This window comes from Lampetra fluviatilis, chromosome 11 (assembly GCF_964198595.1).
Source record: "Lampetra fluviatilis chromosome 11, kcLamFluv1.1, whole genome shotgun sequence".
NCBI lineage: Eukaryota > Metazoa > Chordata > Hyperoartia > Petromyzontiformes > Petromyzontidae > Lampetra > Lampetra fluviatilis.
Genome location: NC_136285.1, coordinates 1279400 through 1423578, shown reverse-complemented (window position 1 = coordinate 1423578; position 144179 = coordinate 1279400). Strand labels below are relative to the sequence as shown.

The following is a 144179-nucleotide window of genomic DNA, read 5'->3' as shown; positions in this document are numbered from 1 at the left end:
GTGTGTACGTGTGTTGTGTGTAATTGTGTTATGTGCACTTGTGTTGTGTGTAGTTGTGTTGTGTGTAGTTGTGTTTTGTGTAGTTGTGTTGTGTATACTTGTTTATGTGTACTTGTGTCGTGTGTATTTGTTTGCCAAAAGCATGAGGGATATAGAGCCTCCATTTGTAAACCGCAATACGCATTCAACTTTCATTGAACACATCAATCCAATAAAACTTCCCAATGTGCTCTGTGAACTCTATTAAGAAGTTAACACTTGTCCTTGGTATTTAATTTGCTGGAAATGGCTGAGATATATGCCCACATCAATGCGTACACATATACAGTACTGTATGTAAAAAAGTGTGTTTGGATTTACATTTTCAAATCCAATGAACATTTTCACAACGTGTTAGCTGATAAAATTAATGCCGCTTGGTATTGAGACATGTAAGCTGGTCTGGAAAGCTTTGGGGAATTACGTTTTGTGAAGTATCTAAGTGCCATGTTAAGCATCGGTTAGTTGGGCAGGGTTTTCTCAGCCACTTCCTCCGTTGACTCCACCACTTGCCCATCCACGATGGTCTGAGTGATGATTACGGTTTTCGTTGTCTTGACTTCCTCTGGAACAGTTAAGATATCACAATTGTAAACTCTACAAACATTAACAATATACAATCATTTGTTTTTGATAGAGCCCCTCCTTTATCCTGGGGCATATCAGAGCACTTGACATGCAATAAGCGGCTTGTTCACATCTCAATTCAAAGATGTGAAAGGGTTGCAGGTGTCACTCTGTTGCACAAGATGACTCAGCACCTGGCCTGCCAGCGGGAATTAGCCGGCCAGTAGGGAGTGTTGATTGCTGCTCTTTGTGCTCCCAATAGAGTAATTTGCGGGTCATTTTTAAAATTTCTAAAACTTGGACCATGATGCTGGCACGCAATGACCTACTTTTCTCGCATGATGCCAGGGGCCTTTAACGTCTGCTTTGGTGCGGATTTGAACCACGAACCTCTGCAACAAGCAGTCAACTCGCTAACTCTGGACCGTGTTACCGCCCATGTGACATGGAGCTCACACCCAACTCTAGAAAAGTGCTTCCAAATTAGGGAATCAACATCCATGTCTGTTACAACCTAAGACAAATATCCCCCCGTATAGCCTTAACAGACTGTTGGGGCAAGTGCTGTTAGCGAGCACCTATGAAGGCCAGCACCTCACGCGAGGGGTGGGTGGTCAGCACCACGCCCGGCCACCTTTGTCTCCCCAGTGATGATGTATACACACCGCACCAGGTACTCATATGAGGCTGAGTCGACCTCAGAGAGGCCAGGATAAATAATCGTCATTGGTATTGTCTGTGAGCGGGAATGGCGCAGCGAGCTAACTGTTACACTACCGCTCCTGTAAGACACACCTATTCCTACACTCGCTCTTTCAAGTCTAGAAATTACATGTATATGCCTGATGTGATACTATGTCTTATTCACATGTCCTGCCATGAATATTTATCAGAAGCATTACAGGAGGTAATTGTCATGGGGTTTTTTAACACCAATAACAATACGTCACAATTTTTGGGATAACTTAATTAGTTGCAATTAGGCAATTTGACAATTATATCAATGTTCATTCCGTTAAAGATGTTTCCTTTTGAAAATGTTATCTGTAATTCCAAATAAAGACAGATCGTACAGAGTGCAGAAACGGGGAGAAACATCAGGGTTACCTCGCTTGGGTTCTGGTTCAATCACGACTTCCTCTGTAAAACAAAACAAACAGATGTCAGCATTGCCACCAATTCCCTCACTCGTGTTGAAGACTCGGTCTACAAGACTGACTGGTTCGTCTCATCTTATCTAAATTCGTAAAAGCCTTATTCGAAGGCGCTTTACATCAATTTTAGTCTTTTTTACATAAGATGTTAGTGGTTGAGATAAAGAGTGGGGTTATTGAAAGTGGTGCAGTTATGGTGACAGGAGAACATGCAGGAGAGGTTAAGGAGGGGTTGGGGTAGGGGTGTTGATAGGGGTAGTGATAGGTGTTGGGGAAAGTGATAGGGGTTGGAGTAGTGATAGGAGTTGGGGTAGTGATAGGGTTTTGAATAGTGATAGGGGTAGTGATAAAGGTTGGGGTAGTGATAGGGGTAATGATAGTGGTTGGAGTAGTGACAGGGGTTGGGGTAGTGATGTGTGGGCATCGTAATAGAGGTAGTGATAGAGGTAGGGGTAGTGATAGTTGTAGGGGTAATGGTACGAGTAAGGGTAGTGATAGGGGTAGGCCCAGTGGTAGCTGGGGAGTGCGTGGGCAGGGAACAAGATGGGCTAGGGAGAAGAGATGGGTTCTAAGGAAGGAACGGAAGCAGGTCAGTGAAGATGATTGTTCTGTGTGCTGCAGTGGAAGTTGGTTTCAGTAAAGGGGAGCAAGAAGCGAAAAGGAATGCAAGTATGACTGGGCGCAGGGCAAGGGAGGCATAGAGAGGGACACTGACCCATTCACACACTCAATTATCCACCAACTCACCCACAAACAAAGACCCCCCATATAGTCTTAACAGACTGTTGGGGCAAGTACTGTTAACAAGCACCTATGAAGGCTGGCACGGCACACGAGGGGGTGGGTAGCTAGCATCACGCCCGACCGCCTTTGTCTCCCCAGTGACGATGTTTAAACACCAAACCAGGGTACTCATTTGAGACTGAGTTGACTTAGGGGAGGCTCAGGACTGGTTCAAATAACCGTTACTAGTGTTGGCGGTGAGGGGGAATCTAACTCGGGTCGCTGGGCTCATAGTGCAGCGCGCTAACCACGACACTACTGCTACTCACTTACCCACTCACTCACCCAATTACCCACTCACCCACCCACTCATTCATTCACCCACCCACTCACCACACTGCAGGTCAAAACACTTCTCGTTCTGCGTCTTTCCTCCCACTGCTCCATTTTGGAATTCCCTCCCATCGTCTCTTTTTCCAAGCTATGATAACAACTTCACTCATTTCAAGAGACGTTTTAACTCTTATCTATTACAACTTCGAGAGTATTGTTTTTGCTGGCCTTTTGACATTTTGGACATTCGGGCCTGTGCTCAGCAACTGTGTAAAACATTGCAGACAACCCCAATGAGAAGGGGACGGCTGTTTGTACATTGTACACGTGTAGCCCTTTTGTCACTCCACTGCTGAATAAGGCTCTACCCACACAGTGTGGGTCCGGGGAGGGTTCATGAACATACTTCAGTGCGCTGGTTAGTGAGGGTTGGTGAAGGCAGGGAGCATAGACGTACAGCACAACATCGTTTTGTGCTGCACTGCCCTCTGCTGACCACGCAGCACCTCTGACGCACGGTGGGGGTTGCCTATCTGGGCAAACGAAACCGGCGTTCCAGGCTCCTGCTTAAGCACTGTCCAGGCTCGACTCTGCTGAGCTTCTGAGCTCTGACGAGATCAGGTGCATTCCGTCAAAGTGAAGAAAAACATGTCCGAGGAAATTCGTTTAATAACAAAAACCCATGATGCCAAACTTGTCGTGCATGTGGATGATCAATACAAATTCAATCAGGCTTTGCTTCAAAATGACAGCCATTAAAATTCATGTTAATTCATCCGCAGTGCTCTTGTTGTGAATTGTCTGTCTATTTATGCTACATTATTATGATTGTCTTTTTACCATTGTGCTTTTTTTTACCCAGGAAAGTTTACTAACGTTTTACAACTCTTTTCAGGAGGGTCCCGCCAAGTTTTTTTGAGTAGGGGGTGATGTTGCTACTGTGTGTGATACCAAGTGAGTAATTTGCATGCAATTTTTCAATAATGGGGTGTTTGGTCAATACCAGAGAACCCGGAGTACACCCATGGAGAACATGGGGAGAGAGAGAGAACATACAAACTCCTGCAACAGAAAGGCACCCGAGTCGGGAATTGAACCCAAACGCTTATGGCTGTCAGGCACGTGTGCTACCACTGCTGCCACCCTGCCGTCCTGAGATTGTAGATGTGACTTGAGCATGCACTCTACTCCACACTCCATGAAACAGCACAGGGATGAGAACAAACTGCACGCTGAGCCGTTTCACTCACTGGTGGTGGAGGAGGTGGTTATGGTCGTGGAGCTGGAGCTCGAGCTCGACGCGTCGTTGTCTACGACAACGGAATTAGAAGCGGCACCAAAGGCGCCGTCACTTGAAAGCGAACTGGTCTGGCTGGTGGTCTCTGTTAAAAGATCATCGTCACCACCACAATAAAAAAGTGAAACATATGAACATTTTAGATACAACAAATACATAGTTCCGTATACAGCATGAACAAAAAGTCTATGTAGTGAACATGTATCAATTGTGCTAGATGTTAACTACGATCGTGTAAATGTGAAAGAAAAAAACGAATATCCAACTGCATGGTAAAATATTTCCGCCTCAATTTGTGTCGAGGATTTCGACGTCATTCTGCCAAAAATAGGTGGTCGTTTTCGTGCAAACTCGGGGCTATTCGAAAAGCAATACGTGGCCACCATTCTGCAAGGTTCTTACGGATATCAACAGATTTGTAGCAGCTTTTATCTCCCAGAATGGGGTCTGATGTCGCTAAATTGACGCACGCATACAGATAACATGAATATTATGAAGACGTTGTTGGCAGAAACTTTCTGCTTCGCTAAACGTGAGCTATGATATCTAGTTAGGCAAGAGGAGAGATGCAGGGTAGCACTACGACTCACTGGTGGTGCTGGATGTCATGGCAGTGCTGGCTCCTCCTGTGGTGCTGGATCCTCCTGCGCTCTTTGTGGCAGAGGAAATGGAAGATGAAGCAGCCCCAGAGCCAGAGCCGGACCCGGTGGTACTTGAACTTTGGTAGCTGGAGTTGTTCTCTGTTACCGAGAATGTCATCGCATTCAGAGAGGATATGTGGCAGCGCATTCACCTTAGAGCATTTGTCTCTAAACTATTAAATGAGCTGCCCCGATCTGTAAGGGAGGCTCCACTTTGGCTGTTTTTAAGATACATTTGAAATAATATTTCTATCATATAAAATTTACAGTTGTGTAAATTATATTTTATTACTTGCTTCATCTGCATTCCCATTATTGTGCATCATTATGTATGCTGATATATCTATTTATTGTCTGTTATTCTTTTTATTTTATTCATAATTTTTTTATATGTACTTTGAGGTGATTGAATGTTGGTTCAGCATCAATGTCGGCATGGGGCTCTGTTACTAAGAATGCTATCGCATGATTGGCAGTTGGCATCACGAGCAGCAGTCCAATGTTCACTGAGTCGCCCTCTTGTGAACGTGGTGAGGTGCAGTCTGTTCATCATATAACCAACCATTGCACGTATTGTGTGCTTGCACAGAAGAGGGACGGTTACTCTTATGTGTCAAGCAACTCCTGATGCCACCAGATGGATGATCAGACTCGGCATACAGTTGTAATATTTTTGCCAGATGCTTTTCAACTGCCATACGAAAGAAGATGACTCTAGAGACGGATCTGGAAACCTCCCAAGGGCAGGGAGGAGGTCACGAATGTGAAGCGTTTTAATTATGGCCGAACATTATTCTGGATCTCAAGGAAAGAGCGATTCCCCATCGCCCAATCCACACCGCCACCCTCGATCCGCTAGTGGCCTATTTGAGTAGCAATATGTCACCACCATTCTGTAACGTTCTTAACAAGGAAGGACAGGGTGAGAAATGAAGGAGTGAGAGGAAGACTCAAGGTGGTATAAATCACAGAAAAGATGAGAGAGAAAAGGCTGGTGTGATTCGGTCATGTGGAGAGGCAGTAGGAAAATTATGTGGGTCAAAAGGTGCAAGTTATGCGAGTGGAAGGAAAGAGATCAAGAGGAAGGCAGAAAAAGAGGTGGGGCGATGTGGTGCCAACGGACATGGTGGCCTGAGGAGCTGAAAGGGAGATGGCGGAGGACAGGGCAGTGTGGAGAAGGTTGGCAATGACAGCGGACCCCACATGAGTGGGACAAACACGTGGAAGAAGAATATTCTGCAAGGTTCTAACAGATAGCAACATATTTGGAGCAGCTTTTACCTCCCAGAATGGGATCTCATGTCGCTAAATCGACGCATGCATACAGAGAACACAAACATTATCAAGATGAAAATTAGGAAGACGATGAAGATTCAGAAGATGACTGAAACGATGACAATGCTGATGCAGGAAGATGATGTTGAAGGTAGTCGGATTTTGTTGGTAGAAACTTTACACTTCGCTAAGTGTGAGCTATGATCTATAAGACGTTTTTTTTGGGTTAGATTGCGTAAACATATATAAATGTGTTGTTAAAACCCACCACCCCAAGACACAGCCAACTAGTAAGGGTTGTCACGTAAACAGAACATGCCAATTCGTCACTAGTACAGCACACTGGTGTGTTGGAGAGCCAAGCCACAACATTTATAATCTGAGTACGAAGTTTCACCAGTAATTACAACTAGCTTCATCAGGCGACAGCCACATTTGTGGAGAAGTCCATCTGTTTCGTTCCTTATATAGAGGCGTCGATGTGGTTACCACACTTCTGCGCTCTTGCGCAATGGGGGATTAATGAGTCAACATTATGCATGTGCATTATGGGAGTCCTTTGATCATGTCCTTTCTGTCATAGATGTGGTTACCACATCTATGCCGTACTCAGATTGTAAATGTTGTGGCTTGGCTCTCCAACACACCGGCGTGCTGTACTAGTGACGAATTGGCATGTTCTGTTTACGTGACAACCCTTACTAGTTTGCTGTGTCGGGTGGTGGCGGGTGTAACGACACATTTATATATTTACGCAATCTAACCCAAAAAATACCTCCATTATGGATGATATTGGTCGCGAAAGCCTACGTGTTAAAGTGAGCTATGATATCAAACCAGGTAAGAGGAGAGATGCAGGGTAGCCCTGCGACTCACTGGTGGTGCTGGACGTCACAGCAGTGCTGGCTCCTCCTGTGCTCTTTGTGGCAGAGGAAACGGAAGATGAAGCAGCCCCAGAGCCAGAGCCGGACCCGGTGGTACTTGAACTTTGGTAGCTGGAGCTGCTCTCTGTCACCGAGAATGTCATCAGATTCAGAGAGGATATGCATGTGGCAGCACATTCACCTTCAGAGCGTCGGTCTCTACACTGTGGAACGAGCGTCGGTCTCTACACTGTGGATCGAGCGATCTGTAAGGGAGGGGTCCTTCTGGCTGTTTTTAAATAAGTCTTAAATCATATTTCTATGATATAGAATTTACACTCGTGTAAATTATATTTTATTACTTGCTTCATCTGTTTTAAAGTATTTGTTTTGCACCATTCCTATTATTGTGCATCATTATGTACGCTGATATATACATTTATAGTCTATTGTTCTTTAAACAAATTTTGCCATGCACTTTAAGGCAATTAATTGTCAGCGTGGGGCTCTTTTACTGAGAATGCAGCCACATGATTCACATTTGGCATCACGAGCAGCAGTCCAATGTTCACTAAGTCCCCCTCTTGTGAACGTGCTGAGGTGCAGTCTGTTCATCGCTTAACCGACCATTGTAAGCATTGCACGCTCACACACAGGAGGGACGGTTACTCTTGTGCGTCAAGCAACTCCTGTTGCCATCAGATGGGTTACCAGACTCGTCATACAGTTCTAATATTTTTGGCAGATGCTTTTCAAGTGCCATACGAGAGAAGATGAGTAGCAGCAATCCATGTTGTGTAACGGTGTGTGTACTACATACATGGGGATCTGGGTGTGTTTAGCTCTACAGTATGGGAATATTTTCATGAGTGAGCATGCACATTTACACTCAATATATTTTATTTGCCTTACTGAAGTCTCTAAACTTGATGAATGCAAGCACGTGTGATTGTACGACCATGCAGGTAAATGTTCAGAACACACAGTACCTCCTTTGGAACCAGTGCCAAAGCTGAAACACGACTGCATCGAGTGCGAAGATTCCGAGGAGATATTCCTCAGCCTGCGGGGATCGGGGTGTTGGGGAGATCACAGGAGAGGGAGGATGCATGATTAAAATATGTCATGAGCATTCTAGAAACTATTTGAACTATTTTTTATTTTCCCAGGTAAGGTCCACTGAGCGATATAGCTCTTTTTCAGAAACTACCTGGCCACAAATAATAGCTCAACGAAGTGGCTTACCATGTGGAAATTTATAGCAGCCAAATACTTAAACGCATGTTCTAAATGTGGAGGGAAAAACCAGAGGACCATGGAGAAAATCTACGCAACCATGGGGAGAACATGCAAACTCCAAGTATACAGGCGTCAGGGTCGGGATCAAACCCACGAGGTCCTGTATGCCAGGCGAGGGAGTTGACATCTAGCCCCCATTGCACCCCTCTCACATTCACTCAAATCGCCCTTTAATAAATGCCCATATGGCAGATTTTCACTATTTGGGTGTTATATTAAAATCATGAGCTAGAAATCAGTGCATTTATTGGAGTAATATAGCTGTTTGTCATGTGCCACGCTTCCCCTAAAATCCTCAAATATTTTGCGGACTCATTCCTCCTGTAATACACGACACACGACATCAGTGCAAAAAGAAAATCCAGAATTATAAGTCTAATCTCCGCAGTGCACCATGCATTACAGTCCACAATATGATCCCCTGATATCAGTGCAAATGATTGGATTCATGCTATAGATCAAACATAGCTGTAGGGTCTCACAGAAGGAAGCAATGGTGGTGTCATCACACCTGATTAGTTGACATGACCTTCTCACCTTGACCCGTGCAATGCAATAGCCATTCTTGCTCTCATTTAATGTAACTGTTTGTGGTCAGCGTTAGGAGTAGAGATTGTTAGTGCAGACGCCTTCCCGAGACTGGGCGTGAGCTGAGTATGGACAAATGGTGACAAGTCTGGGAACATTTAGCACAAGGTTAACCTCACAGTGCAACATGTTGTGAGTCATGGACAAGCATCTCCACCTGCTATTATGTGACGAGAGCCAGTGCACTCATGTCTGCATTTGCGGGCAGTGACGTGATACCAGCGGTAGTGCATTCGCCTCTTTTTCCAGAGGTTCGTGGTTCGAATACGGCATGCTGCCCTGGTTCATACTATTGGGTGCGTTAACCCCACAAAATACCCACCACCGTCTGCTTCACAGAGGACGTTAAAGATCCCCTGATGTCATCCTTGGGTGCCAATGTCGTGGTCCAAATTTGGCAATAAAAAAAAAATACCTGCAAATTACTGAATTGGGATTACACATTGCAATCACCTCCCCCAAATGTGAAACTACTCCAGACTGTGTCAGTGAAACATAGCGCATTCACGTTAGCCTTGTGTAATGAGAATGGCACAAATACCATCTGTACTCAATGATAATAATCATTATTATTACAATGATTATGTGACTAGAGCTAGAACATGTACCGGCTGTCTTCTCCCTCCAGAAGCCTCCTGTAGGTGCTGATCTCCTGCTCAAGCTTCATCTTCATGTTGAGCAGCTCTGCGTAGTCCTTCAGCTGTTGGTTGATGCCCATTTGCACCGAACCCAGCTCTCCCTCCAGCATCTGAATATGCACGGTGTAGGATGCCAGCTCGCGGGCTTTGCGGTCCTCCGTATCGTACAGCTGATCTTCCAGAGAGCGAATCTGGTTGTCGTGAAACGGAGAAAGAGAGATGTGGATGAGGAGATCATTTATTTGAGTTTTGTAACAAAATGGATGAACGGGACAGTGAGTGCCATTACATAATTAAAACTCAAATATTTCAAATCAAGATCAAATATTTTGTTTAAACCCAGAAGAGGTGTGCACAGTTGTGGGTCCTGGAGCAAGGAATGCATTTCCTTGCTCAATGTCCCCTCTCTCCATAGCCCAACATCTGGACCTTCAGGCCCATAGGCCCCCCGTGTATTTGCACTGCCTGCAGCACAGTCAATAGCTACGCCACTGAGTGCAGCTGTGACGTGTGTGTGAAATAACTGTGGTGTATGTGTGGGGTAACTGTGGTGTATGTGCGTGGTAACCGTGGTGTATGTGTGGGGTAGCTGTGGTGTATGTGTGGGGTAACTGGTGTATGTGTGGGGTAACTGTGGTGTATGTGTGGGGTAACCGTGGTGTATGTGCGTGGTAACTGTGGTGTATGTGTGGGGTAACTGTGGTGTATGTGCGTGGTAACTGACTGTGGTGTATGTGTGGGGTAACCGTGGTGTATGTGTGGGGTAACTGTGGTGTATGTGCGTGGTAACCGTGGTGTATGTGTGGGGTAACTGTGGTGTATGTGTGAGGTAACTGTGGTGTATGTGTGGGGTGACTGTGGTGTATGTGTGGGGTAACCGTGGTGTATGTGCGTGGTAACCGTGGTGTATGTGCGTGGTAACCGTGGTGTATGTGTGGGGTAACTGTGGTGTATAAGCGTGGTAACCGTGGTGTATGTGCATGGTAACCGTGGTGTATGTGCGTGGTAACCGTGGTGTATGTGTGGGGTAACTGTGGTGTATGTGTGGGGTAACTGGTGTATGTGTGGGATAACTGTGGTGTATGTGTGGGGTAACCGTGGTGTATGTGCGTGGTAACTGTGGTGTATGTGTGGGGATAACTGTGGTGTATGTGCGTGGTAACTGACTGTGGTGTATGTGTGGGGTAACCGTGGTGTATGTGTGGGGTAACTGTGGTGTATGTGCGTGGTAACCGTGGTGTATGTGTGGGGTAACTGTGGTGTATGTGTGAGGTAACTGTGGTGTATGTGTGGGGTAACTGTGGTGTATGTGTGGGGTAACCGTGGTGTATGTGTGGGGTAACTGTGGTGTATGTGTGAGGTAACTGTGGTGTATGTGTGGGGTAACTGTGGTGTATGTGTGGGGTAACCGTGGTGTATGTGCGTGGTAACCGTGGTGTATGTGCGTGGTAACCGTGGTGTATGTGTGGGGTAACCGTGGTGTATATGCGTGGTAACCATGGTGTATGTGCGTGGTAACCGTGGTGTATGTGCGTGGTAACCGTGGTGTATGTGTGGGGTAACTGTAGTGTATGTGTGGGGTAACTGGTGTATGTGTGGGATAACTATGGTGTATGTGTGGGGTAACCGTGGTGTATGTGCGTGGTAACTGTGGTGTTTGTGCGGGGTAAATGTGGTGTATGTGCGTGGTAACTGACTGTGGTGTATGTGTGGGGTAACCGTGGTGTATGTGTGGGGTAACTGTGGTGTATGTGCGTGGTAACCGTGGTGTATGTGCGGGGTAAATCTGGTGTATGTGTGAGGTAACTGTGGTGTATGTGTGGGGTAACTGTGGTGTATATGTGGGGTAACCGTGGTGTATGTGCGTGGTAACCGTGGTGTATGTGCGTGGTAACCGTGGTGTATGTGTGGGGTAACTGTGGTGTATATGCGTGGTAACCATGGTGTATGTGCGTGGTAACCGTGGTGTATGTGCGTGGTAACCGTGGTGTATGTGTGGGGTAGCTGTGGTGTACGTGCGTGGTAACCGTGGTGTATGTGTGGGGTAACCGTGGTGTATGTGCGTGGTAACCGTGGTGTATGTGCGTGGTAACCGTGGTGTATTTGTGGGGTAACTGGTGTATGTGTGGGGTAACTGTGGTGTATGTGCGTGGTAACTGTGGTGTTTGTGTGGGGTAAATGTGGTGTATGTGCGTGGTAACTGACTGTGGTGTATGTGTGGGGTAACCGTGGTGTATGTGTGGGGTAACCGTGGTGTATGTGCGTGGTAACTGTGGTGTTTGTGTGGGGTAAATGTGGTGTATGTGCGTGGTAACTGACTGTGGTGTATGTGTGGGGTAACCGTGGTGTATGTGTGGGGTAACTGTGGTGTATGTGTGAGGTAACTGTGGTGTATGTGTGGGGTAACTGTGGTGTATGTGTGGGGTAACCGTGGTGTATGTGCGTGGTAACCGTGGTGTATGTGCGTGGTAACCGTGGTGTATGTGTGGGGTAACCGTGGTGTATATGCGTGGTAACCATGGTGTATGTGCGTGGTAACCGTGGTGTATGTGCGTGGTAACCGTGGTGTATGTGTGGGGTAACTGTAGTGTATGTGTGGGGTAACTGGTGTATGTGTGGGATAACTATGGTGTATGTGTGGGGTCACCGTGGTGTATGTGCGTGGTAACTGTGGTGTTTGTGCGGGGTAAATGTGGTGTATGTGCGTGGTAACTGACTGTGGTGTATGTGTGGGGTAACCGTGGTGTATGTGTGGGGTAACTGTGGTGTATGTGCGTGGTAACCGTGGTGTATGTGCGGGGTAACTGTGGTGTATGTGTGAGGTAACTGTGGTGTATGTGTGGGGTAACTGTGGTGTATATGTGGGGTAACCGTGGTGTATGTGCGTGGTAACCGTGGTGTATGTGCGTGGTAACCGTGGTGTATGTGTGGGGTAACTGTGGTGTATATGCGTGGTAACCATGGTGTATGTGCGTGGTAACCGTGGTGTATGTGCGTGGTAACCGTGGTGTATGTGTGGGGTAGCTGTGGTGTACGTGCGTGGTAACCGTGGTGTATGTGTGGGGTAACCGTGGTGTATGTGCGTGGTAACCGTGGTGTATGTGCGTGGTAACCGTGGTGTATTTGTGGGGTAACTGGTGTATGTGTGGGGTAACTGTGGTGTATGTGCGTGGTAACTGTGGTGTTTGTGTGGGGTAAATGTGGTGTATGTGCGTGGTAACTGACTGTGGTGTATGTGTGGGGTAGCTGTGGTGTACGTGCGTGGTAACCGTGGTGTATGTGTGGGGTAACCGTGGTGTATGTGCGTGGTAACCGTGGTGTATGTGTGGGGTAACTGTGGTGTATGTGCGTGGTAACCGTGGTGTATTTGTGGGGTAACTGGTGTATGTGTGGGGTAACTGTGGTGTATGTGCGTGGTAACCGTGGTGTATGTGTGGGGTAACCGTGGTGTATATGCGTGGTAACCATGGTGTATGTGCGTGGTAACCGTGGTGTATGTGCGTGGTAACCGTGGTGTATGTGTGGGGTAACTGTAGTGTATGTGTGGGGTAACTGGTGTATGTGTGGGATAACTATGGTGTATGTGTGGGGTAACCGTGGTGTATGTGCGTGGTAACTGTGGTGTTTGTGTGGGGTAAATGTGGTGTATGTGCGTGGTAACTGACTGTGGTGTATGTGTGGGGTAACCGTGGTGTATGTGTGGGGTAACTGTGGTGTATGTGCGTGGTAACCGTGGTGTATGTGCGTGGTAACCGTGGTGTATGTGCGTGGTAACCGTGGTGTATTTATGGGGTAACCGTGGTGTATGTGCGTGGTAACCGTGGTGTATGTGTGGGGTAACTGTGGTGTATGTGTGGGGTAACTGTGGTGTATGTGCGTGGTAACCGTGGTGTATGTGTGGGGTAACTGTGGTGTATGTGTGGGGTAACCGTGGTGTATGTGTGGGGTAACCGTGGTGTATGTGTGGGGTAACCGTGGTGTATGTGTGGGGTAACTGTGGTGTATGTGTGAGGTAACTGTGGTGTATGTGTGGGGTAACTGTGGTGTATGTGTTGGGTAACCGTGGTGTATGTGCGTGGTAACCGTGGTGTATGTGCGTGGTAACCGTGGTGTATGTGTGGGGTAACCGTGGTGTATATGCGTGGTAACCATGGTGTATGTGCGTGGTAACCGTGGTGTATGTGCGTGGTAACCGTGGTGTATGTGTGGGGTAACTGTAGTGTATGTGTGGGGTAACTGGTGTATGTGTGGGATAACTATGGTGTATGTGTGGGGTAACCGTGGTGTATGTGCGTGGTAACTGTGGTGTTTGTGTGGGGTAAATGTGGTGTATGTGCGTGGTAACTGACTGTGGTGTATGTGTGGGGTAACCGTGGTGTATGTGTGGGGTAACTGTGGTGTATGTGCGTGGTAACCGTGGTGTATGTGTGGGGTAACTGTGGTGTATGTGTGAGGTAACTGTGGTGTATGTGTGGGGTAACTGTGGTGTATATGTGGGGTAACCGTGGTGTATGTGCGTGGTAACCGTGGTGTATTTGCGTGGTAACCGTGGTGTATGTGTGGGGTAACTGTGGTGTATATGCGTGGTAACCATGGTGTATGTGCGTGGTAACCGTGGTGTATGTGCGTGGTAACCGTGGTGTATGTGTGGGGTAGCTGTGGTGTACGTGCGTGGTAACCGTGGTGTATGTGTGGGGTAACCATGGTGTATGTGCGTGGTAACCGTGGTGTATGTGCGTGGTAACCGTGGTGTATTTGTGGGGTAACTGGTGTATGTGTGGGGTAACTGTGGTGTATGTGCGTGGTAACTGTGGTGTTTGTGTGGGGTAAATGTGGTGTATGTGCGTGGTAACTGACTGTGGTGTATGTGTGGGGTAACCGTGGTGTATGTGTGGGGTAACTGTGGTGTATGTGTGAGGTAACTGTGGTGTATGTGTGGGGTAACTGTGGTGTATATGTGGGGTAACCGTGGTGTATGTGCGTGGTAACCGTGGTGTATGTGCGTGGTAACCGTGGTGTATGTGTGGGGTAACTGTGGTGTATATGCGTGGTAACCATGGTGTATGTGCGTGGTAACCGTGGTGTATGTGCGTGGTAACCGTGGTGTATGTGTGGGGTAGCTGTGGTGTACGTGCGTGGTAACCGTGGTGTATGTGTGGGGTAACCGTGGTGTATGTGCGTGGTAACCGTGGTGTATGTGCGTGGTAACCGTGGTGTATTTGTGGGGTAACTGGTGTATGTGTGGGGTAACTGTGGTGTATGTGCGTGGTAACTGTGGTGTTTGTGTGGGGTAAATGTGGTGTATGTGCGTGGTAACTGACTGTGGTGTATGTGTGGGGTAACCGTGGTGTATGTGTGGGGTAACCGTGGTGTATGTGCGTGGTAACTGTGGTGTTTGTGTGGGGTAAATGTGGTGTATGTGCGTGGTAACTGACTGTGGTGTATGTGTGGGGTAACCGTGGTGTATGTGTGGGGTAACTGTGGTGTATGTGCGTGGTAACCGTGGTGTATGTGTGGGGTAACTGTGGTGTATGTGTGAGGTAACTGTGGTGTATGTGTGGGGTAACTGTGGTGTATATGTGGGGTAACCGTGGTGTATGTGCGTGGTAACCGTGGTGTATGTGCGTGGTAACCGTGGTGTATGTGTGGGGTAACTGTGGTGTATATGCGTGGTAACCATGGTGTATGTGCGTGGTAACCGTGGTGTATGTGCGTGGTAACCGTGGTGTATGTGTGGGGTAGCTGTGGTGTACGTGCGTGGTAACCGTGGTGTATGTGTGGGGTAACCGTGGTGTATGTGCGTGGTAACCGTGGTGTATGTGTGGGGTAACTGTGGTGTATGTGCGTGGTAACCGTGGTGTATTTGTGGGGTAACTGGTGTATGTGTGGGGTAACTGTGGTGTATGTGCGTGGTAACCGTGGTGTATGTGTGGGGTAACTGTGGTGTATGTGTGGGGTAACTGTGGTGTATGTGCGTGGTAACCGTGGTGTATGTGTGGGGTAACTGTGGTGTATGTGTGGGGTAACCGTGGTGTATGTGCGTGGTAACCGTGGTGTATGTGCGTGGTAACCGTGGTGTATGTGCGTGGTAACCGTGGTGTATGTGCGTGGTAACCGTGGTGTATGTGTGGGGTAACTGTGGTGTATGTGCGTGGTAACCGTGGTGTATGTGCGTGGTAACCGTGGTGTATATGTGGGGTAACTGTGGTGTATGTGTGGGGTAACCGTGGTGTATGTGCGTGGTAACCGTGGTGTATTTATGGGGTAACCGTGGTGTATGTGCGTGGTAACCGTGGTGTATGTGTGGGGTAACTGTGGTGTATGTGTGGGGTAACTGTGGTGTATGTGCGTGGTAACCGTGGTGTATGTGTGGGGTAACTGTGGTGTATGTGTGGGGTAACCGTGGTGTATGTGCGTGGTAACCGTGGTGTATGTGCGTGGTAACCGTGGTGTATGTGCGTGGTAACCGTGGTGTATGTGCGTGGTAACCGTGGTGTATGTGTGGGGTAACTGTGGTGTATGTGCGTGGTAACCGTGGTGTATGTGCGTGGTAACCGTGGTGTATGTGTGGGGTAACTGTGGTGTATGTGTGGGGTAACCGTGGTGTATGTGCGTGGTAACCGTGGTGTATTTATGGGGTAACCGTGGTGTATGTGCGTGGTAACCGTGGTGTATGTGTGGGGTAACTGTGGTGTATGTGTGGGGTAACTGTGGTGTATGTGCTTGGTAACCATGGTGTATGTGTGGGGTAACTGTGGTGTATGTGTGGGGTAACCGTGGTGTATGTGTGGGGTAACCGTGGTGTATGTGTGGGGTAACCGTGGTGTATGTGCGTGGTAACCGTGGTGTATTTGTGGGGTAACTGGTGTATGTGTGGGGTAACCGTGGTGTATGTGCGTGGTAACCGTGTACAGGGCACAGTGATTCTCACGAGGGCTCGCAGTGACTCGAGTTCGGCCGCGAGGCTCTGCATGGCGTGCCGCGTCTCCGACACCTCGCTCTGGGCCGCCGATGCAGCTTGACTCTGCTGTGCACCTTGCACCATGGCAATTTCCGCCTGAACACAAACGCATCTTTCGTATCAACTCAATCGTCATATTCTTAAATTATTTTTTATTTTATTATTTCCCTTCTACGTGACTTTACCGAAAGAACCAAGAATATGAATCCCTGCAGTCACGAAAGCTTTAAATAGAAATTCAGTCGTCATAATACACATTCCTAGTTCAATTAACAGTCTCATCATTGTTTCCCCCTATGTCAATGGTTTTATCAACTTTAATTCGGCATCCCTCGATTATAAATACAATTGTTATCTACGTGCAACCTGTCTGCCACCTTTGGCACCACGTCTGGCATCCGACATAGTATCATTAAGCGTGCCCTACATAATCGCCAATTTCACACACGCTCATGAGAGGCTCACTGACGCGGATGATATTGCCGGATAATGATCTGGCATGGTAATTGTATTTGAGGGAAAATGCTCGAAGTTGAGCTCCACATCTCGTGGGCCAAGACGAAGATTCAGAAAATGGGTGCTCGCTGAGCAGCGCCACAACCTCGCCATGAACGGCCAGATGGTCAAAAGCGTTCACAACTCCATCTACCTTCGAAGCCTGTGAAGTTGAGAGGGCGTAAGTCTTTTATGGTGAACACCGCTGCACCCAACACAATGACTGCGTGGAGTCGCACAGTCGTGTGCGTGCAATGCGAAGAACAGTACTGGTTAGCGTGCTGCACTACGAACCAGGCGACCCGAGTTCGATTCTCGCTCACGGCCAACACTGGTGAGGATTATCTGAATCGTTCCTGGGCCTCCCTAGGTCGACTCAGCCTCAAATAAGTACCTGGAGTGGTGTGTAAACACCGCCACTGGGGAAACAAAGGCGGCCGGGCATGGTGCTGGCCACCCACCCCTTCGTGTGTCTTGCCGACCTTCATTAGGTGCTACTCGCTAACGGCACTTGCGCCAACACTCTGTTACAGGCTATATGGGAAGTCTTTGTCTTGTGCGTGTGATCCAGCACCTGCTTGTTGAAGGCCATCTCTGCGTTGGCGCGGTTCACGGCGATTATGCCCTCGTACTGCGCCCGCATGTCGTCCAAGATCTTGTGGAGGTCCTGGCCCCTGGTGCTGTCGACCTCCACCGACATGTTGGCGCCGGACAGCTGGGCCCTGAGAGCGGCCAGCTCCTGCACGGCACGAGCGAGAGACCCCCATCCGCATGCAATCGATCGCACGCACACGTGGGTGACTGAGCCAACCCTCGGACATACACGGTGCGACACTTGACGTAGTCAGCAATATACTGAGTCGACTGTTGTATTTTAACCGCATAAGGAATTTGAAATAAATAACGTGTCAAGCATGCTAATTGCATCTCACAACGCTGTACAATAATTACATGCATCTTGACTTAAAGATTTCGTGACTGCAGGAATTCATATTCTTTGGGTCTTTCGGTAAAGTCACATAGATAGGTTGATGAGGATCGCTTGTGTTGTGATCGAAACGTCGTAGTTTTTTTAAATATTTTATTTCCACCTATCTACGTGACTTTATCGAAAGATCCAAAGAATATTGCATGCATCATCACATGTATGTGGTAAATTCTATTTATAGCAATATAATGAAGTAAATAAAATACTCAGAACATATAAAATGAATAAACAAATAAAAAAATGGTATAAAACAAAAGGTATAAACAACAAACGAATGATCACAACGTAGGTATAGAACAGCACGTATGGTAAAAACGTCTGGCTCAGGGGTCAGCCGCATGCAGCTCTTTGGCTTCCCCCTTTCGGCGCTTTGGCTGCCTCCTTGCGGGCAGCCGTTTAAAGAAACGGAATTCTTAAAACATAATTTAACGTAAAGATAATTTATTAAATACGGCAGGCAATGGGTCACTGTGGAATGTCTTGGTGACAACAATATGTACAACAGTCAAATTGTGAAAGAATAACTAAGGGGGGAAAACTAAATAGATGCAGTTCATTCCATCACCTATTTTGTTTATTTAAGTCAGAATGTATTTGTCATCTGCTGTATGCCTGCTGCTGTGTTTGTGTACGTGTGCAAGTAGCTCTCAAAGAAAAAACAAATGGCTCTTCTACTTTGAAAGGTTGCCGACCCCTGGTTCTGCTCTTAGCTCCTCACCACCAGCAAATATCCATTAGTCCACTCAGTGACAGCCCAAAGCACAATCCCAAACACACAGCAACATCACACCTTTGCACGAGCTAAAAAAGCAACTCACGTCTTCATGGTTCTTTTTCATGAAGATCAGCTCCTCTCTCAGGGCCTCGATGTCGCCCTCCAGGCCCATGCACGCCATCCCGTACTCGTCCAGGAGGCCCCGCAGGTTCCCGATGTCCGCCTCCACCGACATGCGCAGTGCCGCCTCCGTCTCCCACCTGAGAAGCACGCGTGGCCGGCAGCACACAAGAGTTCCCCTTTACACACCGCGACGGTGGTTCAAGTTGGCTGTTTATGCATTACCGGTAACCGCGTCGAAAATACGGTACAAACACCAAAACCTGTTATCGGTTTGACACATAGGCAAACATATCTGAGAAATTAGGGGAGTTCGAACTCGCTACTCACAGGTCGCCAGTTCGAATCCATTCCTGACGCGGTAGTTAAATCAATGGTGCAGGTTCGTCAAAAACGCTGCCCACCCCCACCATCCTCTCTGCCTACATCCAAGCCAGCAATGTACAGCACAGTCGAGCCAGTAAGTAGATCGTGTGTGGTGGGGTAAAGTGTGGGTACGCCCACCTCTTCCTACTAAAATTCAACTGGAAATGAATACCGGTTCTGAAAACGATCATCAATTTGCCCATTATCATTTAACATTGATTAAAACTGTGATGTTTGGCGCAGTGATGTGGATGCTATACTATTGGTTCTGAGGTGATGCACCCCCTCCTAGGTGATCTCCTGACCTCCCGTTGTGCCCGGCAAAACCGCACATGCTCTCCACTCACTTGCTGCGGAAGTCATCTGCGGCCAATCTTGCGTTGTCTATCTCCAGGCTGATTTTTGCATTCTCCAATATTTGGACAAAGATCTGTAAAGGAATGGCGGGACAGAAAGGAAAACACGCGGCAACATTTTAACGAGCCAGCTCGACAGACATCTATAACAGTGTTTTTTTTTTAGTTAGATCGCATAAATATAAACGTGTCGTTAAACCTACCACCACCCGACAGAGCCAAGTGGTAAGGTTTGTGTAAACAAAAGATGCCAAATCGTTACTCGTTCAGCACACTGGTGTGTTGGAGAGTAAACCCACAACATTTACAATTCGAGTGCGTCGTTTCGCCGATAATTGACAGCCAACAATGTCGACAGACATTGTCAATGAGCACAGGGTGAGCGAGACAACACAGGAGGACATCTCTAACCTTTTCCCGCAGGTCCTCGATAGTGGAATAGTAAACACTGTAGTCCTTTGCGGTGGACCCTTTGCCTTGCAGCATCTCTTTGATTTTGAGCTCTATGGCCTGGTTTGCCGATTCCAGGAATTTAACTTTGTCCAGGTATTCGGCAAGACGCTCGTTCAGGCCTTGCATCTCCACCTTTTCACTCGCACCGCTTTGTCCCCCCACGATCATCTTGAACTGTGAGCTCCCCCACGCGCCTCCACCGCATCCCGCGGAGCTCCCCCGACCAAAGCTGGCCGAAGAAACCCGGCAGCTACTGCCACCATAGACGCTGGCCGCTCCGCTGCGACCCAGGACAATTCCCCCTCCACCTCCTCCACTGACTGAGCGTGAACTGGAGCTGTAGTACGCCATCCTAATAAGATCTGCTTTGTGGTGATTACGGTTAAGCTACAATTTGCAAGGGTATGTTTTTAGCGAATCGATTTTGACCTATAATAGTAACCGAGTGTCCGATGCGCGGGGAGAGATCCGCGGTGCAGTCTTTTAGTAAGTCGCAGACGTAACGATTTGAACACGCAAGCGGCAAATTTTGCAAGTGAGACACGCGCAGGTTTGTCTACGGCTGTGCCTGAAATTTCTCGTCAGGGTTGGCACCTTTTAAGGTTGAACATTGTGGGAGGGCTCTTTCAATGGCAGACAGGTTGATTGATCGATGATCCAATAAGAAAACAAGAACACAAGCCTCGGGTGATAGGAGGCTCGGAGTGGGTATAAGGGAGGGGTTAAGCTGTTCGTAAAAAAGAGTAATAGCAAGGAAGCATTGTAAGCATAATACATAATTTACAACCACACCTTTGTTTTACCATACTTCACCACGGTGGACAATTTCGATTTGTGAAGGGGTTAGGGGGCCTCGGGACCGCTTCAGATCGCGCGCTTCTGATGTCAGCCGTGGCCCGTAGGGGATGCATAGCGTGGTTCCGAGTGCAGAGCAAACAACTGCACCGCCGCTCCACAATGAAGCGTCGTAGTAACTACCCGGGGTTGCATTTGCACGTCTCTCATTGTGCGAACACAGCAACACGCACGTCGAGTCCCACGCGCTGAGATCCCCTGAAGCGAGAGCTCCGTGCGTGTGGCTGTGGATGTGTACGTGGGAGCGGTAGTAGAGCTGTTAGCGTGCTGCACTAAAACCCCGGCGACCGAGTTCGATTCCTCGCTCACGGCCGACAACAGCGAAGATGATCTGAAACGGTCCTGGCCTCCCCTATGTCAACCAGTGCCGGATTATTCTCGTAGCAAAAGTAGCTGCACATGTAGTAGCTGCACATGTAGTAGCTGCACATGTAGTAGCTGCACATGTAGTAGCTGCACATGTAGTAGCTGCACATGTAGTAGCTGCACATGTAGTAGCTGCACATGTAGTAGCTGCACATGTAGTAGCTGCACATGTAGTAGCTGCACATGTAGTAGCTGCACATGTAGTAGCTGCACATGTAGTAGCTGCACATGTAGTAGCTGCACATGTAGTAGCTGCACATGTAGTAGCTGCACATGTAGTAGATGCACATGTAGTAGCTGCACATGTAGTAGCTGCACATGTAGTAGCTACACATGCTACGGTCCCCACACTTTCAACGGCCCCGCGCCAAATGCGTTCAAGCTATCAATTCCGGTTCAGTGATTCTGTACTTGCTCTATTACTATAGTACTATACTGCCTTCAACTTTTATGAACGACTGGGTGTTTAAGGTTAGCGATATAGAAAATGAAAAAATGCAATTACTTTACTATGCAAGTGATAAAATTGTGTTTTAATATTTCTGTTTTTTTATTTTTCATTTAGGGCTCCTTTATAACATATGCTACAGGCCCTGCACGAGCTTCATCCGGCACTGAGGTCGACTCAACCTCAAGTGAGTGCCTGCGGCTATGTGTAAACATTCCCGTGCCGGTCTTCATAGGTGCTCGCTAACAGCACTTGTCCCAACAGTCTGTTCAGGCTACAGGAGGGATCTTTGTATTTTTGTATGTGCACACTTCAGTGGTGGGGTAGCGGGTTGTAGTCGCAGTGTCCTGTCCCAGGGCTGCCAGCCAATTCCAATCACCTCGATTCGTTTCGTAGCCAAGCACATCAGTGACAATTGTGAACTACTTTGGTCGTGATGATTGCATGTAATCGTATATCTCAGTACCATACGTTCCTTCAGTTCCTCAGTGAGCTGGCATATGGCAAATTAAAGTTTTTTTTTCATAATTACGTTTTTCTTAACACGTAGATTTTCAGAGCCAATATTATCATTCTTAATTGATCTTTGGGTTAGGCCACCTAGATCTGGCCAAATTTTTGTTGTTAACACCCTCCACCACCCGACATAGCCATACAAATTACACCATCACGTGTACAAGGGTTTTAACAAAGTGGCAATTAAAATTATTATTGTTTCAGCTCACCGGTCAGTTGTAGAACAATGATCACAACCATCATTAGCAATTAGATATGAAGATTCCCTTGAAACTACGTCAAGCATTTTCGGGACAAGATCAAGGAAATTAGACTGTGTGACCTGTCACTGCATTGCGCGCTTTCAGATGCGCTTCTGCAGCTGTCTGGAATGCTCTTCCTTCTGATAAGAGGAAGCCACTGGAGCTATGCACTTAAAAATCTAGATTTTAAACTAATTTCTTTAAAACTGCTTTTTATACCACACAACGCTACGGTCCTACACGTCTGCGTTGGTTTTCTGTCCGAGCCGCCTATCCCGCTATGCACCACTCACCTGGCGTGGAAGTTGTACCCCCCCCCCCCGCCGTGGTTGAATCAATATAGATAACTCGCCTTTTGCCCGTCCAAGGACGGGTGTATTGCAGTAAATCTGAAACTTGTAAGCGGAAAGCAGACCACGACGTGATATTAATTGGATTAATGCGTGTGCAATTTGTAAGGGGCGCGGTGACACAGACTCATTTCATTTTAAGGTTATAATCCCTTGTTCATCATGACGTCCTTTTTTACTTTGATGTCTCAACAACAGCGTTACGGAGATCGCGTGACGTGAGGGTTCTGCCTTTGTAGTGAGGGTTGTGAGTTGACGCTGAGGAGGGGGGAGGAGGCGCCTCGGCCCCCCATGTGGAGTGACGTCACCCACTAATTATTATGAATGGGGGGGAGGGTGTCCATTTGGAGGACATCACCTGTTAATGATTATTAATGAGAGGGGCTGGTCGATGAGGAGTGACATCACGAGCGTTAAGGACAGTAGTAAGTATTGTAGTATGTAGTATAGTATGTAGTGTAGTATGTAGTGTAGTATGTATTTACGTTGTCCCTTCCCCGCACCTCCAATCAGCATGGTTGTCAACGTACGGTGCGAAAAAAGTTCAACTTCCATACATCATAAAGGTGTCAAATTTAACTTAGAATTATTGTTGTTTTTCTTCAGCCAATCGAGACCAGTGAGATAACCCCAACCCAATGCAAAGGCAGCCACAGGTGCCTGAAACCCACGTCTCAGCATTGCTGAGTGCGCTGTTGTGGTAATGGCTCCCTTGCGAATTCAATAATTTTAAAAGTAATCAACTGTGTTATTCACTGCGTTATTTGCGGCTGAAGCTTTATTATTACAGTGGCGCACAGCCAGCTCTAGAAACGTCCCAAGTGGGGGGGGGGGGGTCCTGAAATGCCCAGCTTCTTAAATATATCCCTACGTTTATCTAAATATATATGTAAAAACACATATATTTCGATTTAAAGCTTTCGTGACTGCAGGGATTCATCTTCTTGGTTCTTTCGGTAAAGTCACGTAGAAGGGAAGTAATAAAATAATAATTATGTTTTATTTTTATTATTTTATTACTTCCCTTCTACGTGACTTTACCGAAAGAACCAAGAAGATGAACACATATATTATTATGGCATATATAAATAAGATACCAATTTTTTGGGACCTCAGAGGGGGGTAGGGGGAAATTTCCCTCTTCACCCCTCCGTGTTCACGTTTAAAAAATAACAATATGTGCATGAATATTGTATTCGTCTGGTGAACATCGTTGACTTTGTTTTATTTCCAATTAAATAAGTGCATGTAATGTTTATTAGTGATAATTTCTTATCATTAATGAGAAGCACAAGTTAGAAAGTTGTTAATAAGAAACAAAGCTTCAAATCAAGAAATAAACACAAATTATCAACGACGGCAATAAGATTGTAGATGTCAGGAACGTGCAATCATTAATTACGGCTGTCAGTTTCATTTAATGAAATTGCCATTGGCCAAGCCACATACTAGTGGAATCTTGAATGCCCTGTAGCAGAATGCAGCGCTCGGTTGCACAATTTGTTATAGAGACATCGCAGTTCATTCAATCCACAGCTGTACATCATTGCCAAGTACTCTAATCAGCTATTCTACACTTGATGAAAAAGTAAGAGGCTTTACCCAGTCCAGCAAGAATACAGGAGGCGTTCATACACTAAATAGACACCCATTACAAGGCATCAAGTCTGCATTAATCACATATGTTCATGGTGAAACATGAAAACAAACATGTTTTGATAATGTGTGCATTGTCCTTGAAACTGATTGGCCACAATCCTTGAAACTAATACTGAAAAAGGATGCCATACATATTCTACAATTGTACTCCTGGAGTAAAGCACAATAGTTTACAGCTCCTTATCAATCCGCTGTTGAATGAAGACCCTCCCACGCCGCATCAGTCATGGAGATTGTTTAATCGTGCTCGTTGGTGGAGCAGCCACCCCAGAACCAGTGTCAGTATCACTCGCCAATGACATTAGTCACTGCCAGGAATCCAACTCAGGATTCTGGATTCAATGCGTAGTTGTGTGTTCTTATCTCAAAATAGCATTTGGTTTAGTTAACGTGTTCTTTACCTAGTCTATGGAAGTTTATATAATTTGTTTAAGGAGCATGGTAAGGTATCTTTTCAACCTATTATGGAATTGATGGCGATGTAAACATAATAATTATAGATAATTCTCATATTTATGGATTATAAATTTTAAAAATCTGAGACCAAATTCCCACGGCAGGGTGCAGAGTAAAGCCTTCCTTACACATCCAGAAAAATATTTATCGAAATATTTTATTTATAAAATAATGTACGTGGAAAATCTCTAAACCTTGCTCATTTGTTTGGTTGTTCACAAGAACATGAATAGTAAAAATTACATCATAGCGTCACATATTCGACCACCTGGGAACTGAGGTTTAGGTGCATTTTTTCAAAAGGTCAGATCCGTGAGCATCTGCAGAAGTGATAGTTACATCATCATGCACACCTGCTGCACTGGATGTAGGCAGTTGTTTGGTTAGGATGAATATGTGATGTAATGCGACGTACTGTAAAACTGAAATTAAAACTATGAAAAAATGTTACAGCTCCACCGGTTACATGAAGAAAATACCAAACTGTGCTGAATAGGAAAGTCGGTCAAGTTGCCCACGCTTTCACTCGTCGTTCAAAGCAACGTTAGACTTTGAATGCACTGCGACATTGGATTTCTAAAAACTAGACCACAGGTAAAAAGGTATGAACATAAATGGCGATAATATTAACCACCTCATATTTGCTTACGATATAGTTATTATATTCACTGATGGGCTACCGGGGGTTGATGTCAATCGCCTGCAGCTGGTGTCGAATACGGCTGGCAGGCTATTGACTGGTATGTCGAGGACCGGTCATAATTATAACGCCTCTGTTCACGGACCGCATTAACTGCTCGTGCGAGGGTACATTCAAAATCAATCCTCTAACCTATAAAGCCCTACAAGACCAGGGACTCTTCTACCTGCAAGGAGTCCTTTCTCCGCACTGCCCCTCAAGACCAACTCAACCCACCGACAAGGGATTGTCAGGGTGGAAATGGGCGCCGAGCAGCCGAGCAAAGACTGCACTATACTAGACTCATCAGCTTTGTCTGCATCTCTCCACTATTATTTATCTTCGGTGGGGGGGTAAGCCACCACCACTATTTCTCGCCTTTTGTTGATGGAGAGGCGAGCCCACAGTAGTCCGGGACTCGCAGTTTCCCACACCTCGCCTCCAAACAAATTAAACTATTCTTTGGTTCTTTCGGTAAAGTCACGTTGATAGAAAAATAAAAAAATAACGTTTCGATCGCAACACAAGCAATCGTCCTCAGGTGAAACAAATACAGCAGGCGGACTGCTGAGGCAGGAAGAAATGTAGCGATAGCGCTACTAAGCTTTACGTCAAGATTTAACCGCCTCTACGGGGAAGGTTTCCACACAACCATTAGATATTTTAACAGACTCCGAGACAAGAGGGCTCATCTGATCGAAGAGATGCCGCCACACAAAGGTAATACCGATCGCCTTATTTTTGTTTGCATTCTGACCACAAGTATTGTCGTTAATACCGACATAATTAGCCGAGGTATTCCTGGCTCTGCGATCTTGCATTTACTTGAAAATTACATCTCAAGCCCCGCCCACTTCAAGCATATATATAACCTTTGGCTGCAGTGGCTCTGCCTTTGGTGGCAGTTTGTTCACCTGAGGACGATTGCTTGTGTTGCGATCGAAACGTCGTGATTTTTTATAATTTTATTATTTTTCTATCTACGTGACTTTACCGAAAGAACCAAAGAATAAGAATTCCTGCAGTCACCAAAGCTTTAAGTCAAAATTAAACTATCACGTGCACAACTAGGTGAATAACTCTTAACAGCCAAATTTGACAATATTGTTAACCAAACTCAAAGTTTATTAATTATTCTGTTTCATGGAATTGTATGTTTCAACCTCACCAGTCCATACAGGATAAGTGCACCGCGTGTGTAAGAGATTATGGAAAAGTTTACCAAGGGGAGATCATCCCGCACTATGGATCTACATCATTGACTAGTACTGCCCAACTATTAAAATAGCAGATACATATTTTTGACTGTTTAGGTAGTTAAAATGCATGAGAACTGTGGGTTTTGTTTATTTTTACAAAATAAAAATCATTAATGTAAAATACCTGATTGTCTGTCACTCAACACACACTCCTCATTGTGTAATAAGTTGGAGTGCATTTGGCACACTACTCGTCAAGACCAAAGCAATTGCAACTTTACGTAATAAAAAATGTTGTCTGAACTTGTGCTCGCCACCGTAAGGGTTAGCCTCTGGCTGTAAACATCAATTCATGAGCATGTGGAATGTGTGCTGATTGTATTAAAAAACTAAAAGGCAATACGTTTTAGGAAACTATGTGTTTCAATTGAATAGTAATTTCCTTCTGCAGTCAAAACACAATGGAACATTTCATAACGTAAAAATGTTACGTACACAACCAAATCCCTCGTTTCTCAAGTCTTACTCCTTGTGTTTTGAGATGTGGTGCACTGAAATAATATCCTTTATAAATCGATTTCTTTCGTATATTTTCAAATTGTATTGTCATTGCTTAGTGGTTCCTCGTATGAGGACCATCAGATACAATCATTGCCTGCCAGTCAGCCGAGATCTATCAAAGCTATGCAGTATACAGCACTGTAGTTAAGATCAACACACCACTCGGTTAAAATTGATTCCTGCCACCCGAACAAAGATGTCATTTCCCGGACCGAGGGCAACTCTAGTTGCAATTCAAGCTTTTCATGTATTCATTTTACCACGCAAACGCTTTCTTTAACTACAATATTACTCTTGTACAAAGCACAGATTGGACGGAAGGTGGAATACTTGTGTCATATCTGGGGTGTAGGGTGCACCCAGTCAAGGGATATTGATGATCGAGCACTCACCGATTCACTCCGGTCACTCACTCACTGACGGTCAGTCGCCTCCTCGTCACTCTTCTATCGCTACGAACATGGTTACTGTTCCCGTGGACGTCACGAGTTGATTCCTCCTCCGATGTTGAGGCCTCGGTATACCAGACAGTGTTTCATATCATCCACACTGTGGTCAGTCACCACACTGCGGGCCACACCACTTCTCTCCCTGCTTCTTCCCTCACACTGCTCCACTTTGGAATGCCCTCCTATCATCTCGTCCCAAGCTCTCATAACCATACACAATAAATACAAAAGAACGTTAACTCTTATTGTTGTGTGTTGCTGGCCTCTTCATGCTTTGGACCTTTGTGGGTTGCCAGATGAACCTGTACCCTGACCCAATACGTGACAATTTACACCCGTGGTAACTAAATAAATAAGCAATGAACCGCATGGCCATATCTCTCTATAAAATACGTAAACATATTTAATCCGCATCTGGATGTGCATAATTTAAGCAGCATTTGGTCTACACAAGCAAACTCTAGATATGTTTGACATTCAGTGCCTCATCAGAAGTCAGGCTTGCTTGAACCAATGCTGAACTGTCATATGTGATATGCACCCTCTCTGTACCTGTGGGGGCCTCTTTCGGCGTGCCGATAGCGCCCTCTACTGCCTGACTGTGTTCATAGCCGGTGCACTCCCTCTTGTCTCAGGCGTCAGGGAAGTGTTATAACCTGTGCTACTGGTCTTAACCGGGGAGAGTATTACACGCACACTATCATGCATGCATGAATCAACTCTACTAATTACGGAATGTATTATCTTATCAGAATGTGGTAGCCAATGAATGGAAAGTATCGGGAGGGGGGGGGCTAACAGAGGGACGGGGTACTCGTGGTCGAGGTCAAGGATGTGTTTGTGCGCAAGTCACTGTGGATGTACATAATAGGAAAGGAAAAAAAATGCCCATGTTTATACCAATGTTGGCTGACAATAAAGAGAGTACTGTTAAACGTTAGGGATGTTAACACTCGGTAAAGTAAAATAGTGCCTGTCAGATAAGATGGTCCAACAATGTGTAATTACATCTTTTTTGCATGGTTGATAACATCTTTCCAATGATTACTAAGTTTGTACCCATCATCACGGTTTAAATTATGTCTGTGTTTGTATATCTGAATGGCTTCGTGTACAAACCTTTGATGGTAGCCAGAGGGTTTGCAGAGCACCTTAGTCTCGGAGAAAACAATCTCATGAGAGCCCACCGCGTTGTAGCAATGATCGGCAACGGCGGAAGACTCAATTTTGCCGTGTTTCAATTCTGACTTGTGCTCGCGGACACGATCAGAGACATGACGTTTCGTTTCCCCAATGTAACAGTCACCACAGCTGCAACTCAGTTTATAGACTCCAGGGTATTGCAAGTCAGGGATGACATCCTTCACAGATGGAATTAGATCACGGATTTTATGTACTGTACTGAATCGGACTTGGATCTTATGTTTGTTTAGAATTTTGGAGATCTTTTTGGTCACGCCTGCTATGTATGGTAACGTGACAGTTTTGATCGGAGTTTCAAGTGGCTGTTTCTGTATGGTGGGAGAAACAGCTTGGCGGATGGTGTGTTCAGAGTATCCGTTCATCCTGAGGGCCCGATGTACATGTCTCAATTCACTGGCCAGGTGGTGTTGGTCAGAAATGCCATGAGCTCTGTGGTATAGCGTTTTGATGAGATAATTATTTTGAGATGGGTGGTGGGAATCCGGTTTCAAGTAGGAATCTGTGTGGGTGGCTTTCCTGTAGACAGAATGTCCCAAGGATCCGTCAGGTCTCCTCTCAAACAGAATATCTAAGAATGGTAGTTTGCCATCTTTCTCCACTTCCATGGTGAATCTGATGGATGGATGTCTGGAATTGATGTGGTCCAAGAAGTGGTTCAATGCTGGGAGGCCATGTGGCCAAATGACGAAAGTGTCATCCACATACCTCTTCTACAGGGAAGGACGCAGGGTGGATGTCTGGATGGCGTCTGATTCAAACTTTTCCATGAACATGTTGGCTATCACTGGTGACAAGGGGGAGCTCATAGGGGTACCCTCATTCTGTTTGTAGAAGGTGCCATTCCAGGTAAAATAAGTGTTGGTTAGGCAATGCCTAACCAGCGCAGGTACATCCGAATTCAATCCATGTTGGACCAAGTCCTCAATTATTGTTAGGGTGTCAGGCACTGGAACTTTGGTAAACAGAGATACTACATCAAAACTGACGAGGATATCATCAGGAGATAGTACCATGTCCTTGACCAAAGAGACTAGTTGGGTTGAGTTGAGTACTGCCGAAGAGGTCTTGCCTGTGAAGGGAAGTAGAGTATCTGATAGAAAACGGGCTAGTTTGTAAGTAGGGGAGTTAATCGTTGACACGATGGGTCGTAGCGGGGTGCCTTCTTTATGGATCTTGGGGAGACCATAGAGTCTGGGAGGTCTAGCAGCCGAGGGTTTTAGAGAGGGACGTTTAGTTGGTTCGATTATGGAAGTCTGTTGTATCTATGCCCTGTTTTCCGTTATTAATATTAAGAATAATTAAGAAAAAAAATATTTTAGTTTTTATTATATCTATATATATATTTTTTTAAATTAAATAATGAAAACAACCCACTACAAGCACACCAGGAATCTGTGAAACGGCCATTAAACTGGTAAGAAGTCAGTCACAGAGAGGTCATAGACATCCAGATGGACAAAAAGATGTATGGACTAACCTCCCAAAGACATCTGGAGATGTACAGATAAGGTGCAGAGTAAATAACGGTTGAAACTCGCGTTTTCTTAACGTTTTCCTTACCGAAAAGTAGAAACTTAACAAAGATAATTAACCAACAAACAATAATTTTTATTATTAGTAATTCCCTTATATTCACCGCATACATATTATTTAGAAGTATATGTTTCCTATCTACACGACCTTCCGAAAAACTAAAGAGTACGAATTCCAGAAAGCTTAAGTGGAAATATAGTTACATTTAACCTCAGGACATTAAAATATAACTCAGAATAAAAGACCAATCTCTGGAGAACTAAACTTGGCGAAGCCCCAAAATAATAATGTGATGAGGATCATTACGAATATTCATTAAACATAGACGAATGATAACCACGATACTAAGACCGAAGGAACTCATAAAATATAATTCAAGAATAAATGTAACACACAGGACCACATAAATGTATTACAAACATCTCCTCAGCCACCTTTGTCTTCCAGCGGGGTCTGGCAAGCAAGGAGGGAGCAAAAAGGTCACAAGGGGGGGGGGTTTGTGCTGACATTGTTTGTTTTCTCTCGCAAGAGACGCGGAGAGAGGAGAGGGTGCTCACGTTTTGAGTTAGACACGGCCGTCTTTGTCTCCCCGCAGCACAAACAGATGGCCCATGAATGCTTGGAGGGTTAGGAAAGGTCGCGAGGAGGAGTCGCGGGGGTGTCTGCTTCTTCTCGCTCTGTTTGTGTTTTTTGTTGCCCGCTCGCAAGGAATGCGTAGAGGGGAGTCATGTTTTGAGTTAGGCACGGGCGCAGACAGCGAACAGTTAGTCTGGGTCGAGTCGTGCTCGGTCTCGCAACTCGGCTTGCGATGCGGTGTTGCGACGGGGCTCGCAAGAGAGCTGGGGCGGTTGTGCCTCGAGAAGTGATGGAACGAGGAGGAGTCGTTCGAGTCGCAGAAGTCTGAGTTCAACCTGGGTCGGGGCTGGGTTTCAGCCGTGCTCCGGCTGGCGGAGCGTCGTGAGGAAACGAAACACCGATGCCGATAGCCGGTGTCGCTTCTCGCAGAACGAAGTTAAGTGCGAGTGAAGCTGGCAGCTGCACGAACAAGGGAAGCACGGAGCAGAGAGAGTGACGAGTGACGACAAGCAATCAACCTGTAAAAGGGCGGAGATCGCCAAACGTCGACCAAGCGTGCAAAGCAGAGAGCGCGAAGCAGTGGAGAAAGCCTGGTCAAACGGCTGTGAGGAAGAGGACAGCGCCATCGAATGCGCCGTGTGTTTGAGGGCACACTTACCAACGACCAGTGTAAACAGACAAGACGTCCAGAGCGACGGCGAGCGTCGTGCCAACTCGTCATCCAGCAGTGGAGAGAGAGAGAGCGCAAGAGCAGCACTACTCGGACGTCACCGGGCGTCACCGAGCGTCGTGCCAACTCGTCATCTAGCAGTAGAGGGAGAGAGAGCGCAAGAGCAGCACGACTCGGACGTCACCGGGCGTCACCGAGCGTCGTGCCAACTCGTCATCCAGCAGTGGAGAGAGAGAGAGCGCAAGAGCAGCACGACTCGGACGTCACCGGGCGTCACCGAGCGTCGTGCCAACTCGTCATCTAGCAGTGGAGAGAGAAAGAGCGCAAGAGCAGCACGACTCGGACGTCACCGGGCGTCACCGAGCGTCGTGCCAACTAGTCATCCAGCAGTGGAGAGAGAGAGAGCGCAAGAGCAGCACGACTCGGACGTCACCGGGCGTCACCGTGCGTCGTGCCAACTCGTCATCCAGCAGTGGAGAGAGAGAGAGCACAAGAGCAGCACTACTCGGACGTCACCGGGCGTCACCGAGCGTCGTGCCAACTCGTCATCTAGCAGTAGAGGGAGAGAGAGCGCAAGAGCAGCACGACTCGGACGTCACCGGGCGTCACCGAGCGTCGTGCCAACTCGTCATCCAGCAGTGGAGGGAGAGAGAGCGCACAAGCAGAGACACGCAGGGGCTCGCGGCGGCCACGCCCAACCCAGAGAAAACTTCTGGCCGCTGTTTGTATCCTCCTACACCACACAAGCTAACGACACAATTAATATTACGAGGGGACAACGCACACACAGCACGCACACGAATAAGACTTTAAAAAAAAAAAATTATCTTTGCGTTTCAGAAAGGGTTGCCATTTCGAGGTGGTGCGTTCAATATCAACTGATCGTGCAAAGCAGTTGCTGCCGTCGAGTTACATGAATAAGAAATGTTTTAGTCATTCATTTTCGTTAACTGCATAATTTCGCCAATGAAGAAGTATTTTTAGTCATTCATTTTCGTTAATTTCATAATCTTGCCCATGAATTTATTGACGTATACCTGCTTTCGCATAAGAGAGTGTCATGTGCTTGTTTAGAATTAAAATTGCTTAACACCAACTGTTCGAGTGCTTCTTTCCAAGTCCATGCAAAACTATCTTATTCTTGATAACTGTATCCTGCGATGAGATATGAAAATGGAGACCTAAAATATCATAACACACACTAAGATAATCGGTAAACGTTTAATCGATGATAATCGTATTATCCTGATTGATATAACAATGGATAAACGAAGCTAAGCCTAATTATCATAACTGCTCACAGTAACATAATCGCAAGCATCCGCATAAATTACTACGATTATCTCCGCGATTATCATAATTTATGCATATAATTACACACATTATCATAATTTATGCATGTTAATACACACATTAACATAATTAATGCGATTTGCGCATTTTTCGGAAAATTATTAATTTTTATTATTTTCATCAACATTTCATAACCCGACACAAACAACATAATGGGTGGCTCGTCCGGGATCTCTCGCAGACAGTGTTTTGCATGGATGAAGGAATGAATCACTTCGTGTTAACCAGAATATTGTGACCAAACATTGCATTGTGATTGTAAACGGGCGTAAAACAAAAAAAAACGCCCTCTGAGGTTAAAACCCAGAATAGCAGGTTGAAACAAAGAGTGGAATTAAGATAATATCGTATCGAACCAATTGCATCCTGTGATAAATGGTGTTAGAGGTACGCACACTGAATCGGAAAATTACAGAATAGCTCGAGTCAAACTGACCACACTCTGTGAGATAATTGTTTTATATGCACTCTGAAAGGAAAGGTCAAAGTAACTCCTGCCACTTGAGATGATAGGATTAAGAATAATTTTTGAAGGGATTACGGAATACTGGGAGCTCGTATTAAAACGTACCAACCGATCTGTTACAAAGCAGTACAGTCAGAGAGACATATGGGAAGGGAGCTGTATCGATAACACGAACACACCTCGGGGGAAACTAATTGACTGGATAAAATGTAACGAAGGCGAACACGATGCAAAAGCTGCAGAGAAGGCAGGACAGGACTCATTCCTTTTCACACAGGCATACAGACAGGGATTGTGGAATGAAGAAAAATTCGGAAAGGAAACAGGAGAGAAATCGTCTCTAATAAACGAGGAAAAATGTCCTCACACCATCGTAAGGGAGGAGAAATCAGTGCTCGCGACACCAGCGAAACTCACAGACGTTGATCCACAGAATAAATATGGAAGTAACAGTAAATCACACTCTTGGGTACGTGGACAGAGTCCAGGGACTGATCGAAAAAAAATTATGGATATCGAACAAAAAATCCTTGACAAAGGGAAACCCTCACAATTCGAGAGAAGGGAGGGAGAGATACATATGCAAACAAAAACATGTGAGACTGACAACTTCACAGATAGAGGGAGGCAAAATGTTAAAGTAAAGTCGACTGGACATGCTCCACTAAGGGCAGAGGCAAAAACTGAAGGGAAATGGCAACAAGAGTGACACAGCACAGACCAAAGTGACAAATTGCCTGATGATAACTTGTTTTATGATGACGCTGACGGCGATCAACTTTCGGAATACTTATTCAACAGTAAAACCCTTAAATTGATGGACAAGGCTCTAGTCAGAATTCCCGATTTTGACCCACACAATCAGACTATGGATATACACACACATATCGCAACAGTAGAAGAGGAGGCAATGATTAGAGGGCTGATGAGACGGGATGAAAAAGCGAGTTTGTTGAAACGAAGCTTACATAAAGAATCTATACCATGGGTAAATTCACTACCATACAAGGTTAGAAATGATTTTAAACAACTGAGCCTGGCAGTGATTCGGAAGTTTGGAGAATATTCGACACTCACTGAAGGGTTTTATGCTGTAAAATCGATGACCCAGGGCCTGGACCAAGATCCACGTGACTACCTCGTACAATTTAAAAGAGCGTATTACGCAGGCGATGTGAATCAATACCACGAAGGAGATAAAATGTTCAAAATTATGTTTTTTGAATCCTTGAGCCCAGAGATTACAGAAAGGGTGAGAATGGTTTTGAATCCAGAAACCGCATCCTTACGCCGCATAGAGAGCAAGGCGTACATGGCATGGTTATACAGAGCTAAGAATCATAATTCGGATCCAGAACACAGGGAGAGGGATAAGGAACCCAGCCTCTCAGAGAGAAATAAAATTCAACGAGCAGTCCCACAATGCAGGGAGGAGCAAACACGCACGCACCTGGGGCAAAATAAACCATAGAGAGGTTGGCACGAGAATGAGAGCGGCACAAAGCCGAATATTCAGGAGAATCGCAGAATGTGGAGGCCAAGGGCAGAATCATATCAACACCCCATACCCCGACATACGCAAGGTCAAAATTACCCACAAAAATGGCAAAGTAACGATCCAGGAAAAATTTGGCACCCAAATGGGAGAAACACTGGGCCAAAAATGTACGAGAATCGCAGGAGGGAGAGGTTCAGAGCAGAACCATATCAACACCCCATGCCACGACACACGCAAGGTCGAAATTACACACAAAGATGTCGAGATAACCATCTAGCGAGAAGGTGGTACACAGACTACGGAGGTACGGAGGCGAACATTCAGGAGAATCGCAGAATGTGGAGACCAAGGGCAGAATCATATCAACACCCCATGCCCCGACATACGCAAGGTCAAAATTACCCACAAAAATGGCAAAGTAACGATCCAGGAAAAATTTGGCACCCAAATGGGAGTAACACTGGGCCAAAAATGTACGAGAATCGCAGGATGGGAGGTCAAACACAATCGGTCCAATTCCGACCAATTCCTCCACCGGCTATACCAGGAGGGAATAGAGGAATAACACAGAATGCGGTCCAAATACGTGATGAACCACCCACAGTGATTGAGAGCGAGCAGCCCATACGCGCCACGCACGCTGAAGTTTTGTTAAACCCTGGCCTCATTGGGAAATACAAGCAGGCTGCAAGTGACAGGGCGGGCAAATACCACCACAACCGGGAAACATCAAATGCATACGATGCGGTAAGAAACGCGGACAGTGCTCTTGTAAATGACGCGCGGATCAAATACAAGGACAGGGCGGAATTGAAGCGTGATCGGACAGTAGATAACAGACAGCAGAGACAGAGAGAGCGCACAGGAAAAACAGTGCCACGCGTCGCAAAAGAGAGCGATAATAGTGCAGGGAGAGGGAACACAGAGACCCACCCTGGGAAGTACAGGCGTGAGCCTCTGAATATCCAAATGAAACAAAAATTTATGTGGATCGGAGTGCTGAAATGGAGACGAATGTCCATGACGTATCGGGAATGGTGTTGAAATCCAACCCACTCGTACAAACCAAAAGGGCAACATTACGAGGCACGGAATTAAATCGACACACTGACTCGGCAAATGTGCATGTAATCGCAGAGAGAGCGAATGCCACGAACCAAGTGTCAAAGTGGGTTGTGTGCGCGAATTCTGATTATGTGCAGCACAATTTTTCACCACACACTCCCACGACGCGAGAGAGTGAGAGAGGAAACTACAAAAACGAACCCGAAAACCGTGATCGAATTATAAAAGTGATAAGTGGTAAACCAGGCAACATGAGGAAGGTAACGCATAAATGCGTTCGAAACCGCTACCTAGCGTTTCCCAGGATTTAACAAAAACAAAAATGAATATTCGTCGGAGTTATGATATATGAGAACCTATGTAATTGGGGATATCGATGTTTAACGTGTTGTTATTTTCTTTGCTTAATTCAAATGTAACCATGTTAAGCAAAAACAAAAATGAATATTCGTCGGTGTTATGATGTATGAGAACCATGTAACTGGTGATATCGATGTTTAACGTGTTGTTATTTTCTTTGCTTAATTCAAATGTTTTGGGTGCCAAATGTTAACAAAAAAAATTAATATCCGCCGTAGTTATGATGGTTGAGATTCAATGTAACTTGTGGTGTTGATGTTTAACGTTTTGTTTGATTTCTTTGCTTATTTCAAATGTAACCATGTTAAGATTGTGATACATACGCGCGCGTTGTGAGAAATAACCGCCGAGAGTGAGGGCGGCTGATGGATTTATAACGAAAAAAAACAGGGCATTTACTTTGTTTAAAAATTCGCCAGTGGCCGAATCAACCACTGATAATTTTTAAAAGGGCGGATTGTTGTATCTATGCCCTGTTTTCCGTTATTAATATTAAGAATAATTAAGATTTTTTTTTATTTTTGTACTATATCTATATATATATATATTAATTAAATAATTAAAACAACCCACTACAAGCACACCAGGAATCTGTGAAACGGCCATTAAACTGGTAAGAAGTCAGTCACAGAGAGGTCATAGACATCCAGATGGACAAAAAGATGTATGGACTAACCTCCCAAAGACATCTGGAGATGTACAGATAAGGTGCAGAGTAAATAACGGTTGAAACTCGCGTTTTCTTAACGTTTTCCTTACCGAAAAGTAGAAACTTAACAAAGATAATTAACCAACAAACAATAATTTTTATTATTAGTAATTCCCTTATATTCACCGCATACATATTATTTAGAAGTATATGTTTCCTATCTACACGACCTTCCGAAAAACTAAAGTGTACGAATTCCAGAAAGCTTAAGTGGAAATATAGTTACATTTAACCTCAGGACATTTAAATATAACTCAGAATAAAAGACCAATCTCTGGAGAACTAAACTTGGCGAAGCCCCAAAATAATAATGTGATGAGGATCATTACGAATGTTCATTAAACATAGACGAATGATAACCACGATACTAAGACCGAAGGAACTCATAAAATATAATTCAAGAATAAATGTAACACACAGGACCACATAAATGTATTACAAACATCTCCTCAGCCACCTTTGTCTTCCAGCGGGGTCTGGCAAGCAAGGAGGGAGCAAAAAGGTCACAAGGGGGGGGGGGGGGTTTGTGCTGACATTGTTTGTTTTCTCTCGCAAGAGACGCGGAGAGAGGAGAGGGTGCTCACGTTTTGAGTTAGACACGGCCGTCTTTGTCTCCCCGCAGCACAAACAGATGGCCCATGAATGCTTGGACGGGTAGGAAAGGTCGCGAGGAGGAGTCGCGGGGGTGTCTGCTTCTTCTCGCTCTGTTTGTGTTTTTTGTTGCCCGCTCGCAAGGAATGCGTAGAGGGGAGTCATGTTTTGAGTTAGGCACGGGCACAGACAGCGAACAGTTAGTCTGGGTCGAGTCGTGCTCGGTCTCGCAACTCGGCTTGCGACGTGGTGTTGCGACGGGGCTCGCAAGAGAGCTGGGGCGGTTGTGCCTCGAGAAGTGATGGAACGAGGAGGAGTCGTTCGAGTCGCAGAAGTCTGAGTTCAACCTGGGTCGGGGCTGGGTTTCAGCCGTGCTCCGGCTGGCGGAGCGTCGTGAGGAAACGAAACACCGATGCCGATAGCCGGTGTCGCTTCTCGCAGAATGAAGTTAAGTGCGAGTGAAGCTGGCAGCTGCACGAACACGGGAAGCACGGAGCAGAGAGAGTGACGAGTGACGACAAGCAATCAACCTGTAAAAGGGCGGAGATCGCCAAGCGTCGACCAAGCGTGCAAAGCAGAGAGAGCGAAGCAGTGGAGAAAGCCTGGTCAAACGGCTGTGAGGAAGAGGACAGCGCCATCGAATGCGCCGTGTGTTTGAGGGCACACCTACCAACGACCAGTGTAAACAGACAAGACGTCCAGAGCGACGGCGAGCGTCGTGCCAACTCGTCATCCAGCAGTGGAGAGAGAGAGAGCGCAAGAGCAGCACTACTCGGACGTCACCGGGCGTCACCGAGCGTCGTGCCAACTCGTCATCTAGCAGTAGAGGGAGAGAGAGCGCAAGAGCAGCACGACTCGGACGTCACCGGGTGTCACCGAGCGTCGTGCCAACTCGTCATCCAGCAGTGGAGAGAGAGAGAGCGCAAGAGCAGCACGACTCGGACGTCACCGGGCGTCACCGAGCGTCGTGCCAACTCGTCATCCAGCAGTGGAGAGAGAGAGAGCGCAAGAGCAGCACGACTCGGACGTCACCGGGCGTCACCGAGCGTCATGCCAACTCGTCATCCAGCAGTGGAGAGAGAGAGAGAGCGCAAGAGCAGCACTACTCGGACGTCACCGGGCGTCACCGAGCGTCGTGCCAACTCGTCATCCAGCAGTTGAGAGAGAGAGAGCGCAAGAGCAGCACGACTCGGACGTCACCGGGCGTCACCGAGCGTCGTGCCAACTCGTCATCCAGCAGTGGAGAGAGAGAGAGCGCAAGAGCAGCACTACTCGGACGTCACCGGGCGTCACCGAGCGTCGTGCCAACTCGTCATCTAGCAGTAGTGGGAGAGAGAGCGCAAGAGCAGCACGACTCGGACGTCACCGGGCGTCACCGAGCGTCGTGCCAACTCGTCATCCAGCAGTGGAGGGAGAGAGAGCGCACAAGCAGAGACACGCAGGGGCTCGCGGCGGCCACGCCCAACCCAGAGAAAACTTCTGGCCGCTGTTTGTATCCTCCTACACCACACAAGCTAACGACACAATTAATATTACGAGGGGACAACGCACACACTGCACGCACACGAATAAGACTTTAAAAAAAAAATTATCTTTGCGTTTCAGAAAGGGTTGCCATTTCGAGGTGGTGCGTTCAATATCAACTGATCGTGCAAAGCAGTTGCTGCCGTCGAGTTACATGAATAAGAAATGTTTTAGTCATTCATTTTCGTTAACTGCATAATTTCGCCAATGAAGAAGTATTTTTAGTCATTCATTTTCGTTAATTGCATAATCTTGCCCATGAATTTATTGACGTATACCTGCTTTCGCATAAGAGAGTGTCATGTGCTTGTTTAGAATTAAAATTGCTTAACACCAACTGTTCGAGTGCTTCTTTCCAAGTCCATGCAAAACTATCTTATTCTTGATAACTGTATCCTGCGATGAGATATGAAAATGGAGACCTAAAATATCATAACACACACTAAGATAATCGGTAAACGTTTAATCGATGATAATCGTATTATCCTGATTGATATAACAATGGATAAACGAAGCTAAGCCTAATTATCATAACTGCTCACAGTAACATAATCGCAAGCATCCGCATAAATTACTACGATTATCTCCGCGATTATCATAATTTATGCATATAATTACACACATTATCATAATTTATGCATGTTAATACACACATTAACATAATTAATGCGATTTGCGCATTTTTCGGAAAATTATTAATTTTTATTATTTTCATCAACATTTCATAACCCGACACAAACAACATAATGGGTGGCTCGTCCGGGATCTCTCGCAGACAGTGTTTTGCATGGATGAAGGAATGAATCACTTCGTGTTAACCAGAATATCGTGACCAAACATTGCATTGTGATTGTAAACGGGCGTAAAACAAAAAAAAAACGCCCTCTGAGGTTAAAACCCAGAATAGCAGGTTGAAACAAAGAGTGGAATTAAGATAATATCGTATCGAACCAATTGCATCCTGTGATAAATGGTGTTAGAGGTACGCACACTGAATCGGAAAATTACAGAATAGCTCGAGTCAAACTGACCACACTCTGTGAGATAATTGTTTTATATGCACTCTGAAAGGAAAGGTCAAAGTAACTCCTGCCACTTGAGATGATAGGATTAAGAATAATTTTTGAAGGGATTACGGAATACTGGGTGCTCGTATTAAAACGTACCAACCGATCTGTTACAAAGCAGTACAGTCAGAGAGACATATGGGAAGGGAGCTGTATCGATAACACGAACACACCTCGGGGGAAACTAATTGACTGGATAAAATGTAACGAAGGCGAACACGATGCAAAAGCTGCAGAGAAGGCAGGACAGGACTCATTCCTTTTCACACAGGCATACAGACAGGGATTGTGGAATGAAGAAAAATTCGGAAAGGAAACAGGAGAGAAATCGTCTCTAATAAACGAGGAAAAATGTCCTCACACCATCGTAAGGGAGGAGAAATCAGTGCTCGCGACACCAGCGAAACTCACAGACGTTGATCCACAGAATAAATATGGAAGTAACAGTAAATCACACTCTTGGGTACGTGGACAGAGTCCAGGGACTGATCGAAAAAAAATTATGGATATCGAACAAAAAATCCTTGACAAAGGGAAACCCTCACAATTCGAGAGAAGGGAGGGAGAGATACATATGCAAACAAAAACATGTGAGACTGACAACTTCACAGATAGAGGGAGGCAAAATGTTAAAGTAAAGTCGACTGGACATGCTCCACTAAGGGCAGAGGCAAAAACTGAAGGGAAATGGCAACAGGAGCGACACAGCACAGACCAAAGTGACAAATTGCCTGATGATAACTTGTTTTGCGCATTTTTCGGAAAATTATTAAATTTTATTATTTTCATCAAAATTTCATAACCCGACACATACAACAAGTCGAACTAGTGATGATCCTGTTGGTTTTTGTCGTTAGGCTGTTAGTAGAATCGCTTTTAATTTTGGAGTAACTACCATCATTAAGTAGGTCCAGGATTTTGTTGCTGTATGATTCTTTATCCATGATGACCGTGGCATTGCCCTTGTCTGCCGAGAGGATGACTATATCATCTCTCTTTTTTAAGTTCGCGAGTTCAGAGCGTTCGTTTTTGCTAATGTTACTAGTGGGTTTCTTAGCATTCTTAAGAATCGTGGCTATTTCAGCTCTTGCTACATCCGCATGGATGTGTCCTATGCCTCTGAGGGCAACATCAACCTGAGAAATGACATCCTCTACTGGTATATATTTGGGGGTGACAGCAAAATTTAGTCCTTTGGCCAGTACCGCTTTCAGATTGTCAGAAATTGGTATGTTACTCTGATTAATAACAGTCTTGTTAACATCCAGCTTTGTGATTTGTGGCTCTGATTTCTTCTTAGATAGGAGGTTGAATTTAGAAATCAGGTTGGCTTTGCATTTGGTTGACAGTGAGTCAGCAGAAGCAGAAGTCATGTTGTCAACGTGGTTCCAATCAGAAGGAGACATTTTTTGTGCTAACATTAAATGTGTTTGTAAGAGTCTTGTCTAAATTATCGAGTTCAACTCGGAGTAACCTTATTCTCTCCGAGATTAGTGAAAGGCTAGCTTTAAGTAAAATCTGTTTAGAGTTCGGTGAGGACACAGCAGCAGATGTGAGTGTGAAAGCGATGGGTATTACCTTGTTATCGTGGCATCTCTTGAGGAAGGCCAGCGTCTCGAGAAGCTGTGACTTCTTGTCTCGTTGTCTGTCAAAAATTCTAACAGATAGGTGAAATTCCTCCCATTCTGATAAGCCCCTCCCCCCCCTCCTCCCTTAACTGGTACTTAAGAGCGTACACCTTGAATCCTTCCCTCACTTGATGCAGCTAATCTGGCTGTGACGGTCCCATCTGATGACGGAGACTTGTGTTGCCTCCGAAACGTCGTGATTTTTATTGTTTTATTTTAATTTCATTTTTTACCTACGTGACTTTACCGAAAGAACTAAGAGTATGAAACCTTGCAGTCACGAAAGCTTCAAATCTAGAAGTAGTGACAGGGGTTGGGGTAGTGATAGGGGTTGGGGTAGTGATAGGGGTTGGGGTAGTGATAGGGGTTGGGGTAGTGATAGGAGTTGGGGTAGTGACAGGGGTTGGGGTAGTGACAAGGGTTGGGGTAGTGATAAGGGTTGGGGTAGTGATAGGGGTTGGGGTAGTGATAGGGGTTGGGGTAGTGATAGGGGTTGGTGTAGTGATAGGGGTTGGGGTAGTGACAGGGGGTTGGGGTAGTGACAAGGGTTGGGGTAGTGATAGGGGTTTGGGTAGTACGATGGGCTCGGGAGAAGAGATGGGTTTTAAGGGAGGAACGGAAGCAGGTTACAGTGAAGATGATTGTTTAATGTGCAGTAGGAGTTAGTTTCAGTGAAGGGGAGCAAGAAAAGAACTGGAATTTAAGCATGACTGGCGAGGGAGGCGCAGAGAGGGACAGCAGAGATTTGGAGCGTAAAGGACGGAATGGACATAATAGTAAGATATGAGAGAAGCGAGTTACGGTGGGGCAAGGCCATAGTGGGATTTGTAGATTAAAGTGAGACATTTTAAAAGACAGCGACAGTAGACAGGGAGCCAGTGGAGTTGGGAAAGTAGAACAGAAGTGTGGGGAAGGTTAGAAATGATCACGACTGAGGCATTTAGTATCTGTTGTAGAGGAATTGCAATCGTCATGATGAGAGAAAATAAGGAAGTGAACCAGGAGTTTAGCAGCAGATGAGGGGGGGAGGGGGATTTTGCGAATATTGAATAGGTGAAAGTGACAATTGCGGATAGTGACAGAGATGTGGTTGGAGAGGGGGGAGTTGAAGATGACTGCGAGGTTGTGAGCAGAAGAGACGGAGGGAGATGGTAGAGAGTGATATGGTAGGACAGGGTGGAGGGGGGTGGTGAGAGGGGAAGAAAAGGATTTCAGTTTTAGAACGATTGATGGAAAGGTAGTGGTTTGTCATCCAAGATTGGGCAATCGATAAACAGTTGGAAATGCAGGAGGAAAGGTGAGCGGTAAAGGAGGGAAAGGGAAATTAAATCTGTGTGTCGTCAGTGAAGAAGTGATGGGGAAAGTTAAATGAAGAAATGACAGCTTCCATAGGTAAGATCGAGGGATAATAGCAAGGGCTGCAGGACAGACCCTTGGGGGACACCAACAACGATGGGCGAGGGAGGTGAGGTGGAGGGGTTGAAAGATAGAGGAAGTACATGAAGAGAGATAAGACTGGAGCCAGGGAATGGGGTATGTTTGAGATACCGAAACTGGAGAGGGTGGCTGAGGAAAGATCGAGAATGAGGAACGCGAAGCCAGAATGGGCAGAGTTTGTTCAATGGTTATCAAATATGTTTCATATAGGATACCGGCGCGAACAAATCTATGGACATGAGACAGAAAAAATGAGAAACTAAAAAGTAAGCACCACATTTGATTATTTGACTTGAATAACTGCGAATCGTGACAATGCAGAGAAGAGCTGAAATGGTGAACGGTTTGAGGCCTATTTGTGAGGCTTCATGGTACAGCACCACCTACCTCAATCAATCAATCTACAGTTCTTACAATTGCATCTACGAATCCGTTTAAAATATTTATTTTAAGTGGCTGTAAATCAAATATTAATACAAATAATTAACATGAAGTATTTGCTTTTCATTTATAGTTCAGATTGATACGTATCCATTGTTTACGGCAATCTTAGGTGGACAGTAACTGCGATATAAAACAATTTAGTTTATTCATTTGTTAATCTGAGGATCTCGTTCAGCAAGTTTCCTTGCTATTTCACAACGGAGGTCCGTGGTGCGTGAGGAAAGAAGAAACAAAAACATCGAAATTTCATGCGAATTAAACTCGTGTAATGGTCCTCATTAACGGTCCCCACAACATCCGCATTCCCTACCCCCTGCACGATAAACCCTGCGCCCACTTGACTGGGAGTAACTAAGGCGATAAATATGTTGAACCTATTTTACATCATACGATGCCAACCGTGCTAATCGGAGCTGTGGGGGAAGGGCATCTAGACACAAAAAGCAGGTTTAAAGAAATAAAGTTTCAATCTAAATTTAAAAGTGCAAAGCTCCATTAGCTTCCCAATATCGGAAGGAAGAGCATTCCAGACGGCCGCAGAAGCGCATCTGAAAGCGCGTGATGCAGTGACCGTCTTTGTTCGATGGCCAGTCAAAAGCTGCTGCGAGGATGACCAGATTTCACATGATAGTCTATGCTCCTTGAGATCAGCAGGGTATTGTGGTTCATTTGTGGCATGCACTTTGTGTAATGAGTGCGACCTTATAATGTATTCGTTCGGCAACCGGATACCAATACAGCTCGGTGAGGATTGGACAGACAGATCTTGCAGTACCCATCATGACACGTGCTGCAGCTTGGTAATGTTTTTTTTTTCCAGACGTCCCGTAGAGTAGTGAGTTGAAATAATCGAGCCTTATCAATACTATACTACACGCCACCATGTTGGCTTTATCACGACTCAATAGTTGTCAGGTGTGTCGGAGAGGCCTGATATGAAAATTGCAGGACCGGACTATATTTTGCACGTGGTGATCCAAGTGCTATATTCTGGTCGAGTTTGGTGCCGAGGTTCTTTAGATTAATAGAAAACTGAATCCTCGAGACTTCGACCACCACACCTGATTCTCCCACAAATGTTTTTCCTTGAGCCTGAGTTCCAACCAGCAGGACCTCCGATTTATCTGAATTAAGCAGCATTCCGTTTCATGTGTAGTAGCAATGGTTGGGCACTGTGGATATTTCCCATTCATTTTTACCTGTAGTAGCGGACATGTGTCAATAGGGGGTGGTACACTGAATGGGTAAGATGAGTCGGGCCGTTGGGCCAATAGGACTCCCCAGACCCCACAGAGAGGGGCTGGGGGGATATTCCAGAGCCCCCTAGAGAGTTCCAGAAGGAAGGCGTGGCTAGGGGCGGAGAGACCCTGGAACGGGTATAAAAGCCAGACCCCTGGATGTGTCCGGCAGTCATCATCAAGCTGAAGACTGCTTAGGCTAGGACCCTGGGAACCCCCGGACCCGACGTTCTTCTAAGGGCCGGGACTGAGTGGGCCAGTGGTCGGGACCCGAGGACCTTAGCTGGGTCGGGTCAGCTAGCCTCCCCTAGGACCCCTTTAGCCGGAGGGCTGAGAATACATAGTCCCAGTTGATAGGACACGCTAGCCGGAGGCTATTCCTCCACAGGTATCGGGTGGAGGGGCCGTAACCCCTTTGTGTTAGGGATCGTTACTGTAATTATTGTAATAAACGTGTTGTCTCTACGAACCGTCTCTACTCTCCTTGGACCCACTACACATGCATAACTTTCGTGCAATCTTCGAGGTTACCGAGGCTCTCGATATGTAATGTTGACTTCCCTGCAGTGTATCATTTTGTCATCAGCAAATTGATGGAAATTAATGTCATGCAATACAATGACATCGGCGATCGGAGAGATGTATGTTGAAAATAGGAAGGCCTGAGGATGGACCCCTGTAGTATGCCAAGTAGGCACGGCACAGGTGATGTTTGTCACCCAGCTTGACGAACTTATTGAACCCAGTGCCATACCTGATACAGCCCGCCCACACACTCACCATGGCCTCCATCCCCCGCGACTATATAATTACTCGTCACAGCCATCTCTGAGACACGTTTAAGCGGTTGTGCTTTTGCTACGTTGTCCCCACCTTAAGGACGCTTGTGTTGCGACCGAAACGTCGGGATTTAATTTAGTTGTTTTCATTTATTTCATTTTAACCTACGTGACTTTACCGAAAAAACCAAAGAGTATACCTGATACACCTTAGCTGAGCGATGAGTATCTCATGGTCGATGGTGTCAAAAGCAGCCGAGAGATTGAGGCCAACCAATGCTGCTGCACACCGATCATCCATGATCTTGTAGAGGTTACCAGTGATCTTTAGCAGAGCTGTCTCAGTACTGTGGGACTTCATATATGCCGACTGCAACAGGTTGAATTTGCCCATCGTTCTTAATACCACCAATTACATCATCAATGTGATTGGTGGTAGGAGATGCAAAGCAGTCCCAGGTTAGTAATTCTAGAATATGGCAAGTATGTGTAAATTATAAGTCCAGGTTTAAGTTTGTGAGCCATGTGATGGCTTCGGGAATAGCGTGAATATTACTGTTCAGTCTTGCCGGACAGCAGTAGAAAGGTCCATTATTGGTTCTGGTGACCCCAATTTGTGGGGCACCTATAATTTTACACTCATAGAAGAGGTGTGCGACCAGTTGCTGTTCTGAAGCAGTTGACGGAGCACCATAGTTTTCTTGGCAGATCAAAGCCATACAGAGCAGTGGTGGCGTTCCTTGATGAGGCTTTTTTTATGCACCTCAGCAGAACTCCGTCGTGCTCATCAGTGGTCCTCAGTTGACCCTGCTTCATCTCGTGCTTTCCCAGATTGTTTTCCTGGATCTCAGACGAGTTTGTGGAGGGTCGAGCAGATATTGGTGTAATGTCAGGTCTACACTTTCGTGCATATTTTTCAGTTGGGTTTGATGGTTGTGGCACCCCGTTTAGTACTGAAGCATCGGATTGTCCGTTTCAGAATTGGCTTGTGATTTGCAGTGGTTTTGGCGGTGTTAACTTTTAAGATTTAGTTTTATATTTTTTTATGCAAAATGTAGTATACATAAAATGACAAGATTTAAATGGGCTAAGATTGGTATTCACTGGACATAATGGGTGTTAACATAGAAACCTTACAAAACACGTTTTGTGCAATTTAATGAGCTACGTTTAACGTGATGCTACAAAATGGGTGAACATTCAGGAATAAGATATAAAAATAATGTACACTTCTAAAGTGCCTTTCACCTGAAGATCACAAGGCGCTGTATAAACCACACACACACACATGCAGGCTCACAGCAATAAAATCAAACGACAAACAAAGAATTCAAGAGATAGAAAAAGCCTTAGGAATAAGTTTGAATAAAATGAGGGAGGCAGCAGAGCAAACGTCCAGTGGAAGTGAATTCCACAGCATGGGGGCCACACGAGAAAAGGCCGGGTAACCCATCGTCCTCCAGACGTAACCTCGGCACATACACACATCAGGCCAGACTCTGAAGACCACAGTGCTCTTGTTGGAACATATTAGGCAAAGGAGGTTCTGTATATATGAGGGAGCAGCATGATTGAGAGCCTGGTAGGTGAGAATAATCTTGAACTCTGTGAAACCGGACCGGCAGCTAATGGAGAGATGCCAGTGCAGGGGTAGTGTGTTCAGCAACAGGCGTGCTGTGCGTAGGAATTCTGGCTGCCACGTTCTGCACTTGTTGTAGACGCCAGTTTAAGGAGGACGCCAACGAATACAGAATTACAAAAGTCAATACGAGAGAAAACAAACGCATAAACCAGCTTCTCAAGTGTCCGATAGTGGAAGGATGCAGCTGGGCTATATTTTAAGATGAAAAAACCAAGTCATAGTGATCGTCCATAGGACGTTTTTTTGGGGTTAAATTGCATAAATATAAATGTGTCATTAAGCCCAACACCACTGGACAAGCCAATTAATAAGGTTTGTCACGTAAACACACCATGCCAATTAGTTAATAGTTCAGCACACCGGTGTGTTGGGGGCTAAACCCACATTTTTAAATAGAGTACGACATTTAGCCGGTAATTACAACCAGTCTCATCAGGCGACAGCCAGAATTGTGAAGAAATCCTCCTATTTCGGTCTTAAATAGTGGGGGTAAATGTGGTGTCGTCACTGTGAGCTAATCAGGTGTTAATATGTGTTTCAGAGGCATTAAGGACAACACTGACTGTGAACTGCCTGAGTAGCACCAATATTGTGGCCATCAATTGGTACAAAGACTGAATCGGTCTTAGAAAGCTGGTGTGTGGACCCAGCAAGCAACGACTCCATCAAAATTCAACTGAAGAAAACTGGATTACATCTAATACTTGATAGTCATGAGAGAACCTGGCAGACTAGAAACAGATGCTTGAAGGAAAGATCAATCATGAGAAGTAAAATAGCATCCACAACACAGGCATTTATGAAATGATGGAAAAGTGAATAATTACATATTACACCAAGGATGCACGTGTCAAATTATATTAGTTTAATTCATACAATTTTCATCGTTAAGTATCAATTTTTTTAACTTTGCATTTAATTACAATTAATACACGTTAGCAGCAAAACAAATGTAATACAATCACCTGCCGAAGGTAAACACTGCATGACCGACCAAAAGTGTGTCATTAAGACCCTCCACCCCCTGATGCAGTCAAAACCAATTAAATTGTAATTTGTACACTCGTTAAACGGGCGAATTAGTGTTTCAGTTCAGTGATAAGTTGAAAAGTTATTCTCACAATCAAATTTAACAATTATATTGGAGGTTTCATTTGAAACTAGATGATCAGTGCAAGATCGAGGAAGTCCGATTAAAAATCAAGGAAGTCAAAATAACTGTGTCTCATTAACCCAGCTTCCTAAATAGGTGTCATGACCTCGAAGGAACAACAAATCAGATATAAGCCAGATAATTAAGCATTATAAATAACTGCACTCTCCCTTAATAGTGACAAAAATGCTCGGCTGCCCCTGGCATGGCAGACAAAGCACCTGCTTTAGCTGCTGGACCTAGGAAGGGGCAGCCCCGAGTATGCACGTGGATGGGTGCACGCCTGCAGTGTCACAGCAGCATGGAATCGTATCCTCAATGCATACACACTTTTGTCTTAAATTTTCTACTTTACACGCATACTGATGCGACATGTTTGAAAGTGGCTATATTATTATCGTTAAACTGGTGTACAAAAATAATATAAAGTAATTTAATCTATCATGAGACGTTAACATTGCAAGCGATATCTCTATCGCTTTGTAAATTAGTTTGCGTAAGCATGTCGTGCAACAACTTGCTCACAGCTTAGCGCTCGCGACGTGGCCTCGGAGGCCATCACAGACGAGCGCTGACGCTTCTCTGGCGCAGCCCCAGTGCAGCGTCACCCCGACTCCCCCGTGTCCATAGCAGTGCACCACCGTCATGCGCAGTGCCCCACACGCCAGGCATTCCCTCTCCAGGCGGACCGAGGTCCGGCTTGGCCGCAGCCCGACTCGCACGTCAACTCGCCGCGATCCCTTTAGGGAAGGCACCAGGGCGCAACATCGCTCCCATATGCCCAGGGAATCTTCCGCTACGGGGAGCAGCATACCCCAGTGACTCTGACGCGTGCCGCCAAGCGTCACGTCACGCACCCCCGGATATATGTAAGTGTGCCCATCCCCTGCACGCACAAAGTGCTTTAGCCAGGGAGCGCGCACCATTATCACTTGCCCACGCACCGGATACACTTTATTGTCTCCGAATAATGCGTGGGAGCCCAGGCCTGTGCAGTTGACAACGACGTCATACTTACCATGAAGATGCCATATATTTTCCACATGCATCTTCTTTAGCTCTACATTTGCCGACTGCAGCCTAAAGAAAGACAAAAGTCCAAGTGATGTCATGCTTAAAAGAGCATTGAGGTGGTGCCCATCTGCTTACAGCCCTAAGCGAGTGGTAAAAATTCCAGATTCCTATGGTGGGGAGTGAGTATTCATAGGACAACTACTGTTGGCTTCCCCCACAAAGTGGTACTCATTTTATCGACACTTGCAATGTTCCATTTGCAAGCCGCTTGTTCTTCCGCTGAGCTGCCTGGCACACAAACCATATACATTCTGGACAAATGCAGGTACAATATCTGATTTGGGTGTATTAAAAATAGTCCAGTGTATAAGCATATTTACGAGTATTTCACAACATGTTCAAACAAAATGTACCATTTAAGTAAAATGTGTAATATATGTGTTTCCTACCAAACTGGTAATACATTTACAATGTAAATAATTACTGAAGACATTTTAAATTGCATTGGCTTGGTACCACCGACCTCTCCCATCTTATCTCTTCTTTCCCCTCCCAGCGACTTTCTCTTATAATGCCTCAGGTTAGCCCCGTTCCATGGGACGTGGTGGTTACTTCTTCTCCTCTGCTGCCTCTGGGTCTCAAATTTCCTCCACCTGGACATGTGTACTGTTAAAAGACTTTCCTCTTTGTCTCTGCTTGCAGCTGACTTTTCTCAAAATATTAGATTTCACTGCTTGTCCCTCCTTGTATAGATATTGAGTAGTAACCATAACTCGTCGTCTAGGTTGTAATGCAGCTGTTGTTACCCGGGCACAACGAGTGAATCCCCACCACTTGTGCCCTCGGAGAAGGCTCGCAAGTAGGTACGAGTTCAAAATGCGTTCCACTGTTGTGGAGCAGTGCAGCCGTATTTGGGCGATTGTTATTTTCCATTTGAGGATAAGGTGATCTCACCTGCTCTGGCCTGTTCAGATAAGATTTAAGGCAGCCGATTAGATTTCACGAGAGGCTATAACAGCATTAAAGGTTTATTTCTTCCGATGCCCCAACCCCCTTACTTTTAGAAATTATTTGTATGTTCATAAGTAAATATTCCTCCCCATTCCCCTGTCCCTACCCCTTTAATCCTACTACACCATCTAAATGCATACTCCCCCTCCCTCCATGTACAGCGTCTTGACTTTACCAGCTACATGGTTGGATTACATCGTGTGTTTTAACACTGTGGGATGTTTAGGTGTGAATTTACATGGGCTTTTGACTTACCACAGTAATTAAAATGCATTAAATCATATTTTTTGTCATTTACTTTTAAAATTGTTTTTTGGTTTCGGGCTACTGATGAATATTTTATTTTTAATTAACACAAATTTGTATCACAAGAAACTTTGCAGAGCAGAAAAAAAAATCTGGATTTTTGTTATGTTGTGGGGCTGCCAAATAGTGACATTCAGTGCATCGGTGCTGGTCGCGCAAGTTCGTGTGTTAACCAAGTGTGGTAGCGCAAGTGCGTGTGTTAACCAAGTCTGGTAGCGCAAGTGAGTGTGTTAACTGCGTGTGGTCACGCCAAGTGCGCTGCTTACTTCTTCATCAGCCAGGGCAGGTAAAAGGAGCTCTCGCACTGCAGCGTAGTGAAGAACCAGCCGAAGGTGTGCCCCGGAAACCCAGACAGTTCCTGATCGGTCATTGCGCGGAACCCAATCACCAAGTCAGCCCAGAAAGGGAGGCGCTCCACTGGGGGCTCCCTGAACACTTCGTATCTGAAAACAAAAGAGACCACTTCACACACAGACACTCGCATCCACTGGGCACATCGTATTAACTTCATCCTAGGGCAGCAGGAAGGCACAGTGGTAACACTTGGGCCTCACAGCAAGATGTCCCTTAGATCAATTCCTTACTTGGGTGCCTTTCTGTATAGAGGAAGTAACCCCTGTTCTGCATCGGTGTCCTCCGGGTTCCCTGGTATCCTCTCATAAAAAAAAAACACATCCAATCTAACTGGTTTGGGTCAAACATCCCAATACTGAAAATTTACCTGGGATTACACGAAAAAACATCATCCCCTACTGCAAAAACTTAGCAGGTCCCTCCAGAAAAAGTACTGAGACTCAGGATTCCTTGGTAAACAAGGAACATAAATTATCTTTAATAATACTTCAGAATCAGAATCTTCATTTAGACTGCAGGAGGAATCCGATGAGATATGAGGCTCTTTTTTACAGATGCCCAGTATGGGTGGGTCAGCAAAATACTGACTTTGGTGTTGGTGTGGATGGCATAGTCATCAGACAAATGGAGAATACATTTGTATTTATTATGGATACTCCACAACCTTCTCAACAAACTACGGATTACAATGGAGATGTGTTCATATTGTGTATCCTATAAGTAACCCTTGGGTTCAACTAAAGTTTCTTGAGATGTGATTGTATGTAAACGCTATACACATTCAAATTGTAGTTGTTAAGATATTTTTGAATGGTTAAAATGATCAAAAGCTAGTGTTTCTACGGGTCAACCTAGACCATATGCTCACATATAAATACCACCTTTCCAAAGTAGCTCAGAAGATCAAGAGTGGAAACTGTTTCCTGAACAAACTGGGCGTTGAGGAAACAATAGGAAAACACAATTATCAAGGCCTGTGCTGCTATTCATCCTCAGCACCCATGGCCAGACCACTGCTGGATCAAGGCCTCTCCATGCCTATTCTTCCATTCTTCCCTTAAAACCCATCTCTTCTCCATTGCCCATTCTACTGCTACTGCTACTCCCTGCCCCTGCACCCCAGCTACGACCAGGCCTACCCCAGCCGCTCTCACAACCTTTACCCCTATCACTACCCCTACCCCTCCTTAACCACTACCACCCGTCCTCCTGTCACCATAACTACACAACCACTTTTAATAATCCCACTCCTTATTTTAACCATCATCTCACGAAGAATGTTACAACTATTTTAAAGTGCCTTGAAAGGCTCTATATGAACGATATAAGATAAGACCCCAGTGGACTTTGGATGCCAAATTCCATATCATTCCTGCAGTTAAACTGATCTCACCACGCTATCTCCATGGTGGTGATCCTCGTGGGCACGTTCTCTCCTTTGGCTGCCATCGTCACCAGTTTCATCCATCAGCCATACCTGCTAGCGATGTGTGCTGCCCAAGAACACTTATTTTCCTTTTCTAACTTTTTTTGTCGCTTTTCTCCATTTTGTAGTGACTGTGAATGTCACTGTGTGGTGCCGGGCTTGCGAAGTCACAGTGGATATGTTGCCATTATGTGCAGCCCGGTTACTGGATGTAGTACCAGCCCTAACGGGGCTTGGGTGAGCGCTCGTCAGCGCGGAGGCACCACGTACAGTGTGCGGTGCGGGCTCCCGGTGAGGGAGCGAGAGGGAGTGTAAGCCAGCCAGGGTTACGTTGGGGCATAATATGCTAGTTGACACGTGACTGGATGATATTGGAGGGGGGCCACAGGTGGACGGGTGCCGCTGGGCAGTCACGTAGTATAAAGGAGCTCTCAGGAGCCTTCTGGAAAGAGCTGGAGAGATCTAGAAAGTGGGTGGGGCGAGGGGCGGAGCCAGCCTCAGCCCAGGCCAATATAACGGGGGCCCCGTGAGGGGCTCGGGGTTCTATGGGTTGTTGGTGAAGAAGATCCACATCGGGTTGAAGAAGCCTCTAGCCACGCGGTCCGGGACCCAGCTCGTGGTCCGGACTGGGATTGCAAACCGTGCCTAATTCTGCCGTAGTGTGGGCGTTCAACACCCAAATGTAGGTTACGTTATGTTGTATCTTAATTTTTGGAGCTTTCGTGACTGCAGGAATTATTCTTTGTTTTTTTCGGTAAAGTCACGTATAAAGAAAAAATAATAAATTAAATAATAGCATACGACGTTTCGATTGCAACACAAGCAATCATCATCAGGTATAATGAAATAGCGACATAGAATCTAACCAGAAAACTATAGACAGACATGTAAGCAGACAGATATCACCAAGATACATAGAGAGAGCAACCCAGGAACAGAGAGGGGTGATCGTCTATTTAAGGCCACCCCACAGAGACGATCACCCCTCTCTGTTCCTGGGTTGCTCTCTCTATGTATCTTGGTGATATCTGTCTGCTTACATGTCTGTCTATAGTTTTCTGGTTAGATTCTATGTCGCCATTTCATTATACCTGATGATGATTGCTTGTGTTGCAATCGAAACGTCGTATGCTATTATTTAATTTATTCTTTTTTCTTTATACGTGACTTTACCGAAAAAACCAAAGAATACGTTATGTTGTGTTGAGTTGGTGAAATAAATAGTGTTGCGCCCAACACAAAATCTGCGACTCAGTTGGACTTACTACAATTTTTATCCTCACTGTACTTTTGACATGATGTGAGATAAATCATCCCTTCGGAGCTCCCTCCCCTCCATCACCGTCCCCGTGTCAGAGAACGATCCGCAGAAGAAAATATAACAATTATTGAGAACCCTCTAAGTTTCGATTTAAAGCTTTCGTGACTGCAGGGATTCATCTTCTTGGTTTTTTCGGTAAAGTCACGTAGAAGGGAAGTAATAAAATAATAAAAATAAAACATAATAAAATGAAACAATTCTCACGACGTTTCGGCCACAACGCAAGCAGCCGTCCTCAGGTGAAGAATGAGACAATCCAAGCTAGGAGCTTACATATAAGCTGGGTTGGGGGTGGAAGAAGACCCTCTAAGTGGCCTTTTTGCCCACACGAGGGGGCAACACTCTCCCAATCACCAAATGAAGCACAAAACAGAATTCTATACGATATTGTTTGTGCAGCATTGTTGACCAGGCCAAGACCATCAACTTACTATATCTTGATTTGAAGCTTTCATGACTGCAGGAATCCAAACTCTTTGGTTCTTTCGGTAAAGTCACGTAGGTAAAATAAAATAAATCACGAATCTGGGTGGTCTAGCAGCCGAAGGTTTTAGGGAGCTCTGCTTGGTCTGATCAATTAGAGAAGTCGATTTAGTGATGATATTGTTGATTTTGTGGCTAGGCAGTTGGTGGGATCTCTGTTGATTTTGGTATAGCTGCCATCATTAAGGTCCTGAATTTTGTTGTTGTAAGTGGTTTTATCCATGCCCTTGTCGGCTGAGAGGATGACAATGCCATCTCGAATCGATCAGACCAAGCAGAGCTCCCTAAAACCTTCGGCTGCTAGACCACCCAGATTCGTGATTTATTTTATTTTACCTACGTGATTTTACCGAAAGAACCAAAGAGTATAACTTACTATATATGAGAATCAGGGAACTGTGCAGATTAACTGCTACCCAGGCTCTCAGCAGCATCGGCTCACCACTGACCTCTGATCCACCCAGCCACTTCACGCCCTTACATTCCTTAACCGTCAATATCACGTCCTTATTTTACATTGATATCTGATTTATGCATTCCCTTTCTGTATTTCAGTGCAATTCCCAACATAAATCTCCGCATGCTTCTTTGTGTACTTTTAACACTTTGTATTTTCTTTGTCAGTGTCCGTGTATCTGATCCGTTTGTCATACCAGGTAATGTGCACTCATTGAAAACTTCTTCATTAAGCACAATGGTTTGTTGATTTTCATAGGCTCTACATCTTGCTCACATTCACCTCTTTATTTCATCTTTTGATTACAATCTGCCTTCATGAATTGCTCTAAGTGTACATATTTTATAGTGTTTCCAGTAGCATCCCTCTAATAATTATTTTTTCTATTAGCGACTGTCGGACGTGTCTTTTGTTTTGCTTATATTTCGCTTCAACCTGACTGCAGCCTTGGTCTCGAATCATGTCCTTTTTCTGCCATAGACTGCATATATGTCAAGCCAATGCTAGAAAAATAGAATGAATACCAAATACAGGCAGTCCCGGACTTACGAACATCCGACTTACGAACACCAACTTCTATGAAACATTATTTTTGACATCGACTTAGCAAACTGAACCGCGGAACTATTTGTTCAGCGGAGCGATCCTCCGCGAGATTTAATGAGTCAGCCAAGCGCTGGGAGTCTGTGCGTGTGTGTGTACATGTGTGTGTGTGTGGGGAGCGGCGACCCGAGTTCGATCTCGCTCACGGCCAACACCAGTGACGACTCAGCCTCAAATGTGTACCTGGTGCGGCCGGGCGTAGTGCTGGCCACCCACCCCCTTGTGTGCCGTGCTGGCCTTTATAGGTGCTTGCTAATAGCACTTGCCCCAATAGTCTGTTAAGGCTGTACTGGGGACCTTTGTATTTGTTTGCCCCCATGTGTGTGCAATTGGGGTGGCTCATTGCGCCCCTTCCGACAAGCAAGCCAGCATCAGGACTCAAGGTAAGTGGAAATAAAACAGATTTTTTATATTTATATAACTTTGTTTCATATTTTATTTACTATACAATATTTATTACATGCAAGTGTACAATATTTCTTATTTATGAGTTTTAAGATGCTTCCCTTTTTTGTTCGGTCGTAACACATTTAATAACACTGACCATATGTGCATTTAAATACAGTACATCATTGTGTTCCGACTTACGAACTGGGCACAGGAATAGAATCCGTTTGTAAGTTACATCTTGGAGATTACGAAACAATAATTGTTTTAGTGGAAACTGAAGCTCTCATTCAAGCTCTCACAAACCAATGCCTAAATATGAATACGAGACTATGAAGCATTGCACTATATTGCTTTTAACATCTTGCTAATACAGTGAGGGAAAAAAGTATTTGATCCCCTGCTGATTTTGTACGTTTGCCCACTGACAAAGAAATGATCAGTCTATAATTTTAATGGTAGGTTTATTTGAACAGTGAGAGACAGATTAACAACAAAAAAATCCAGAAAAACGCATAACAAAAATGTTATAAATTTATTTTCATTTTAATGAGGGAAATAAGTATTTGACCCCCTCTCAATCAGAAAGATTTCTGGCTCCCAGGTGTCTTTTATACAGGTAACGAGCTGAGATTAGGAACACACTCTTAAAGGGAGTGCTCCTAATCTCAGCTTGTTACCTGTATAAAAGACACCTGTTCACAGAAGCAATCAATCAATCAGATTCCAAACTCTCCACCATGGCCAAGACCAAAGAGCTCTCCAAGGATGTCAGGGACAAGATTGTAGACCTACACAAGGCTGGAATGGACTACAAGACCATCGCCAAGCAGCTTGGTGAGGTGACAACAGTTGGTGCGATTATTCGCAAATGGAAGAAACACAAAAGAACTGTCAATCTCCCTCGGCCTGGGGCTCCATGTAAGATCTCACCTCGTGGAGTTGCAATGATCATGAGAACGGTGAGGAATCAGCCCAGAACTACACGGGAGGATCTTGTCAATGATCTCAAGGCAGCTGGGACCATAGTCACCGAGAAAACAGTTGGTAACACACTACGCCGTGAAGGACTGAAATCCTGCAGCGCCCGCAAGGTCCCCCTGCTCAAGAAAGCACATATACATGCCCGTCTGAAGTTTGCCAATGAACATCTGAATGATTCAGAGGACAACTGGGTGAAATTGTTGTGGTCAGATGAGACCAAAATGGAGCTCTTTGGCATCAACTCAACTCGCCGTGTTTGGAGAAGGAGGAATGCTGCCGATGACCCCAAGAACACCATCCCAACCGTCAAACATGGAGGTGGAAACATTATGCTTTGGGGATGTTTTTCTGCTAAGGGGACAGGACAACTTCACCGCATCAAAGGGATGATGGATGGGGCCATGTACCGTCAAATCTTGGGTAAGAACCTCCTTCCCTCAGCCAGGGCATTGAAAATGGGTCGTGGATGGGTATTCCAGCATGACAATGACCCAAAACACACGGCCAAGGCAACAAAGGAGTGGCTCAACAAGAAGCACATTCAGGTCCTGGAGTGGCCTAGCCAGTCTCCAGACCTTAATCCCATAGAAAATCTGTGGAGGGAGCTGAAGGTTCGAGTTGTCAAACGTCAGCCTCGAAACCTTAATGACTTGGAGAAGATCTGCAAAGAGGAATGGGACAAAATCCCTCCTGAGATGTGTGCAATCCTGGTGGCCAACTACAAGAAACGTCTGACCTCTGTGATTGCCAACAAGGGTTTTGCCACCAAGTACTAAGTCATGTTTTGCAGAGGGGTCAAATACTTATTTCCCTCATTAAAATGCAAATCAATTTATAACATTTTTGACATGCGTTTTTCTGGATTTTGTTGTTGTTATTCTGTCTCTCACTGTTCAAATAAACCTAACATTAAAATTGTAGACTGATCTTTTATTTGTCAGTGGGCAAACATACAAAATCAGCAGGGGATGAAATACTTTTTTCCCTCACTGTACACTGTGTACATTTATACTTGCATTATTCATATGGTTATTTTTCCATTACTGGTGACTGCATTGAAAAAAATTGTAAAACCACTTTTCCACACAAATAGAAACATATAACAACATGAATAAGGTGTTTTACCTTTTAAATAAACGGGCAGAGCTGTCAGCAGTGCAGGGGCGGTTTCTTCATTAGGGCGATTGGGCGACGCACCACCAATGTCATTCAACCACAGAGTCACGCTAGCCGTCACTGTCAGCCTCTGGATATAGTCCAATCAGCGTCATGTCACGTTCTGTGGAGTACCGCCTCTTTTTGGGCGATTTCACTACGGCTGAGAATCGCCCCGAGTGGCCCCATAGACTTACATTCAAAGATGTTTTTTTTCGAACGGGGGCGCTGCAATGCATTCTCTATGGCTTCCGGGAGGGCATGCACTAACGTGCTTACGTCATCATACGTGCTAACGTCATCATACGTGCTAACGTCATCATACGTAAGCACGTTTCATCCAACAATATAATTTATCGCCACCTAGTGGAATCTTTAATAAAATTAACTTGAGTGGTTTGTTTTAATAGTGAGTATATAAACAAACAAGATGTATTGTAAGAGTCACTTTATTTTTCATTAATATTAAAGAAGTGAAGTTGCCTTTACATGCTTAAGCTGTTAATTTATTCATTGCATGGGTGGACCTTATCAATCATCCAGACATTTGCCCACCCTGAGAGATTTTGCAGGAGCCGCCACTGCAGCAGTGTAATGGTTAGCACAGGTGCAAGTTGCTGGTTCGCTTCCATCTCCAAGCGCAGGAGTTAAAACAATGGTTCAAGTTTCTTAAATCCCTCCACCTCTGTCCACCGAGCAGTGTAAATGGATTCACCACAGTCGATCAGCAGGTCATGTGTGGTGGGGTAAAGTGTGGGAATGCCTACCTTTTCCAAGACATCTGGTCAGTGTGGAAGAGTAGACAACATATCCTCTAGAGCTCCCTCTGGCATCAGCAAACAATTGCAGGGTTGTACCTTTACCTTTTAACAGAGAAACGAGGGAAATTGTACCATGCTGTGACTTGAACCACTGTGCCGTTTATACATTCGCGTGTGTCAATCAGTACATTCATTAAGAACATTCTAGTGGAAACAGTGACGGCTTCCTGACCTTTGGAACCAGCAATCGATTATGAAAACGGTTACCGGTTGTCGTTTACCGACTATTTTACATGCACGTGTCGGAGCATACATGGGAATATTTACCCTGACACAAGCTGAACACCGATGGAGGGAGCGTCATCTCGCCGTGCAAGTCCCAGAACGTGCTCAAATGTCTCCTTGAACCAGTAGCGTAGCGTGTCTGTGGGAGTGCCTGTTGGGAGGGGGGGGGGCGATAGTGTAGCGGTTAGCGCGCTGCGCTATGAACCCGTCGACACGGGTTCGATTCCCACTCACGGCCAACACCAGTGACGATTATCTGAACTGGTCCCGGGCCTCCCCTAGGTCGAATAACCCTCACATGAGTACCTGGTGCGGTGTGTAAACATTGCTGAGGGAGACAAAGGTGGTCGGGCGTGTCGCTGGCCACCCACCCCCTCGTGTACCGTTCCGGCCTTCATAGGTGCTCGCTAACAGCACTTGTCCCTACAGTCTGTTAAGGCTATATGGGGGATCTTTGTTGGGAGGAGGGGGTGGCAGCACACCACAAACGTAACACACGGGCAGCTGCTGGTGACACCAGGGCCCTGCTGTGGCCGACGGCCTCTTCGTGACCAGGAAGTCTTAAGCGCTCGGACTCCCCTTCAATGGAAATCATCTCTTTTTAAATCCTTTATATTAAGTTCGCTTGCTTAGGACCGTGCAAATATTTCGGTAGTTTTTTAACCCACTTCCCGTGATCCAATCGAGCTGACATTTTGCACACAGACTCGTTATGCGTGACAACGCATTTTCGTGAAAAAAACATTCCAAAATTTTACGCTGTTTAGGGAAGTTATTTTAAATATTTAATTACCAATTGTTTAATGCTGCCAGACAATCATCTGACCCATAGGTGGCAGCCATCTCAAGCCAGAGGACGAGAGGACTCTAGCCGCCACGCATATAAAGGATTTATAGTGAAAAACTTTGTTTTCACGGGTTATACTTGTTAGTCCCTTATAAAATCCTCCGTGGATTCTTTCAAAACAGCTGCCCTTTTTGACCTGTCACAAAACAGCGCTTAAGTAGGAATGTGTGGCTCTCAAATATTACACCCAGCCAAGATGAGGGTGAATGTCAATGGCAGACAGAAATATGCAACGTCTGTCTCTGAGATACAGTATCTCCCACACGATCAACCCACATCACCGAACTCGACTACCACAGGGAAAAGATAAATAACTCAGAGCCCATCCGGTTGTTTTCTGCGGAAACCTGTAGAGTGCAATGCTATCCCATACCGTGTACATCCTACATGGGCGTCACTCACCGGTGATGCAGGGTGCATGTTGTAAACTCCACGTGTTGGAATTAAAGCTTGCGTGTGGGTGCTGTGTTACTTTGCGGGGGGGGGGGATGTCTGCTGATAAGGACATACCAGGTATTGTACTTGGGTGTAATATGCCAGCTGCCACATCGCTAGTGGTGTCAGGACTGAAGTTATCAGCCAGCACAGAGATGTGGGCGTGCGGCAGTGATCGGGAAATGCAGAGTGCGGTGGACAGCCCCATCACTCCTGCACCGAGCACACACACTCGTGGTGCATCTCCATGCCGTCTGCACCACCCACACGCACGCACAAGAACATCTTACGAGGATGACTCTCGGATAATACGCAGTGTCTAAATAAAGTTCCACCTTTATAAATAGCCATCATACTAAAATTAATGGCATCTTTCAAAGCACAGAGCTGTCTTTTTTTAAACCTGGTCAGGTCTCGAGAGGAGGGCGTTGCTGCTCTGCTTGTGTGTAGAGCATGACTTGTGTTCAGTGCTCCGGATAACTGCACCACTCTGTATCAACTGTGGCAGTGACGTGGCCCAGTGGTAGCGCATTCGCCGCTTGTTTTTATCAACTAATAAAAACTATATAAAAAACATATTTTACCAGAAAAGGCCCACTGAGCTACATACAGTGAGGGAAATAAGTATTTGATCCCCTACTGATTTGGTACGTTTGCCCACTGACAAAGAAATTATCAGTCTATAATTTTAATGGTAGGTTTATTTGAACAGTGAGAGACAGAATGACAACAAAAAAAATCCAGAAAAACGCATGTCAAAAATGTTATAAATTGATTTGCATTTTAATGAGGGAAATAAGTATTTGACCCCCTCTCAATCAGAAAGATTTTTGGCCCCCGGGTGTCTTTTATACAGGTAACGAGCTGAGATTAGGAGCACACTCTTAAAGGGAGTGCTCCTAATCTCAGCTTGTTACCTGTATAAAAGACACCTGTTCACAGAAGCAATCAATCAATCAGATTCCAAACTCTCCACCATGGCCAAGACCAAAGAGCTCTCCAAGGATGTCAGGGACAAGATTGTAGACCTATACAAGGCTGGAATGGGCTACAAGACCATCGCCAAGCAGCTTGGTGAGAAGGTGACAACAGTTGTTGCGATTATTCGCAAATGGAAGAAACACAAATGAACTGTCAATCTCCCTCGGCCTGGGGCTCCATGCAAGATCTCACCTCGTGGAGTTGCAATGATCATGAGAACGGTGAGAAAATTAGCCCAGAACTACACGGGAGGATCTTGTCAATGATCTCAAGGCAGCTGGGACCATAGTCACCAATAAAACAGTTGGTAACACACTACGCCGTGAAGGACTAAAATCCTGCAGCGCCCGCAAGGTCCCCCTGCTCAAGAAAGCACATATACATGCCCGTCTGAAGTTTGCCAATGAACATCTGAATGATTCAGATGACAACTGGGTGAAAGTGTTGTGGTCAGATGAGACCAAAATGGAGCTCTTTGGCATCAACTCAACTCGTCGTGTTTGGAGGAGGAGGAATGCTGCCTATGACCCCAAGAACACCATCCCCACCGTCAAACATGGACGGGGAAACATTATGCTTTGGGGGTGTTTTTCTGCTAAGGGGACAGGACAACTTCACCGCATCAAAGGGACGATGGACGGGGCCATGTACCGTCAAATCTTGGGTGAGAACCTCCTTCCCTCAGCCAGGGCATTGAAAATGGGTCGTGGATGGGTATTCTAGCATGACAATGACCCAAAACACACGGCCAAGGCAACAAAGGAGTGGCTCAAGAAGAAGCACATTAAGGTCCTGGCGTGGCCTAGCCAGTCTCCAGACCTTAATCCCATAGAAAATCTGTGGAGGGAGCTGAAGGTTCGAGTTGCAAAACGTCAGCCTCGAAACCTTAATGACTTGGAGAAGATTTGCAAAGAGGAGTGGGACAAAAAATCCCTCCTGAGATGTGTGCAAACCTGGTGGCCAACTACAAGAAACGTCTGACCTCTGTGAATGCCAACAAGGGTTTTGCCACCAAGTACTAAGTCATGTTTTGCAGAGGGGTCAAATACTTATTTCCCTCATTAAAATTCTAATCAATTCATAACATTTTTGACATGCGTTTTTCTGGATTTTTTTGTTGTCATTCTGTCTCTCACTGTTCAAATAAACCTACCATTAAAATTATAGACTGATAATTTCTTTGTCAGTGGGCAAACGTACAACATCAGCAGGGGATCAAATACTTATTTCCCTCACTGTAGCTCTTTTTCAGAAGCTACCTGGCCACAAATGATAGCCCAATGAAGTAGCTTATCACGTGGAAATTTATAGCAGCCAAATACTCTCAACGAATGTTTCTAAATGTGGAGCGAAACACCGGAGGACCTGGAGAAAATCCAAGCGACCACAGGGAGAACATGCAAAATCCAAATATATAACAGGTGTGAGGGTCGGGATTTAACCCACGACCTTATATACACCAGGCGAGGTAGTTAACATCTCGCCACCAAGGTTCGTGGCTGCCCTACTTCTTCACAGTGCACGTTATAGATCCTCTGAGGTAATTTAACAAAATAAGACAAATGTGTGCTGGCGTCATGGTCTACATTCGTCAAATAAAAAAACCCTACAATTTGGATTCCACATAGCAATCATCGCCCCCTACTGTCAGACTCAAATTTTAAACAAGCCACAGTGCGACTGCGGCCATGCCATACAATGGACCACATCGTAAACCACTGCAGTCCTTCAATGGTGGAATATCAAAGCCAGACGAACTCTCTCCTAAAGCCCTCTCGTGGCTAGCAGACCCCGACATTGGCATTTAGCTCCTGAACATATTTCCATATGTAAGAATATAATAACCATTTGGTAGTGCTGAACCACATAATGCTGCACAGGGGCAGCTGCCACCGGGGGGTGCCTTTTCGATTATGCGCGTACGGTTTATCCGATATGCGGATTAACTGCGTACATGAGCTTATGACAAAAAATATAGCTCATGGATTATGCATTGTTATTCTTGGAAATGTTTATTAAGTCACGTGCTTAAACCGAACAAAAATGTGCTCAGGTTAATCCTAAATCCACGTGATCCCCGCTACAGTAGAGTAGTTGCAATATATTTACAACAGTGGCCGCAGTTTAATTGACGTTGATTGGTGTGGCTCTGCTGCTGTCCACTTCGTGGGTCGAGTCTTCTTCGGAGGGGGAGCAGGGAAGTGTTACAATCACTGAGCACGCGGACCGATCGGTCGATCGATCGGACATTCGTAGTTTTGGGCATCGAGATTCTGTGGGAATTGTTTTTATTTCTGGATCTGCGATCGACAATCATACTGTAAATGCAAAGATTACGATTGTAATTATTATCCCTGGCCCTCCATAGCAAGGGTTGGTGGATCGCACAAATGTTATGAAACTCACTACATTGTAAACGTTGCCAGTTACGACTGTATATCTTACACATAATTGCATAATTGTTGTAAAGCGCCTTAGAATAATCTAATCTATATAAGATACGATACAGTGAAATGTCTTAACTACAATTCACTGGACCGTATCACTCAAGTAGCTTTCATGTCAACATACCGCGAGTTGGCACAACAGATGTGTTTGACCATATAAACAGCTGTGTTATTGCCAGCAAGGGTAAGCCAATTCTTAAAATTCTCACTCACCCTCTCACCCACCCTCACCCTCTCACCCACCTTCACCCTCTCACCCAGCCTCACCCTCTCACCCACCCTCACCCTCTCACCCTCCCTCACCCTCTCACCCATCCTCACCCTCTCACCCACCCTCACCATCTTACCCACACTCACCCTCTCACCCATCCTCACCCTCTCACCCACCCTCACCCTCTCACCCACCCTCACCATCTCACCCACACTCACCCTCAAACCCATCCTCACCCTCTCACCCACCCTCACCCTCTCACCCACCCTCACCATCTCACCCACCCTCACACTCTCACCCAGCCTCACCCTCTCACCCACCCTCACCCTCTCACCCTCCCTCACCCTCTCACCCATCCTCACCATCTCACCCACCCTCACCATCTTACCCACACTCACCCTCTCACCCATCCTCACCCTCTCACCCACCCTCACCATCTCACCCACACTCACCCTGAAACCCATCCTCACCCTCTCACCCACCCTCACCCTCTCACCCACCCTCACCATCTCACCCACCCTCACACTCTCACCCATCCTCACCCTCTCACCCACCCTCACCCTCTCACCCACCCTCACCCTCTCACCCACCCTCACCCTCTCACCCACCCTCACCCTCTCACCCACCCTCTCACACATCCTCACCCACCCTGACCCTCTCACCCACCCTCACCATCTCACCCACCTTCACCCTTTCACCCACCTTCACCCTCTCACCCAGCCTCACCCTCTCACCCACCCTCACCCTCTCACCCTCTCACCCATCCTCACCCTCTCACCCACCCTCACCATCTCACCCACACTCACCCTCTCACCCATCCTCACCCTCTCACCCACCCTCACCCTCTCACCCACCCTCACCATCTCACCCACCCTCACCCTCTCACCCATCCTCACCCTCTCACCCACCCTCACCCTCTCACCCACCCTCACCCTCTCACCCACCCTCTCACACATCCTCACCCACCCTGACCCTCTCACCCACCCTCACCCTCTCACCCACCCTCACCCTCTCACCCATCCTGACCCTCTTACCCACCCTCACCCTCTCACCCACCCTCACTCTCTCACCCTCCCTCACCCTCTCACCCATCCTCACCCTCTCACCCATCCTCACCCTCTCACCCACCCTCACCCACCCTCACCCTCTCACCCACCCTCACCCTCTCACCCACCCTCACCCATCCTCACCCACCCTCACCCTCTCACCCACCATCACCCTCTCACCCACCCTCACCCTCTCACCCACACTCACCCTCTAACACACACTCACCCTCTCACCCACCCTCACCCTCTCACCCTCTCACCCACCCTCACCCTCTCACCCACCCTCACCCTCTCACCCACCCTCACCCTCTCACCCACCCTCTCACCCACCCTCACCCTCTCACCCATCCTCACCCATCCTGACCCTCTTACCCACACTCACCCTCTCACCCACCCTCACTCTCTCACCCTCCCTCACCCTCTCACCCATCCTCATCCTCTCACCCACCCTCACCCTCTCACCCAACCTCGCCCACCCTCACCCTCTCACCCAGCCTCACCCTCTCACCCACCCTCACCCTCTCACCCATGCTCACCCACCCTCACCCTCTCACCCACCCTCACCCTCTCACCCACCCTCTCACCCACCCTCACCCTCTCACCCACCCTCACCCTCTCACCCATCCTCACCCACCCTCACCCTCTCACCCTCTCACCCACCCTCACCCACCCTCGCCCTCTCACCCATCCTCACCCTCTCACCCACACTCACCCTCTCACCCACCCTCACCCTCTCACCCATCCTCACCCACCCTCACCCTCTCACCCACCCTCACCATCTCACCCACCCTCACCCTCTCACCCATCCTCACCATCTCACCCACCCTCACCCTCTCACCCATCCTCGCACTCTCACCCACCCTCACCCTCTCACCCACCTTCACCATCTCACTCACCCTCTCACCAATCCTCACCCTCTCACCCATCCTCTCCCTCTCACCCACACTCACCCTCTCACCCTCCCTCACCCTCTCACCCACCCTCACCCTCTCACCCACCCTCACCCTCTCACCCACCCTCACCCTCTCACCCATCCTCACCCTCTCACCCACACTCACCCTCTCATCCACCCTCACCCATCCTCACCTTCTCACCCACCCTCACCCTCTCACCCATCCTCACCCTCCCTCAGCCTCTCACCCATCCTCACCCACCCTCACCCACCCTCACCCTCTCACCCACCCTCACCCTCTCACCCATCCTCACCCTCTCACCCACCCTCACCCATCCTCACCCTCTCACCCATCCTCACCCTCTCACCCATCCTCACCCTCCCTCAGCCTCTCACCCATCCTCACCCACCCTCACCCACCCTCACCCTCTCACCCACCCTCACCCTCTCACCCACATTCACCCTCACCCACCCTCACCCTCTCACCCACCCTCACCCTCTCACCCACCCTCTCACACATCCTCACCCACCCTGACCCTCTCACCCACCCTCACCATCTCACCCACCTTCACCCTCTCACCCACCTTCACCCTCTCACCCAGCCTCACCCTATCACCCACCCTCACCCTCTCACCCTCTCACCCATCCTCACCCTCTCACCCACCCTCACCATCTCACCCACACTCACCCTCTCACCCACCCTCACTCTCTCACCCTCCCTCACCCTCTCACCCATCCTCACCCTCTCACCCATCCTCACCCTCTCACCCACCCTCACCCACCCTCACCCTCTCACCCACCCTCACCCTCTCACCCACCCTCACCCATCCTCACCCACCCTCACCCTCTCACCCACCCTCACCCTCTCACCCACCCTCACCCTCTCACCCACACTCACCCTCTAACACACACTCACCCTCTCACCCACCCTCACCCTCTCACCCTCTCACCCACCCTCACCCTCTCACCCACCCTCACCCTCTCACCCACCCTCACCCTCTCACCCACCCTCACCCTCTCACCCACCCTCTCACCCATCCTCACCCACCCTGACCCTCTCACCCACCCTCACCCTCTCACCCACCCTCACCATCTCACCCACCCTCACCCTCTCACCCATCCTCACCCTCTCACCCACCCTCTCACACATCCTCACCCACCCTGACCCTCTCACCCACCCTCACCCTCTCACCCACCCTCACCCTCTCACCCACCCTCACCCTCTCACCCATCCTGACCCTCTTACCCACCCTCACCCTCTCACCCACCCTCACTCTCTCACCCTCCCTCACCCTCTCACCCATCCTCACCCTCTCACCCATCCTCACCCTCTCACCCACCCTCACCCACCCTCACCCTCTCACCCACCCTCACCCTCTCACCCACCCTCACCCATACTCACCCACCCTCACCCTCTCACCCACCCTCACCCTCTCACCCACCCTCACCCTCTCACCCACACTCACCCTCTAACACACACTCACCCTCTCACCCACCCTCACCCTCTCACCCTCTCACCCACCCTCACCCTCTCACCCACCCTCACCCTCTCACCCACCCTCACCCTCTCACCCACCCTCACCCTCTCACCCACCCTCTCACCCACCCTCACCCTCTCACCCATCCTCACCCATCCTGACCCTCTTACCCACACTCACCCTCTCACCCACCCTCACTCTCTCACCCTCCCTCACCCTCTCACCCATCCTCATCCTCTCACCCACCCTCACCCTCTCACCCAACCTCACCCACCCTCACCCTCTCACCCAGCCTCACCCTCTCACCCACCCTCACCCTCTCACCCATGCTCACCCACCCTCACCCTCTCACCCACCCTCACCCTCTCACCCACCCTCTCACCCACCCTCACCCTCTCACCCACCCTCACCCTCTCACCCATCCTCACCCACCCTCACCCTCTCACCCTCTCACCCACCCTCACCCACCCTCGCCCTCTCACCCATCCTCACCCTCTCACCCACACTCACCCTCTCACCCACCCTCACCCTCTCACCCATCCTCACCCACCCTCACCCTCTCACCCACCCTCACCATCTCACCCACCCTCACCCTCTCACCCATCCTCACCATCTCACCCACCCTCACCCTCTCACCCATCCTCGCACTCTCACCCACCCTCACCCTCTCACCCACCTTCACCATCTCACTCACCCTCTCACCAATCCTCACCCTCTCACCCATCCTCTCCCTCTCACCCACACTCACCCTCTCACCCTCCCTCACCCTCTCACCCACCCTCACCCTCTCACCCACCCTCACCCTCTCACCCACCCTCACCCTCTCACCCATCCTCACCCTCTCACCCACACTCACCCTCTCATCCACCCTCACCCATCCTCACCTTCTCACCCACCCTCACCCTCTCACCCATCCTCACCCTCCCTCAGCCTCTCACCCATCCTCACCCACCCTCACCCACCCTCACCCTCTCACCCACCCTCACCCTCTCACCCACCCTCACCCTCTCACCCACATTCACCCTCACCCACCCTCACCCTCTCACCCACCCTCACCCACATTTACCCTCTCACCCTCTCACCCACCCTCACCCTCTCACCCACCCTCACCCTCTCACCCATCCTCACCCACCCTCACCCTCTCACCCTCTCACCCACCCTCACCCTCTCACCCATCCCCACCCACCCTCACCCTCTCACCCACCCTCACCCTCTCACCCACCCTCACCCTCTCACCCAGCCTCACCCTCTCACCCACCCACACCCACCCTGACCCTCTCACCCTCCCTCAGCCTCTCACCCTCTCACCCATCCTCACCCTCTCACCCATCCTCACCCTCTCACCCACCCTCACCCTCTCACCCATCCTCACCCTCTCACCCTCTCACCCACCCTCACCCTCTCACCCACCCTCACCCTCTCACCCACCCTCGCCCTCTCACCCATCCTCACCCTCTCACCCACACTCACCCTCTCACCCACCCTCACCCTCTCACCCATCCTCACCCACCCTCACCCTCTCACCCACCCTCACCCTCTCACCCACCCTCACCCTCTCACCCATCCTCACCATCTCACCCACACCCTCTCACCCATCCTTACCCACCCTCACCATCTCACCCACCCTCACCCTCTCACCCATCCTCTCCCTCTCACCCACACTCACCCTCTCACCCTCCCTCACCCTCTCACCCACCCTCACCCTCTCACCCACCCTCACCCTCTCACCCATCCTCACCCTCTCACCCACCCTCAACCATCCTCACCCTCTCACCCATCCTCACCCTCTCACCCATCCTCACCCTCCCTCAGCCTCTCACCCATCCTCACCCACCCTCACCCACCCTCACCCTCTCACCCACCCTCACCCTCTCACCCACATTCACCCTCACCCACCCTCACCCTCTCACCCACCCTCACCCTCTCACCTACCCTCACCCTCTCACCCACATTTACCCTCTCACCCTCTCACCCACCCTCACCCTCTCACCCACCCTCACCCTCTCACCCAGCCTCACCCTCTCACCCTCTCACCCACACCCACCCTGACCCTCTCACCCTCCCTCAGCCTCTCACCCTCACCCTCTCACCCATCCTCACCCTCTCACCCATCCTCACCCTCTCACCCATCCTCACCCTCTCACCCATCCTGACCCTCTTACCCACCCTCACCCTCTCACCCATCCTCACCCACCCTCACCCTCTCACCCACCCTCACTCTCTCACCCTCCCTCACCCTCTCACCCATCCTCACCCTCTCACCCACCCTCACCCTCTCACCCATCCTCACCCTCTCACCCACCCTCACCCTCTCACCCACCCTCACCCTCTCACCCATCCTCACCCACCCTCACCCTCTCACCCACCCTCACCCTCTCACCCACCCTCACCCTCTCACCCATCCTCACCCACCCTCACCCTCTCACCCACCCTCACCCTCTCACCCACCCTCACCCCTCTCACCCATCCTCACCCACCCTCACCCTCTCACCCACCCCACCCTCTCACCCACCCTCACCCTCTCACCCACCCTCACCCTCTCACCCTCTCACCCACCCTCTCACCCATCCTCACCCTCTTACCCACCCTCACCTTCTCACCCACCCTCACTCTCTCACCCACCCTCACCCTCTCACCCACCCTCACCCACCCTCACCCTCTCACCCACCCCACCCTCTCACCCACCCTCACCCTCTCACCCACCCTCACCCTCTCACCCACCCTCACCCTCTCACCCTCTCACCCACCCTCACCCTCTCACCCATCCTCACCCACCCTCACCTTCTCACCCACCCTAACTCTCTCACCCTCCCTCACCCTCTCACCCATCCTCACCCTCTCACCCACCCTCACTCTCTCACCCAACCTCACCCACCCTCACCCTCTCACCCACCCTCACCCATCCTGACCCTCTTACCCACCCTCACCCTCTCACCCACCCTCACCCTCTCACCCACCCTCACCCTCTCACCCACCCTCACCCTCTCACCCACCCTCACCCATCCTGACCCTCTTACCCACCCTCACCCTCTCACCCACCCTCACCCTCTCACCCACCCTCACCCTCTCATCCACCCTCACCCTCTCACCCATCCTCACCCTCTCACCCTCCCTCACCCTCTCACCCTCCCTCACCCTCTCACCCATCCTCACCCTCTCACCCATCCTCACCCTCTCACACTCTCACTCACCCAGCCTCACCCTCTCACCCACCCTCACCCTCTCACCCACCCTCACCCTCTCACCCACCCTCACCCTCTCACCAACCCTCACCCTCTCACTTACCCTCACCCTCTCACCCACATTCACCCTCTCACCCATCCTCACCCACCCTCACCCTCTCACCTACCCTCACCCTCTCACCCACCCTCACCCACTCTCTCCATCTCACCCACCCTCACCCTCTCACCCATCCTCACCAAACCTCACCCTCTCATCCACCCTCACCAACCCTCACCCATCCTCACCCTCTCACCCACCCTCACCCTCTCACTTACCCTCACCCTCTCACCCACATTCACCCTCTCACCCATCCTCACCCACCCTCACCCTCTCACCTACCCTCACCCTCTCACCCACCCTCACCCACTCTCTCCATCTCACCCACCCTCACCCTCTCACACATCCTCACCAAACCTCACCCTCTCATCCACCCTCACCAACCCTCACCCATCCTCACCCTCTCACCCACCCTCACCCACCCTCACCCTCTCACCCACCCTCACCCACCCTCACCTTCTCACCCACCCTCACCCTCTCACCCATCCTCACCCTCTCACCCATCCTCACCCATCCTCACCCACCCTCACCCATCCTCACCCTCTCACCCACACTCACCCTCTCACCCACACTCACCCTCTCACCCATCCTCACCCACCCTCACCCTCTCACCCACCCTCACCCTCTCACCCACCCTCACCCTCTCACCCATCCTCACCCACCCTCACCCTCTCACCCACCCTCACCCTCTCACCCACCCTCACCCCTCTCACCCATCCTCACCCACCCTCACCCTCTCACCCACCCCACCCTCACACCCACCCTCACCCTCTCACCCACCCTCACCCTCTCACCCTCTCACCCACCCTCTCACCCATCCTCACCCTCTTACCCACCCTCACCTTCTCACCCACCCTCACTCTCTCACCCACCCTCACCCTCTCACCCACCCTCACCCACCCTCACCCTCTCACCCACCCCACCCTCTCACCCACCCTCACCCTCTCACCCACCCTCACCCTCTCACCCACCCTCACCCTCTCACCCACCCTCACCCTCTCACCCATCCTCACCCACCCTCACCTTCTCACCCACCCTAACTCTCTCACCCTCCCTCACCCTCTCACCCATCCTCACCCTCTCACCCACCCTCACTCTCTCACCCAACCTCACCCACCCTCACCCTCTCACCCACCCTCACCCATCCTGACCCTCTTACCCACCCTCACCCTCTCACCCACCCTCACCCTCTCACCCACCCTCACCCTCTCACCCACCCTCACCCTCTCACCCACCCTCACCCATCCTGACCCTCTTACCCACCCTCACCCTCTCACCCACCCTCACCCTCTCACCCACCCTCACCCTCTCATCCACCCTCACCCTCTCACCCATCCTCACCCTCTCACCCTCCCTCACCCTCTCACCCTCCCTCACCCTCTCACCCATCCTCACCCTCTCACCCATCCTCACCCTCTCACACTCTCACTCACCCAGCCTCACCCTCTCACCCACCCTCACCCTCTCACCCACCCTCACCCTCTCACCCACCCTCACCCTCTCACCAACCCTCACCCTCTCACTTACCCTCACCCTCTCACCCACATTCACCCTCTCACCCATCCTCACCCACCCTCACCCTCTCACCTACCCTCACCCTCTCACCCACCCTCACCCACTCTCTCCATCTCACCCACCCTCACCCTCTCACCCATCCTCACCAAACCTCACCCTCTCATCCACCCTCACCAACCCTCACCCATCCTCACCCTCTCACCCACCCTCACCCTCTCACTTACCCTCACCCTCTCACCCACATTCACCCTCTCACCCATCCTCACCCACCCTCACCCTCTCACCTACCCTCACCCTCTCACCCACCCTCACCCACTCTCTCCATCTCACCCACCCTCACCCTCTCACACATCCTCACCAAACCTCACCCTCTCATCCACCCTCACCAACCCTCACCCATCCTCACCCTCTCACCCACCCTCACCCACCCTCACCCTCTCACCCACCCTCACCCACCCTCACCTTCTCACCCACCCTCACCCTCTCACCCATCCTCACCCTCTCACCCATCCTCACCCATCCTCACCCACCCTCACCCATCCTCACCCTCTCACCCACACTCACCCTCTCACCCACACTCACCCTCTCACCCACACTCACTCACCCCGCCTGAGGCATGCCCGTGGATCCACGCTCCATTACAGCTGCGATCGTTGAGCTTTAATTTCCCCTCTCGTGCTACTCCCCCTCCCCCTCTCGTGCCACTCCCCCTGCCCCTCTCCCCTCTGGCGCCACTCCCCCTCCCCCTCTCGCGTCACTCCCCCTGCCCCTCTCCCCTCTGGCGCCACTCCCCCTGCCCCTCCCGCGTCACTCCCCCTCCCCCTCTCGTGCCACTCCCCTTGCCCCTCTCGTGCCACTCCCCTTGCCCCTCTCGCGCCACTTCCCCTGCCCCTCTCGTGCCACTCCCCCTGCCCCTCTCGTGCCACTCCCTCTGCCCCTCTGGCGCCACTCCCCCTGCCCCTCCCCCTCTCGTGCCACTTCCCCTCCCCCTCTCGCGCCACTCCCCCTGCCCCTCTGGCGCCACTCCCCTTGCCCCTCTCCCCTCTGGCGCCACTCCCCCTGCCCCTCTCGCGCCACTCCCCCTGCCCCTCTCGCGCCACCCCCCCTGCCCTCCCCCTCTCACGCCACACCCCCTGCCCATCTCGCGCCACTCCCCCTTCCCTCCCCCTCTCGCGCCACTCCCCCTGCCCCTCTGGCGCCACTCCCCTTGCCCCTCTCCCCCTGGCGCCACTCCCCCTGCCCCTCTCGCGCCACTCCCCCTGCTCCTCTGGCGCCACTCCCCCTGTCCCTCTCGCGCCACTCCCCCTGCCCCTTTTCGCGCCACTCCCCTTGCCCCTCTGGCGCCACTCCCCCTGTCCCTCTCGCGCCACTCCCCCTGCCCCTTTTCGCGCCACTCCCCTTGCCCCTCTCGCGCCACTCCCCCTGCCCCTCTGGCGCCACTCCCCCTGCCCCTCTCGCGCCACTCCCCCTGCCCCTTTTCGCGCCACTCCCCTTGCCCCTCTCGCGCCGCTCCCCCTGTCCCTCTCGCGCCACTCCCCTTGCCCCTCTCGCGCCGCTCCCCCTGTCCCTCTCGCGCCACTCCCCCTGCCCCTTTCGCGCCACTCCCCCTGCCCCTCTGGCGCCACTCCCCCTGCCCCTCTCGCGCCACTCCCCCTGCCCTTCTGGCGCCACTCCCCCTGGCCCTCTCGCGCCACTCCCCCTGCCCCTCTGGCGCCACTCCCCCTGCCCCTCCCACCTCGTGCCACTCCCCCTGCCCCTCTCCCTTCTAGCACCACTGTCCCCGTCCGAAAAGATCAGATTTAAAACATGTTTTTTTTGTTATTCACAGCAGAGCAATGCAAATATCAAAAGCAATGTTTATTATTGGAGAATATTGCGAATGATTAATATTTAATACAGCAGAAAATAATCAAAAGGCTCAGAGAAGACTTGTTGCAGGGTCAACACTCGACACAAACTTTGGTTACATTTCAGGATATTATTACTATTATACTGCGATCATAGCCCAGAAATGTGTGTCCCGCGCGTGACGTCACTCCACATGCCGCACCCCTCCCCAATAACCATTAGCGGGTAACGTGACTCCACATGGGGCAACCCCCCTCATTAATAATCATGAGCTGAACAATTTTTCTATTGAATATTTCAGATATACTGCAAGATACATCCGTCCTTGGACGGGCAAAAAAGCTAGTCGTAATAATATGAACTTGTGTTAAGTACTGTAGATGCTTTATTTTTTTTGTTATGAATCATAAATGTGGGCTGGCAACAGATGACTGGTCGTAGAAAATAAAAACTTTTCAATTATGTTACCTGATTCTTTTTTGTATGACGGTAACAAACTGGAATATATTCAGGGCATTCACAAAAGCTGCATCCCGATAAGAGGCGCAGCGAGATACAGCATGTTGACATTGTCTTCGCTGTGAAGAGCAGGTCTAATCGTTTAACTGATTGTTTTGTGTTAGCAGAGGGATTAACATCAATGTCAAAATATCGATGTAACGGAACAAAAAACGCTGATATTACCAATGTGTCCATGTTTGTTGTCCGTTCAACATAGTCCGTGGGCTATCTCTTTGGCATTTTCTATGTCTTAAGATACACCAAACAAGAACAAAAATGTTAATATCGTATATTTTGGGAACCGAATCAGAAGTGTATTTCCCAAGGAAAGCCCGCAACTATTATTGCGGTTAGCTACGTACGGTGCGAAAAAAGTTCAACATACATACAGGACATACAAGCTCTTTTTCAAGGGTGACTGGGCCGACAGACAATATCAAAGCATTCCACAATAACAGATTTGAAAATAAAAACTTCTTAGCATTTTTGTTGTAAAATTACATTCACTTAAACTTAAGTGATTTTAATAACAATGTAAATATTTTAATGAGGACCGAGATGACAGAATGGAGATGCCAAGAGACGAAAATATATGGTTCCAAAACGTTGGGGATACTATAAATATTTAAGAGAACCCCATGCAGCTTTAGGATATACAATGAAACATTTTTGGGAGGTGGTGACATTGTCCCGACTGGAATCCATTCTTGTTGAAGCGAGTGACTTTTATAAACATGGACAATATATTTCGAAAAACTCTGTCCATTACAACAAACAGCATGCACATATCCGAACCAATGTGGCCACATGAAGTAAAAAAAAAACATACTAAATGCCTATTAGACACAATTTGATGCTTTTACCCAAAAAAACATTTGTTTGCAATGTTTTCAAGAGACTTACTGTACTTGAAATACATATATTGGAATTAATTTCAGACGTTTTGCAAACATCTGGGGCTATGATGTAGTGCGGCTTTGATGTAATGGTACCCAATTTATCCTCCCAAATCCTATTTTTATTTTAAGTTGATTTTTTTAAGAAAGAAAATTTACCAAAAAGCAAGACGCGGCATGTTTGTTTCTGCATGAACGTGGCATTTGATCCCACCGCTGACTAGATTTAAAAGAGTCCAGTAGTCGAATGTAGAGTTGCCTGAAGGTTGGTTTTTATTCATTCAATCCAGCAGTACACAGGGTTGAAACATTCAGGCTGGCCCTGCCTTTGACCCATTCTGATGTTTAACCAGATTGGACTGTGTGAGGAGCTCGCAGATCCTTGAGAGATCTGGAACACAGTGCGAGTGAGAAGTGGAAGTTAGAGTCGATTCGAGTTAATCGACGAGGAGCCTCGGACGTGGTCATTTCACACCTTTGGATGAGGTGTCCACATCTTCCATGTCCGATGAGTGAGTGTTGGTTTATCAGTGAACCCAACTGCTTTATTTTTAATTCCTTCAAGCGCAGAACTGTATATTGGTGCTCCACCACAGACACAACAGCGGGGATATTCTGGCAGAGAACTCTCCTCGTCTTGGCGAGAATGGAGCACTTTAGCGATAAACTGAAAGGGATGGCCATGGGGTCCCCGTTTCTGCTGAAACTAGCGTGATGACCGTTGCTCCTAGGGGGCCGTCCATAAATGACGTCACGCGATTTTGGACGATTTTTGAACCCCCCCCCCCCCGTCGTCACACGGCGTCACAAAAGTCAGACCGCCCTCTCAAATATGACGTCACAAAGCTCTGCCCCCCCCCCCCCAAATAAAACATGCTTCAAATCGCTTTAAACTATTGTCATTGTGGCGCTGCACTCTGATGTTGTAGGATAAAACATGTATTAAAACGTCTATTTAATCCCACTTGATACAGTAAATTTAGCTGTGACGGTCCCACCTGAAACGTCGTGATTTATTATTTTATATCTATTAATTTTATTATTTATTTTTTATCTACGTTACTTTTATACTCTTAGGTTTTTTCGGTAAAGTCACGTAGGTAAAAAGTAAAAAGTAAATAATAAAAATAACTTTACCGAAAAAAACAGTGGAGGATATTCCTCTCCCCGCCCCTCTCCCACCACGCACCCCTCCCCTCATCTCGCCCTTCACTCTTATCGCACCAGGCCCCTCCCCCCGCCCCTTGCCCAGCACTCGCCCCTCCCCTCATCTCGCCCCTCCCCCTTATTGCACCAGGCCCCTCCCCCCGCCCCTTGCCCAGCACTCGCCCCTCCCCTCAGCTCGCCCCTCCCCCTTCTCGTACCACGCCCCTCCCCCGCAGGACGGAGGGGTGGGGGAAAAAGAAGCACCCCCCAAAAAATAAGTCACGTGATGCGTCCCAAGCCAATGGGGAACCCCGCAAGGCGGAAGTAGACGTGGGAACGAGGCAGGAAGCGGTTGTGACGTCACCACACGTGCTCTCCCCCTCACACGAGGGACGCAGCAGCAGCAAGCAGCGAGCATGGGTCCCGGAGGCCACATCAACAGGCCTCGTATGGTGAGGGGCGAGAGGGCGAGAGGGCGACGATAGAGGGCACCTGTGAGGGAGAGCGCGAGGGAGTGGAGAGGGCGCGTGTGCATGAGCGAGTTTTCTTGTGAAAACGTGAGAGGGAATGTGTGTTGGTATGTTGAACGTCTTTCGCACCGTACGCAAGCCAAGGCGAGGGAGTGAGAGCGAAAGCGTGTGCGAGAGGGCCTTAGTGAGTTTGTGTGGGGAGCGGTAGTGTGGTGGTGAGCGCACTTCGCTGCAAACCCGACGACCCGAGTTCGATTTCTCCTCACGACCAATAACAGTGACGAATGTTTGAACAGGTCCTGGGGTTCCCTTGTGAGATTATATATCAGCTCTGGGGAGACTTTAAAGGCTGCCGATCCTGGACTTGGCCTCGTGCCCCGTGTCGGTCTTAATCGCTGCTCACTAACGGAACCTGCCCCAACAAGCCGGGTGGTGGGGAGCGGTAGCGTAGCAGTTAGCGCGCTGCGCCACGAACCCGAGTTCGATTGCCGCTCAACACCAGTGACGATTATTTGAGCCGGTTCTGGGCCTCCCCTATGTCGACTCAGACTTAGATAAGTACCTGGTGCGTTGTGTAAACATCGCCACTAGGGAGACAAAGGCTGCCGGGCTTGGTTCTGACCATCCACCCCCTCGTGTGCCGTGCCAGCCTTCATACCAGCTACTCGCTAACAACACTTGCTGCCAACAGTCTGCTATAGGCTATACGGGGGATCTTTGCCTCTTTTTGCCAGTCAAGGCACTGACGCCGGTACATGTTGGTTGTCTTGCAGGAAGTGAGGAAGAGCGTCGTCAGGCTGCGCCGAACTCTCAAAAGGGATCGACTGTTCAACAAGAAAGCCCGCGCCGCGGCGGTCGCACTCACGCAGCCTGCCCGGTACGGTGGCGTGCGCAGTGACACCGCAGCGCCACTGCCGCGGTGGACAGCGACGCGGTGACGAGTCCAGTCATCGCAGCACGGCGTGCGCGCGATGTGTAAACAGATGATACACGTAGTTTGACGATGTTAGCAAATCGCTAAATAGGCCACGGCTTCCTTGCAATATGAACTCTGTGCGGCGTTTGAATTGCGTAGCTGGAGATAGAATCGTGGAGCTACAGGGAAAAACAAAGTGAAACGCATCTCCGTCCGAAAATCGCGATCCCTGTGAGTGGGTGTGGGCTAACGCCGAGCTGCAGGGAAACGCAGAGCTAAGCTTTATTTATCTTCTTGGTTCTTTCGGTAAAGTCACGTAAAGGGAAATAATAAAATAATAAAAATAAAACAATAAAATAATTATCACGACGTTTCGGCCACAACGCAAGCAGCCGTCAGGTGAAGAACAGGTCTGTCGGAAAGACAGCGTCTGAATGAGTGGGTGAGGGAATGAGTATTGGTTTATTAATTATTATTTTATTATTTCCCTTCTACGTGACTTTACCGAAAGAACCAAGAAGATGAATCCCTGCAGTCACGAAAGCTTTAAATCGAAAAAAGCTTTATTTACTTTGCAATTATATATTATGTTTGCATCAGCATAAACTAATGCTGATGTGATTTGTGTTATCGAGAAGAATTTTGAAATTCAAGTAAAAAAAAGTGAAAATCCTTTGCCATAGACCTCAATGGTAGATTGGGACAATTTATCTCTAAGAAACACTCGTAACCTTTAAAGTCTGTGAACTTATTGCAGATTAATCAAGTCGCGTGGCTCCTTCGTCCGATAAACATCGTCATATGGAGCCCACATATGATCGCGGATTTTCTCTACATGGAAAGATTTGCATGTCATGCTATTGATCGTAAAGTTTTTTTTCTCCAAATACCACTGCAACTACTTTCAACTCTTAATTAACTGAGCTTTGGAAATTTCCTTAAAGTCTTACATATAGTGTCAGAGTTGAGATTATCCATAAAGTAAGTGTGGGTTCTGCTCACCTGTCTTAACTAGTAGGGATTCGATCACCAATGTTGAATGCATTGTTACAATTTAAGACCACAATTTAATTCAAGAATCAAAATCTTCATCTCGTTTTTGCCATGTTTACTTGGTACAACTTTTCTTCATTAGCCTACATATAACACATGCATACAATTATCGTAAATCAAAACATTGATTCTTATATATATGTACACTGAGCCTTAAATTATCATCTGTATCCTTACACCATTATTTTAAATAATCCCAACTACCTTTGTAATGAGACTATGAATTGAAGCAAATATTATATTCAGTCACATTATTGGGTGTTCGCCACTTGTGGCAGAGGTTCTAGTGGGCCACCCTGGTTATCTGTACATGTACTAACCATTAAATATGTGCCGTCTGCTTTACATAAGATGTTAAAGAACCTGTCATTTGAAAAGAGATTTCCATTATGTGCTGTGGTCATGGTCAGTTTTCCAAATTTGAAAAATTACCTGAAAAATGTGCAATGAGGCATACACATGGCACCACGGCCCCCTACTGTGAAACCACTGCTATGCATGTTAAACATAGCACCTTCGTCAATAGCCTTGCTCCATTTGAATAGCGTGATCACCAAACATACCAAATTATTATTCCCTTGTGATTTATAGGAAATTATTTACATCGACTGCATCACTTTAGTAATTGTTTTGAATTGCAGCACCATGCCATTCACGGAACCCTGAGACGTGTCACAAAGCAGGTGTTCGCACAATGTACAAGTACTAAACATTATTACATTGTCTAATCCTGGAGCATATGGGATAGGTTGTATTAAAAACTGATGGGTTTTGTTAGTATTTATGCTGCACTGCATTTGCGCCAAGCCAGGGAGCAAGCAGCTTTATCACTTGATGGATGTGGTGGTCCAAATTGATGGACCACCACTAATCCTTGGACCTCTGCTAATCCTTGAACCAACGCTAAGCCCTTGTTAGCAGACACGGTCTTCAACAATGTGTGTCATCGTCTGTGTTTCAGGCCTCCCAAGGAAACGCCTGTTTCTGGCAAAAGACGAAGAAAGCAGCTGAAGAGGCTGCGTCACATTCAGAGGGAGCAGAACACCATGCAGGGTGCGGACTTGTTTTATGTAGTTTTTTTACATAAATGCTGAGCACAGGCGAAAGGCGTCTAAACGGCCAGCAACACATAGCACTATCAGAGTTTCTTGAATGTAGCAAGGTTAAAAGAGGAAGGGAATTCCAAAGTGTGGAGCAGTGCGAGGGAAGAAGCAGAAATATAAGTTTGTTGACCTGCCGTTTGGTGGCTAAACACTGGGGATGAGAATAAATGGTCTGGTAGACATAGGTGGAGAAATTGAAGAATTACGTTTATGGCACAATAATCATGGTAGTAGGGATAGAACAGTGATTAAGTGACTGATTGCAGGTGAGTACTTAATTATCAAGGCTGTGCAGCATCTGATGGACACGTGGTTGTACCGGGTGTGGTAGTGTAGCGGTTAGCATGCTGTGCTGTGAACCTGGCGACCTGAGTTCGATACTCACTCATGGTCAACGCCAGTGACGATTATCTGAACTAGTCTGGGCCTCCCCTAGGTTGACTCAGCCTCATGAGTACCTGTAGTGCTGTGTAGTAAACAACACCACTGGGGAGACGAAGGCAGCTGGGCATGGTGCTGGCCACCCACCACCTCGTGAGCCATGCCGGCCTTCATAGGCGCTCGCTACCAGCACTTGCTACTACAGTCTTTTAAGGCTATACACTGAAAGGAGTTGAATGCAGGGAAGCATTACAGGATGGGAATTATGGGCAGGATATGAGCAGCTTGTGTTTCGATTTCAGGTTGCGTTTGTGCTTTGTGGAATGTGAGGTTTGTGTGTGAATCTGGCTCGACCTGGGCATGTCTTAAGGTTATAAAGCAGGGTTAACCTTGATCCAATCGCAAATAAATAGTTAAATCATAGCTTAGTATGTGTGCTTTTTTAAACTCAGAAATATTGCACAAGTCTATTCAAATTAATAACTGTAAACTCCTGAAGCATTTTCCAAGAATATTTAAATGTAATATTTAATGGCACACATCGAGGGGACGTCAACCGAGGAGATGGAGCAATGAGATCAGTTCATGCGTGGGTGCTGGGTGGATTATTACATTTTCAGGGTCATGTAAGGTGGCACCGGCTTGGGGAGGCCTTCATCCAACAGTGGATTGATCATGGCTGCTGATTTTTTGACCTGGTATGAAATGTATTGTATTACCCAATAGGTAAGATGGACAATAGCATGTTTAGTTATTTGGAATCTGTACACTTGACTTCGTTTTTTTATCACAGTAAAAGAATTAAGAGTTGCTGAGCACAAGGCTTGAATGCCTATCATGCTACCTGGCTGTACTGAGAAAACGGATGGCACAGCAGCCAATATTGCAGTGGCAATTGCCGGTGGCACTGATTGTGATGCCTGTGCTCCTGTGCCTGCGCCTTCCAGTGGAGACAGAGCCCCAGCCATCGCTAGTTGGTGAACAGCTGTCGGAGAAGAGCACCACCTCCTCGCGGCGCAAGAGGAAGCAGAAACAGCAGCAGCCAGCTGATGTGGAGATGACAGAAAACACAGCTGTTGTAGTTTAGTCAATTCATTGTTAATAAATAAATGAAATATATAATAATCTCGCTTTTGTATTTCTTTAAAGAGAAACCTGTATCAAAAGACGAATATTTGTGTATGAAGATGAGGCTTGTATACAACCAACTCCTAACAAGGATGCAAGGGAAGCAGGGGGAGGAAGCAATGGGGGTGGCTTTCTCCCCTCAGGAGACGCAGAATAGCGGTGTTTGTTATTGATGACAGAAAATACATTGAATGATTTTAATTTTGTTGGACCCTAAAAAAGCCCCTCTCGGGAAGTTTCTAGATCAGCAAGGACATGAGTGCAACCCCATGCCGCCTCTGCTCCCCTGTAAACAATTACAACTTCTTTCGCACCGTACGTAATTGGGGGATTTTATTAAACCACTTTTGGTCTGCATTGGTTTTGTTTCTCACTCGTGCTTTATTTGATCATATATTTACTTTGCAAAAAAAATTCTTTTTGGATTTAAAATTTATTTAAAAAATATCGTGTTTTGCGAAATAAATAAGTTTGCACAATGGACTTGCAACCCATAGATCATCATCCTATTCCAACTCCCAGCACAGCAGTTGACACTGGGAATAGTTTATTAACCCCCCAACTCTGTCCATGCAACAAGTATGAATGAGTACACCACTCGATCGGCAGGTTTCATTTGTACGTATGCTTGTGATTGGCACGGTGGGGTAAAGTGTGGGTACACCTACATTTTCGAGGCATCTGATCAACGTGGGATAGGCCACCGACTCGCTTAAGTCTGGCGTTTTGCCAGAAGTGGCAAAGCAATTGCAAGGCTGCACCTTTACCTTTGTAAGGGGATGTCTGAGCCATCCACACGCACTTGCACCGCAGACATGCAATCATTCAACAGCGCAAACACCAATCACACGGGAATGCACTCGACGGGGGTCAAGGGGCGCTGACGTCACGGACTCTGCGTGCGAGGCGGAGATGGAGGGTTTAAATGGGGCTAAGCGCGTGTTCGGGGTTGGTTTTCGGAACAAGTGTGGCTGTGGTTTGAATAATAAATTAGTGCGTAGCCAGTTTCTGACTCCTCTTCACCTTTTTGAATCGCTTCTGAAATTCTCCCACCAGATTTAGAAGCCATGAATCTGGATTCGCCATCAAAACAACGTAAAATAGTTTTGACAATCGTTCATTTAACACTTAGTTCAGGCAACCTCAAGTGACACAAGGTTTGTCGTTATTGCCAAGAGCCAATAATGTCGGCATGAAAAACCAATGAGCGTCGCTGTAAACGAGTGGAACTTTGCATTTGTAACTGTAAACCGCTGGTAGTCTTTCAGAGGCAAGTGAATGAAATGTAGAGATACAATGTCAGTACGGCAATTCATTGCTACAAATTTTTGGATTACTGCAAAAGTAACGTTTAGCAATATTGGATGTCAATTTTAATATACTCATAAGCGCACAACTTGATCTTTGATGAACGCTGCACTTTCCGTCGTTTTCCTGCAGGGGGCGCTGCAAACCCACGCGTACCACCACCACACGAACGAAGCGCGTGTTTCACTCACAAAGGCTGGCGCTAAACAAAATAAACGACGGCGGTATGAATATGCGCGTACCTGCGATTAAGAAGCAGCGGCAGATATTAATATGCACGCATACCCCCCCCCCCCCCCGGGTGGTTAAGCATTAATCCGCTGTGCAAACAAAGGCCAATGCTAAAGGAAGCACGTGTAAGCATTGTGTGCGTGTGCTCAGGGTGGGGGCCGGGAGGGGATCGCGGCGTTTGCAGAGTTGCTCCCGCGGTCGTGGCGACAGTCATCGCCACGGGGGAGACAAAGGTGGTGATGGCCACCCCCACCCCCTCGTGTGCCTTGCCGGCCTTCATCGGTGCACCTCGCTAACAGCACTTGCCCCAAAAGTCTGTTGAGGCTATACGGGGGGGGGGGGGGGGAATTACAGATGTGTGGACACCCCAGTAACAGCTTCACCAACATGGGGGGGGGGCTTTTTTCTCTTGTCTGATTATACCTATCACATCTTAACACAATTGAAATTTCTCCAGTCATTTAAATACATCTCAATCCATTCTAGTCTAAATTGCTTAACCTCCCAGTGAATACATTTCTTTCTGTATATCTTTTATGTATCCCAACCTATCTGAATACATCTATAATTTATCTTATCCAGTCAATATATCAATGCATCTCATCCCGTCTGAAGAATATGTTCACCATCTCACTATTTTCGATCTCATCTAGAAATACTGACACTACGTCTCCTGCATATTTAATTTAATGTATTACTGTATACACGTGTATTACTGTATACAGTCATTGCATGCTAAACATCAAATGGCAGCAGAATACCAATTCAGCCATTTCACTTTATATGAAGCTGGCTGCATCTTCATATATGGCCAACAGAAAGTGAAGAGTTTTGGGTACGGTTTGGGATAACCCAACATGCAATTAGTTTTATGGTATTAAACCAGTAACGAAATCATTTTTTTGGTTATCATTCCAGAGCAAAACTTTTTCACATTTAGGTTACTGAAAATAAACTATTAAACCTGTTAACCAGATCCAGTTTTTGTTTCTGCAGGGACTCCTCTACTTCAAAATGAGTTACGTTCCAGATATCTGTTCCTAAGTCCAACTTTACTCCTGTCGATTCCAAACATGTTGTACATGTACACTAAACACATGCTTTAAAAGTTGCATAATCTGTTGATGAAGATTCCACTGATTCTTCATGTTTTGCAGATGTAGATGCCACCACCGCCATCTATTGCGCGGCGGTTTAACTTATAATTCTCGGTCTCTTCAAAGTTCGTAAGTCGAATGTACGCAAGAAGGTGTGCCTGTACTTGGCACACGATTTCTTAACGCGATGGCATTGCTATAGCGTGAAGAGAGATTTAAAATAGCATCGTTAATTCTAAAAATAAAATCCTTACACCTTACCAAGCCCCCGTCTAGGGATGAAAGACTACCCAAAGCACGCAATCCCTAGACACGCAAGCCTTACTTGTATGCTCATGTGCCCAAAGTTGACTTGATTTGGGTTCAATAAAAAAACATTAAAAAGGAAATCCTGTGTCAAACATTTAATCTTTGAGCAGCATTTTACGTGGTATCTGGTGACGTCTGTGCGGATCCAGCAATGTCACAGCTGCACACGGTCCCCGTCGGAACAAACGATGACACGGCTCGCCTGAGCAAAACCGACCATGCTCAAAGATGAATCATTTTACAACTGTAACCTACTTTGCATATTCATCACATGCGGCGATGGCAACTGCACTTTGGCAAGTTGGGGTCCGGGTATTTTAAGTGTCTTCAACCTCTGCCTTTAAAAACAAACATTCTTCACCATTGCTGGTGACGTAATCCCGCATCTTGGAAAACTGAAGGAACCCGACTTCCCCGAAGGGTGGATTCCACCCCCCTGAGGGGCGCACAAAAGACGGATTTGATGGCTGAGTCCATGGCTTTATGTTCAACGATACTTTTTTGCTTCTTCTCTGAGCTGGGTTTTGTATGGAGATGGTTGTCTGAAACATAAGAGTCAAACAATAGCATTCATCAAATCTTTACTGTAAAATAATCTTGAGTGTAAAAAAAGAAAAACCCCAACAATGTAATTTTGGCTAAACATCTCAATGCCATAATGACTAAATTGGGGTCACACAATGCAACGAGCGAATGCCAATTGTTGATGCCGGCTCAACACCTGGCTGTCTTCCTGCTTGTCTGTGGTTCCTCATACGTCTCATTCTCTTTGCATATTTCAAGTTTACACTATGTGAAACAAACGTGGCAGGACCCTTCTAAAAACGAGTCCTGAGTTCTAGATTTGAAGCTTTCGTGACTGCAAGGAATCATCTTCTTAGGTTTTTTCGGTAAAGTCACGTAGAAAGTAAAATAAAATAAAAACAAAAATCACGACGTTTCGGAGGCAACACAAGTCTCCGTCATCAGTTGGGACCGTCACAGCCAGATTAGCTGTATCAAGTGAGGCAATGATTCAAGATGTAATCCCTTAAAAGCGAGTTGAGGGGGGAGGGAGAGGGGAGCTCATCAGACTATGGTAGCCAATGAAAGGAACGTATCGGGAGGGAGGGGGGGGGCGGGCGGGGGGCGAGGCCAAAGGGTGGGCGACGGACGTGGAAGCGCTTGTGCTACCATAGTCTGATGAGCTCCCCCTAAGTTTGTACCCATCATCATTTTCGTTCTTTTGTCTATCATGTGTATTTGACCTCCCCCTCCTCCTCTCTGCCCATTGTGTTGGCGGGTGCAGTGGCTGGCCGCTTGCGCACAATCGCTCCATTGTGTTGGCGTGTGCAGTAATTGGCCGCTTGGGCACAAGCGCTTCCACGTCCATCGCCCACCCTTTTGGCCTCGCCCCCCCTCCCTCCCGATACGTTCCTTTCATTGGCTACCATAGTCTGATGAGCTCCCCCCTCCCTCTCCCTCCCCCCTCAACTCGCTTTTAAGGGATTACATCTTGAATCATTGCCTCACTTGATACAGCTAATCTGGCTGTGACGGTCCCACCTGATGACGGAGACTTGTGTTGCCTCCGAAACGTCGTGATTTTTGTTTTTATTTTATTTTACTTTCTACGTGACTTTACCGAAAAAACCTAAGAAGACGAGTCCTGAGACTGTGAGACTGAGACTTTCCTGGGAAAACATGCATAATCATAATAACAAACTGATATCATTAGCTGGCTAACAAACAAATCACGAGCGTTTACATACTGGACTCCCCATGTAACAAAGACATGCACAGCTGTCGGAGGATTACTGTGTGACCAACACCGTGTTTCCATGATCACTGAACAGCCGAGGCCTGCGAGCTCCACCCAGACGACGCAGCTCCCTTGGTGAAGTGCGAGTTGGGCCACTCTCAGAAGCAGCCATCGCATCACGATGTCCATGTGCACCATTTACCGAGTCATGGGAAGTCAGTTTCAGGACCTTGTTTTAGTTTCTAATGAAATGGCAATAGAAATACACATTGGAATCGGTATGACCCATGCTGGAGTCCAAGCTGGGCTGAGCCAAGTCTCCACCAGTGCCATGGCCTTGCCTAGTTTCACTTCCCACGATTCCTGCACACCCAACCCTACCTATCCTGTAGCCTTGTGTCCGAGTCTTAATTGGTCTAAAATCTAGGCAAGTATGGAGATAGTGGATGTTTAAATTACTTAGTATATGTTAGGTTCATTTGGTGGGCCAGCTTTCAAAGGTATCAACCTCACGGTATATAACAGCTGGAGATGTGAAATATTGGGAGCATCTCCACTTGTGTCAGTGCTACACTCATGGAACTCATGTTGGGTTGGGTGTGCCAGGGTTACCTTCAGCTGGTATGGCCAGGCTAATGTTGCATCATAAGGTCCAGGGCCCAGCATGGCATACGCAGACACGTGCTCACCGCTACGACAGAGCCTCAGTCGTAACCTGTAGCCATATCGTGTGGTGAAGAAAGCTACACAGGGGATGGTGGTTGGAGAATGCAAGTTGATTTTCAGAAATGAACAGCAAACAGGTCGGCTAAATAATAAAATAATTACATGCAGCCTCCCGAGCTCCTTGTAGCTCCACGTGGCCCGGTCTCTCTCCATCTTTCTTGGTTTATTTCACTCCATTTTGTGTTAATTGTTTTTGTATCTCTCAAAAGAGCACCAATACAGCTCAACTGTGGGTGCCATGCAGCACACGCACCACCATATCAATTATTTTATCAATCCCATTTCAAACTGATCCCAAGCGAGATTTGAACGCCCCCAGTGTAAACCGCTATGTCAAAAACTCATCATTGTTATTTGAAAAATGACCCGCAAATTATTCAATGTCATTGCACGTAGCAAACATCGGCCCCCCACTGCGGAAAGTTGGCAGTACTCTCATGAAAGTGTTACACTAGACAAGTGTAATAATGATAAATAATTACATGCTCAGTTATAATTTAAATACTGTAACGTTAACAGCAGCACTAACCTGGGGAGTCTATTTGTGGAGGGTGTTCAGCACCGCTCCCTGCCTCCCTAAGTCTGTTGATCACGTGTTTAATTTTCCACAAAAACATGCCATTGTAGGCAGTGTTCTCCAATTCAGCCAGTCTACGTGTTAATCCCAAGAGACTCCGTTCTGTCTCTTGGTCACTGTGCTCTACACGGGCCATCTGAAAGGAAGGGCAGAACGACACATGGGCAGGGAGAAGAGTGACGAACAAAGTATATGTGAAGAACAAAAGAACATAGATACAATTCCAAGGTCTACACACACAACTTAGGGCTGTGATACGGCCCAGCGGTAGCACCTTTACCGCTTGTAATTGGTCATTACTACAGGCGTATTAACCATAAAGTTTTCGCTGTCTGTTTCACAGTGGACGTTTGACAATCCCTTGATGTAATTTGCCTCTGGCACACAAGGACTTATTTTTTTATTACGTCACGAGATAATTCATGTCCAATGTGAAGCAGACAGCGCAGATAATTTTATGGTTAACACGCCCGCAGTAATAACTCAGGCCTACTGGATTTAAATTGCGAACCTCTACAATAAGCATCGAACGCGGTATTGCTGGGCGATACATTATGTATGTTGAACTCCTTTCGCACTGTACGTAGCCAACCGTGCTAATCGGAGGTGTGGGCGAAGTACAACAAACTAAACACAAAAAGCAGTTCTAAAGAAATTAGTTTTCAATATAGATTTAAAAGTGAGCTCCAGTGGCTTCCTAATATCGAAATAGCTTCCCAGACGGCCGCAGTCTTCAATGTGTGTACGGTTAGTTAATATTGAACTGTGTTTTATACCTTAATATGTAACTTATTTTATTCACGTCTATCTTAGCACCGCATGTAAAACTGTGAGCTTAGGCGTAAGCATCGATTTACCTGCACGCATCATCGTAACAATGCGTGCCGTGTCACCAATGCGCACATGTGCATTGGTAGCCATTTGTGATCTCATCGGCGGATCTGAGTGGGGAGCAATGGGGGCGATGCCACCACCCCTCACCTTCTCGAAACCCTGAAAATTGGTACCTTAGTGATGTTTACCAGAGAGAACACGCTCAATGTTTAACATGTGGGCTTTCGCAACCGATGTTATGTCTCAAAATAGAGGTTTTTTAGGTTAGATCGCGTAAATATATAAATGTGTCATTAAAACACCACCCGACACAGCCAACTAGTAAGGGTTGTCACGTGAACTGAACGTGCCAATTCGTCACTAGTACAGCACACCGGTGTGTTGGAGAGCCAAGTCTCAACATTTACAATCTCAGTACGACGTTTCAGCAGTAATTACAGCTAGCTTAATCTATTATGGATATTGGTCGCGAAAGCCGACGTGTTAAACTTATGTGTTATGACTCATTATTGTTTTTTTGGGTCAGATCGCCACGTGATTAAAATGCCAATGTGTGTTGTACACCCTCTTCCACCCAACGCAGGCAAATAAATGAAGTCGTCACATGAACGCGCACATTTGATTATTTATTCAGCATGATGGTGTGATGTTAAGCAAGCCGTCACATTTAAACAAACTTCAAACCAAATTGTGTAATATTGTGGACCGCTCTCCAAAGTTAGTGGTGTGCTGAAGAGTGATACAAATTGGTGCGTTTGTTCACGTGACAACTTACATTTTTCGGCTGTGTCGGGTGAAGGAGGGTTTTACATTTCCATTTTACTCGTGTGGCGATCCGGCCAAAATTAATAATCCATGTCATTTATTAATTTAGTAGGGCCCCTATTTAAAAAGCCTGAAATCTCAGGACCCCCCCCTCCTGCCACCCCCTCTTTCCTGTTGGGAAGTTTATAAATCTGTCCTTCCGCACCTCCGATTAACACGGTTGGCTACGTATGATGCGAAAGAGGTTCAACGCACATACGTACATCTGCCGCCGGTGCATCTACACGTCACCGTGTGTGGGTTTGTTTACAGGTGGCCATAGCAGAGACTGTGTGCTGTGGTTCTTGCGCTCGCCACCTTGTTCTGCAGGCGAGCGGTCCCGTCTCGGTCGATGTTCCCCTGCCGCGTGGAGGCCTCCGACACGCGAACGTCTCTCTCCACACGCTTTGCGACTTCCTCCATTCGCCTGTCCATCGCGGCCAGCTGAGCCTCGGCGGCCACAAGGCGAGCTGAGACTGACGGGCACCAACACACATCATTGGGGGTTTCAATATGATGAGATTTTTATATGTATAAAAAAAATATATATATAAAAGAGCCACCCTCCTTTGCGTCAGGGCATCTCGAAGCTCTTTACAGGTGATAAGCAACTTGCACCGCATCTAATCTCAACACATTTGAAAGGGAACCCTCAGTGGCAGCTGTCTCTGGGTGGCACAAGGTGACTGCACATAGCTTGAAAATGGGCATGAGTTGGCCAGGAAGGGTCGATGATTGCCGCTATGTGTCATCCCATTTTATCAATTTGTGGGATTCCTTTTTATAGATTTGGCAAGTTTAGACTATAACACTGGCACACAATGGCCTTTCGTTTCGAATATCATGAGATCCTTTACGTCCATTGAGAACCAGAGGGTATGTATTACATTTATGATGAATACACCCATCAATCCTTTCTTCAACTCACTCTCTTAAACTGGCTCCCTCCTTCAACTCCCTTCCTGTCAATTCAAACCATGAATCTGTGCAACAAGTGGCAGACGCATGACCGTTGGACCGTGTCACCATTCCTGGGTTACACCGTAAAAACAGCTGCTTGTTATGTCATAATGCTTACCTCCTCTCTCAAACCCCTCTCCACCTCTCACGGTGCGCACATTCCGGACAGATAGTAATGATGATGGCGACAAGAATAAGGATGCGTTGGACTCGTTCTTCAAGGCTTCTGCTCTTGCTTCTAAACTTTGCAGCTGTTTCAACAATTCGTCTGCTGCCAAACGACTGGTGTGCGACCATGCGTGCGGTGCCTGCATTTGCTGTTGCGCGTGGTTTCTCGTCTTTGAGAGGCAACATTGCGTTTCGTCGAGAGTCGGTTTATGTGGATGCTTGATGTTGTCCGCGTGTCCCTTGATAAGCTGCTCGAATGTTTTTTTGAAGGCGTCGTAGACTATGGCGAGGTGAACTTCCACCGAGTTTTTCTCGTGATCGTGCAAACTCTCTCCGTGGCCCTGCAAAACACGAACACAACATTCAAATCTGTGTGCTGATTATGAAACCAGACGCAGAATAACATTCAGTTAATTGCATTGGCCATAGACACTTTAGCTCACACTATTATTTTACATAAGAAATCCATGGATTACCCTTTTACCAACTGCATATTCACATGCTGCAAAACCGTACACTTGTGCAAAGGAACAAATGTAACCTTCCCCAAAATTTCGATAAAAATTATACAGCTCAAAATAAATTCTACATTACAATTACATCAACTAAAACGCACGTCAAGATGCCATTCCAGTCAACACTCCTCTCCTGCCACCAGCTCCCAGTACAACCTCAGATCAAGTTAAGATCACACTCACCATCTGCAGGACCCTCCACCCACTCTCCCCTGCCTACCTCTCCCCTCTGATCTCACTCGACTCTCCTCCCACCCTCTCCTACCTCTCCCCTCTCATCTCTCATCTCACCCGCCCCCCACCGCCATCCGTGCTGTTGACTCCCTGCCTCTGTTCAAGTCCAGACTCAAGACCTTGCTTTTTTCCTTTGCCTATGTCTTCTCTCTCGCTATAAAATTCCCATTGTTCTTTAGGTTGTAATTATTTGTGGATGCTACATACATCCAAATTGTGTGTAATAGAGTTCGTAATTGCTGAAAACTGGTCTCCATCACTCATCTGCACTTAAATTTCGATTTAAAGCTTTCGTGACTGCAGGGATTCATCTTCTTGGTTCTTTCGGTAAAGTCACATAGAAGGGAAATAATAAAATAATAAAAATAAAACATATATAGTACGGGGTAGACCCGTGTGATGTAAGAGGAAAAGGTTTAGCTGGAGGCATATTATATTTTTTGCGACATAAAATTGTAATGTATGACTTACTGTTAGTAGCTCAGCTTATTGGAGAGTATATTTAGTATATTGATGATACTGATGTAGTTTATATTTTAGTTTCTTACGTGGTGGTTTAACTGCTGCAGCTCCATACTATTAACATTCCTTCCCTTTATTAATGCTAACCCTACTCCCTCCCTTTGATGCTGCTAATCCTGCATAATGCATGGGCATAATATGACTTTGAAAACCCCCCGCCCACCTCCTACGCATTTCACAAGTAGTGACTAATCCCATATCTGCATTTCCCATAAATATGCTAAATTTCTCTTGATATGCAAATTCCTTTATCAAGGCGCTCTTCCCCCTCCAACCCAGCTTAAATATACGCTTCCAAGCCTGGTGGTGTTCATTCAGACACTGTCTTTCCGACAGACCTGTTCTTCACCTGAGGACGGCTGCTTGCGTTGTGGCCGAAACGTCGTGAGAATGATTTTATTGTTAACTTTTTATTATTTCCCTTCTACGTGACTTTACTGAAAGAACCAAGAAGATAATCTGCACTTATTTTGCTCGCCCTGTATTTCCCTCGTATATATAACATTGATGATCTGTAACTTGCTTTTATTATGACCATCACAGTTGATAGACTGAATCAAAACTAGCACCACACCTAGTCACCTTTGGCCATCGTGACAAATAAAGAATTTGAGACCAGGATCACACCTCTGTGTCCCAAGCATTGTTTCTAAGCCCGATAATAAGAATTATTTGTTTTTGATAGAGTGCCCTTCATGTCGGGGCCTCTCAAGAGTGCTTTACATGTGTAGTGACTGTGTATGTGACTGTGTGGTGCCGGGCTTACGAAGGCACGGCGGATGTGTTGGCAATATGTGTAGCCCGCTTACTGGGTGTAGTACCAGCCCTAGCGGGGCTTGGGTGAGCACTGGTCAGCGCGGAGGCACCACGTACAGTGTGCGGTGCGGGCTCCCGGTGAGGGAGCGAGAGGGAGTGTCAGCCAGCCAGGGTTACGTTGGGGCATGATAAGCTGGTTGACCTGCCGACACGTGACCGGATGATATTGGAGAGGGGCCACCGGTGGACGGGGGCCGCTGGGCGGTCACTTTGAATAAAAGAGCTCTCGGGAACCTTCGGGGAAAAAGCTCGAGAGAGCTAGAAGGTGGGCGGGGCGAGGTGCGGAGCCAGCACCAGCCCGGGCGGATATAATGGGGGCCCCATGAGGGGCTCGGGGTTCTTCATGTTGCTGGTGAAGAAGATCCAAATCGGGTAAAAGAAGCCTCTAGCCACGCGGTCCGGGACCCAGCTCGTGGTCCGGGCCGGGATAGCGAACTGTGTCTAGTTCTGCCATAGCGTGTCTAGATAGACATTCAACACGCAAGCATAGGTTATGTTATGTTGAAGTTACTGGAATAAATAGTGTTGCTCCAAAGACAACGTCTGTGACTCAGTTGGACTCACTACACATGCGATTATCAACTTACATCAATCACACCTCATCTCAAACATTCGAAAGGGCAGCTGTTCCTGTGGACACAAGGTGACTCAGGATCTGGTGTACAATCGGGTATTAGTCTGTCAGTAAAGGGCAAGGTTAATCTGTAATCCCAGATGAGTAATTTAAGGGTAACTTTTGGAAGTTGTATACATTTGGACCAAGATGCCGATACAATACTCAAATAGAACAGCATCAAGGCACCTTTGACATTCACTGTGAAGCAGACGGCGTGTATTCTTATGTTAATAAATCCGCAGTATTAACCAGGGTGGGCTTCGGACTTGAACCACAATGTCATCATGAGCCAGACATCACACAAGCCCAGGGCAACCCACCGCAGCACCCACCCTGTAGAGACAGCCGAGCGGGGAGTACGGGCAGGTGTCGCGATTCTTCAAGCACCTCCGCTCCTCGTGGTGCTGCCACTGTCCACACCAAACATTGTTATCAAGAACCTCGAACACCCAATAATGGTCATCGCAAGGGTAGACCGTACAAGCGTGTGCACAAGCGTTTAAGGTTCAACTTTCTGGACCATTATTCTGACTAGCTGCATCTTGTCTCGATGCTTGACACAGTCTCAAGTGAATTGTCATACCAAAATGCAAAATTAGGCTGTGAAATTTGCTCTTCGACTCACCGGTGAGCTGAAAGAATAATTGGTGCGTCATTAAACTCATGTACACGTGACTATTTAATTTGTCCGTGATGGGTTGTGGAGGGTTAACGACGCAAAATTTGGATAGATTACATGGCATAACTAAAAAAGTAAATTATGAATTATATTGGCTGTAAAAACATAAATTAAATCAGTAGTTAGGAAAGCACATCACTGTCAAGGGGCCACGTAAGTACCAGTGAGTTATATTTCTTTTTTTAACGTTTAGGTTAATGCAAATACATTTCAGGTGTGTATGGTTCAAGCCTAATGGGACAATCACGTTGGGTCTGATCAGACCGAGTTTGACTTGAACTCATTGGGTCAAGCCTTATAAAAAATTCAAATCCTTGTGGACAAGGACCTCAATGGGTCTGGATTTTAACTCATGGACAGTATCCTTTAATGCAAATGCGGATTTCTTAAAACATAAATCCCATTGTAAGTCAAGCTTGTGCTGAATAGGTTCAGGGGGGGCAGAGGCAGTAGCGGGATAGGTGGCACACTGATGACATGGGAAGGTTATTTGTTCCATACCTAAATTCTAATACACACGTGGGTTTTAACATAAACTAAAATCTAAATTGCCACTCCAGCCACATATCTAGCCTGTAACCATTCGGACAAAACTTAGTGTTCTACCCCTCTTGGTCAATGGAGAGACGCACTATATGATGGCTTAAATGGATTTGGCCAAAAATCACAAGATAGGATCAAGGAGCTAAGCCAAATGTTGGTACCAGATTCTGGTTGTTTTCCCACTTGTGTGTGGTTTTTTACACCTCTGTGCGCATTACATATTCTGCAGCATTTTTTAGATTCAATTTGCATGAATGACGCAATATATTATAATTATATCTATGAGACCTTGTTACCAGTATCCAAAATGATGGAAAATAAGTGTAGGTTTTACCCTTGGTGGCAATAAAAAAGGTGTTAAGATGTTCAAACACCAGATAGATACCTTTGCAAGGCATCAAGTCTGCATTAACCACACATGCTTGTGGCAAAACATGCAAACATGCTCTGATCATATTTTGGATACTGGCATAGATATAACTGCTTGACCCGTGCTATAAGTGTACCGATACTTTGTTTTTGTACTAGTCTCCTTTTGGCGTTCTCTGGTCTAACGCTGGTGAGACAAGGCCATAAAGGCAGTCCCTGGTGTAGGCCAATCATTTCAAAGACAATGCATTTATTATCAGAGCATGTTTGTTTTGCCACATGTGCGATTAATGCGACTTGATGCCTTGCAAAAGGTATCTATTTGGTGTTTGAACATCTTAAAACCTGTTTTATTGCCAGAACATGTAAAACCTATTCTTATTTTTAATAATTTATTATAATTATGTTCGGGTACTACAGATTTCTAACAGTGAAATATGTATTAAAAACATACCATGACTGTTATGTAATGATGCTTGCCATGATTGTCAAATTCAACAATACACCAGACAGGGCCAACCCTGGATTACAGCACTGTGAGATCCTTGACAGGGATTACGGATTGGGCTACTCCTCGAAGCATTCTCTCATCTGAAACTCCTCTACATCACCACAGAAATGTGTGTGTGGATTAATGTGTATGCATGTGTGTGGTGGTACAAGAAGTGAAAAAGCAGTGATTAGCATGCTGTGCTATATACCCGGCGACCCGAGTTCGATTTCTGCTCATGGCCAACATCACCTACAAATATAAATTAGTACCAGGTGCAAGGGATAAACATCAGCAATGGTGGCTGAGTTTGATGCTAGCCAAACCACCCCCTTGTGCCATGTTGGCCTTTATTCTCTCACCAACAGCACTTACCCCGACATCCTGCGAAGACATCATAGAGATCTTTGTATGTGTGGCACCTAGCTTAGCACAGCCGCTATGGTGATGCCGCTTTGTGGCAAATTGCGGCCGTTTTATGTGCATTATATGATCGTCATTCAGTGCAGTCTGCGTTTCAATTTCATTTCACAAACCTTGTCTTCTGGTATTGATTTCTGGCCACACAATTTGCATTCACGAGTCCTTCTGGAACGGCAGTGCAGTTGATGTTTCTGAATAATAACCAATAACAAAAACACAAATAATTAAATACAAGGTCACCTTAACTCCGTCCATTACGCTTGTTTACACAGTAGAGGGCGATGTTGATATGTGTAATCCCAATTGAGTAATTTTTAATTGAGTAACTTTCATCATTGGGATATTTTGCTAATACCAGTCACATTGTGTTTGCTTATTTTAGTTGTGGAAGGAAAACGGAGAACCCAGAGGAAACCCATTCTGAACATAGAAAGAACATACAAACTCCATGCAGAAAGGCACCCCAGTCAGGAATCAAACTCAGGCCCATCTTGCTGTGAGGCACGGGTGTTACCACGGTGCCTCCCAACTGCCCCACAGGCACATTTTCAGTACACACAGAACACCACACACCTCCACCCCCAGTTCGTAGTCATCTGTTTGGAGTCTGAATGTCTCTCCCCGTGGTCGCGTGTATTTTGCCGAGTTTTTGGAAACATGCGTTTTAGAGTATTTGGTTGCTATACATTTCCACACGATAAGTCACTTCGTTGAGCTATCATTTTTGGCCAGGTCACTTCTAAAAAAGAGCTATATAGCTCCGTGGGCCTTATCTGGTAACATAAAAATTAGTTCAATTTATAGTTTAGAATCTGCACAGTGAGCACCTGCAGCTGTCGGTAAGGCAGGAGCTGCGCACACGCGGCGCACGGCACAGGCCGCACAGAACACTCCTGGGCGACGTGACGGTGCAGTTCCGCGCGGGGCAGCAGCAAGGCACAGCCCGCCAGCAGGCACGGCACCAGCACCCAGTCACAGCGCTCCACGTGGGCCTGCAGGAAAAACGCACGGCGTCACTCGCACAGGGGTGCAGAGGTGTGGGTGTGCTGTGTGTATTAGCCTGTACGTGCATGTATACTGGCCTGTGCGTGTGTACTATTCTGTGTGTGTATTGGCCTGTGCGCGTGTATGTGTACTGGCCCTGTGTGTGTGTGCGTCGCCTCAGCCTGAATTGAGTACCTAGTGCGGTTTAAAAACATTGCCACGAGGGAGACAAAGGCGGCCGGGCGTGGTGCTGGCTACCCACCCCCCTTATGTGTCGTTCTGGCCTTCATAGGTGCTCGCTAACAGCACTTTCCTGAACAGTGTGGATTTAAAAGTTATTTAAAAAATATCGTGTTTTGCGAAATAAATAAGTTTGCACAATGGACTTGCAACCCATAGATCATCGTCCTATTCCAACTCTCAGCACAGCAGTTGACACTGGGAATAGTTTATTAACCCCCCAACTCTGTCCATGCAACAAGTATGAATGAGTACACCACTCGATCGGCAGGTTTCACTTGTACGTATGCTTGTGATTGGCACGGTGGGGTAAAGTGTGGGTACACCTACATTTTCGAGGCATCTGATCAACGTGGGATAGGCCACCGACTCGCTTAAGTCTGGCGTTTTGCCAGAAGTGGCAAAGCAATTGCAAGGCTGCACCTTTACCTTTGTAAGGGGATGTCTGAGCCATCCACACGCACTTGCACCGCAGACATGCAATCATTCAACAGCGCAAACACCAATCACACGGGAATGCACTCGACGGGGGTCAAGGGGCGCTGACGTCACGGACTCTGCGTGCGAGGCGGAGATGGAGGGTTTAAATGGGGCTGTTAAGCGCGTGTTCGGGGTTGGTTTTCGGAACAAGTGTGGCTGTGGTTTGAATAATAAATTAGTGCGTAGCCAGTTTCTGACTCCTCTTCACCTTTTTGAATCGCTTCTGAAATTCTCCCACCAGATTTAGAAGCCATGAATCTGGATTCGCCATCAAAACAACGTAAAATAGTTTTGACAATCGTTCATTTAACACTTAGTTCAGGCAACCTCAAGTGACACAAGGTTTGTCGTTATTGCCAAGAGCCAATAATGTCGGCATGAAAAACCAATGAGCGTCGCTGTAAACAAGTGGAACTTTGCATTTGTAACTGTAAACCGCTGGTAGTCTTTCAGAGGCAAGTGAATGAAATGTAGAGATACAATGTCAGTACGGCAATTCATTGCTACAAATTTTTGAATTACTGCAAAAGTAACGTTTAGCAATATTGGATGTCAATTTTAATATACTCATAAGCGCACAACTTGATCTTTGATGAACGCTGCACTTTCCGTCGTTTTCCTGCAGGGGGCGCTGCAAACCCACGCGTACCACCACCACACGAACGAGGCGCGTGTTTCACTCACAAAGGCTGGCGCTAAACAAAATAAACGACGGCGGTATGAATATGCGCGTACCTGCGATTAAGAAGCAGCGGCAGATATGAATATGCACGCATACCCCCCCCCCGGGTGGTTAAGCATTAATCCGCTGTGCAAACAAAGGCCAATGCTAAAGGAAGCACGTGTAAGCATTGTGTGTGTGTGCTCAGGGTGGGGGCCAGGAGGGGATCGCGGCGTTTGCAGAGTTGCTCCCGCGGTCGTGGCGACACAGTCATCGCCACGGGGGAGACAAAGGTGGTGATGGCCACCCCCCACCCCCTCGTGTGCCTTGCCGGCCTTCATCGGTGCACCTCGCTAACAGCACTTGCCCCAAAAGTCTGTTGAGGCTATACGGGGGGGGGGGGGGGAATTACAGATGTGTGGACACCCCAGTAACAGCTTCACCAACATGGGGGGGGGGCTTTTTTCTCTTGTCTGATTATACCTATCACATCTTAACACAATTGAAATTTCTCCAGTCATTTAAATACATCTCAATCCATTCTAGTCTAAATTGCTTAACCTCCCAGTGAATACATTTCTTTCTGTATATCTTTTATGTATCCCAACCTATCTGAATACATCTATAATTTATCTTATCCAGTCAATATATCAATGCATCTCATCCCGTCTGAAGAATATGTTCACCATCTCACTATTTTCGATCTCATCTAGCCTGTGCATGTATACTGGCCTGTGCGTGTGTACTATTCTGTGTGTGTGTATTGGCCTGTGCGCATGTATGAGTACTGGCCCTGTGTGTGTGTGCGCGTCGCCTCAGCCTGAATTGAGTACCTAGTGCGGTTTAAAAACATTGCCACGAGGGAGACAAAGGCGGCCGGGCGTGGTGCTGGCTACCCACCCCCCTTATGTGCCGTTCTGGCCTTCATAGGTGCTCGCTAACAGCACTTTCCTGAACAGTCTGTTAAGGCCATACTCGAGGATCTGTCTTTGTTTGTGTAAAGTTGCGTGTGTAATGTGTGCATGTTCCTTACATCATATTCCAGGAGCAGGCCTCTCCATTCACAGCCCTCACTCACACATCTGACCGGCAATACGCCCATCTCTCTACGCAGAGCCGCATCTGGAAAAAACTGAGTTGGGAAGTAAACCAAAAAATTAGAATTCATTAAAGTACATTGCAAGACTAAATTATCAGCTTAAAATATCAAGTGAGCTGGTTGTGGTGGGTGCACACCTGTAATCTGCATAGGCAGCGCTACTAGACAAACAACAGCATTCGCACTCTATGAAGCAGCGTGCCACTTATTGTCATAACAATTAACTTTTTTTTTACTTCCAACAAAGGTCATACATAGGTCATATAGGGTGGGCAGGTTGGCGGAGTGGTAACACTTGTGCCTCAATTCAAGGGTCTAGGTTTATAACCCCAACTGGGTTGCATTTCTGTGTTGAGTTTGTATGTTCTCCCCCTGTTCTGTATGGGTTCTCCGGTTTCCTCTCATAGCTAGAATAAACCATACAATGTAAGTGGCATTGGCCAAACATCCCCATGCTGAAAATGTATCTACAATTGACTCAATTGGGACTACATACAACATTGTACCCTACTATAAAAAATTTGGCAGGACCCTCCTGAACAAGTCCTGACACTCATTGAGTCAATTTGGATAATTCAAAGTGCTCGCTAAGAGACATCACCTTCCTGTTTCTTTTCACCAGATTCACTACTACTTAATTTTCTATGCTGGTCAGTGTGTGTTGGTGAAGGTAGGAAGAGCGCAGAACAATGCATTTATTACGCCTGCTCTTTGTGCGTGTCAGTCAATCATCCAAGCATTACCCAGGCTCTAACCATGCTTAGTTTCCTAGATCTGATAAGACTGGGTGCATGCAGGGTTATCTGATCGTTGGCAAATGGCGACAATGAGGGGTTTTGTTGCATGAGAGTGATGGGCGTGAGGCACATTTGTCAAAGACACAGAGTCACCCACGCTATTTAGTGACAGAACACTCTCCGTGGTCACTGCGTTCTCATCTTGGCAAAGTGGGCACAGCGGGTTTACGTTTTGCCTGTAGAGATGCACACAAAACACAATCAAACGGGTATATGTGTACTAGTACACTTTAGAACGATACTGTCTTTTTAACATGTAGGCATTCGCAACCAATATTATCCAGAGATAGAGGTGTTTTTTGGTTTAGATCATGTAAAAAATTCGATATCCATTGTAATTTATGCAAATACATTAACCCCCCTTCTGGGTTTTGCACCTGATTGGGTCACAAGTGACGGCATCACATGTATCTCTCTATTTTAGACTGAAACAAAAGGATGTCTCCACAACTCTGGCTGTTGCCTGATGAGGGTGGTAGTTATGACCGGCGAAACATCGTATAGTCATACCTCGGTATACGACCGATTTGGAATACGTCAAATTTGGTATACGTCGTGTTTTGACGATAAAAAATGTCTTGGGATACGACGTCTTGCTTGGGATACGACGCGCTTGCTAGAACTTGTATGGGTCGGGATGAGTCACCGCGTACCCGTGTATACCCCGTTCACGACTAAAACAAAGCGCCGCTCCTCAGTCTGCCTGTAGATCTCGTTCAGTGCACAACCCTTGCTATAACTCTCTGTGAATTTTCACTTGTTTTTTGTCATTTTTACTCCTCTCAGCAAGGTAAAGTGACGTAATAAAAAAAAAAAGTCAATTTATTTATGCATTTATTTTCATTTATGTATGTATTTTAGTAATAAGTCGTGTCTAAATAATTTTATACAACCCCATTAATGTATAATATGCCATATAAAATATCATTTTTTATACTCTGGAACGGATTATTTCCTTTCCCTTTATTTGTCATGGGAAAAATTTGTTTGGTATACGTCATTTTCGGTATAAGTCCTACCTTCTGGAACGAATTAACGACGTATACCGAGGTACCACTGGACTTGAATTGTAAATGTTGTGGGTTTATTCTCCAACACACCGGTGTGCTGAACTAATAACGAATTGGCATGTTTTGTTTACGTGACAAACCTTACTAATTGGCTGTGTCGAGTGGTGGCGGGTTTAACGACAGATTCATATTTACACGATCTAACCCAAAAAAAACTCTATTTTGAATACTGTCTTTCAAATGAAATAATTTACACATTTCGCATTTGTGCCATTCTTATAGTGCTTCACAATCAGTCTGCAGTAGTTTCAGAGCGGGAGGCAGTGTTGCTCTGTGTAATCCCACTTGAGTGATTTTCCAGGTATTTTTTTTAATTCATGAAATTTGGATCGTGACTGACACACAATGGCCTACTTGTTTCAAATTACGTCACATGATCTTTAACATCCACTGTGCAGCAGAGTGCACATATATTATGGCGAGTACACCCCCAGTAATAACTAAGACGGCCTCCACATTAGAACTGCGAGCCTCTGCAACAAGCAGCGTACACGCTACGCTGGGCCATGTCGCTGCCCTACTCTGTCAAATAGGTTTTATAAGTCAAGGTAAGCAACGTGATTACTAATGGATAGGAATAAAATGCGACTTTTGGAAATGTGTTTACAGTCCTCAAGACAGGTATACGCATACATAGAATCCACTGACTCAAAACAACCCACACTAAATCCCATGCAGGTCTTTTTAATGTTTGAGTCCTTTCTCAATAGACCGCTGGATGATGGCCACCCCAAGTTGTGCTGGTTGTGGGATTGTTTTACCATACCTCCCCAGTCTGATAGTGCGAGTTGTTGAAGGGGTAGGTGCCCAGGGCTAGTTATCACTTGCTATAAATGTTGACTGTGAACAGGAATCGAATCTAAGGCTAAAATAGTGCAAATATTCATATTGGTTTAAAAGATAATTTACGTGAATTTGAGGGGGCACTGCTGTGGCGAGATGTTAAATACCTCACACGGTATACGGGAGGTCGTGGGTTCGATCCCAACCCTGACGCCTACTGTATATTTGGAGATTTTTCACTGGGTCCTCCGGTTTTTTGCTCCACATTAAGAAACATACGCATAGAGTATTTGGCTGCTATACATTTTCAAATGATAAGCCACTGAGCTATCATTCGTGACAGCCAGGTCGCTTATGAAAAAGAGCTACTGTATATAGCTCAGTGGGCCTTATCTGGTAATATAAAAAGTAGTTGTGTGCCTGCGACCAAAATCCAGCGTGCTAACCCACCTGTTTGTACCACATTTTACATTTCACCGAGTTGCCAAGGTTGTGGATAAGGAAAAGACCCCCGTATAGCCTTAACAGACTGTTGGGGCAAGTGCTGTTAGCGAGCACCTATGAAGGCTGGAATGGCACATGAGGGGGTGAGTTGCTAGCACCACGCCCGACTGCCTTTGTCTCCCCAGTGGCGATGTTTACACACTGCACCAGATACTCATTTGAGGCCGTAACGACCTAGGTGGAGGCCCTGGACCGGTTCCAAAAATAGCCGCTGGTGTTGGCCGTGAGCGGAAATCGAACTCGAGTCGCCGCTACACTACTGCTCCCCACAGTAGCATACAGACGCACACCAGTATTGATATACCCTTAGCAGTGCCTACCTTATTACAGACCAATTCAGACCTTGTTGGTCACAACGTGTCTCAACTTTCATCGTACAAAGTCCCATCACCAATAGACAAAAACATGTTCCTGTATTGAAACGGCTACACGCCGTATGGACCTCAAAACTATATTTCCCTGTACAAGAATACGGGGTAAACCGTGTGGATTGAGACGCATCGATGTTACTGACGTGATCAAGCGAGCTATGCAGGGCCTGCAGAAGCGGTGTCCGCAGTGGGTCTGCACGGCGTCGCGGAGGAGGCCCTCGCAGGAGCCGCACGCGAACCGCGCGGCCGCTCCAGGCGCCCCCCCGCCGGGGCGAGCGAGCAGGGCGCGGGGGTAGCCGCACATCGCTCGCTCGCCTGGGCTCCTGCCCTCGGCCATGCCGTGCGCATCCTAGAATGGGGAGGGGGAAAAAAACACGTGAAAGGGTGAAACGTCGTCGTCGACGTCCTTCTACACCGGTTGTTGTTCACCAGAGGTGCGCGTCACCCTGGGAAGTGCTTCTTGCAAACTGTTACAGATAATAGGATTGCTATTTTTGACTTCACAAAACACCACGTGTGTGGTTTTTAATGTACATTGAATAAACAAACTATTTAGACCGCATTCGTGCCTCTCACCAACAGAGCTGGCTGACTGAATCAGCAGATTGCTGGCACGGGTTTACTGATGCTGGAGAGTCCCCAAACATGTTGGGGGATCCACCCTTCTACATCGGAACATTCGCCACAGCTCAAGGTAAAAGTGCACCAATCCGCATGACATCAAATATTGACACCTCCAATGAGCACGGGTGGCTACGTACGGTGCGAAAGAAGTTCAACAGAAAGACAAAGATCCCCCGTGTAGCCTGTGACAGGCTATTTGGGGCAAGTACTGTTAGCGAGCAGCACCTGTGAAGGCCGGCATGGCACACGAGGGGGTGGGTGGCCGGCATCACGCCGGGCCGCCTTTGTCTCCCCAGTGGCGATGTTTACTACACACCGCATCAGGTACTCATTTGAGGCTGAGTCGACCAGGGGAAGAGGCCCACGACCGGTTCGGATAATCGTCACTGGTGTTGGCCGTGAGCGGGAATCGTCGGGTTCGTAGCGCAACGCGCTGCTGCTCCACCACCGCTCCCCGTTCAACAAAGACACAGAGACACTCATAGACGATCAATACGTTAATTAGAGCGAATTTTGGACAGCAGTGGCCCTCCACGGCCGCGCATGGGACTCGCAATTCCAGACGACGTCGCCGGCTCCATCTCCCGGCGCGGCAGCTGAGACCACCCCAACACCACCCCCCCAACACCACTACCACCCTCCCCACCATCACCCCCCCCCGAAACCACCACCACCCCCAAACCCCCCCTCCACCCCCACCCTCCCCACCACCCCCACTCCCACCACCACACAGCGGATAGAGGTGGCAGGACGCGTGCGGTCTGCCACGTATACTCGCGTGTCCATCGGCGTATTCGTTACCGAGTATCCACTGGTGAACCGTCCCAGATTCCCTCAACCCCGCGCCGCTGTCGGAGCCGGTAACATGTTCTCTAAACGGTTACCGGTTTCTTCCAAACAGTTACCGGTTTTCGCGGCAGGTTTTTTATTATCTCGGACCCCCGACAGGAGCGCTCGGGCACGGACCCCGGAAGCGGAAGCCGCGAGGCGCCCACGTGGCCCGGCAGGAGTTGCAGCAGCGGAGGGTCGCGGTCTCTCCACTGCTGGATGGAGTCCGCCTCCCACACGTCTCGCGGCCTCCTGGCAGCTGCGTCCATGGCTGAGCTTCACCTCCGTTTCCCAACATTTGGCTGCCGCTTCGTCGCTGCGTCTCGGTCACCGTCCGAGGCGTGAGGCGACCTCTGCGCTCCCACTCGAATCCACGACTCCCTCGTTCGCTTTGCCTGGCTCGGCACGGCTCCAGGCGTCCGTCTCTCTCTACAGCAAGGTTCTTCGTTGCAAGGCCCGCGGGCCACTGGCGGCCCCTGGTGGCCTTTAGTGGGGCCCCCGACAATATTCAGCACGTGAAAAACACCTCCCCATCATCATCATCCTGCTGCTGCTGTCAAACCCCAACAATGGTTTCAAATGTGGTGGTGAAAGTGGCCGCCCTCAGAGCATGAGTGAAGAACACCGCTCTCGACTGCGCATTTCTCAGCAGTGCTGGGACCATTGGTCGATTCTTCGACTACAGATTGCAATCAAAGTTTTAAATTTTTTTACGGTCGATTGCTCGGGGCCCCTCGAAGATGAATAATGTTCGTCACCATTTAAGTATTTTCTTAGGCCCATGGTTGGCGACGTCACCAATCCCCGCCCAGCACCTCCCGTCCAGCGGCACGCGGGAACTGCGAATGTGCGCAGGGCCTAAGTGCATTCGCATCCCGGAATTATTTACAAGACGAGACAAAAGCGAGGGTCGAGGGGACCCGGGGCAGCAACCCTTACTAATTGGCTGTATCGGGTGGTGGCGGGTTTAACGACACGTTTACGCGATCTAAACAAAAAAAACTATTATAACATGGTGCGACAGAAAAGTTACCATTTTATGGGATTTACTTAAAGTTACCATAGTATTGAGTTAAAAGCAGTTCCCATGGTATGATTAACTCGGTCAAGGGGCGAGTGTATTCGAGTGTGAAGTGTGCACGCTCGCCTCGTGAACACTGCTGCCGCAAGCGGCGTGGTCAGCGCGAGGAGCGAGTGAAACGGGAACAGACAACCGGGTGAACGTGTGACTCGTGAACACTGGTGCCGCAAGCGAGAACAGACAACCGGGTGAACGTGTGACTCGTGAACACTGGTGCCGCAAGCGAGAACAGACAACCGGGTGAACGTGTGACTCGTGAACACTGGTGCCGCAAGCGAGAACAGACAACCGGGTGAACGTGTGACTCGTGAACACTGGTGCCGCAAGCAAGAACAGACAACCGGGTGAACGTGTGACTCGTGAACACTGGTTCCGCAAGCGAGAACAGACAACCGGGTGAACGTGTGACTCGTGAACCAGGGGCAAGGGCTCTGTTAGGCGCGCTGTCACAGGATACAATTAATCCGTGACAAAATGATAAATTATGGTCAAGTTCGGCTATGATGTTTTGAAAGCATGTGCCTGTTAGAGCATTGATCAAGCTTCGTATCGTATACAATCGGTCGATTTTGATTTAATCCAACATTAAATGATTAAAAACACGTCGATTCCCGTTCCAGTATTCCTTATATGGGCAAAGCCATGCACAATTACTCCATACATGGGTATGGTCTAAAGTATTAACATAATTATCATTCATCCTTGCCTATATCAGCTATTATTTCCGACTCTGTCTTTCTCTCTGCATCTCTCTCCGATCTCTACTCCAGTGACCTGGGTTCTGCCGCGGGGTCCACTTTCTGCCCCCTCTTCTCTCTCCCCGCCCCCTTCTCTCGCCCCGCCCCCTTCTCTCTCGCCCCGCCCCCTTCTCTCTCGCCCCGCCCCTTTCTCTCTACCCCCGCCCCTACTGCCGAAGCCTATATAACCTCGTGCCACGGCAAATCTCGCCTACTTCAGCAGTTTTTTCTTGCTGTGGTTGTCCCACCTGATGACGATTGCTTGTGCTGCGATCGAAACATCGTGATCTATTATTTTTCTACCTACGTGACTTTACCGAAAGAACCAAAGAGTATGGATTCCTGCAGTCACGAAATATTCAAATCAAGATTCATTTTATCCTGTTACAAGCACAGCCTTCAAACGCTCACCGCGAGACGAGACCACATCTAGCTCGATTCACCTCCCTCTACCTGCTCCCAACACTGTTCCGGGTCTACGATACGGTCGCCCTGACGTATTCAGGATCCTCCATGGACTTGTTTTCTCCTCCGTTTGTCTTTGTTTCCTCTTCGTCTCTCATTCGTTTGTTTTTTTGTGTCCTCAAATCCCTCACCACCTTCCGGATCAGTATGAAGTCACCGCTGCCGACTTCTCCTCTCAGTCCCTGCTTATGCCCCTCTGCTCGAGCAGATCAATTCACCGTCAAGGATCGCTCACGGCCAATTATCACCACTCCAGAGTCATACAAATAAAGACCACTTGTGGGAAGTAAACATTGGTGCTGAATGTGGAACTTCCACCACTGGTTGAGGGCCTCCGGTAGGGATTCGTGCCACCCAACACTCAACAACCCTTTGTACACTGGACACGTGCCAATGTAATGTGGAGATTTTTGGTGGTGGAAAGTCTTTATGAATCATTTTGAATGTTGCATTTATATTGAATATATAAGCTAATAGCTGCTTTATCCAATATAAAAAATGCGAACCAGAATCCAGGATTATAAATCTTTTGAAATATATTTTATATATTTCATTATTGTAAAAAATTGTTATATGCGGATACTGCTCACTGGACTGATGTAACTCACATCCAACACGAATTCAAATACATTTGGCAAGTTCGGAAATAGCATTTTTATTTTGTAATCATGATATACTGGATGTGAAAGCTGCTGAACATGATAGGTTGTCCAAAATAATTATTTCACACTACGTAAATTAACAAAACTTGATAAATACGTTATTAAACATCTTAGCACGGTTGTTACCTGTAAAATTAAACAATCAACTGTGCCTTTAACAGAAACATGACTTGATTGAATGCTCTACAGTATACTGCACATGTGAATATTTAATGAACGTAAACATTTCTTCGTTTAACTTATTTTTTGTTGTGTTCTTAAATTGTTACTTATGTAACCCGGTTCAGTTTAACACGTAGGCTTTCACGACCAATATCCATACTATGGATAATACCTAAATCACCCTTGCAAAGAGGCAATGAGATTTCTTGAGTTAATGAAGGATGTATAAGAACTGGACGTGGTATTTGGTTGTGAATGTTATGGAAGTTTTTTTGTAACATCATAAATGAAAAATGTTGAATGCCTTTTTCACCATCAAGGTACCTTAATTATCCCAGTTATGATTAAACGTGGAGACTCGTGTGTGTGTGTATATGTACCTAAAATCCTACACGTGTATGGTGGCGGATTTGCTTGTTGCATAACGCAAGTTGTATTTTTTGCAATCATAGAAATATGAGTCATGAGTGTAATGGCGTGCATTGTATGATTAGGCAAGAACATTGCGGATGGAAGTTGAGGGTGTGTGCAGTTTAAACTGGGAAATTCCATGGTGTGTGTTCTTCCAAGGTCACCATGGAAGAGTAGACCAAATAGCCTCTGGAGTTCTCTGGTTGAGGCCCTTATGTCAGCAGTGACGTGAGCAAACAATTTCAGGACTGCACCGCTACCAAGGTGTGTGTGGAGCCCTCGGCGGTTTTGATTACATTTACAGCACAGAGTAATCCCTACATAATTATCAGGCTGTAATGGGAAGTAAATCTGCTTTCGAGTTTGCTGGCAGCAACCATGATGAGGAAGTGGAAAGGGCTGCGATGCGTCTCGTCGCATTGGTGATTGTTTTACAAAAAAGTACGAAGTTGGAAAAACATGCTTATGCAGAAAATATGCAGCTTGTCGGTGAAATGTCACGGCATCCTGCTGTTACGCCATAAATTAATTGGACCATTTCTTCTCTTGGTAACGCATGGGTTAACATCATTACACTGTTGTTTGAAATACACACGCAGCATTAACATTTTAACAAAAATGTAATGTTATGATTGAATAAAGTAGAAACATTAATGCGTTTAAAGTATTGATGAATGTCTTGTGTTAGCTACATACCGAAATCTAAAATATTCCATAGAACATGGTCATTGTTATTCTGTATGGTTTTTTTTATGTACAGGTTTGATTGAACGCAGTCATTAACAAAACATTTAACAAAAACTGAAAAGTGCATAAAGAAGCACGGAGAGACGCATGCTTGGAATTACACAGAGACAGAAGAGGAGTAGAGGACGTACGCTGTTTAATGTCACCCAGATTCTAAAGAAAAGTGAGTGGGCTTGGGCCAGGATGAGTCACAGCTAGAAGGGATTATTGACGGTGGTCAAGAATAATCATAGAGTGGCAGCCAAGGAATGGAACGCGTCTGACTGGGACGTTCGCCAACGAGATTATGCAATCGTGGGAAGTAGCAGCGGCTTGTGGAATTATCATGGCTGATGATTATGAACGATGCTATTGACTGTTGGTGAAGGAGGCCGATTCTTAGATAATGGTGGTAGGCGAGTGTGAGAGCAGACTGCTGTGTCATTGTATGTAATTATATGCCTTATTTCCCCCCCCCCCCCATTTTCCTTCAGTGCTATGTATTTGATGTTTTGAATAGGTTTAAGATGATGTTTGTGTATAAGTGGTTAATGAAAGCAAAAGCCATATTATTTTGGAATAAAATATTGCCACATTCCGTTTATTTTTGAGCTGGTGGTCTTGATAAGGCTGAGAGCTTTGTACATGCGATGCTGTACACATTTTGCTTGTTGCTAATTTGACGCGTCTTAAATTTCGCACCTGACTCCGACATCCTCATTGTGATTGCAATTGTGATTCCCCCAATCACGGGCAGGACAGAGTAGCAAGCTCATCTCGTCACCAGCGCAATTCACATCGTCCAACCAGATGCGGCCACTGCCTAAGAGAGAAAATCAACAAACTCACAATGTATGCTTGCTTCGAGTGACAAATTATCATGTATGCAATCATAAGGTAGGGATGTTCAAGTTAAGACTTCAAGTAATTAGGTATGAAGTTAGCAGCTGGATATGACGTTTTGTGGCCGAAGCGAAAGGTAATTCTGTATCATAATATTGGCTGCAAAAATCAACGTATTAAGTGAAGGATTGGCTTGCTTGACATTTAGTGACTTAGCAGCTTAACTGTGGACTTCATTAAAAACATCTGAAACGCAACATTTTTTTACCCTCACCCCGCCCACAAAATAAAAATGTAAAAGTCGTAATTTCCTGCCCAAATGAGCATTGAGGCTATGCTATTAACAGCCCCGAGCCATTAGGGGAATTTCCCCATTCCTGGGGCATCGTAGAGTCTATCCATAGTACAGACACTGCTGACTTGCCCACAAAGTGATACTCATTTTATTGACCTCGGACCGATGACGAGTAAACCCCCCAACCGCCATTTGCAACCTTTTGTGAGCCGCTCTCTACCATTTCGATACCTGGCTTATAATGTGAAGATGTATATAAATGTGTTTAACTTACCAGCTCCATGTTTCTGCATCTGGCCTGCCCCTCGGAATCCCAGCATGCGGCACAACACCAAGATGTTGTTTTGGTTGTCCCATTTATCATCGCACACGGTGCCCCACTCTCCGTCGTGAAGCACCTCTAAGCGCCCAGTGTGCCTGCCCTGGCCACCGGTCAGCCGCACTATGGGAGTGTATGGGGACGACATCGAGCACAGGTGTTCAAATAACGTTAATGCTGACTTAACGCAAGCACTGCTTTAGGATTTACAATTGATATCCAGGTTTGGACACAATGATCTGGCCAAATTAAAAATGCATTCTGACCGTCTGGATTTACCTGAGGGTGTTTGACATAGTTGGAAGTGAAACGTGAGAATTTAGTCTAGCAGCTATATCTTCAGAGGGCGTTACATTTTTAGTTCACTCATAAAGCTAGAGCATTTCTGATGGTGCCATGATTTTGTATGACACACTTCTGAAGTGGTGTAGTTTTTTTACAGGTGGGTTTGTTGAGGGAATTGGTACCGCAAATAGGCCATCAATAAAAAACATGTTTTCGATTGTGTGTGTAGCCTGGTAGCTTTATGCAAAACAATCTGATTACACACCAGTGGCGGCTCCTGCAAAATCTCTCAGGGGGGGCAAATGTCTGGATGATTTATAAGGATAAGGTCCACCCATGCAAAGGATAAATTAACAGCTTAAGCATGTAAAGGCAACTTCACTTCTTTAATATTAATGAACAAGTAAACCCGTAAAAACTAAGTTTTTCACTATAAATCCTTTATATGCGTGGCGGCTAGAGTCTTCTCGTCCTCTGGCTTGAGATGGCTGCCACCTATGGGTCAGATGATTGTCTGCCAGTATTAAACAATTGGTAATTAAATATTTAATTTGTTTTCCCTAAACAGTGTAAAATTTAGGAAAAATTTTTTCACGAAAATTCATTGTCACACACAACGAGTCTGTGTGGAAAATGTCAGCTCGTTTGGATCACGGGAAGTAGGTTAAAAAACGACCGAAAGATTTGCACCGTCCTAAGCAAGCAAGTGAACTTAATATAAAGGATTTAAAAATATATTCGCCTGTGGAGGACGCGGGGATCGATCTCGCGACCTTTGGCATGGGAAGCGCGGGCGCTACCAACTGCGCTACTCCGCCACGGCCTGTGGAGGGGTTACGCTCTGGGCTCCTACACTGTGACGTTCAGCCAAAGCCATGAATGAGTTGTATTTGAATAAATGTAAAATAATTTTTTTTTGCCTAAAAAGTGTTACATTTTTGAATTTTTTTTTCACGAATATTAATTGTCTCGCACAACGAGTCTGTGTGGAAAATGTCAGCTCGATTGGATCACGGGAAGTGGGTTAAAAAACGACCGAAAGATTTGCACGGTCGTAAGCAAGCAAGCAAGCACGCAAGCAAGCAAGCGAACTTAATATAAAGGATTTAATAAGTATAACCCGTAAAAACAAAGTTTTTCACTATAAATCCTTTATATGCGTGGCAGCGAACTTAATATAAAGGATTTAAAAATATATTCGCCTGTGGAGGACGCGGGGATCGATCCCGCGACCTTTGGCATGGGAAGCGAGGGCATTACCAACTGCGCTACTCCGCCACGGCCTGTGGAGGGGTTACGCTCTGGGCTCTTATACTGTGACGTTCAGCCAAAGCCATGAATGAGTTATATTTGAATATATGTAAAATACATTTTTTTTAACTAAAAAGTACAAAATTTTTGGAATTTTTTTTCACGAACATTAATTGTCAAGCACAACGAGTATGTGTGGAAAATGTCAGCTCGATTGGATCACGGGAAGTGGGTTAAAAAACGACCGAAAGATTTGCACGGCCGTAAGCAAGCAAGCAAGCACGCAAGCAAGCAAGCAAGCACGCAAGCAAGCAAGCGAACTTAATATAAAGGATTTAAAAATAAAGTGACTCTTACAATACATCTTGTTTGTTTCTATACTCACTATTAATACAATCCACTCAAGTTTCTTTTATTAAAGATTCCACTAGGTGGCGACAAATAATATTGTATGATGACGTAATATTGTATGATGACGTAAACACGTTAGTGCGAGCCCTCCCGGAAGCCATAGAGAATGCATTGCAGCGCCCCCCGTTCGAAAAAAAACATCTTTGAATGTAAGTCTATGGGAACACTCTGGGCGATTCTCAGCAGGAGTGAAATCGCCCAAAAAGAGGCGTTACTCCACAGAACGTAGCATGACGCTGATTGGACTATATCCAGAGGCACAGTGACGGCTAGCGTGACTCTGTGGTTGAATGACATTGGTGGTGCGTCGCCCAATCGCCCTAATGAAGAAACCGCCCCTGTTACACACTGTTGCTGTTGTAAAAGAAAGGAAACATTTGAAGTCAATAGGACTATAACATATTTTATATCACAATGGAAATACATTTCATAACTAAATACCATTGCTAAATATAAAGGTTGTTTAATCAGATTTTAATATTTTACTCTATTTCAGATGGATTCCAATCCTTTAAGATGTATTATGCCATCCAAGACTCTCATTTAACCCTGGCAGATATGTTATCATATGTGTTATCTCCCAGAAACAATGCAATGAGGATGTCAGACAAAGAAGAATGCACTGAGACTTGTTGTAGCCTTGTCTGCCTTTGAGAACAAAGATGAATCTTAACTCAACACTCACAGTCTTGTGCTTGAAGGCGTATGCTTTGAGACACATACTGTATTTTATTCACAAGACAAGACTGCTAAGAAATAACTAGTAAATAAATAATCTTGAAATTATCATATTTATGATGCCTATTTTAGACAAATGCTTGGAAGAATCAGTTCAGTCAAGCCAGATATCATTTTGAGGCATAATTAAAGAGCTTTATAGCTCATCGGATTCATCCAGGATAAATACAAATTCTGATTATGAAGTACATTTATTTATTGTCATCTCGTAGTACAGTAAATTAAGATTATCTTGAAATAGCCATTCTTCAGACATATATTTATATATCAGAATCCCTCAACAAACTCCTTTGTCGGAAGAAAATAATATTGCACCACTTCAGAAATCCACATCCACCCTTGCCCACAAGGGTCATAGAAAAGCATGGCACCATCAGAAACGTCCCAGATTAATGGGCAAACCTTTCGAAAAATGTTGGTCCTAGCTGCTAGACTAATAGTTCAACTTACCAGTGAGCAGAAAAATAGCAATTGGTGCTTTATTAAACGCTCATGCGCCACGTGACGATTTAATTTGTTTGGCTGCGTCGGGTGGTGGAGGGTCTGACGACTGCAAATTGGCCAGATTATTACATGGTGGCCAATCCCCAAAAATCGCTGATGAATCAACGTGAAGACTGCATTATGTTTAAAGTCAATGTTGAAACGTTTCAGTTCAATACATTATTGAATCAGCAAAGTTTTAAAATCGCAATTGCACGATTCCTCTGCTTAGCTTGCACCCGTTCCAACCGTATGCCTGTGCATGACCACTTCCTGCAAACCTACCACCGCCTCCTATACGTGGCGACAATATCCATCTCATTCTCGAATGTCATTCCAGATTATTACACGCAATTAAAGAAAAAATTATCAATGGGCTTTATCCCATCCAAGAATAGAGTCCCCAAGCCAGTTCGAGTTGTCTTAACAACCACAACAATTCTTAAGGCTGCAGTATTAGATGGAAAAAAACACGACAAGAAGAACAGGTGAATACTTTCAGATGCTGGGGCACACTGATCATGGAAGATGGGTGGTGTGTCGCGGAATTGAGATCGAGGAGTGGTTGACAAGAACTCCAATTGAAACAGTGAAGAATATAAATACCTACGTGACTTTACCGAAAGAACCAAAGAGTAATGATAGACAAGATGATGGTGCAGAAAAGTGGACACTAAGAAAAATGAAGTGACACCGTTAGAATTGTTTGGGATGTGGCTTTGGAGGATGCACAGTGTAACCGAATGGAGAAGATGACCAACTGCATTTTGGTAGCATTGGGAAGGAAAACTGTATAATCAACAGCCTTCATTAAACATGTGTAGTGACGGCGGAGCGGGAGACAAGGGTTTTCAGAAGACACCTTATTAACACCTTCACACTTTACAGGTTCATCCTAGTACTCTCAATAGTTGTCTAGCCTAGCCTAAACACAACCCTGACCATGTAACACTGACGGCGCTGACCGAGACAGCCAACAACTATCCGGCCGCGCAATATCTAGCGAAGACGGCAGCGACAAAGGCGGTGAAGACGACAGCGACAAAAGGACGAATCCACTCCCAGAACTGGCAGCCCTGAGCTCCTGCTCTCAGCTGCTTTTATGCTACCCAGCGCGCCTGGCTCCGCCCTGGCCGCGCCTTCCTTCTCGAACCCACTAGCAGGTTCCAGGGGCTTCCAGATGGGGTTTTCCGTAGCCCTTGCCGCAGTTCCTCCGCCCTGCCGACACACCCGTGTATATGCCCACTGTTTGTCCACCGCAGTTGCCGTTGCTGGACAACAGTCGGCATTATTACACTACACATACTTAAAGTTAGTTCTTAATGAAAAGCATATTGTCGTGCCACCGTAGCATGCCATCATGCAATGCGACCACCCTCCGGTCTAGCCACTGCTGTTAGGGGAGTTCTATTGGGAACGGCAACCACCTGGCACCAGACCCGTCTCCGGGCTCCACGTATTCGACCTCATCCTCTGCGCCTTCCGGAAGAGGAAGTCGAGCCGACAAGCTGGTGTCAGTCCACGCATACTTACCCATATGTGCATGTGAAGATACTCCCTGTGGACCAGGCAAGCCCTGAGGCCCTATCGGGCCACGCTCTCCCTGAGATCCCACTGGCCCAGGATTCCCTGAATGGAAAAAAAATATCAAAGCATAGCAAGCATCGCAAAAAGTACTCTTACCTCATTACACAGTTTCATTAGCCAAAGAGGTGGAATAGACTACACCATGACATTACGTCCATGTTTCTGAAGAGGCCGAATTAAAGGACACATGCAATCCAACCATTGCTGTACTGGCTCCTCATGACAGTCACTATTGTAAAACAACGATCATACTGATTTGCTTTCAATATAGCTCCTGTATCTTTGGGTATTTTAGAGCACTTTAAACATGACAAGTGACTTACATCACATCTAAAATATCTGAAGGGCACTCTCAGTGGCAGCTGTCTCTGCGTGACACAAGGTGACTCAGCAACTGGTCTGCACGTGGAGACTAATCGGCCAGTCAGGGGTAATGGTCACTACATTGTAATTCCAACTGAACAATTTGCAAAGTAATTTTTTAAATTAACAAATTCGAACCGTGACTGTCATTTATAAAGACGCCAGTGTGATTGGTCATGGCTAATGATGATTAAGCTGTCTATGGCTTAACGCTACAATTCTGCGCCTCAGAGGAAGGCAGAGCAAATCTCACCCACATCGATATGTGCATGTGTGTGTGCACATCCGAGTCAGGTCTGATTGCTCGTTTCACTCCGTAGGTGCGGCCTGCATTGGAATTCCACAAAAGCATGAAAACGAACTCTCCATGCCAGGGCCCATTGTCTCTGCAACACTCCCAGCTCTTACCAGGATCTCCACGGGGTCCTGCAGCACCTGGGGCGCCAGCTTCCCCTTTGCTCCCCTGCACACCTGGGGCCCCGCTTAATCCACGTGCCCCCGTGTCACCTTTGACCCCTGGAGAACCCATGGAACCCTGTTCGCCTTTTGCACCACGCTGTCCATTTGTTCCTAAAGAGTGGAATGGATAAAACTGTTTAGATAAAACATTATTACACTTGGAGTGAGCCGTAGACGTTCTTCAGAGGCAACAAATTTATTACACAACACGTATATATAAAAGGGGTAGCTGCCCCTTTACCATATACAGCCTAGGGTGGTGACCACCCAGCTAACTACACTACCATACATGAGTTATGGCTACGACGGACCGGACCCACACTCAGGTCCTGGGCCACGTGTTGGTGCCTCTTCAGATGTAGAACGTGGAGCTTCCAGCTTGCAAAACGAAGCGACTCCAGTCCCTCCCAGGGACCCAACTTATATCCTCCCGGGTCGGGGCCGGCTCTGCCCTCGGCCCCGCCCACCTTCGAAAGCGTTCCAGCTCTCTCTCGATCCCTCTCTCCCCGTACATGTGATCACCCCTAGCCCCCCCCCCCACCTGGGGGCTCCCTATAGACACTCCGGATCACGTGCCTACGGGGTCAACCAGAGTGCCATGTCCCGGGGCAACCCTGTCCCTGGGCTGACACTCACCCACTCCCCCTCGTGGGAGCCCGCACTGCACGCTATGCGTGCAGTGCCCTCGCTATCCCAGTGCTCACCAAGCCCCGCTAGGGCTGGTACAACACCCACCTACGGGGTGTACTCGATGACAGTGCATCACACGCCGTGCTCTGCTAGAGACGGCCTCACTCAGCAACACACACGATGCTGTCCGCGATGTAAGTACATCGCACGCCATGGCCCTCCAGGGCCGGCACCACACAGTGACATCCCCAATGTCACTCCACACTTAATAATCAGCGCGAAAGATGCCATGCATTGCCCAACGCAGATTATGCATCACAAGGGAGTTAAGGTGTACCCCGGGCTATTACAGACAACACTGCAAAGAAAACTAAATGTCTGTAGCGAGGCATAGTGACAGCAGTGAGCATTGGCCACGATGTTGGTACCTGCATCGCCCTTCGGTCCAGGCAAACCACGTAGTCCAGGATCTCCAATGGAACCCTTCTCTCCTTTTGTGGCTGGAATACCTGGCACTCCCATCATGCCCTTTTCACCTGCAGAGACGACATCAGTCTGAGTAAGTCAGAATGATTATAAATGCTCAGTAAAGTATTCAATACATTTACTTGAGACATCATCCCAAATTAGTCCGAACAAATATATTCAGGGCATCCATTGCACTAGAATGTAAACAGACAAGGATACATGTCAGATACAATTGCAAGTAGAGTTATCAGAAGGACTTGACAGCTTAGCATCGAATTGTGATGCAGATGCTAAGCATCGCCAATCCCAGCAGGCAATGCGGATCCATCGAGGGCAAGCTCAAGGGAACTAACTGGCCGAGTGGCGGCATCATACATCCTTGCCGTACCCATGTACAGCCAGGATGTACGGTGCAGCAAAGTTTATAGCCAACGCTATAAATAGTGTATACAAAAACATACATAGATCCCCTGTATGGCCTTAAGAGATTTTTGGGGCAAGTGCTGTTAGCGAGTACCTATGAAAGCTGGTGCAGCACACGAGGGGGTGGGTTGGCCGCACCACGATGGGCCACCTTTGTCTCTCTAGTGGCTATGTTTACACACAGCACCAAGAACTGTACATGTTTGAGGTTGAGTCGACCCAGAGGAGGCCCAGGACTTCTTCAGATAATTGTCACTGGTATTGGCCGTTTATCTGGAATCGAACCTGGGTCTCCATGTTCATAATACACAACATTAACCACTACACTACCGCTCTCCACATATATAATAACAACCGTCATACGCCACTAAGCGGTGGTGGCGTCAACACGGTGATTGCGCCATGCAGGGTGTACTTTGAGGCCATGTGGAGTGTTGAAGGCATGTTGGCTATACACATAGTTGTTCTGTGTATCGCCTAAGTCAGTTGAACATATAGGCAGAAAGCCCTCTTGCCTGAACATCTTATTCCGAGCGTTTGTCCCACTAGGTAGAATTAGCTTTCTGAGTCCTCTCCCTCTCCAGTCTTCGATCCATCACCTTCTCTTCGCTGACAACTTCTCATGCTTTCTCCGGTCACCACCCTCAACTGACTTGGTCTCAACTTTCTTTCCAACATAGTCTTCTGCCATTCTGGCCACGTGTCCGAATTATCTCAGGATATTCTTGCACAACTCGTTCTCCTCGATATCAACGCTCCCAAAACCATGAGATCAGACCAATTTTGGGTGATACGCATCAACGATGCATTACAATGGCATCTCTTAACCCCCGACATTGCTCTCAGAGGGCACACAGCAGGTGTCAGATGCGCACGTACTTTGCAATCACAAGCATCGCCTTCAGTGCATTTGATTAGCTCTCTTACCAAGTAGTCCAGGGGGTCCACGTGGGCCGGCAGGTCCAGCCTGCCCCACAACAGCATCCCCTTTGTCCCCCTTGGCACCTGGAGTGCCATTCTCTCCGCGTTCCCCTGCGTGTCCTTTGAGGCCAGAGAGACCAACTCCACCCTGGACACCCTTTTCTCCGGGATGTCCTTTCACACCTGAAGATATGTAAAGCAACTGCTGGTACATAGGTTGTGTAACATCGCGAACAGTAACATGTACACCGTAGATTGTATTGGCTTTCTGGATTTCCCTGAAGATTCGAAACGTCACATCTAATCGCTAAATCTGGTTGTGATATTCGTTTTAAAACTTACTGGGGAGCTAAAGCAATCGTAATTGGCGTGTTAAACGCTCGTATGCCACGTGGTAATTTAATTTGTTTGAATATGTCGGATAATGGAGGGTTTTACAACGGTAATTTGGTCAGCCTGTTGGGCTTGGTCCGTGACAAAGTGGATAGCCTGGTGCCCATCGTGCCAGCATGGCTGATGGCTCATGGAGGTGCAAGGCAGTCTGATCTGAGACCAGAGTGGAGTGCAAAAGAGTCAGCATTTTAGAGAGTATTAAGCAAAGGTCATGCGTTGAGAGAATGATAAATTTGTGAATTTAGTGTGAGGCCAAAAGCCGTGAATTTACAGTCGTTGAGTGATTTGGTTGTTAAGCGAGAATAGGAAATACATGTTAAAGGCTTAATTCGTCTGATAGCATCGAAAGTTACCCTTTTCAACCAAAAAGTAGTTTATTATATTTTAATAATGGATTTTAACATATAAAGATACTAACAGCATAAAACACGTAATATTAAAAGAAACATGGTTAATAAATGCATTAATTAGTATTTACGATACCTACAACAGTCTGTCATTAACAGGGGAATGGTCGGTAAGCGAACACATTGGGCTCTATGGAGGCCTGTCGTTGATCAATTAGTCGCTAACAGCGGTGGTCGTTAAGAGATGTTCCACTTTATTGCAAAGGGCCCGAGGCCGCACGGTACCAGTGTCTCCCTTTGGTCCGGGCTCCCCCCGCAGTCCGCTCACCCCCGATGGACCCCCCTCTCCTTTGAGCCCCGGATGGCCAGGTAATCCCACACTCCCTGCAAAACAATTGTCATCACCACGATCAACAATTCTGTTTTGAATTGAATTTAATCTAGGCTCTTTTTCCAGCCGGAATCAATGATGTATAGAACACGATTTTCAGTGGTCCTTTTTAAAATAAAAAATAATCGTGAGCATTGCTGTGGAGAATATATAACAAAATAAATACGCAGACAATTCGACTGTTTCACAAAGTTGCTTCTCCAAACAATAACAAATATATATACACAATAAAAAATATATACCATATGTATATATATATTTAAAAAAATATATACAAATATATACACAAAAATATATATGTATACCATATGTATATATATTTAAATATATACCATATGTATATATATTTTTATACATCACATTGGCCACGCAGACTTCCGGGAGTGCATCATTTCAGCAGCTTTGGTTCCACACAAGCAGACTCTGGGACAGTTTTGACATTCAGTGGCTCATCTGCAGATGCCATTTTCTCCATCTTAGTCTCTACCCTTTCTTCCCTGTGGTTTGGATGTTTTGTATTCTGCAAGGTATAGATGCACAGCTTACATGATTCACTCAATTTCAGGATTATTTGGCCATTCATGATGTCTCAGTTAATTACTTGGCAAACTTTGGTTTGGGCCTATGTATGTTGAACTTCTTTAGCTCCGTACGTACCCAAATGTGCTAATCGGAGGTGCCTATGTGCCTCTTCAAACTCTTTCAGCTTGAACTTTGATTTCCCATCTTCACCCCTCCAGTAGACTAAATCTTGAATGCACATTTCTTACGACAATGCCTGTGGAGCTGTGCCTAGCAAGCAAACGAAACAAGTTAGGAGCTGGGAGGGTGAATAAATGGCCCCAGCCTTGAAAAATGGCTGAAATGACTTCCGAGAGATGTTTTTCTCTTGGAGCCAAATTTAAAATATCGCAAACAACAAGCATAAAGAGTGTGAATTTTAAAATAACATAGATTTTGGATAAAGACATCAATTTGCATCTTATGCACATTTGCAAGTGTTTTGAAAACCTTCCAGTGGCCAAAATGGGTTGAGATATTTGGATGCTGTTTGTTGTTATGGACAAAAGAGACTCAAGATGGAAATGTTCAGCAAAGCTTACAAAGCATAAGCATAGCACCACAGTGATAGTCTGTATGCTGTATACTAAACATACAGCATACAAACTACTAAACATATATTTTTGCTGTATTGATGTGCATCATGATAACGATGTTGCTGTTGTTGTTTTCCTCGCACTTTCTATTTATAGGTGGCGTTTTGTCGCCACTTTGGAAGGGTTTAGCCAGAGATCAATCGATTACATTTTTGGCCCGCGTTTTGGGCAACTGAGGAAATGGGAGACGTCTTCTGGCGTTGCTTGGCACAAAGAGCAGCAGTTTGGGACGTTTGGGTCGATTAGATTCTGGTAATCGGCTAGCATGGAGCAGTAACCTGAACGGAGTTGAGCCAGTTTTGTGCGAGTTGCTCGGGTCAAGGATTTTTCGTCGTCTGCTATGGGTGGGGGCCAACCCCCTAGCACGACATTGGGCTTGTAGGCGTTCTGGCAGTGCATGGTGGCAGCGGTGTGCAAGTGGTTTCAAATTTATTTGGTGGTGCTATTTGGTGGAAGAGCGTTTAAAGTAGATTGCATGTTGGCAGAGCTGAAGGAAAGCAAGGTGGATTTAATTTTCCTAGCAGGTGCAGGGGCTTTGAGTAGCTTTGTGCAAGGATGCGTTGTCGAGTGGCATGACGCCAGATATTGATCGGTGAGAAGCTTGCAGTGTTCTTGAATCTGAAGAACTTTGGTTTCCTGGTGGAGATGGTTAATGGGCGCCATGAGGTGGCATCCTGTAGCTCGGCGAAGTGCTTGGTTTTGGGAGGTTTGGAGCTTTTGGTAACCTGTAGAGGAGAGTATTGGGCACCAAATGGGACTGGCATAATTGATGATGGGACGTCAAATGGCTTTGTAGGTTAGGAGCAAAGTCTCCTTTTGTTGACCCCAAGATGTGCCGGCTAAAGCTCGTAATATGTTGTTTCGTTTGTTAACTTTTGCATGGACGTTTCTGCTGTGTTGAGCGAAGCTAAACATGGTGTCAAAGGTTACACCAATAATTTTTGGGGTTTTTGCTAATGGGAGGCGTTGGTTGTTTATTATGACGTTGGGATGTAAGTTGGCTTGATGAGGATCAGGTTTGAAAATGGTGATTGTTGATTTAGATGTTGAGAGTTGAAGCGATCTATTGGCTAGGAAAGTTCTGAGCCGTTTTAGATAGGAGTTGATGGAGTTTTCCATTTTGGGTATATTTTGATTAGAAGTGTAAACTGTGATGTCGTCGGCATAGCTGACTACTTGTACTCCTTTTGGAGGAGTTGGTAGATTGTGGAGGTAGGCGTTGAACAGTGCTGGGGATATTATAGAACCTTTGGGTACTCCTACATGAATGTTTCGTGAGGAGGATTGCATATCACGAAAGAGAGTGTGTGATTGGTGGTAATTTGTAAGCCAGCAAACAAGGCCTGATGGTAGTGTAGAACCCTGTATGATGGTGATGAGTGTGAGGTGGTTAATGGTGTCGAAAGCCTTTGTAAGGAGGCGACGATAGTGCGAGATGGGGGCTTTTTCTCATTGAAATCATTTGAAATTTGGGTGGTTAGGTTGAGAAGAGCTGTTGTTGTTGAGCGTGCAGGGCGAGATGATGGAGGTAAGTTGGTGGTGATGATTGGAAGGATGAGGGCCTCTAAAATCTTGATTGATGGGCAAAGTAGGGACATCAGCCTGTAGGACTTTGTTTGGTTTAGGTCTTTGCTGAGTTTTGGAAGTGGGATGATTGTCGATGATTTCCAGATGGCCGGAATGAGGTTGCACTGTAGTGAGGCGTTAATGGTGGAGGCGAGAAAGTTCATGCCAAGGGGGCCGAGGTGTTTGAGATGGGGCATAGCTATGCCATCCGGGCCAATTGCGGAATATTTTTTGGCTTTTTTGATAGCTAGTTTCACCTCTTCAAGGCTAAATTGGGGGGGGGGGGGGCGTTTAGAGGTAGTTCCTTGATTTGATGGATTTTTTGACTGGCGGATTTATTAAAAGAGTGTGGGACGACTGATGAGAAAAGTTTGTTAAAGTGGTTGGCGATGTTATTGTTGTTTATGACGGATTTGTTGTTAAAATGTATTGCACAATTGGGTGGCAGTTTGGAGTGTCCGTCTAAGGCTTTGATGGTCTTCCAAAGTTTTGATGAGTTTTGCCGATGGTCAAAAGATTCAACAAACTCGTGCCAGCATTCTGTTTTGGCTTGATTGATTAGCTTTGTGATTTCAATATTGAAGGCGGGTATTTGTGGTGATGTAGGATTTTTAGTCCTCAGAGTATTTCGTAGGTTTATTAGCGTTGAGGCTTCTTTAGGGAGGCAGGGAAGGTGTTGCTTGTAGCAACCCGCCGGGATGGTGTGCTTGGTGGTAGTTGCGATGATGTTTCTGAAAATCTTTTCAGAGTTATGTGTGGATGTGTGGATATGGTTGATGTTGTCGGCGAATAATGCTTCTGATTCTGAAGTAAAAAGTGGTCAATTGGCTTTTTAAAAGTTGTAATACAAGCAGTTTTTAGGAGTTTGTGAAGGCTTGGCGGCATTGAGGGTCAACACAATTGGTAGGTGGTCGGATCCAAGGGCAGTAAAGACTTGCCAGTCGATTGATGAGAGGAGGTTTCCTGATACTATTGAGATATCTGGTGAGGATGAAGGGCCAGATGACGGAACTCTGGTTTGCATATTTTCATTGAGTATCCCATAGCGAGAGCCGTTCAAGATATCGGCAATGAGGTTGCCACGTGCACCTGAAAGGGAAGAGTGCCAAAGTTTGTTGTGGGTGTTGAAATCTCCAATAACAATTGAGTCGTTGTTTGGTAAAAGTTGATTTATATTGAACCGATAGTTGCGAGGGCAAGAACTGGTCGGTGGGATGTAGACGTTGATTATCGTGAGTGGGCCTAGATGGGATTTGATACAGACGCTTAAGACTTCTGTGGTGATATCAGAAGAAAGCATTGAGATTTTATCTTCTTCAAATTGAATGCTGTTATGGATGAGAAAAGCTAAACCGCCACCAGCTATTGGTCGGTCTCGACGGAGGAAAGTGACATTTTTTAAGTTGGGCGGTCGATAAGTGGATTTTAATTTTGTTTCTTGGATGGCGGCTATATTAATGGAGTTTTGTTGTAGAAAGATGCTGAGCTCAAGTGATATGTTGTTGATGCCGTTGATGTTTAGTTGAGGGATTTTTAGGTCGTTTTTGTTGTGGACGTTTTGTTGTGGTTGAAACGGTGGTTGCGATGGATGAGGTGGTGGTGCTAGTGTGATTGTGCAAGGTGGAGTTGTTGGAGTGGATGATGTACAATATTTGCAGAACCAGCTGGAATTTGAACTGGGGATGTGGGCTAAAGTAGTGCAGCGTTTGTGGTACCAAGCTTTACAATCGTTACATTGGATATAATTTGCATTGACGTTCTTTCTGCAGCCGCCACAAGGGGAAAACGGGCCTGGATTCAATTTGACATCCCCAGCAATAATAAGGAGCCAGCCCCAGTATGCTTGGGAGGCCTGGGCTGGCTGGCGAAAAACAGGAAAGTGCGAGGGGTGATGTTGCCATTTGCAAGTGCTTTCGTAGTACTTGGTCTCTCCACTTCGAACAAACGGAAACACTGGAGAGATGATGTTGCTGTTGATGCTGCTGTTGCTGATCATGCTTCTGCTGCTTATGGTGAGGATGAAGCAGATGATGAAATGTTCACCAGAGCCATCTGCAGTATTTCATCATCTTCATCATCAATGTCTGCATCATCAACTTGACAATTTCAAAAAAATTGCCACAAATTACTCATTTGGGATTACAGAGCAATCATTACTCCCCTACTAGCACACTGACACACCACTATCTGTGGCTTGGTGCTACAATTCCGTGCCTCATTGAAGGGTGGGGCAAACCTCACACATTATGTATGTAAGAGTCTGATGAACCCTGATCGCTCGTCTCACTCCGTAGGCGCGGCCTGCATTGGAATTCCACAAAGGCATGAAAACGAACCCTCCAGGCCAGGGCCCATTGTCCCTGCAACACTCCCAGCTCTTACCAGGAGCTCCACGGGGTCCTGCTGCTCCTGGGGCGCCAGCTTCCCCTTTGCTCCCCTGCACACCTGGGGCCCCGCTTAATCCACGTTCCCCTGTGTCACCTTTGACCCCTGGAGAACCCATGGAACCCCGTTCGCCCTTTTCACCGCGCTGTCCATTTGTTCCTTAAGAGTGGAATGGATAACACTGTTTAAATAAAACTTTATTACACTTCAAGAAGACATAATTTAGGTTAGGCTACGTAATGATCTAGCCAAATTTTTGGTGTGTAATTCTCCACCCCCAATATAGCCAAACTCGCTCACTGGTAAGTTGAAGAACAATTCTCACAACCATATTTTGCAATTAGATACTTTTTTTAAACTGCGTCAAACATCCAGTTAGAAACTATAAAGTCAGAATAGCCATGTCACCTCACCCAGCTTGTTAAATTATTAATTGTAATATTGGCTGTGAAAACCTACAGATACAGTACTACATACATAATCAGCAATTCCCATAGAGCGCTTTTGGTGTCAGGATCATCAGTGCAAAAGGTGCCATGGATTACCTATGGCAGAAACGCAGATTATGAAAAACAAGTTAGTTGAGGTGTAATCCAGATTCTTATAGAAAACACCACAAAGCAAACTAAATGTCTGTAACAAAGCATGGTGACGGCAGTGGGCATTGGCCACGATGTTGGTACCTGCATCGCCCTTCGGTCCAGGCAAACCGCGCAGTGTAGGATCTCCAAGGGAACCCTTCTCTCCTTTTGTGCCTGGAAGGCCTGGTACTCCCACACTGCCTTTTTCACCTTCAGAGACGGCATCAGTCTTAAGTTAACATGTATTGTTTTACATGCTTATTATATTAATTTGAAGCTTTCGTGACTGCAGGAATCCATACTATTTGGTTCTTTCGGTAAAGTAACGTAGGTGTCTCACTGGCACGACCACCGTTGCGGTGGTTCTCTTGTCTGCACGCGCTTGCCTCTCACAGCGCCACAGCTTGTGTTACACATAGACATGACATTAACCTGCTAATCTCTCTGCATAATCTCTCCCATCAACATAGTGCTAATCTTTCATTAACACTGCAGTTGTGCGCATATGCGGGGGCGATACTCTTATAAGGCGACGGAATCTAATCTCTCTCCCTAATCTCTCTCTCCATAATCTCCCCCATTAACACAACTGACGTGCTTTCGTGCGGAGATGGAATTCCTTTCCAGCTCTTTTCTTGCTGTGGTTTTCACACCTGATGATGATTGCTTGTGTTGCAATCGAAACGTCGTGAGAATTTAATAGTTAAATTTGTATTATTTTATTATTTCCCTTCTACGTGACTTTACCGAAAGAACCAAGAAATTCGCATTGCTTGCACTTTGTAATGCTCATCAGATACTTCAAAATGAAGTTTCAATCAGTACACATTGCTCACTAGGCAAATTGTTGAGAAAATATGGACCCCGCTAAAACGTAGTTCGGGTTGCGTAGCGGGTCCCGCACGGGCACCCAGCCCCGGAGCAGAACGCTGTCCCCGTGTAATGCCAAACAAGCACCGCCCACGCTCCTCCATCTATGTAACCATTTTCACCATCGATTAGTGACTCCAAATTTAGAAAGTGGTTATCATTCTCTTTATGCAATTTTAGTCTCGGTGAGGTAAGCCCCACCACACGCAGCCTGCCAATCGCCTAAATGTGCTGTACCCTGGTTTATAGACTGTAATGCTGTACTGCATCTTGAGAATAAACAGCTCTTTGACCTCTGCACTGCTCACACGCCCCTGCGCATGTGGGACGTACCTGTTTCCCCCTTGCTGCCTCTCTCGGCCATTGGCCCAGGGCTGCCCGGTGGCCCAGGTCTCCCAGGCTCTCCCTGGGGCCCTGCAAGACCTGGCAAACCGGCCTCTCCTTTGAGCTCTGTTAATTTATATAAACATGCACACAGATGTAAAGGAATATATATGAAACAATAACACGTGAAAACAATGATGAAAATCCTGCAATTTGCACGGATTCTGTAGCATTTCCCAACTATTCCCAGAAAAACGTGATAAGCAATTGTAACGATATGTTTAATTGGCGATCGTAACATTAAATACATAATTAATATTTACGTTAATCGTATCATTGGAAATGCAAATATCAATATGGAATTGCCAAAGTTTCCCATCTTTGAAATGTATACAACTGAATCATCTCCATCAGCCATAGACCTCCCCCATCCTCATTCCTTCAATGGTGATTTTACTATATTTGCATCTAAATAGGTTACGATTAATACAACTGTGCAAGCAGATGTCAGACACATACCACGAACTCGACTCCCATAGCGCAAGCCATTCTAACAAGCGGCTGAATCCCTCACCATAAAATTTTGATTCGACACAAAGAACATTGGAGACAACGTTGAGCTAAGAGACGTCCCGAAAACAATATCTGGAAACTGGATCCCACCACCGGACTACTCAGTGCTGCCCTTCCCTGAAGTCAATGGAGCACATGACTCGATCGAATCCGCACGAAACCATCATCACGCCAGATCTGGTCACGACCTTCATGAGTGGAACATCAAAGGAAGCCTGCAATACGACTGCAGAGATCCTGTACAAACCGTCGAGCATGTTGTGAACCACTTCCAATTTTTCATTTTATTTTATGAAGGCGCAGCAGCAGCCGCAATTCAGATCTCGAAGTTGCTACTCACCCGTTCCCCATATATATAATAATAACAACCAAATCTAAAAAGGTTACGAATGGTGATTCCAAGAATTAAATCTTGACTTAAAGCTTTCGTGACTGCAGGAATTCATATTCTTGGGTCTTTTGGTAAAGTCACATAGATAGGTTCAAAGAAAATAACAAAAAACTACCACGTTTCGATCGCAACACTAGCATTCATCATCAGGAAGAGGGGGTTAGCTTCTAAAGGTAAACTGTTTTTAAAGGTTTGAAATCGGCGTAGCCCAAATGTCAGCAGCCAATGTTGATGTAAGTGGTGGGCAGGGACAATAAACGGTGGTGGGTTTTCCCACCAAAGGGCTGCCCAGTAAAAATTTACACGATAATGTAGGATCATTGAGCGACCTCCACGGCGGGCGCCCTGAGGTGGCTCTGTTAATGTGAGAGATTAGTATGTTAATGGATAAAAAAAAGATTCGTTCATGAAGCCATCCATATATATAGACACAAACACAATTTCAATCGAGAAGATAGGTATAAACTGATAAACCATTGGAAGGACGTTATCAACCATTTTAAGTCATAACTGGCTGTGCTGTTCCCATCCTACCACCTTCCAATGTTAGTTGTTATTTTCGGATCTCTGACTGTACATTAACAGGTAAAACATTTCACCCTAACACAGCCACATCGCTCACCGTGCTCGAGGTTTTTGGTTTGCAATCTTCCATTAACATGCTAATCTCTCACATTAACATAGCCACCTCAGGGCGCCCGCCGTGGAGGCTGCTCAACGATCCTACATTATCATGCAAATTTTTACTGGGCAGCTCTTTGATTAGTGGGAAAACCCAGCACCGTCGCGGTCATTGCGCACCACTTACATTAATATTGGCTGCTGACATTTGGTCTATGCCTATTTCAAACCTTTATAAACAGTTTACCTTTAGAAGCTAACCCCCTCTTCCTGATGATGAACGCTTGTGTTGCGATCGAAACGTCGTAGTTTTTGGTTATTTGTTATTTTCTTTGAACCTATCTATGTAACTTTACCGAACGACCCAAGAATATGATTCCAAGAATTCCATCAGGATTTCAGACAAGGGATCATAGGCATTACACAGCACACAAAACATTAGAATTACAAATCAGACTTTTAGCACAGAAACCATGAATTTGTGTACTCGTCGTGTGGCTGACGTGGGATACTGTGCTCATAATGAACATGTGAATGCCACTCATTCTATTCCCATAAACTTTGCTCAGTCATCTTTCCCAACCAAGTTAAATTTTTTAACGAAACCCTCAGCCTTCATTTATTTTATGAAGGCACCTCTGCATGATTATTAACGAATACATGTGTAATGGGTTCGAATTAGGTGCACACACACGCAGCTTGGAGGCAACACTATTTATTAACGGTAAGTAATATAACACTGTACATGAGGTGGTGACCACCTTCCTCAACTCACTAACACTCTGGAACACGACACAGACTGGACCAGGCAGGCAACGGCCTGCCTGGCCCAGGACGACGACTCGGGACTTGACGACCGATGATGTCTTCTCTTCGGAGTACAGTACAACCGCCTTGCTCTCCGTTCACACCACGCTTATATCTCCTTTGGCGTGGCCGGCTCCGCCCAGGCGTGGCTGGCTCTCTCCAGGCCACGCCTCCCTTCCCAGGACACGCCTCACTTCCCCCACCTCTGGGAAGGTCCGGATCCCTCCAGCACGTGACCCCCCAGGCACCCCCTTGGGGCCCCCAGCCCTCGTACGGGCCAACACAGTAGTGACCATTCTATGTCACTACATCACCCCCCCTGTATAAACACATAGCCGTCCCCGGCTGTAACACAACTGTGAAACATCGAAAAGGTGTGCCTCCGAACCAGCAACATCAATAAATGACCGGCGACCGATAAGAAATACAATCACGTAATATATACAGAATCGACGAGGGTAAAAGGGAACCGCATAGAAAACGGGGAATTAACAACAAATATACATGAAAACCGGCTAACCCACTTACGCTCCAGCACAGCCCCCCCCCCCCCCCCGTTAGAATCATGCATGGAATGACAGTCACCCGTTAGCACCCCCCCGCCTTTCCGACGCGGCGTCACAACCAGTAGCACACGTCGGCCATATCGGGGGGATTTTAACCCAGTCTCTCTCCAAGACTCGCATCGCAGCATATAGCTGTACCGACCGAGCTGAGACGACCCAGTCTCTCTCCAAGACTCGCATCGCAGCATATAGCTGTACCGACCAAGCTGAGACGACCCATCGTTCACTCACTGCACAACATGCACCCTAACAACTCAGGGATACAGTCTCAACGTAACAGGACAACTCCACCTGAACCTTACGAATCTCCAGCCCACTGTTTCAACGCGCCTCGGAGGGTCTCAACCTCCGAGCCGTCAGGTCAAGCTGTCAGCCATAGCATGACGGGACCACACTCCCCGAGCCATGTGAGCGCACAGCCCACTAGGCTAGACAAGCCACGGAGTGTCTCGATCTCCGGGCTGTCAGGTCAAGCCGTCAGCCATTGCATGACGGGACCACACTCTCCGAGCCCTGTGAGCGCACAGCCCACTAGGCTAGACATACCACGGAGTGTTTCAATCTCCGGGCTGTCAGGTCAAGCCGTCAGCCATTGCATGACGGGACCACACTCTCCGAGCCCTGTGAGCGCACAGCCCACTAGGCTAGACATACCACGGAGTGTTTCAATCTCCTGGCTGTCAGGTCAAGCCGTCAGCCATAGCATGACGGGACCACAACGTTCATGTTAGACACGCAACACTCACTGGGCCATCCTGGTCAGGACCTGCGCCCCAAGATAGGTGACAGCCAGCAGCACAATTCCAAATCCCTGGCAGCATGTCACCATCGCAATTTAACACCATCACAACACATACAATTTGAATTATGATCCCCCACAGAACTGATCCAATGCCGAACAGGTACGCACAATTTGTGACGATCCCGAATATTCAATGGTCACAACAATACACCTCACATCCCGTATCCGTACACATCATCTCCGAGACTCGCATTGCAGCATGCAGCTGTACCAACCGAGTGGAGAGAGCAACGCAATTTGACGGCAATTAACGGAAACGCACCCCCGATCCATGTAGAACACAAGGAGCATTCCCGCACAAAAGACATCATCTGTGCAACAACGGACAGGAACCAACCAGTGAGTTTGAACCAAACCGAACCTGTCATTTCAAAATCCCCTTCAACATTAACCATGGGACTCAGGGCATTCGAATTTTGAGAGCAAAAAAAAAACTAGACACAAACGTCAAAAATCGCCGAATTGATTAATACAGTATATGCAGTATATGAAATTCGTACAGTCAATCATTTGGCGCAATGCTCCATCCAGTCCCCACATGGCAACACACACAATCAATACTCCAGACAATCCGTACATAGTAAATAATCACAAGCAAGTACCCAACAGTCCGTACACTGTTAAAAATTCCAAGCAAAGCTCCATACGGTCTGTACCTTGGCAACAATGACGATCAAAGTTTCTTACAGTTACACGTGACAATCACGAGCGAAACTCCATACAGTATACACAATAACAATGGCGATTTCGCAACAAAACGATGTAACAACACGAGTCATTAACACGGCAACCTACAGGATATCAACAGAGCTCGGGACACCCAACCACGAATTAATCATTAACTACACCCAGAAGATACCGATCTCGACGCCGTAATTAACAGCAACACTTGTTATAAGCAGACACCCGCATGGAAGCCGCGCCAATTTATCACGCACACAACCGGACGAACACGCTCCGCAAACCAGCGAGTAAAAAAAAAACACCCGCGATCGCAACCCGGCACACGCAAGATGGGTGAAGTTATTATTATTTTTCTTGAGGCCGGGTGCTTGTCATGTCACGACTCGCCTGGCAAACTGTGAATAGTGGAGGGCGGCAAGGTGGAGCACTGGAACGGCCCGAAGAATCTTTCATGGTGAACACGGCCTGCTCTTGCGAACCCATCCACCTCTCGCGCTCGAGCAGAAGGCTGGAACTCCCCCTCTGCAGGCGTTGATGTCGGCGGGAGCGGCATTTCGGCAGCAGGAGCGGCGTTTTGGCGGGAACCGCGCCCCGACCAGTCCTCGAGTTGGCGGGAACCGCGCCCCGACCAGCCCTCGAGTTGGCGGGAGCGGCGTTTTGGCGGGAACCGCGCCCCGACCAGCCCTCGAGTTGGCGGGAGCAGCGTTTTGGCGGGAACCGCGCCCCGACCAGCCCTCGAGTTGGCGGCCCCACCGCGTGGCCCGCATGCCTGGGCCTCCCCCCGCCAGCCCCCGCAGAGACGACGGTGTCCTCTCCCCGCGGCTCCATCGCTCCGTTCCCGATGGCGGCGAAGCAGCGGTGCGATGCCAGTCCCGCCGCTCCGCGTGCAGCGCCATCTCTCTCTTTCTCTGTCACCGGGGCTGCCATCCCCGGGGCTGTCCGAAGGATGGTCGTCACACCATCCCCGTCGTACGAAGGCGTCCAGATGAGTTTTGTCTTTGTTTTTCGTGTGCCCATTTTACTTCCCTAGGATAACACCTAGCAATATTTATATTTCCACAACTTCTGACGCCAAATGTAATGGATTCGAATTAGGTGCACACACACGCAGCTTGGAGGCAACACTATTTATTAACGGTAAGTAATATAACACTGTACATGAGGTGGTGACCACCTTCCTCAACTCACTAACACTCTGGAACACGACACAGACTGGACCAGGCAGGCAACGGCCTGCCTGGCCCAGGACGCCGACTCGGGACTTGACGACCGATGATGTCTTCTCTTCGGAGTACAGTACAACCGCCTTGCTCTCCGTTCACACCACGCTTATATCTCCTTTGGCGTGGCCGGCTCCGCCCAGGCGTGGCTGGCTCTCTCCAGGCCACGCCTCCCTTCCCAGGACACGCCTCACTTCCCCCACCTCTGGGAAGGTCCGGATCCCTCCAGCACGTGACCCCCCAGGCACCCCCTTGGGGCCCCCAGCCCTCGTACGGGCCAACACAGTAGTGACCGTTCTATGTCACTACACATGCTACAGAGAGCAATGCATATCCAGTCAAGACCCATTCTCCCCTTCAGTTAAATTGTCACTGCAGTGAGAACTTCTCAAATTCCATTGCACTTACCTTGAATGTTAGACAGCTTGAATGTTATAGCTTCCATTTCCACTGTTAGTTGATGTATTCTCTCTTCCACAGACAGCTCTAAATCTGCAGAAAATCAAACACACAGCATCACTGAACGTAAAAACAAAAGCCCCCGTTGAACATGAATACAATGGGATGTGGCACATTTTGATCACGACGCTAGCACACAATGGCCCACTAATTTCGAATGACGACAGGGAATATTTAACGTCCAATGTGAAGCAGACAAAACGTAGTAGTTTTTGGTTAATACACACCATGGTAATAACCAGGGCGACCTGGTTATTACCATGATGGTGTGTTGTTATTTGGCTGCTATAAATTTCCACGTGATAAGCCACTTCGTTGAGCTATCACTTGTGGACAGGCCACTTCTGAAAAAGAGCTACATAGATCTTGACTTAAAGCTTTCGTGACTGCAGGAATTAATATTCTTTGGGTCTTTCGGTAAAGTCACGTAGATAGGTGATGGTTTTGATTGGGTCCTCAGATGATTATTTCCCACTGGTTTGGGTGATAGCTTTACGGATTGTGTAGTCTGAATATCCATTCATCTTAAGAGCTTGGTGTACGCGCTCCAGTTCACTGACTAGGTGATGATGGTCAGAAATACATCTAGCTCTATGGTGTAGAGTTTTGATGAGGGAATTATTTTGGGATGGATGGTGGTGAGAGTCAGGTTTTGCCATAAATAGCAGGGGTCACCAAATGGATTTCCAAAATCATGAACAAACACAAGATCCAGGTTTGATTTAACACAGTACATAAAATTCGTCATCTGATCTCGTCTGTGAAGGATGTGATCCCTGACATGCAATACCCCGGCGTTTAAAAACTAAGCTGTGTCTGCAGCAGTAGTTACATTGGGGAAACTAAGCGACATGTCTCGGACCGTGTTCGTAAACATAAGGCAGATCTGAAACACGGTAGGACCAATACTTCGGCCATGGCTGATCATTGTTTCAATGCAGTGGACTCACACGAAATAGATTTTTTGAAGAGGAAGGTACTATTCAAACCCACTGGCTATCAATAAAGATTCGTTCATGAAGCCATCCATATATATAGACACAGACACAATTTCAACCGAGAAGATGGGTACAAACTCAGCAATCATTGGAAGGACGTTATTAACCAGTTTAAGTCATAACTGGCTGTGATGTTCCCAGCCTACCAATTTCCGATGTTAGTTGTTATTTTCGGCTCTATGATTTTTTACATTAATAGATACAATTTCTCACTAACACAGCTACTTTGCGCGCCATCCTCGAGGCTGCTACTTCACAATCTTGCATTAACATGCTAATGTCTGACATTGACATAGCCACCTTGGCGCATTCGCCGTGAAGGATGCTCATTTTTGCCTGGCAGCCCTTTGATTGGTGGAAAACCCACCACCGTCACGGTCGCTGCCCACTACTTGCATTGGCATTGGCTGCTGACATTTGGCCTATGCCCATTTCAAACCTTTATAAGCAGTCGTCTTTAGAAGCTAACCCCCCTTTTCCTGATGATGACCGCTTGTGTTATGATTGAAACGTCGTAGTTTTTTGTTATTTTGTTATTTTATTTCAACCTATCTACGTGACTTTACCGAAAGACCCAAAGAATAGAGCTACATAGCTCAGTGGACCGAACCTAGAAGAATAAAAAAAATAGTTAAAATATATTTTGTATTGTTTACATAGAAGTTAGAACCTCTGAAAATTAGCGTTATATGCACTACCACTGGGCCAGGTCCCCGCCCTACCTGGTTTCAACATTCTGGTGAGCGCAGCTGACCCTGCTGGGGGAGTGCTCCACTCACAATGCAAAGGTCATGCAAATTCTGGAGCCCATTGCTTGCTCAGTTTATAAAGTAGCTAACATGTGGAAAGCTGACAGTAAATGTACTAATATAGGTCGTCACCTAGGAATGTGGAATTTCCACCATTTGCTGCCAGTTGTCAATGGAGATGAGCACTGGTCGATTCTGATTTGAGTACGAATGCAATTTTACTGAAAGCAGTCACGATTACATTGAGGCCTGTATTCTTAGTCACAACTCAGCTCAGGTTCGAATCTGGCTCAAGTGAGCATGGGCCCAGCCATGCTCGGGATTTCCATGAGCCGAGTCTGCGCCGAGCCGCTCATGTGACTTTGGAAGTAGCTGAGCGGCTCAAGCCTGAGCTAGGCCTGAGTGTTAGAGGCCGAGGCAGAGCCAAGCCGTGGCTAAGAATTCGGCCTAAACATTATACAGGCGTGTCTTGCTTAATGAATGAGATAAGTTCCTAGAAGATTGCTCGGCAAGTGAACACTCGTAAAACGATAATCGTTTTCCCATTCACTCCCATGTTACAAACTGAACTACGTTTCAACTCCAAAAGTTTCCACTCTTGAACAAATAAAGTAATACAATATATAACACTTACCACACATGACGAACCACAGTGCTTGCAGGTCTCTGTCCTCAGCGTCTGTAATTAATTAGCGCCACCGCCCCCCACCCACCCATTACAGCACAACTGGCAAACAAACAGCTGCGAGCCGCCGTGTGCCCCGTCATCTCCGCTCGCTAAACAAACATTTTGCTCGTTTTGCGAACAAGTTGGTCTAAATTAAAATTGATCGTTTTAGCGAATTCTCATGTAAATAACGCTCGTTAAGCGAAACGAACCTGTAGTGTCTCACCTGTGTTTAAAGCATGATGAGAAGAGTCAGAGTGATTATTCATGTCACCTCTTGGCATTATATTCTTCCCAAAAACTCCCGATGGTAAATCTGTATTGTACAGTGCAACACACCCAAGACATGCATTGCGACCCATGCATAAACATGAACCACTTCACACACTCTGGCCAATTCACTACGCAATGCGTCCATTCAGTCTCGTCCTGTGGTTTTATTTACAGAACTCTGCATCAGACATCCGCCGCCTCTCTTTTCCTAAACATTTACATTCTCTTCTACCTTTTCTGAATACAACGCTCATATCCTATTATGAATATATATTTATTCTATCTCTTGTTTTTATCTCCACGTATTCCCTATATATTCTGAATACATCTCTCCTGTCTTCTTCTGAATGCACCTCATTAGCCTCCTCCGGTAGGTAAGTATGAGTTGGCTTGGCCACGTAGCCCGCATGCGCAGCCACTCCACGGCACGTGCTAGAGAAGAGTTTGACTAATGTGGTACGGGAGGATTTGAAGATGAGTGGACTTGCAGATGACTGATACCAGCGGTGCCAATATCGGCCTCCGTGAAAGAGGCTCGTGAAGGACGCTACTGGGCAGTGTGCTAGGCTAGGTACACTCGAAGGCTACTGGGCATTTGGATGCATCTCTTTTTAGCGACAACGGGGGGTATAGGAGCGACAGTGAACTCAATGATCAGAGTGCCGGGCAGCTAAAACACAGCATGGTGGCATGGGTCTGTCACGTCATCTCCGACCAGACACACACTACTCACCAAAAATCTTGCCAGATACTCTCTATTCACCAGCCACCATGCACCGCACACCCGCCACTCACTGGACACTCACCTGACACAATTCACCAGTCACTCACCACTCCCCTAACATTTACATAACACACTCACCTGACACTCACATCTCATCACATCAGAAACTCCCATGACAATACATATTCATCAGACAATACTTACCTGACACTCACCAGACACCCTCCAGACACCACTTATCATGCACCACACTCACTTCTCACCTGACAATCTCACCAGACATTAGCCACTCACCATTCACCTGACACCTCTTATCAGACACTCACCAGATATACACAATTCACCTGACATCCAATTATCATCGAACATTAACTATCCAATCGCAGTACTGACCGTACGTGACTCACCTGACAATCCCCACTCACGATGCACTCTCCAGTCTCCACTCACACCCAGCAGCACCACCGCTATGTGCAGGTCTTGGTCTTACCTTCGCGTCAGCCTTCAGAGGCGCTCGCTAACAGCACCTTGTCTAACAGTTGGTCTCAACCCAAGGACACCAAGTCCAAAGAGCAGTGTATGTAACGCGCACGAAGGGTGATGTCCAGTGAGGATAGAAGCAGAAATTAGAACACCCAAAGGGCGAGGGTCACGAGATTTTAAGCGTTTTTTTAGAGGGCCCTACATCAATTTAAAAATATGCAATGTACATTATTTGATGAATATCAATAACTTAGGGGACAATCTCCCCCGTCACCTCCCCTCGGACCGGTCATTAGGGATGCTCTGCGTGGCTGTGAATGAATTGTTTCAAAGTTGCTTGAGAGGTTCTTACTTTTCGGTGGAGTGTTTTGAGTGAAGAATCGTTCTGTGGAAACAAATATTTATCACAATGGCAATTTAGTCACGGCAACAGTGATCATTATTATTTCTACGCTTGTTAACCCAGAAAAGCCTCACCGAGACTCTTTTTTAAAGAGGGCCCTGCCGAGTTTTACAGGTACTTGAGAATCCGGATAAAACCCATCTCGAACAGGGGGAGAACACGCACACTCCACATAGAAAGGCGCCCGAGTTGCGAATCCAACACAGTCGCTTCTGGCTGTAAGGCACCAATACCGTACTGTACATGCATTTGGTAATTTATGTCCGTGTCATATCGTTATTAAACAACGTAAACTGAAGCTATTCTACTTTATGTATTATATATTTATATTTAATGATACTCAGTACATTTACTGAGTAACATTGAGGCTATAACCCAATATAATATAACGAGAAAAGTCATTCCTTTCACAACCTACTTTCTTTCTCGAGGAGTCTGGTTCACGCTGATGTTAAACTAAAACAATTTTATATTTGACCAGGTAAAGCCTACTGAGCTATACAGCTCTTTTTCAGAAGGTACCTGGCCACAAATGACATCTCAGCGAAGGCTTATTACGTGAAAATGGATAGCAGCCAAATATTATAAAAACACACGTTTCTAACTCGAATACTCTAAGGCAGGGGTCCTCAAACTTTTTAAACAGGGGGCCAGTTCACTGTCCCTCAGACCGTTGGAGGGCCGGACTATAGTTAAAAAAAACTATGAACAAATTCCTATGCACACTGCATATATCTTATTTTGAAGTGAACAAACAAAACGGGAACAAATACAATATTTAAAATGAAGAACAAGTAAAGTTAAATCAACAAACTTGCCAGTATTTCAATGGGAACTATGGGCCTGCTTTTGGCTAATGAGATGGTCAATGTCCGGTTCCATATTTGTCACTGCTAGTCGTAACAAGTGATGCAAGTGTGCATCCGTTAGTCTAGATCTGGTTGGAGATTTCAAATGTTTCATTCTGGAAAAAGTCTGTTCACAGACATAAGTGCTGCCAAAGATGGTTGCCATTTTGAGTGCATGGTTCCTGAGATGAGGATATGTCTCAGAGGGGAGAGTTGCATAGAAATTATGAAGGCTGCTTGACTTGAATGCGTCTTTCAGTCACAATTCTGCAGTTCAGCCAGTTCCATTTGGTAAATTGTATCCACATTTTCAATGTCAATAGAAAATGGGTTACGGAAAAGCTGTATGTCCTATTCATGGAGATGAAGCTCTTTAAATCTAAATTGGAACTCCTTTTGCAATTTTTCCAGTGAATCTACACATGTTTTGTTTGGGAATTGCAACCAATGGTTTTTCCGCTAACAGATTTTGAGTTGTGGGGAGATGACAGAAGTTTTCCTCCTTAATTTGTTTGATGAGGAGGCCTAATTTTACTTCAAATGCTTTGACATGTGATTGCATATCACAGATGAGCTTCCCCTTTCCTTGAAGTTGCACATTGAAACTGTTGAGTAGATCTGTTACATCTGTCAGAAAGACAAGGTGCCATTTCCATTCTGCATCATTGAGCTCTGGTACTTATTTGTTTTTGAAAGCAGAAAAGCTGTAATCTGTGGAAGTAAGTCATAGAAACGTTTCAAAACTCTCCCTCGACTCAGCCAACGGACTTCTGTGTGGTACAGAACATCTTCATAGTCAACATTTAGTTCAGACAGAAATTCCTGAAATTGTCTGTGGTTTAGTGCATGAGCTCTAATGAAGTTAACACAAGATACCACAATTTTCATAACAGAGTCCCACTTCAGTGATTTACTACACAGAGCTTGTTGGTGGATGAGGCAGTGTATGGCTATTGGATGAGAATGGTTATGTTTGTCCATCTCTTGGTTAATCTGAGCAATTACTCCTTTCTTAGACGCCACCATGCTATGAGCACCATCAGTTGTCACACTGGCTAGTTTAGCCCAGTTCAGCTCCAAACCATTCACAGTTTGGCAAACTTTTTCATAGATATCCTCTCCTGTAGTTGTTCCTTTGATGCTTTGCAGTGCAGCAAGCTCTTCTGTGACTTCGAAATAGTCATTTGTCCCACGAATAAAAATTATAAATTGTGCAGAATCACGAACATCATTGCTTTCGTCGAGTGCCAAGGAAAAATAGGAAAGTTTTTTTGTGGAGTTTTGCAAATGCTGATGCAAATTGTCTCCCATTTCTTCAATCCTCCGTGCAATTGTAGGTCCTGAAAGACTCACTGTACTAAATAAATCGGCATTCTGTAACAAATTCTCCCTCCACGAATGGTCTGCCAGTGCACGCTATTAGCTTGGCAACTTGAAGACTTGCTCGCAGTGATGAAATATTTAGCTGCTTCTGCTTCACAAAAGTATTTTGCAGAGTTGTTAATGTATTTTTCAGTTTTAATATTTTATCTTTTCTCACTTCTCCGACCAAACAATCATATTTATCTTTGTGTTGAGTTTCATAGTGTCGACGTAAATTGTATTCTTTGAACACAGACACTATATTCTGGCATATCAGACACACAGCTCTTTCCTTGTACTGCATGAAAAAGTAATCATAAGTCCACTGTTCTTTGAATATCCTACACTCCGAGTCAATGTTTCTCTTTCTTGACATCATTGTTTCCTAGGGAGTCAAAATTGCTATTAGTAAAATACTAATATATATACAGCGCTACAAAAACAATATACCAGCAATAACTTTGCCCACACAGAGACATACAGACTGCACTGCCCATCAATGCAGTCTGATTGGGGGAACTCCGCTTTTACCCCAGGCTTACACTGGTGCGGGTGGTGCCATTAAAAAGTTAATTACACCTGCAGTTTTGTTCACAGATCGCAGTACATCCCCAGCACACAGGAATTTCACTGGGAGTGGAGCCGAGGGGCAAGTGAGGGAGCTGAGGGAGGGAGAGCCAGTCAAGCGCAGCCAGGGGAGGGCTGGCAGCCTTAGGCATGGGGGGCAAGTCCAGTCAATTGGCCCATTGAACCATTCACCAGCGCAGCCCAATGAGTGCCCACCGCCGCAGCTCAATCAGTGCCCACCGCCGCAGCTCAATCAGTGCTCACCAGCGCAGCCAAATCAGTGCTCGCCACCGCAGCCCAATCAGTGCCCACCACGGCAGCCCAATGAGTGCTCACCAGCGCAGCCCAATTAGTGCTCACCAGCGCAGCCCAATTAGTACTCACAAGCGCAGCCCAATTAGTGACCATGGGCCGGATAAATGTCCTCGGCGGGCCGCATGTGGCCCGCGGTCCGTAGTTTGAGGACCCCTGCTCTAAGCGCTTATTTCTAACTCTAATACTCTAAACGTTTGTTTCTAACTCTAATACAATACTCTAAAAACACATTTCTAACTAGAATACTCTACACGCATGTTTTTGTAACTCTCCCACCACCCTCCAACCTGCCCGGCTTTCCTCTGCAACGCTTCAGCCTCTTCCTTCTCTCCCTGACCCTCTCCCTCCGATTCCCCTTCCTGATGGGCACTCCCCCCACTCTACTGGCGGCGCTCTCCCTCGCGTGCGGCATGCAGCACCTCCTTTGGCTCACCTGTCCGCCTCACCAAACTACCCCCTCCCTCGGCTCTGACAACCCAAACAGTCCCCTTCTTCGCGTGTACATAATTAACATACTTCGCTGTACAATCACAGTAACACCAATTAAACCCCATGAGCCGCTTTGTATTTAAAATACCATTCATATGCAGCATTTTTCTTCCGCATTATCTTGATAATATCAATGAACCTCCGTAATCTCTTGAAACGTACTTACTGAACCGTTACGCAATTTGATTGATATCATTACTCACCAGCCCTGTTAAATGATTAACGATGACGTTTGCGATATGAATGTCTAGCTCTGTGCCTCGGTCGATTCAACCTCAAATTAGTACCTGGCACGGTGCGTTAACACATCGCAACTAGGGATACAAAGGCGGCTGGGCGTGGTGCTCCCACGCAATCCTTCGTGTGCGGTTCTGGCATTCATAGGTGCTCACGAGCTGCACTTGCCCCAACAGTCTCTTAAGGAAATACGGGGGATCTTTGTCTTGTCTTTGTCACATCCGTACCATAGTAGAGGAATCCGCAAGCGACGAATGAAACTCCACTCAGTACAAAGAGCACAATGAGCACGAACATCAACCAGCATGGCATCTTGTGTTTCGCCTCGCCATCTAATCACCACACAGTGCACACACGCGCATCAAACACACGCATGTAAGCTAGAACCATTAGGTATGCAGTACACATAATAACATCTCAGAGCCGCATACGCATAAGTCACAATTTAGAATATGCTGGAAATGGACATGTATTTTATTCATACTTTGAAGCAATCACAAATTTATTGCAAAATACAGCCACCAACGCATTCATTCTGGCAGGCATCAAGCATCTATCCATTAACTAATGCATCCATACATTAATTCGATCAGTATTTATTTTCCATAATAGAGGTTTTTGGGTTAGATCGCGTAAATATAAATGTGTCGTTAAACCCGCCACCACGACGCAGCCAATTAAGTAAGGTTTGTTACGTAAACAAAACGTGTCAATTATTTACTAGTTGAGCACACCGGTATGTTGGAGAGTAAACCAACAACATTTACAATTCGAGTATTAGAGTTAGTTTCTGGCCGTCGCCTGATGAGGCGGGTTGTGAGTACCGGCGAAACGTCGTACTCGAATTCATATCTACGCAATCTAACCCAAAAACCTCTTTCTGGATAATATTGGTCGCGAAAGCCTACTACGTGTTAAACTGATTCATTATTTTATTCGTTCATTCATGATTTCATTCATTAATCCACTCATGCATGCATTCAATGATCCATGCATCCCTTAATGCATTCAACCATTCCTTCATCCACGCATCTCGGCATCACTGTAGTTCACGCGCTGTCTGTGCGATGCGCGCTGCCTGTGTCATGACCAAGTCTGGACCTTGTCGCAGTCAGACGGGTTAACGTTTGATTTTAACTTGTAACTTCATCACTCGAATACAACAGCAACAACGACTGTGTCCTCAGCGTTAGTGTGTGAGTATGTGACTAAACTGTCCTGTCTCCTCGTGCTGCTCTGCCCTGTTTCTCCCGTCTCTCCAATTACCGCGGTTGGCTACGTACGGTGCGAAATAATTCGACATACGTCTCTCGGTCTCAGTCTCTCTCGAGCTCTACCCAGCGCCTTCCCGTCCGTCCCTTGTCATACCTCTGCTAATTCACCCTGCCTCCTCCTACTCTTCCCCTCCGATGGTTGACGCCAGCTCTCTTCTTGCCCTCTCGATCTCCCTCCTGTCGTCCCTTGTGGCTTCTTCGTCCTCCTGCTATTGGCGTCTCTTCTGCACTTTGCCATTCCCCTCATTGTCAATGACGCGGCTAGAGGCTCCCGCACGGCGACCCCAACACCCTGGGCTGCCCGTACCTCCCCCACCAATCCGCCGCAATGCCTGCAACCCTCCGTCGAAGTCCTGCGAATCGGGGAAAAAGGTCGCCTTCCCATTCACCAGGACCTCATGAACGTCCCTCGTCATCGCCTCAAGTCGACGCCGCAAGCCCTTTTGGACCCATGCACTCAACCTTCAACAATGTGAGTTCAACCCCGACGAAGCTTGGAGAGCTGAATGGCATTCAAAATAACTCACAAACAAACACCTTGTGAAAGACCAAACGCAGGAGATCTCTGAGTTAGATCTTCCACGAAACTCATGGTCCACCCTAAACCGCATCCAATGCACAAACCATGACAGATGCGGATACCTGACGCACAAAAGGACGATGACCATAGTGTGCGACTGTGGTCATTCAAAACAACATATAACGACGCAATGCCCGATCCATAAATACGAAGGAGATATCACAGCGATATACTCCGCTGCTCCTGACGCGGTTGTCTGGCTTGACCGCCTAAATGTGGAATTGTAGTTGTTGCTCTGCCATCTAGATCAGCAGCCGGACAGTAGAAGAAGACACGGCTGGAGCGACGCGGGGCTGTGTCGCTCTCCTGTTAACCGCGCAGTTCTGGTTGCCGAGAAGAGGGGACTGAGCGACACGTTCACCCTGTTATCTGCACACATCCACTTTTCCTTACGGATAAGGGGATGCACAAAATACAGATAGCCTGCGTGTGGATAATAGGACTGCCACTGTTGAAAATCATAAGGGGAAATAAATAAAAGCGGAAGCTGGAGCCGAGCGTCTAGAGCGGTGGCTCGATTTATCATGCCACGCATTACATTCTGCACGCTACCATCGTGACTGCTCGTATTGATCAGCGTCTCCTTCACGAGTCTCTCCCTTCGCATAAAACACACCCACCACACGAGTCTTTGTTTGTCCACATCCCGCCATGGCAGCGTTGTGCTCTTGGGAGCGCACAAAGCGTTTGGGGCATCTCTCTGGAGGTGTGGGTGCGGGTTGCCTATCGGTGCTGCTCCTGCGTTGTTTCCCGGCAGCTGTGAGGGGATCGGAGCCCATACCCTGGCCGAGGCTGTACTCCCCGGTGGGGCTCAGGCAGCGTCGGCTGGATGACGGCTCCGCGACGTTGCTCATCAGCAGCTCTTGGCCACCCAGACTGATCCACTCCGCGGCGGCGGCTCCCATCCTCTCCTCGCGTCCAGGGTCACCTCTCCTCACCTCCTCACCCGCCTTCTATGAACAGCCGTGCGTTTAGCGTCATCGACATCTGAAAGTCGGGTTTTTTTTTACATTTCATCATCAATTCACATCTATTTGTTTTAGTTATATAAATAATAATGACTTATTTACCCAGGAAATTCCGATTATGTTAGAATACTCCTTTTTCAGGAGGGCCCTGCTACATTGGGATGCTTGACCAACACCAATACCATTGTGGGCGTGTTTAGCTATGAAACCCCATAACCTGGAGGAAACCGATGTAGAACAGGGGAAGAACATACAACTTACACACTCCACACACTCAAATCTCGCACTCTTACTCACACCGCATTCACACACTCACACCACATTCACACACACACACTACTCACACCACATTCACACACTCACACCACATTCACACACTCACACATCACTCACTCCACATCCACACAAAATACTAAACACATTCACACATGCTAAATTCCTTTTGATATGCAAATTCTTTTGTCAAGGCGCTCTTCTTCCCCCTTCCAACCCAGCTTAAATATACGCTCCAAGCTTGGTGGTGTTTCATTCTTCACCTGAGGACGGCTGCTTGCGTTGTGGCCGAAACGTCGTGAAAATTATTTTATTATGTTTTATTTTAATTATTTTATTACTTCCATTCTACGTGACTTTACCGAAATAACCAAGAAGACATTCACACACTCACATACCACTCACACCACATTCACTCACTCACGCAACACTCACACTCTGTAGAACAGGAGGAGAACATACGAGCTCCGCACAGAAGGTGCCCGAGTCAGGAATATAACCCACAAGTGTTACCACTGCGCCACCCAGTTACCCAAGCAAGTAGCACGGTAGATACAGACTCCGGTGTGTACTGCACGTGTTATCGTGAAGGGTGCTCACTCACGCGCCTTGAGTGAAAAGAGAGGAAGCGGCAAAGGAGTACGCGTACCTAAGTCTCCCCGCGTCTCCCTCTGAGTCTCCCGGGGTCTCCGGGACCTCAGTTCGATTCCTCCTCTTTATACGAGCAGGGTCCGTCTCCCTATGAGTCCCCTCAGTGAGTCATCAACATCCTGAGGTAATCCATGCGTGAATCTCAGATTGTGAACATTTGCGCAGTTGTGGAACTACTTTTGCTGTGTCGTGAACAAGTAAAAAAACGAAATCTAAACCGCCTCGGTTAGCAACTAATGCGCAGTGAGTAACAGTGCAGTCAAGGGAACACTCAGAGCGAAAATCACGCAGCCTCATTTGTGAGTTATAATGCAAACGAGTGACTTCCGAAATGCAATGTTGTGTGAGAAC

The 144179-nt window shown here is 46.9% G+C and overlaps 5 protein-coding genes and 1 long non-coding RNA gene across 9 annotated transcripts in view; 1 reads left to right on the top strand and 5 right to left on the bottom strand.

The window, feature by feature from the left end:
• The window catches only part of LOC144934887 (keratin, type 1 cytoskeletal 11-like), a 20402-nt gene extending 180 nt beyond the window's left edge, over window positions 1-20222 (bottom strand). The window contains exons 1-12 of the mRNA XM_078861157.1: window positions 19692-20222; window positions 19410-19492; window positions 18680-18836; window positions 17448-17612; window positions 16349-16474; window positions 9388-9608; window positions 7882-7955; window positions 6906-7037; window positions 4704-4853; window positions 4067-4198; window positions 1714-1746; window positions 1-604 (exon numbers count right to left, since the gene is read on the bottom strand). The exon at window positions 1-604 is cut by the window's left edge and continues 180 nt beyond it. Coding sequence (XP_078717283.1) covers window positions 501-604; window positions 1714-1746; window positions 4067-4198; window positions 4704-4853; window positions 6906-7037; window positions 7882-7955; window positions 9388-9608; window positions 16349-16474; window positions 17448-17612; window positions 18680-18836; window positions 19410-19492; window positions 19692-20222 — 1908 coding nt within the window. The 3' untranslated portion in view covers window positions 1-500. The remainder of the gene's footprint in view (window positions 605-1713; window positions 1747-4066; window positions 4199-4703; window positions 4854-6905; window positions 7038-7881; window positions 7956-9387; window positions 9609-16348; window positions 16475-17447; window positions 17613-18679; window positions 18837-19409; window positions 19493-19691) is intronic.
• Window positions 20223-48284: 28062 nt separating this feature from the next.
• On the bottom strand, window positions 48285-72951 carry DDO (D-aspartate oxidase). 2 transcript variants are annotated; one of them, XM_078860777.1, is made up of 5 exons: window positions 72870-72951; window positions 59177-59285; window positions 58856-58951; window positions 51185-51361; window positions 48285-49667 (listed from the first exon to the last, which is right to left on the bottom strand). In XM_078860777.1, the coding sequence occupies exons 3-5, from the start codon at window positions 58867-58869 to the stop codon at window positions 49109-49111; spliced, it is 750 nt and encodes a 249-aa protein (XP_078716903.1). In that variant the 5' UTR covers window positions 58870-58951; window positions 59177-59285; window positions 72870-72951; the 3' UTR covers window positions 48285-49108. The 2 variants fall into 2 exon arrangements, with proteins under 2 accessions (XP_078716903.1, XP_078716902.1); XM_078860776.1 differs by lacking the exon at window positions 58856-58951 and adding an exon at window positions 60492-60670 and having other exon boundaries at window positions 72870-72944.
• A 4053-nt stretch (window positions 72952-77004) lies between these two features.
• C11H11orf98 (chromosome 11 C11orf98 homolog) lies at window positions 77005-82243 on the top strand. Its single transcript, XM_078860725.1, has 4 exons — window positions 77005-77108; window positions 77900-78003; window positions 80057-80148; window positions 81527-82243. The coding sequence occupies exons 1-4, from the start codon at window positions 77073-77075 to the stop codon at window positions 81664-81666; spliced, it is 372 nt and encodes a 123-aa protein (XP_078716851.1). The 5' UTR covers window positions 77005-77072; the 3' UTR covers window positions 81667-82243.
• A 2227-nt stretch (window positions 82244-84470) lies between these two features.
• Window positions 84471-104238, bottom strand: LOC144934717 (TNF receptor-associated factor 2-like). 3 transcript variants are annotated; one of them, XM_078860772.1, is made up of 12 exons: window positions 104084-104238; window positions 102802-103007; window positions 100028-100106; window positions 99068-99166; window positions 96497-96661; window positions 95783-95860; window positions 93486-93575; window positions 90413-90803; window positions 89653-89810; window positions 87649-87832; window positions 87006-87136; window positions 84471-85194 (listed from the first exon to the last, which is right to left on the bottom strand). In XM_078860772.1, exons 2-12 carry the CDS (start codon window positions 102993-102995, stop codon window positions 84970-84972), a joined length of 1794 nt encoding a protein of 597 aa, XP_078716898.1. In that variant the 5' UTR covers window positions 102996-103007; window positions 104084-104238; the 3' UTR covers window positions 84471-84969. The 3 variants fall into 3 exon arrangements, with proteins under 3 accessions (XP_078716898.1, XP_078716900.1, XP_078716901.1); XM_078860774.1 differs by having other exon boundaries at window positions 93498-93575; XM_078860775.1 differs by lacking the exon at window positions 87649-87832 and having other exon boundaries at window positions 85075-85194.
• A 4642-nt stretch (window positions 104239-108880) lies between these two features.
• Window positions 108881-125966, bottom strand: LOC144934886 (uncharacterized). The gene is made up of 10 exons (XM_078861156.1): window positions 125854-125966; window positions 124753-124860; window positions 124067-124228; window positions 118856-118954; window positions 117837-118013; window positions 116447-116554; window positions 115338-115499; window positions 114513-114608; window positions 109767-109934; window positions 108881-109177 (listed from the first exon to the last, which is right to left on the bottom strand). The coding sequence occupies exons 1-10, from the start codon at window positions 125882-125884 to the stop codon at window positions 109044-109046; spliced, it is 1245 nt and encodes a 414-aa protein (XP_078717282.1). The 5' UTR covers window positions 125885-125966; the 3' UTR covers window positions 108881-109043.
• Window positions 125967-140324: 14358 nt separating this feature from the next.
• LOC144934674 (uncharacterized) lies at window positions 140325-143853 on the bottom strand. Its single transcript, XR_013637187.1, has 3 exons — window positions 143827-143853; window positions 142718-142889; window positions 140325-140414 (listed from the first exon to the last, which is right to left on the bottom strand). It is a non-coding gene; the product is annotated as an uncharacterized LOC144934674 (long non-coding RNA).
• Window positions 143854-144179: the final 326 nt, after the last annotated feature.

Bases quoted from the DNA above. Each gene is read 5' to 3' on its own strand.
- LOC144934717 (XM_078860772.1), bottom strand. From the start codon at position 102,995: ATGGCCGAGGGCAGGAGCCCAGGCGAGCGAGCGATGTGCGGCTACCCC. The intron at 96,662-99,067 runs GTAAGGAACATG...TTTTTCCTGCAG, and splicing joins GCCTGCTCCTGGAATATGAT to GCCCACGTGGAGCGCTGTGA. The intron at 87,833-89,652 runs GTGGCGAGCGCA...CCTTCCTTTCAG, and splicing joins CCGCTCGCCTGCAGAACAAG to ATGGCCCGTGTAGAGCACAG.
- DDO (XM_078860776.1), bottom strand. From the start codon at position 72,904: ATGGAGCGTGGATCCACGGGCATGCCTCAGGCGGG. The intron at 60,671-72,869 runs GTGAGTGAGTGT...TGGGTGGTGCAG, and splicing joins ACGGGCATGCCTCAGGCGGG to ACGGCATGGAGATGCACCAC. The intron at 51,362-59,176 runs GTAAATATTCCC...TTTTGTTTTCAG, and splicing joins GGTGTTCAGCTTGTGTCAGG to ATACGAAGTGTTCAGGGAGC.
- C11H11orf98 (XM_078860725.1), top strand. From the start codon at position 77,073: ATGGGTCCCGGAGGCCACATCAACAGGCCTCGTATG. The intron at 78,004-80,056 runs GTACGGTGGCGT...TCTGTGTTTCAG, and splicing joins GCACTCACGCAGCCTGCCCG to GCCTCCCAAGGAAACGCCTG. The intron at 80,149-81,526 runs GTGCGGACTTGT...TGCGCCTTCCAG, and splicing joins GGAGCAGAACACCATGCAGG to TGGAGACAGAGCCCCAGCCA.
- LOC144934886 (XM_078861156.1), bottom strand. From the start codon at position 125,884: ATGGCCGAGAGAGGCAGCAAGGGGGAAACAG. The intron at 115,500-116,446 runs GTACCAACATCG...TCCACTCTTTAG, and splicing joins TGGACCGAAGGGCGATGCAG to GAACAAATGGACAGCGTGGT. The intron at 109,935-114,512 runs GTAAGTATGCGT...ACACTCCCATAG, and splicing joins ATCTTCACATGCACATATGG to TGCGGCTGACCGGTGGCCAG.